Genomic DNA, 128,440 nt, shown 5'->3' on the forward strand with positions numbered 1-128,440 from the left:
ATCTGTAACGTTTACAGAGAATGGTGCAAAAAACAAAAATGTTGTGTGAACAGTAGTTCACAGTACAGTAGTGGCCTCACTGCTTTTAATGACAGGTCAGAGGAGAACATCCAGATTGGTACAAGTTGAACAGGAAGGCGACAGGAACTCACCAGAAGAACTGGGCATTTAAACATTGGTGAAGAGCATCTGAAACACAACACATTGAAGAGGATGAAGAGGAACCACTCCAGGTTCCATTCCTGAAGCTCAGAACAGATCTATCTATCTTATGGATGTTAGCTGTGGGTGGGGGGAGCCAGCAGTGGAAGCAAACTTGACCGCTGTTACAAGTGATGTTTGATAAGACAAAGTCCAGATACTGCTGCAGAATAGGTCCCCAAAAACAATGTCTAACCTGCACTTAACTTCTTGAAACTGAACTGGGATCAGGGGTGTATACATACCAGTTAAACCTGTGTGTGTGTTTGTGTGTGTGTCTGTGTGGGAGGCTCCAGCATGAGTGTGATTCTGGATGTATCTTACACTGTGAGCATCTGGATCTCTGCTGCAGTGGCCGTCACCTACACCCTGCTGGGAGGGCTGTACTCTGTGGCCTATACAGATGTCATACAGCTCGTTCTGATCTTCGTCAGTCTGGTGAGTCTCATCAGAGGAGCTGGAAATACGTATATTTGGGCCTATTTGGGCCTAACGGGACCTAAAGTTTCATTTAAATAAGGCTTTATAGAAGCAAATCACAGGTATATCACACATCCCCACACACTGGGAGAGCCTCTGTCATGACATGTGTCCATCTGCTCCTGGCTTGTTTTTACTGCAATTACCAACACCACACATTGAGCACTGGGGGGGTTTTCCGGGGTGACCAGTCACTGGCCGGTCGGTGTGGTGGTGTGGTGGGCCTGGAGGCTGAGGCAAAACGTTTTAATACTGTGGTTACATCGGAGGGCTAACATCAATTTTTTGATACCATCATAATTTCCAGCACAATAATGTAAGCCATTACTGTGTGGAATCATGTTTTGCAAGTCTCTGTTACACAGACTGCGCCTGGTGGCTTGGGATGTGCTGCGACCTGGCAGGGCTGCGGAGAGCTCTGCCAGGTGCCTTCCGGTGCCCCTGGGGAGACTGCTTGCCGTTTTGGGTGTGAGTTGGGGTGTGGGGGGCGGCTGTTGGCTTTTTGCTTCTGCGGCATGGCTTCTCTGCAGCGGGCGCCCCGGGTGCTGGGGGTGGCGGAGGGTTCTGTACACCTGCCGTGTAACTTTGAGGTGGCCCACGCTGGGTACAGGCTGCTACGTGCATGGGCACTTGGCACTCACACCGGGTGGGGCGTCTGGTCAGCTGTGGTGGGGCGGGCCTCCTCCTTGTGTGGGGTGTGGGTGGGCGTGGGGGTCCTGCCGGCTCGCCCGTGGGGCGTGCGGCTCGGGCGGGGTGTCGGTCTGTCGCTGTGGGGCCATGATCCGGACCCGCGATCCGTGCCTTGCACCCATGGCCCGGGTTCTGTGCCGGGGGGCTGCCTCTTGTGCCTGCACCCGGAGGTTGGTTGTACGTGTGCGGCCCTGGGGTGCGGGGTCTACTCGTGCTCCCTGGGACTGGGTCATGCTCGTCGGGGCTGGGTGTGGGGGTTGCTCCACGGCCATCTGTCTTCTCTGGGGGCCCGTGGGTCTTCTGTGGCCGCAGGGCAGGGTACGCCTGGGATTTCCTGCAGCCGAGGAGTGTCCACGGGGCTGTGGAGTTCCGGGGGGCTTCAGGGCCCCTTCCGCTGCTTGGAGGTGCCGCAACATAATACCGACCTTCTACACCAGTACCAATGGGGATAAGTCATGTACACTGACTGGTGGACATCTTAAACACACACACACACACACACACACACACACACACACACACACACACACACACACACACACACACTGCTTCAAGTGCACCCCAGCACCCTCCTGGTTTCATTCCTCTGCTTTCCTCCCTCATTTGCTGCCATAATTATGACAGGAAGAGGCCACGTGACTAGTTGTAGTTCCAGTTTTCCTGGACCTAATTCACTGTTTTTCAATACATGTTGTCATCCAGTGTTCATGTTTTTGTGTAAATGTTGTGTGTTTTTATGTTTATTAGTCTCACCGTGGTGATTCTCCCCCTCTTGGAGTAGTGATAAGTTGTTTATAAACCCAAACATAATATATAGTTCTCCAAAAAGGGGCATTGGTGGTGGCTCTCCAGAACCAAAAACTGTGCTCTTGTCATTCTACAGGTCGTCCACAGGACAGAGTTATTGCAGTAGTTCTTGATGATTTATGTTGAGAACGTGCACTCCACTTGCAGACTCACTCTGTCCTGAATGCAATGGCATACAAATACTCTGTGTTGTATGCCCAGCATGCTGACCGCACAGGTTTAAAAAAAAATAATAAAAAAAAAAATAGATACAACTCACAAACATATTAAAAACATACATAGCCGAAATATTAATGACTTGCTGTGCATTTGTGAAACTTGCCTATGATACGGCAGATCAGTTAAAGGTGTGATTTAACAGAGTTGTGGTGCACATCAAGAATAAGTTGCTGTTTATTTGTTTCAAAACTTTTTCTACTTTCATATATTCCTGCATCGCATTTTACAAAGCAAAACATAAAGTGGCCAAACTGGTGAGCAATTACATATCGCTGCCTTATTTACATAATTCACACTTGGGCTACCGTAAATATGCTAATCTAGAATGACAATTGTCTTTATGTTGCAATGAAAAATTTTATCTTTGTTCATTGTTGAATCTAAAACAAAAATGTGCATTTTGAAAGCAAAATATTGGTTGAATAATTTAAACCAATACATTAAAAATATACAGAATACCCAACGTTTGATCATCTTGTGAAATAAATTGTATCGTTGCATGGTGAGGTATTTGCATTTGAGTGACAAAAAAAAACAAAGTTCTGCAGGCGGACATTAAACAGAGATGCAAAGGCAGTGTTTCCATTTGTCAACAGCTTTTGGAGCAACACTATTCTAACCCACTCATATTTCCCAAACAATTTTCTTTACATCGAGGACAACTCAGGTGCTTCTAAAGTAGTTTACTTTTTTAGAACCATAAGCACCAACTTTCTCACACAAAGTGCAGCGTTTAGCTGAGAGCACAGCTTGCTCGCTGTTAGACCACATGGAGGAAACATTCTTCTGGTCTGTGAATATGCTTTCACCAGCAGTGCAATGGAACCCGCGCATCAGTTTCTGTGCATTTCTTGTCCGTGTATCAAGTACAGAGACACTCAGAATCTGCAAATGTAACGTTTCTATAGACATAGTAAGCTTTCACAGCTTTAGGGAAAGTGATTTATCCTTCGGATTATTCTAAAAGTTGTATTTCAGACACTTCTCTAAAGCAGTTATATATTGTTTGTCTCCATGCAGTGGTTGTGCGTTCCCTTTGTTGTCATGAACCCTGCTTCCTCTGACATCACCAATATGACGTTGTCCAACAGCTCCCACACCTCCTGGCTCAGTAGACTGGACACCAGCACCGCCTGGATGAAGATGGATACTTTCTTTGTAATGGTGAGAAGGAAAAAGCTTCTGTCAAGATATTTTAAGTTTATGAATTGAATTAATCTAAAGTTACAGTTAGAGCAGCCAGCTGGGAATTTATTGCTTGCTTTATATTGTTAGTTCTCATTTAGTTTATACTGCTGAAAGGACAATTTACACTTCCCTATGGCTCAATCCAGCATGTTGTATACAAATGTGTGTGTATAAAATTGTGCCACTGTGCACAGTACTTTTGTCCAATAGGTACACTGTTCACACCTGTTCAGCTCCTAACTCATCACAATGTCTCTATCGAACAGAATCTAAGTCACCATGTGCTTTAGGAGTCATTACATATGGTGTTCCTCCAGGCTCCATGTTAGGCCCACCACCATCTTCTCTTGAAATCCTCTATTTTGGCCATGTTGTTTATTCAATTTTTTTATTACTATGCTGATGAACCTGTATACTAGGATGTTTAATTACCAATGCCAATGTGTGCAGACGGTGTATAGTCTGCTGTTTTTTATTACTGGAATTCTGCTGCTATAATTTACTACTGATCTGTTTTGGTATCAGAGCATTTTTATGAGCTTGACTGGAAGTACTTGAGCACAGAATGGAATGTGATACCCAGTGAGTCTTTATATGTGGATCTCCAATATCGAGACAAAAAATATTGTGTCTCATCATATGTGCACTTTCATTACCTTGCTTCTGTCAGCAACGTGCAATGAGGTCTCAGTCTGGATAGGCAGTGGAAAAACAAAGATTTTGACGCACAGCAACTTAATGATTGTGGGAGTTGCTACCCACAGGTACGGGTTTAGGGGGGGACATGGAGTCTTTCTTGCAGGGTTGCAATGGTGAGTTTTTATTACAGATGGGAACAGAAGGGCTCGGTGGCCAAAAGAATGAATAATAAACAACAATAATAACAATAATAATCAGTCTGGGCGCAGGAGGAATGATGCTCCACGCTGTCTCCTGGTAGCTGATGAGCCTGTGTGTCGATCCCCTCTGCAAGACAAACAAACATTTAGAAAACTCCCTGCCCACGGACTGGACCAGTCAGCTCTGCCCGGGTGCCGATTAGGTTTATTCAAGGCAGTTGTGTGACCGAGGAAAGAAGCCCCGCTGTCGTCTGCAGCTGCGGCTTAACCATGCCCTTTGGTCCACCACAATGATGTATCGCATGAAGCCCAATGGAAATGATTGATAACTAGACTGCTATGCATCACAAGAGAAGAGAGAACAACACAGGCTAAAGGCTACCACATTATCCAATGTATGCCTGCAGCTATTTTTCATATTATAATTTATCTATTATTAATCTTTTATTTTATTTTTAACCTATGTAACATAACAATATTTTTTCTTGTGCATATTATCACATTTATATATCTTACAAATCAGTTTTATATCTCTGGCGAATTGTATATATTTTATATCATATTTCATTTCACTATTACTTTTTATTCTCCCTTTTTTCCCAGACTGAAAAGCTTTTCATTTTTTAATGCTTATAGGCTATACAGAAGTGCACCAAACATTGCCAGAAGAAATTTGTCCAATATGTAAATACACCCAGTGAAAATATATATACTCTTCAGTCATAATGTCCATTTTCACAAAAAAGCACCTTAGTCCCAAAGGTTATTTTTATTATTACCATGTTGGCACTCTGTCTATTTTTAAGACTTGGATTGAGTGGTGAAGAGTGAAAAACTTCTAAATATCTTCTTTTGAAGGCTATGGGAACCTTCTGCTGCCAATCTTTGCACCAAAGGACCTTGTCTGCCTCGTCCTCAAAAACAGCCCAGATCAACTGTTACGCTGCTGCAGTCAATGTAATAATATTTGCAATTCCACCAACTATATTTGGAGTCATGGCTGCATCTGCAGGTATCAACTTTTACACACCACAGAATGCTATAGAATTAGATGTAAATGCTTTGATGTTTTTTTATATTTTAATGTAAGCCATTTTAATATTTTAATAGTTTTTTTTGATTTAAGTTCTTAAAATGAGTTAGTGAAATGTTTTCTTATTTTGTCGCTTTTAACTTTTCCACACTGAAATGATCATTCATATAGAAAGTCCATTATGGAAACTGTGATGGAAACTAAGGATTTATCTAACACCCCCTTGACTCTTCTGCTTCCTTTCTAGTCCTTGAGAGATTCCCCATTAAACTCAGCTGACACTTCAACAATACTTTCACTCACATACTGATGGAAGTATTCAGACCTTTTACCGGATTAAAAGTACAAAGGCTCTGAAAGAAAATTACTCTCATAAAATGGGGATGGTTGATTTACGTGTTGCTCTTTGATTGCTCTGACTCACAACAGGTTTAGAGCCACCCTGATCCCAGGCCAAATTACTTAGTCCCAAGGGCAAACACTGCTCGGCTATTTGCCATCTTTATCCGTCTCAATACTTCTTCTATCTGTGCCTCAGATTGGAACCAGACCTCCTATGGTTCTCTATCTCCATTTGAAAGGGGACAGGCAGCTATGATTCTGCCCCTCACCCTGAACTACCTCACCCCCTCCTACATCTCCATCATCGGTATCGGAGCTGTGGCTGCCGCTGTGATGTCATCAGCTGACTCAATCTTACTGTCTGCAGCCTCCATCTTCACCTCAAACATCTACAAGAACATCCTGAGGAACCGGGTGAGGAAAAATGTAGTTGTTCTCCAAGACTATAACCTGCACTGAGAAATATTTTGAACCTTTTTCTTCAAATATGTCGTACATTTATTATTTTTCTCCTTTTTATTCTCTTACCCTATTTGTTAGGTGAGCTGCTATAACACTATGCTACTAACACTTCGCCAATCCATCTATCTATCTATCTATCTATCTATCTATCTATCTATCTATCTATCTATCTATCTATCTATCTATCTATCTATCTATCTATCTATCTATCTATCTATCTATCTAAAAACTGGATAAACAAGAAAATACATCCATACAAAAATATCAATCAATATCCAGAGTGTCACTGGATGCTCTTTTTGTCAAGTGAGCGTAAATTTACCTCAACAAGAAATCAGGAAGTGATGTGATAAATGCATCAGGAATTCAAGCTCTGTAAGAAAATGAAGGTGCAGAACCATTGGTGGCCACAATGTCCTGTCGGATCTGCTGTGTGGTAGTAACACCTGGTGCCACAGCATGGGGTCACCACGGCAGAGGATTAAGAGGAAGGGACAAGAAGACTATTACAAGAGTCTATTACTTCATCATGTCTTGGTTTTCCTCTCATTTCAGGCATCCCAGAGGGAGCTGCAGTGGGTGATCCGTGCTGTGGTGGTCGTGGTTGGTGTCGTTGGAACATCACTGACCACTTTCAAAAATAGCAGCTTGGAGTTCTGGCTAATTGGTGTAATTGTTGTATACGTCTTCTTGTTTCCTCAACTGGTTTGCGTTATTTTCTTTGACCAAACTAATGGATATGGGGCACTTATGGGATTTGTGGTGAGTTTGTTGTTGAAAGCCTTGTGTGGAGAACCGATGCTTGGAGTGCCGGCTACCATCCACCTCCCAGGAGACAGACTGGAGGATGGTGTTCACATCCAAAACTTTCCTGTAAATACTGTGTGTGTGCTGTCTTCCATAGCCTCCATCTTTCTTTTCTCCTTCCTGGCTGCACTGCTCTTCAGCAAGGGCCACGTACCTGAGAGATGGGACGTGTTCAGAGCCAAAGTCCAAGACCCGCCACCAGTAGAAGGTTGCGCTATGGAAGAAAATAGGAAATTGGATGAAAACGATCCCCAACAAGAGCCTTCAGAGCCAATGATGGACAGCCGCTGTTAATTGACAATTGACTTAATGTAATGTAAAGAGCCCTGAGGATGATGGACAGCCACTGTTGATATAGAAGGTTTCTGGATTCTCATTGCCGGAAGGGTCCTCTAGCCGTGTTACTTATTCAAGTAGCTATTTCTGTATATTTGGCGATTTTATCTGTTTTACTTTTTTGTTTACTCATCTGTAGACACGCATAAATAACAAACCACTAGTTCACGTAACTACACACCATCACTCCTACTTGTCAAGTCAATTCTTCAGCAGCCAAACTGTTAGTTAGGTAAGGATTTCCAGTACTCTTTCTTCCTCTGTACATTCCTGAAACTCACTGCCAACATCAAGTTCAGAAACATGAACGGATGAAGATATTATTTTTATGTAATGCCATTTTGTATTTTGATATTAAAAATGGGTTGCAGTCATCCTGGGTCTTCTTATGTTGTTTTTTTTGTTGGATTTCTTGTTGAACATCTCAGTAACTTGAGCGGAAACATGTTCAGCAAGAGAGACCTCAGTAGTAGTAGAACCTGTAACCTCAGCAGTGTTAACGTGTGCTGCCGTGTGGAATTCAGAAGGATTAACAGAGTCATGAGAAAGTAAGAGTAGAGCAACATAAAGGTGTGGTTGATCAGAAAGCTGACCTGTCATAGTGAAGATTCCCACCAGCTGGCTGATCCTACTGTTGCCCAGCAGGGTCATCTCCTTTTGGTCAGCCGATCTCTTCTTCTTCTCTTTTTTGGATTGGAAGGAAGGCCAGACGTCGGTTACCAGGACCAGCAGGTAGAAGAAGACCATCGCTATCGCTTTTGGGACGTTCAGAGCCATGATGGACCAGCTGATGGCTGACTGACTGACTGACTCCAGCGAAACTCACAGTGTCTGAAGCAAAAAGGGATAGAGACTAATGAGATGGAGGTGGAGAAGAGTAAAGGGGGATAGAGGGTAAGGGGTAGGAAAGAGAGTGAGGAAGTTTCCCTGTTTCGCACAGTGTTTCTAGTTTCGTTCAATAAGGAACCTGAGCGACACAGAAATCAACGACCACGATGCCCACTTGTGCTTATATTAAAAAAAAAGAGCCTGACAAAAAGGGCCCCATGGACATCCTGGGGCAAAGAGGCAGGTGCTCGGGCATCCTCCGTCACACCCTCTGCATGTGCCTGTGTAGCACTGAGCAACAGAAAAATGTAAACAGACTACAGTGCGCAGAAGTTCAGCAAACACATCTTTCTTATCTACAAAAGCTTTAAGTGCAGTTGTTTTTTCTTCTTTTAGAGAAAATATACCGATAACAGATTCAACAGACCGTTCCACATCAGCAAAGTTACTCAACAGCACTCCTCTGTATAGTCTTCGTATCAAACCCGCCACATATTAGTTAAACAGTTGTGATTGGCCCAACTTTCCAGGTTGGCTGGAAATCTGGTTGAACAGGAGGGGGCCAGACATATTCTGCAGAAAAAATGATACATGAGCCGCCAATTGGTCTGGTTCCCAGGCTATGGAGGTTCATTGCACAGAAAAAATGGCTGGAGAATCTGATAATTCCCAGTGATATAAATGTGTTCATTTAGATCATGTAGTGATAATAATGTAATGATGATAATATCTAATGTATGTGACCCACCACAGAAAAACCTGCTATCTCACACAATTTTAACATCCCCAGGAGCTGCCAAATAAGTTGAAAAAAGCTTACTAGTAAGAAAATTAGATCTTTCCAGATTCCTTTGTGTTTTTTTTATTTCTCAGTGTATTTTCAAACCGATGTTAAACCGCGGAGTTAAATATTACCATTAGATTACATAGGGAAACACAGTTCACTTACAGCGACGGTGAACATCGCTGAACAACGCCGATCGATGGTTTCCTTTAAAGCGACCGTCCAGGTGAAGATCAATTCCTCCATATTCCATGTAATGTGAAGTCACAATGGGAACACCGGGTGGGGCGTCTATTCGGCTGCGCTGGGGCGGGCCTCCCCCTTGCGCGGGCGTTGGTGTGCATGGGATTCCTGCCGGCTCGCCTGCGGGGCGGGGGGTCTGGTTGGGGCGTCGGTCTGTCGCCGTGGGGCCGGGATCCGGGCCTGCAGTCCTTGCCTGGTGCCCGTGGCCCAGGTTCTGTGCCTGCGGCTGCATCTTGTACCTGCACCTGGAGGTTGGTTGTATGTGTGTGCCCCTGGGGTGCGCAAGGCAGGGTGCTCGGGGCTTTCCTGCAACCTTTAAAGTATACTACTTTTACACACACACAGAGACATCATTGTGGAGGGGGCGTGTACCAACGTATACCAACGAAGAAGTCATGCTGACTTCACTTCCGTAAACAAGACGAGGATGCGGTTTTACTTGTCTGTGAAAACTTTCGTCTTCGTGTTAAGATAAGATAAGATAAGATAAGATAGGATAAACCTTTATTAGTCCCACAACCGGGAAATTTACATTGTTCCAGCAACAATAAGGGGACAGCAATAAATAGAGAGCCTATCAATGTACACACTATAAACAATATACGTTTACTGGATGTACTGTTGATTATACAGTCTGACAGCTGCAGGAAGGAAGGACATGCCTTAGCGCTCCTTCCCACACTTTGGGTGAAGCAGCCTATCGCTGAAGGAGCTCTCCAGTGCCATCAGAGTCTTATGCATGGGGTGAGATTCGTTCTCCATCATGGATGACAGCTTAGCCATCATCCTCCTTTCTCCCACCACCTGCACTGGGTCAAGGGGGCACCCCTGGACAGAGCTGGCCTTCTTGAGCAGTTTGTCAAGTCTCTTCCTGTCAGCTGTGGTGACGCTGTTCCCCAGCAGACCACTCCATAAAAAATGGGTGATGCCACCACGGTGTTAAAGAAGGTCATCCGGAGAGCCCCCCTGCACTCCAAAGTCTTCTACATTACAAGTCTTCTAAGATAGAGTCTGCTCTGACCCTTCTTATAATGTGCATGTATGTGATTAGTCCAGTCCAGTTTATTGTTCAGGTGAACACCCAGGTACTTGTAAGATCCCACTATGTCAATATCCATTCCCTGGATGTTCACTGGTGTCGGGGGGCATTGTCTGCACCTGCGGAAATCCACCACCAGCTCTTTGGTTTTCAGCGCGTTGATGTGGAGGTGGTTCCGCTGACGCCAGTCCACAAAGTCCATGGTGAGTTCTCTTTACTCTCTGTCGTCCTCATCTTTGATGAGGCCAACGATTGCAGAGTCGTCAGAGAACTTCTGCAGGTGACAGCTGGTTGAGTTGTACATGAAGTCTGCAGTGTAGAGGGTGAAGAGGAAAGGTGCCAAGACCGTTCCTTGAGGGGCCCCCGTGCTGCAGATGAATATGTCAGATTCGCAGTTTTGAGACCTCACGTACTATAGCCGGTCTGTGAGATAGTCCAGGATCCAGGAAGACAGGTGATGGTCCACTCCTGTGTGCGGCAGCTTGACCCTCAGGAGCACAGGCTGAATGGTGTTGAAAACACTTGAGAAATCAAAGAACATGATCCTCACAGTGCTCCCAGGCTTCTCCAGGTGAGAGAGAGCTCGATGTAGCAGGAAGATGAGGGCATCGTCCACCCCGATGCCAGGCTGGTAGGCAAACTGGAGTGGGTCCATTGATGATCTCACCAGGGGGCGGAGATGCACAAGGACCAGCCTCTCCAGGGTCTTTTTGCTGAGATCCTTGGGGTGCGGGATTTTCAGCACCGGTACCACGCAGGATGTCTTCCACAGCTGTGGCTGTGAACAGGCGCTTCACTATCCCACAGAGCTGGTCTGCACACGTCTTCAGGATCCTGGCACTGATGCCGTCTGGACCTGCAGCCTTTCTCTCCTTCATCTTCCTAAGCTCTTCCCTCACCTGGATGGTAGTGAAGGACAGATTGGAGCAGGGGGGCTGAGTGGAGGGTGTGAATGGGGGGGGTTGTCTCTGGTTGGAGAAGCAGTGGGGGGTGACTGTGAGCTGAGTATTGAAGGAAGGCGGGTGGGGCAGAACACCTGGGGTGCAGACGACGGAGATAGCAGCAGAGGTGAATAGGCTGGAGGAGGGGTAGGTGACTGATCAAATCTATTGAAAAACAAATTGAGATCATTCACCCACCTCTGATCCCCCACAGCCTGGGGGTCTGGTTCGTTGTGGCCGAGATGGTTTTGAGGCCCCTCCAGACTCCTCTGGTGTTCTTTTGCTGCAACTGGTCCTCCATCTTTCTTCTGTAATTGTCCTTTCCCTCTCTGATCTTCCTCCTCAGCTGTTTCTGTATCACCTTGAGTCCTTGTCTCCTGATTTAAAGGCCATTTTCTTTGCCTTCGTAATCCAGGGTTTGCTGTTGGGAAAACACCGTACAGTCCTGGTGGGTACAGTGTTTTCCACACAGAAGTTAATGTAATCCGTGATACAGCCAGTGAGAACGTCGATGTCCTCCCCATGAGGAGCACAGAGTTCTTCCCACTCTGTAGAGTCAAAGCAGTCCTGCAGAGCCTCTTCAGTCTCTTTAGACCACCTTTTCACTGTGCGGGTCACAGCTGGTTTCCTGAGCACGAGAGGTTTGTACTCAGTCAGGAGATGAACCAGGTTGTGATCTGATCTTCCCAGTGGGTTTTATTCCTCCTTGGTGTTGGCATATAACAAGTCCAGTGTTTTGTTGTCCCTGGTGTGGCATGTCACATACTGGGAGAAAGTGAGTGGAGGACGGAGAGGCATGGTTAAAATCCCCAGAGATGAGAAGGAGGGCATGTGGGTGCTGTGTCTGCAGCCTGCTCACAGCTGACTACAGGACATCAGCGGCTGCTTCGGCTTTAGCAGAGGGGGAGAGATACGCAGCGATCACAACGAAGTGCGAAAATTTTGTCGGGAGATAGTTCGGCCTCATGCTAACAGCTAACAGCTCGATGTCCTTACAATAATGTTCTTCCTTGATAGTGATGTGCCAGGGGTTACACCATCTATCATTCACAAACACAGCCAGCCCGCCTCCTTTCCTCTTACCGCTCTCCACTGTCCTGTCCTCCCACAGCAGATGAAATCCGTCCAGGAAAACAGCCGCATCCAGAGTTAGAATGGTTAGCCATGTCTCGGTAAACATCATGATGCTGCACTCACGATATTCCCTCTGGTGCCGGTCAGCGCCGTTAACTCGTCCATCTTGTTGTGTTGTTGTCAATTATGAGAAGCGGATGGCAGAAGATCTGAATCATATCATGGACCTTAATCTGACCAGTGCGATAGATCCAAGTCAGTGTACGCACTGCATAATGGACTTCATTTTTCACGATGACAGTCAGTTCTCCAACAGCGACGCAGAGAAGGACAGCATGTGAAACTGATACTGGCGTTATCTCGGACTTGGAGAGATTTTCAAACAAGGTATTTCAACCTGAGGCCCAAAACAGGCTCTCAGAGTGGAGCTGGGGTCGGGTGGGGTTAGCCCACATAATAACTCCAAGAAATTTGAAGATATTTGGCATACGCACATTTAAATATTAAATGACACACTAAGGATGATATACAGAGACTCACATTTGTGATAGAATCTACATTTTGTTGTGTTGTCCGGACTTTCAAACTCCTAGATTATTCCACTTTTATAAAACATGTATATTCTTAGTGTTAAATAAAAGCCATTTTGAAAACAAAAGATGTTGTGTGTCGATGATGCCGTTCAACATTCCCTGAAAACACAAGAGCAATGCAGAGATGGCCCCATTCAGCAGGGTGTCAAGTCCCCATTCAGCAGGGTGTCAAGTGGCCATGCAGCTGTGTTGGTTCTCCAACCATTTGCATTCTGGTAGTTGGTTGAATAAAGCCAAGTGTGGTTGAAAACATTAAAGGTGATTATTTCACAATCACAGTTTGCCACATCCTTGTCATTAACAAGTCATAGCTTTAAAAAAATTTGCTTGATTTGCTCACTGTCAAATGATGTGAAAACAAGTCAAAAGCCACCAAATGTAGCTAAAGTCTGCAGTGGGTGACATATATATATATATATATATATATATATATATATATATATATATATATACTGTATATACAGAAAATTATGCCCCCAGACCAAATTATACATGCCAGTGGGGGCATTGACAGTTATTTTAGCAATTTTGAAACTGTCAATTTTACTTGAAACTCTATCCCACATGAAATCAACCATGCGCAGCCTTGATATCCCCACCACATTTCTCAAAGAGGTGATTTAGCAGCTTACGGGGGGGAAAATTCCTTTGTGCATCCTTTAACACTGTAGATCACAGCATTTTAATTTACTGTCTTAACACATGGGTTGGCATCAAGGACACTGCACACGGCTGGTTTTATTCCTTCCTTTCAGAAAGAACCTTCACGGTCTCCATAGGTAGCAACTCATCCTCTACAGCTGACATTACCTGTGGTGTACCACAAGGTTCTATTTTAGGTCCAATTTTATTTTTCATCTATGTGCTGCCTCTTGGCCAAATTATCCAAAGACACAAAGTCTCTTTTCATTGCTCTCTCTCTCTTAAAGTCTGCACCTCTGTAACTTTCGGTTTCGATATTGTACAACTTTGTACGTTTTCACACATTGTGTGTGCCGACCTTCCAGTGGGTTTTTTTTTTTCGGGGGGGGGGGGTGTGTGTGTGCTATAATGTTAAGACAGAACCGCATCTCACTGGTCATACCTTGGTATCAGACCAGAGTGCACCATTGCTGTACCTGTTGTAATAGATCTACGTAAATACTATATGAACTTTACTGACTTTGTTTGGTCTTTCCTCAGTTGTACAGGCAGTAAATTACAGGCTGTCAACAGAGGTACTCCGGCTCAGACACACACACACACACGCACACACACTGTCACAAACATACCATTTGTGTTTTCTCTCTAAAAAAAAAGTGCCCAGGAGTGTCTGTTTACGACACACTAGTGCCCTCTTGTTGCACTTTTTCTGCAAGTGCAACTTCAACAAAACGCTCACCATCCTGCACAGTAGTTACAGTAATAGGTGCATTCCCTAAAAAGATTACAGTGCACTACGAAGTGCACTTCATAGGGTATCTTGCCATGTCGAGTGAGGTTCCAAACCTTAATGCCACTAACTGTATTATATATGTACAACAACTACCATTTCCTAAATCGCACTCATTAAGTTAAATCCGTTCACATTCATTCTGTTTTTACATTCGAATTACAGACAGTCTTCCATATTTTATTATATATGAACCATTTCTACCGAATTGATTCAAATTACCGTCCAACATTACAAAACATTTAAAAACAATAAAGTGTTCTTACCTTAGATATTAGATATCGATGAATCTATGACAAGCTATCTATAGCTTATTATAGATTAATTGTTTGTTTCACTCCCCATACAGTAGATAATATTCATATTTATACATATTATATTATAGCCTATATATCAGGTTACAGTCGTCAGCTCCGTTGTATTTACTAGTTGTTATGTCATACAATATACGTCACGCTTGGTATCTGTATTTCATGACAGCATAATGCATTCTGGATGACATCACACAGTGTTTGTTTTGAATGGGGCGGGGATGACGTCACAGGGTGTCCTGGAGAGGGTGGTGATGAAGTCGTGTCTGGATGGGGGCGAGGCAGGGTGCAGCAGACGTAGTGGCGCCGCACAGGGAACCTGTGGATGTTTTTTCTTTCTTCCAGCACCAGGTGGCAGCTGCCATGGGATCCCCTCAACTTGTCCACTGTCACTGGGAGCTCCACTTTGGGAGAGACCTGCTCTCTGCTCCTGTTTCAACTGGGTAAGTGGAAGTGGGTATTCACAACTTCAACTTCAGTAAAAGTACAAATACCCTGACACAAAAGTAAGAACTACAGACAGACAGACAAACAGATATATATATATATATATATATATATATATATATATATATATGTATATACTTTAGATAGATAGATGTGGATGCTTTGGTTTAAAAATATATATATATTTAACTGATTTAGAATTGTGTATATATATATATGTGTGTGTCTTTGTGTGTGTAGGTGTGTAAGTGTGTAGGTGTGTGTGTGTGTGTGTGTGTGTGTGTGTGTGTGTGTGTGTGTGCGTGTGTGTGTGTGTGTGTGTGTGTGTGTGTGTGTATGTGTGTTGGGCTGAACGCACCACCCTCTGCAGTGCCCGCATGTCCTGTGCTGTAGTTCCCAAACCAGGCAGTGGGTGCCTGTCAGGAATCTCTCCACTGCTCCAGAGTAGAAGGACCCAGCCTCTCGTAGCACTTCATGACCATTGAGGTAAGGGCCCCCTGATGGCAGTTATTCAGGCAGGCAGGAGAGGTGTTTTTCGGCACAAGGATGATGGTGGACTTCTTGAAGCAGGACGGGACCACCGCCTCAGCCAGGGAGGTGTTGAGTACCGGGGCTAGCTGGTTAGCACAGGTCGTTTCCTTCTCTTACCCAGATGCACCACAGTGCGCCACAGGAAATCATTCTTGCCTGTGGTCATCAATCTCTACAACGCCTCCCTCAGAGAGTCAGGCACCCCCTCTTTGTAATCTGACCTTAAAACACGGATATCCACTTCTGCACTTTCTTCTTCTTGCACATTTTTAACTGTACATTTTACCTTTACCATGTGTATATAGATACTGTATGTTTATATATTTATTTATATATAAATATGTTTCTTATTAATTATTATATGTTGTATGTTAATATGTTGTATGTAAATATGTTGTATATAGATCAGAGTTGTAATGAAAATATTTCCCCCTGGCATTATTAAAGTATTTCTGATTCTGATTCTGATTCTGTCTTCAGTACTCACACAAATATGCCATCTGGACCCGCAGCTTTCCTGGTGTTCACACGCATCAGGGCCCCCCTGACGTCATGCTCAAACACTGAGGTGCGCGTGGTCCGGCAACAGCGGGTTCAGCCATGTCTCTGTCACGCAGAGGACACAACAGTTTCTTGTATCCCGTTGGAATATAATCCTCGCTCGAAGGTCATCCATCTTGTTCTCCAGGGACTGGACATTGGCAAGGACGATGCATGCAGAGGTGGACAGTAAGGGTGCATCCTCATTCTGATCCGAATACGGCCTCGTTTACCGCAGTGCTTCCTCCATCGGCCCACCCATGGAACCGCGACTTTGTTGTTGTTGTTTTCCATGTTGAGAGTGTAGGCGGCGAGACCCTGAATTTGTGGCAAGCCGCCTTAAAGTTGTCTGAGTGGAGAACTCTGGACTGGCAGGCCAAAGGTATGAGGAGGCACTAGGAGTGTGGGGCCTTAGGGACTTGCAATACCAACTAAAAAGGTTTTAAGCCTAGTGCTTTAAAAAAAAAAAAAAAATGGGGGGCATATCACAGATGAACTGGGAAGCTGTTGCAACACGGGAGCATAAAAACTGAAGGCTGCTCTGCCAGCTTCAGTATTAACTCTTGGAATGTGTAAAAGGCCGGAGGATCTGAGAGACCTGACTGACTCAAAGCTGACCAGCATTTTGGAAATATTATTTGGTGCCAGGTCAGTGGGAGCTTTGTAAACCATAAATGTCAGTATTAGTGCATAAGTAGTAGTGTAATTTTTTGGGAACTGTCTTTTCAAGAATTTATTGGGAAATTGAAGGTTATCATAGGGTTAGGGAGGTCAATCTTTTACCGCTCTGTAAAAAGTACACTATCTAGGACAGTACAAGGAATGCTTGGATCATTTGCTCACTGTTCCATGATTGACAAACTCATATGCGTTCCTTGCTGATGTCCTGAAGTGTAAACTTGGTTAACATTTCTAATTACAGTAATATTTTGTCAGTTTTAATTGCTGGGGTCAATTTGATCCTAATATAAAAGACGTCTGTTTATTTTAACATAATATCTGGGTTAATTTTGAGAGCATACCATAAAAGTGTTAAGGGTCACTGTCTTGAAACTATGTGTTCTTCTGCTCCTGGATCTCAGTGCTGTCTTTGACACTGTTGACCATCAGATTTTATTAGGGAGATTACAAAAAATTATGAGAAAAAACTTCATTACAGAAACAGCTGAATAAATACACATAGATTGTGGAAATCTCCTGCATCCTCCTTTGGTTAATGGGGCGAACACACCACTGCCGTCCCTGCTTCTACCTCGGACCCACGGAGATGAGCCGGTACCGCCTTCCTCCTGGTGATAGGCGCAATTTATTTAAAGATTATTATTCATTCCAGTGATAAAACACGTTGCATTTCTTATTCCAGTGATAAAACATGTTGCATTTATTCATTACAGTGATAAAACATGTTGCATTTATTTATTCCAGGAATAAAACACGTTGCATTTATTTATTCCAGTGATAAAACATATTTCATTTATTTATTCCAGGAATAAAACATGTCGTATTCAGTTATTCCAGTAGCAAAACACGTTGCATTTATTTATTCCAGTGATAAAACATGTTGCATCTATTTATTCCAGTAATAAAACATGTATTTATTTATTCCAGCGATAAAACATGTCGTATTTATTTATTCCAGTGATAAAACGCGTTGTATTTATTTATTCCAACGATAAAACATGTTTTATTTATTTATTCCAGTGATAAAACATGTTGTATTTATTTATTCCAGTGATAAAACATGTTGCATTTATTTATTCCAGGAATAAAACATGTTGTATTCATTTATTCCAGTAGCAAAACACGTTGCATTTATTTATTCCAGTAATAAAACATGTTGCATCTATTTATTCCAGTAATAAAACATGTATTTATTTATCCCAGCGATAAAACATGTTGTATTTATTTATTCCAGTGATAAAACATGTTGTATTTATTTATTCCAGTGATAACACGTGTTGCATTTATTTATTCCAGTGATAAAACATGTTGCATTTATTTATTCCAGTGATAAAACATGTTGCATCTATTTATTCCAGTAATAAAACATGTATTTATTTATCCCAGCGATAAAACATGTTGCATTTATTTATTACAGTGATAAAACATGTTGCATTTATTTATTCCAGGAATAAAACACGTTGCATTTATTTATTCCAGTGATAAAACATATTTCATTTATTTATTCCAGGAATAAAACATGTCGTATTCATTAATTCCAGTAGCAAAACACGTTGCATTTATTTATTCCAGTGATAAAACATGTTGCATCTATTTATTCCAGTAATAAAACATGTATTTATTTATTCCAGCGATAAAACATGTCGTATTTATTTATTCCAGTGATAAAACGCGTTGTATTTATTTATTCCAACGATAAAACATGTTTTATTTATTTATTCCAGTGATAAAACATATTTCATTTATTTATTCCAGGAATAAAACATGTTGTATTTATTTCCTCCAGTGATAAAACATGTTGCATTTATTTCCTCCAGTGATAAAACATGTTGCATTTATTTCCTCCAGTGATAAAACATGTTGTATTTATTTCCTCCAGTGATAAAACATGTTGCATTTATTTCCTCCAGTGATAAAACATGTTGCATTTATTTCCTCCAGTGATAAAACATGTTGTATTTATTTCCTCCAGTGATAAAACATGTTGCATTTATTTCCTCCAGTGATAAAACATGTTGCATTTATTTCCTCCAGTAATCAAGCGCGTTGTATTTAAGCCAGAAGCTGATGTGTGACGTTTCAAGTCTTGAGAAGCTGCTTACGCGACGGAGTGAAAACGGACCCGGATGAAGTTGACGACCCGTCAAATGACGCGACGCATTCGTGAGGCTGACGGTGACGCTTCTGGTGTGGCCCAGAAATAAAGCAAGGCAAGGCAAGGTTTTTTTTTATAGCACATTTCAACAACAAGGCAATTCAAAGTACTTCTCTTAAAACATCAAATGCATGAAGACAACGTGCAAAGAAACACATTATTAAAAGACATAGAATGCATAAAGTTAAAAAAATAGAATGCATGAAGTTAAAAAAATAGAATGCATGAAGTTAAAAAAATAGAATGCATGAAGTTAAACAAATAGAATACATAGAATGCATGCAATGCAATGCAAGTTATAGTTCAGTGTAAGAAATGAATCAAAGAAACTAATCTTTTTTAATTAATTTTTGTTAACGAGTATTTTGCCTATTCCCAATATAGTGTTTTTACCTTGTCAAGACGATATCCTAGCCCCGGAGAACCGGTCTGGAGATCTTTCAGTTATCTGATATCGCTGTTGCAGATCAGCCAAGGCCGTCATGATACAATGTGCATGAAGCCACAAGTATTCACATTTCAGCAACAAGTCAATTCAAAGTGCTTTAAATTAAACATCAGAAGCCTCAAGACAAAGTGCAAAAGAAACAAATTGTAAAAGGAAAGACCACATTATAAAGTTAAGAAATAGAATGCATAGAATGCATAATATCAAGCCATAAAAGTGACAGTGCAGTGAAAAAACATAATACTTGGTTTGGTAAAAGGCAGCAGCAAACAGAAAAGTCTTCAGCCTTGATTTTAAAGAGGTGAGAGTTGCAGCAGACCTGCAGTTTCCTGGGACTTTGTTCACGATATGTGCTGCATAAAAACAAAACGCTGCTTCTCCATGTTTGTTTTTCTCTCTGGGAAACAACAAGTAGACCTGTCCCAGACGACCTGAGAGGTCTGCATGCTTCATAACGTCGCAGAAGTTCAGAAATGTATTTTGGCCCTAAACCATTTTTTTGCTTTATAAGCCAGCAGTAGTATTTTGAAATACATTATTTTTGACGTACAAGAAGTCAGTGTAAAGATCTGAGAACTGGAGTGATTTGATCCACTTTCTTGGTCTTAGTGAGGACTCGAGCAGCAGCTTTCTGAATCAAGTGCAGCTGTTTGATTGATCTTTTAGGGAGACCTGTAACGACACCATTACAGTAGTCTAGTCTCGGTTTGATATAGGCCTATATCGAGGTGTCTAGACTGTTCTTTTTTTCGAGCGGCTTGACGAAGACTGTTTTCAGGGCCTGTGGGAGGAAACCTGAGAGAAGAGACGTGTTGACAATTTGTAGAAGATTTGAGGCCATGCAATTTGATCGGATCAAAATGTGTCACGGTATTTGATTTGATTTTTAGTGGACACAGGGACAGCACATATCCTGTACCTGAAACGGCGGCGCTGACTGCATGTCTAACCTTAAAAATGTTCGGATCCTTGAAGGTAATTAAGTCCAGGGTGTGGCCCTTGCTGTGTGTTGCCTCCGTCACATGCTGAGTCAGTCCATAATTATCAAGAACACAAGACAGTTCTTTGGCCCCTCGTCATTGGGTTTTGTCAACATGGATGTTAAAATCAGCCACAATAACTAGACGGTCAAAGTCAATACAGATCATAGACAGCAGTTCAGCAAGGTCATCCAAAAAAGGTTGCACAGTATTTAGGTGAACTGTAAGTATTATGGAACATAGATCGAGAGGAGGAATTCACCTGAAAAGTCACATATTAAAGAGAAGAAAAATTTCCCTAAGATATATGCCTTCCTTTGAGGCAATAATTAAACAGAATGGCAACTCCACCTCCTTTCTTATGCACTTTTGCTTCACTCATAAAACTGCGGGTGGTAGGGGTCGACTCGACAAGAACAGCTGCACCATTATCTTGGTGTAACCAAGTTTCAGTTAAAAACATGAAATCAAGGCCGTGCTTGATAATTGAATCATTAATTTAAAATGATTTTCCTGCCAAAGACCGAACGTTTAATAAAGCTAGATCTAGTGTGTTAAAAGCAATATCTGCTCAATTTATTGGGACAGGCTGTGGCTGACGAGGAATGGATGCTGTTGTTGTTAAACTAGCTGAATGGGTTGGGTGCCCCCTGTTTCTTCGCAGATTCACCATTCTTTCTCTATTTCTTTTCAAGACAGGAATAGAGGAAGAGTCAAGAGTGTCATCAACCTTGCAGCCTGGACCCAACAGATATCAGTGAGAGCGTCCTGTATTTTGTACACAAATTAGGGGACGTGCTATGATTTTATTAGACAGGGGAGACAGAGGATTGATTCTGATGGCCTTGTGGGGCGGGGGGGGCATCATAACTGTGACAATGGTGACAATGGTGAAGGTGGACGCCGAGGGGGGTTAGAGGAAAGAAAGTAGGAGTAGGGCTGGGGAAGTGCTGGGGGGTTAGTTCGGTCCCAGCAGTGACCTGCTGTTTCAACTGGTCACTGGACCTGGTTGGGGTTTGGGGGGGTGAAGAAGGTGAATCATAGGTGAATAATAATATTATTATTATTATTATTATTATTACTATTAATAATAATATTATTATAATTGTGGTAAAACCCAGGACAATTTGGTAGTGAATGTTGAAAACCAGGACATTTGAGTGTTTTACACATACAGTATCTCGTATTACATTTCACTGCATATATGTATGAAAGTATGTATATGTATGTGACGAATAAACCTCTTGAATCTTGAATCTTGAATCTGCTGGGACTCGGGACACACCGCTCGAAACGGGACAGTCCAGTCCGTCCAGTCCAGACTTCCTGCACGGACATCGGCTGGAGGGAGGACTCACTGAACGAATCCACTGCAAGAACGAGTCATTTGTGAAAGTGAGAGTCACCGGAAAACGTCTGTCGGTGAAGGAATCAGTGAACCAATCGTTTAATTGAATGGAATCAGAACATTTGTGTTCCTCAAAGGAATATAAAAGGAATATATTCAGAACTCTTCACCAACATGCATATCAATGTGGGCAGTGGATTTGTTTTCATGTTCTGTCAGCTTATTGAAGTTTGGTAGCATTTTTGAAGTAGACAACCTCGGTATGATGTTGTTTTCTTCAGCCTGGACCTGTGCTTTGATAGGTTGATGTGTATGACTGAGCAGCTTTGTTTTAGAAAAAGGTGGATCCAAACCGGACCAACCGGGCCTCGCTCAAAGAGGCAGAAAACTCGGGCAGAGTGGAGGGTGGGGGGGTGTTGCGATCTCCGCTCTTCTGCGTGTGCCGTTCCCGTGTCTCCAAACAAAACAAATAAAATCAAAGTGCGTGTTTTATCTGACGTGTATTTGTTTTCCTTCTTTTCCTTATTGAACAAAACAAAAAAGTCTCACGTCTCCCTGTTGCTTTCCGTTGCTATGGGACTTAATTTGGTAAAAACTATTGATTTTGTGTGAATATTCTTTACTTGCAAATATTAAACCCTGCACTTTTGTAACGGAGAGACTTTCTCAGTCACTTCCTCAATCAACCGGCCCTTCTCTCCTCTCCTCTGCTCTGTGTGTCTCTGCTGATGGAGGCTCTGAGGGCCGTGCTAAGTTTCACAGAAAACCTGTCAAACTGGGAATACATACCTGATCCTATAAATTACCATAACATATAATTATCATATTTAAAGCTGTTCGTCTACACTGCAGCATGCCGATAAACCTACAGTCTAAACCTCAGATCCTCAAGGCCAACACATTTTAAAAAGGCATCTTAATCTGAGATCCACCTCCTTCTACAAATAATTAAAGGCGTCTGAGAAAGCTTCTGCATTTTCTTACCTCTTCAGTCAGACACAGTGACTTCAGCTGGTCCATCATGGCTCTGAACGTCCCAGGAGTGATAGCCATGGTCTTCTTCTACCTGCTGGTCCTGGGAACCGGCATCTGGGCTTCCTTCAAATCCAAAAAAGAGAAGAAGAAGAGATCGGCCGACCAAATGGAGATGACCCTGCTGGGCAACCGTAGCATCAACCAGCTGGTGGGAATCTTCACAATGACAGGTCAGTTTTCTGATCAACACGCCTTAATGTTGCTCTTTTCGTACCTACTCAAGGTTCTGTTCATCCTTCTGAATTCCCCATTTCCTAAATATAATATCTTCACCCATCCATGTTTTTAACCTGATGTTGGCAGTGAGTGTGAGTCATGTGCAGAAGAAGTAGTGGAAATCCTTACCGATGTAAGAGTTTGGCTGCTGAAGAATTGACTTGACGTAGAAGTAGTGATGGTGTGTAGCTTTGTGAAGAAGTGATGTATGGTCCAGTTCATCTGGATCCTTCTTTGGGTTTTGACTTAAGCTGTTCTTTATCTGCCATGTTCTGATAACGCTGGAAATTGGTTCATTCTGAAGTTGAGTTTTTTGTTTCCTTCTCCTTGTGGGTGGAAGTCAACTGTCTTGATTCTGATGTTCTCGGACACCTCTTTAGAGGAGCCATGGTTGTTAACTCCAGACAGAACAGCCACCCCAGTCCAATAGTTTAGAATAAATAAATTGTTCAACCCTGAAATTACAGTCACCTGACGCTGCAAGTTATACGTAAATCACCTAGGTCTGAGTGTTAGTTGTCATATTTTTTGAAAGGTAACAATGAACAATTCAGAAGGATTTCCAAACTTTTTCACAGGGAATTTTTATTACGTAGTAACTGTAAAAGAGTCCACTAGAGAGTGATCTTGCTTCACGTTCTGATAAAAAGTGTGATGTTTATCTGCGTACAGTTTAGAGGTCAGGTCAGCTTCACCTAGGCCTTCACACACTGCAGGCCTTAGTGCTCAATTCAGATTTATTGCTCAGATCCAAATGTTTTTGTTTGGCTGTTGACATTATTTTTTAAATGTGGCCAATATCAGATTCCGGTGTGAACGGGTCACGTCCTGAGCTGACCCTCACCTGCATGTGCAGAAGTATATTTTTTTGTTTTGTTCAATAAGGAAATTTAGAAAAATAAAACATTTGAAACAATGAAACTATAAATGATTTGAAGAGAATACATAATAAAACATACTCTTCCCACACAGTTCATTTAGTACTCAAATAAAATCTGGATATATTTCAATTTCTTTCTTGAGAAATTCTGGATCTCACTGAATCTTAATACAGGTACTCCTCACTTAACGACCGGGTTCCGTTCAGAGGACCAGGTCGTTAAACAAATTGGTCGATGAGCGAGGACCCGTGTTATTTCACGGGTCTTTGGGGCACGGGGCGTGGCCATTGCGAACCGTAGTGTAGTGAATACTGACAGACAGGGGGAACGAGACTGAGACTGAGAATGATGATGGGCGATGAGATGCTTGACGCTGAGACGCCGCTCACGCCAGGGTATTGTACGCAGTGCACAATACAGACTGGTTGGAGAGCTGGTCGTGAGTCCGAACCGTCATTAAACAGCCAGGTCGTTAAGTGAGGAGTACCTGTATCACAGAATAAAAATTATGACATCTGTGGTTTAATGCCAATATTAACTACTTTATCGCTTTTACCTGAAACTTTTACATGTTTTTTTCGATATCTTTTGAGTTTAATAGGACTTAAAGAACCGTTTTAGTCAACATTTGTACAAAGAATTATTCAAAGTTTCAAAAAGTTGCTTTTGGAAAACCACCGACTGCTGTGCATTCCGTAACCTATAGATGCTGGGACAGTAATCTAAATTATTATAATAATGTCAAAATATGATTTACAGATCACTGGAAAGTCTGGGCGTGGTACATGCATTTCATTTTTTAAATGTTATATTTTACCTGTTCTGTCAGTGTGCTAGGCATACAACAAAGAGTATTTGTATTTGGAGTTCTCAACCTGCAATGTAACCCTTTATTAATTGTAAAGAGTAGGATGGATGTAGGATGACAACAGCACAGTTTTTGATTATGGAGAACCACCACTAACACCCCTCTTTGGAGAACTATTCATCATGTTTGGGTCTACAAACATCTGATCACTACTCCAAGAGGGGGAGAATCACCACGGGTGAGACAAATAAACATAGAAACAAACAACATTTACACAAAAACATTGGATGACAACATGTATTGAAAAACAGTGAATTAGGTCCAGGAAAACTGGAACTACAACTGGTCACATGGCCACTTCCTGTCATAGTTATGGCAGCAAATGAGGGAGGAGGGTGCTGGGGTACACTCGAAGCAGGTGTAGTGGTTTGTGCGTGTGTGTGTGTGATTGGACCGCCTGTGTGTGTGTGTGTGTGTGTGTGTGTGTGTGTGTGTGTGTGTGTGTATGTGTGTGTGTGTGTGTGTGTGTGTGTGTGTGTGTGTGTAAGATGTACACCAGTGAGTGTACATGACTTATCCCCATTGGTACTGATGTAGATGGGCGGCATTATGTTGCGGCGCCTCCAAGCAGCCGAAAGGGGCCCCGAAGCCCCTCGAACTCTGCAGCCTTGTAGACATCCTACGTCTTCAGGAAAGCCCCGAGCACCCTGCCCTGCGGCCACAGAAGACCCTCGGGCCCCTAGAGAAGCCAGAGGGCCGTGGAGCAACCCCCACGCCCAACCCTGAGGAGCATTACCTAGTCTCAGGGAGCACGAGGAGACCCCGCACCCCAGGGCGAACACATACAGCCAACCCCCAGGTGCAGGCCTGGGGGTTATAAATGCATTTCAGTTGTACCTGCTCTCTGCGGACGATCATTCAGACGCGTAAACTTTCACGCTAACTGCGTGTGGACACTATTTGCAATGAGGCTCATTTTCATCGTAAGGGGCCAATTTTGCACCAAATCTATGAATTATACCTCATTTAAATACAATTCTCCAAGTCCAGATGCTGCTGCAGAATAGTTCCGAAAAAACAATGTCTTACCTACACTAACTAATTTCTTGAAACTAACTGGGATCATGTGTTTATACATAACAGTTAAACCATGTCCTGTGTCTACTTTGGCAATTCGACTCTCGCTTTTTCTATTATTACGTTTAGTGGCCACAAAAGCAGAGTAATTGCTTTGTGAATTCACCCCTCAGTGTCCAATGTTAGTCCTTGTGGCTTTAAGTTTAATTTAAGCGTGTTTGTGTATGTGTTATTTGACTGTGTTATTCTCATACTGTCATTCACCACACCATCAACTCCCCCATTTATATTGCCAAACTAATTTCATGGTAGTTTGTGAGTGTATTGACAAACATTATGTTCGCAATGACCTACATTGCAAGACCTCTGCTACAAAGGCTAAGAAGCGTCGTGGAGGGGGAGCAGGCACAGTGTTGGTTGTTGTTGTGCTGTTTCTATGGCCTGCTTCATCAGTTGCTATTCGTCACTCACTGTCCAATGTTGCTGCTTGTGTCTTTAAGTTTAATTTAAGCATGTGTGTTTGTATATGTTTTGTTTTCTGTCTTGTAGCTACGTGTGTCGGAGGGGGCTTCATTAATGGACTAGCAGAGGCAGCCTATACCCCCTCACTGGGACTGGCACAGGTCGCCGTCCTCTCGGCAGGAAGCGTTTCCTGTTTTATTATCTGTAAGTGTAAGGACTCAACACGATAACACACAATAACTCAAATTCCTTAAAATGTTGTAAAGAAAGTCATCTTTTGAAGAGTTACTGTGGTGTGGGGATGGTGTGGTTTAAGCAGCCACACCTGTCTTGGGTCGAGGTAATTTGGCCCAGGATCAGAGGTGGCTGCGCCTGTTGCTCGTCAGTGCATTCAACAAGCAACAGGTAAATCACCCATCCCCACACACTGGGAGAGCCTCTGTCATGACATGTGTGCATCGGCTCTCGACTTGTTAGACCATGCCACTCTCAACAATAAACTGGTGTGTTTTCAAAATGTCTGCTGGTGTCTGCTTTGCAAGACGAGTGATCTTTAATCACAAATATTCAATGTTCATGGAATGTCTCACAAACAAAATGTCTGTCTTTGTTTCACTGAGGTGGACTTTTCTTTGCCAAGCCAATGAGAGACCGAAGATATGTGACCATGTTGGACCCTTTCCAGATCAAATATGGAAAAGTAATTACAGGACTAATGGCAGTATTATCACTTGTAACTGACCTGGTGTGGATACCATGTACCCTTATTGGGTTAGGTAAGCACTAAAATTACCATTCAAGGTGTTTGTGACTTGGACGTTTGTCTGAAAAGTCAAACGTCTTTATGTCTGTCTCAATAAACTGCTCTGACCTTTCACCTCAACATGCTGTAACGTTTACAGAGAATGGTGCAAAAAACAAAAATGTTGTGTGAACAGTAGTTCACAGTACAGTAGTCGCAACACTGCTTTTAATGACAGGTCAGAGGAGAACATCCAGATTGGTACAAGTTGAACAGGAAGGCGACAGGATCTCACCAGAAGAACTAGGCATTTAAACATTGGTGAAGAGCATCTGAAACACAAAACATTGAGGAGGATGAAGAAGAACCACTCCAGGTTCCATTCCTGAAGCTCAGAACAGATCCATCTATGTTATGGATGTCAGCTGTGGGAAAGGGGAGCCAGCAGTGGAAGCAAACTTGACCAGTGATGTTTGATAAGACAAAGTCCAGATGCTGCTGCATGATAGTTCCCAAAAAACAATGTCTCACCTGCACTTACTAACTTCTTGAAAATAACTGGGATCATGTGTTTATACATAACAGTTAAACCATGTCCTCCGTGTGTGTATGTGTGTGTGTGTGTGTGTGTGTGTGTGTGTGTGTGTGTGTGTGTGTGTGTGTGTGTGTGTGTGTGTGTGTGTGTGTGTGTGTGTGTGTGTTTGTGTGTGGGGGTCAGGCTCCAGCATGAGTGTGATTCTGGATGTATCTTACACTGTGAGCATCTGGATCTCTGCTGCAGTGGCCGTCACCTACACCCTGCTGGGAGGGCTGTACTCTGTGGCCTACACAGATGTCATACAGCTCATTCTCATCTTCGTCAGTCTGGTGAGTCTCATCAGAGGAGCTGGAAATACGTACATTTGGGCAACCTAACAAGACCTAAAGTTTCATTTAAATAAGGCTTTATAGATACAAATCACAAACATATTAAAAACATATATAGCCTATATATCAGTGACTCCGCGTGCATTTGTGAAACTTGCCAGTGATGCAGCAGATCAGTCAAAGGTGTGATTAAACAGTGTTCTGGTGCACATCAAGAATAAGTTTCTGTGAAACTGAAAGTAGCCAAGCTGGTGAGCAATGACATATCACTGCCTTATTAACATAATTGGCACTTGGGCTATCGTAAAAATGCTAATCTAGAATGACATTTGTCTTCACGTTGCAACGAAAAATTATATCACAAGGAGCAAAATTGTTGAACTGAAAACAATAATTCTCATTTTGAAAGCAAAATATTGGTTGAACAGTTTACCCAAAGTTGGATCACCTTGTGAAAAAAATTGTGTTGTTGCATGGTGAGGTATTTGCGTTTGAGTGAAAAATAAAACAATGTTCTGCAGGCAGACATTAAACAGAGATGCAGTGTTTCCATTTGTCAACAGCTTTTGGAGTAACACTATTCTAACCCACTCAAATTTCCAAAACAATTTTCTTTACATCGAGGACAACTCAGGTGCTTCTAAAGTAGTTTACTTCTTTAGAAACATAGGCAACAACTTTCTCACCCATGGTGCAGCGTTTACCTGAGAGCACAGCTTGCTCGCTGTTAGACCACATGGAGGAAACATTCTTCTGGTCTGTGAATATGCTTTCACAGCTTTAGGGAAAGTGATTTATCCTTCAGATTATTAAAATTTAATTACAGACACTTCAGTTAAGCAGTTATATATTGTTTGTCTCCATGCAGTGGTTGTGCGTTCCCTTTGTTGTCATGAACCCTGCTTCCTCTGACATCACCAATATGACGTTGTCCAACACCTCCCACACCTCCTGGCTCAGTACACTGGACACCAGCACAGCCTTGATGAAGATGGATACTTTCTTAGCTATGGTGAGAAGGAAAAAGCTTCTGTCAAGATATTTTAAATGTGTGAATTGAATTAATCTAAAGTAACAGTGAGAGCAGCAGGTTGAAAATGTATTGTTTGCTTTATATTGTTAGTTAACATTTATTATTTTTCCTGCTGAAATGACAAATGCCAATATGTGCAGACGGTGTACAGTCTGCTGTTTTTTACGACTGGAATTCTGTTGCTGTAATTTACAACTGATCTGTTTTGGTATCAGAACATTTTTATGAGCTTGACTGGGAGTACTTGAGCACGGAATGGAATGTGATACCCAATGGTGGAGAGTGAAAAACTTCTATCTTCTTTTGAAGGCTCTGGGAACCTTCTGCTCCCAATCTTTGCACCAAAGGACCTTGTCTGCCTCGTCCTCAAAGACAGCCCAGATCAACTGTTACGCTGCTGCAGTCAATATAATAATATTTGCAATTCCACCAACTATATTTGGAGTCATGGCTGCATCTGCAGGTATCAACTTTTACACACTACAGAATGCTATAGAATTAGATATAGATGCTTTGAATGTTTTTTTTAACTATTTGTGTTACTATGTTAATTTTTAACTATTTACGTCTAAAATTGAGTTTGTGAAATGTTTACTTTTTTCGTTGATTTTTACATTTCCACACTGAAATGATCATTCGTATAGAAAGTTCCTTCTGGAATCTGTGATGGAAACTAAGGATTTATCAGACACCCCCTTGATTCTTCTTCTTCCTTTCTATTCCTTGAGAGATTCCCCAGTAAACTCAACTGACACATCAATAATACTTCCACTCACATAGTGGTGGAAGTATTCAGACCTTTTACCGGATTAAAAGTACAAAGACACTGAAACAAAATGACTCTTGTAAAATGGGAATGGTTGATTTACCTGTTGCTCGTTGATTGCTCTGACTGGGGGCGTACATCCACTCTGATCCCGGACCCAATTACTGAGACCCAAGAAAGGTGTGGCTGTTTAAACCACACCACAAGGGCAAACACTGCTGGGCTATTTGCCAAGAAAATATCTGTCTCAAGATTTCTTCTATTTGTACCTCAGATTGGAACCAGACCTCCTACGGTTCTCTGTCTCCTTTTGAAAGTGGACAGGCAGCTATGATCCTGCCCCTCACCCTGAACTACCTCACCCCCTCCTACATCGCCATCATCGGCATCGGAGCTGTGGCTGCCGCTGTGATGTCATCGGCTGACTCAATCTTACTGTCTGCAGCCTCCATCTTCACCTCAAACATCTACAAGAACATCCTGAGGAACCAGGTGAGGGAACATGTTGTTGTTATCCAAGACTATAACCTGCACTGAGAAATATTTTGAACCTTTTCTTTCTCTTATGTAGTACAATTATTTTTTTCTCCTTATATTCTACTACCCTTTTTGTTATGTGAGCTGCTATAACACTATGCTATTAACACTTCGCCCATCTATCTATCTATCTACCTATCTATCTATCCATCTATCTATCTATCTATCTATCTATCTATCTATCTATCTATCTATCTAAAAACCAACTGGAAAAACAAGAAAATATATCCATCCACAAGACGTGTCCAGAGTGTCACTGGAAGCTCTTTCTGTCCAGTGAAATTTAAATTTACTTCAACAAGAAATCAGGAAGTGATGTCATAAGTGCATCAGGAATTCAAGCTCTGTAAGAAAATGATGGTGCAGAACCATTGGTGGCCACAGTGGCTCTTCTGTCAAGTCATAGCTGAGGTTTTACAATGTCTTGCCGGATCTGCTGTGTGGTAGTAACACCTGGTGCCACAGCATGGGGTCACCACAGCAGAGGATTAAGAGGAAGGGACCAGAAGACTATTACAAGAGTCTATTACTTCATCATGTCTTGGTTTTTCCTCTCATTTCAGGCATCCCAGAGGGAGCTGCAGTGGGTGATCCGTGCTGGGGTGGTCGTGGTTGGTGTCGTTGGAACATCTCTGACCACTTTCCAAAATAGCATCTTGGAGTTCTGGCTCATTGGTGTAACTGTTTTATATGTCTTCATTTTTCCTCAACTGGTTTGCGTTATTTTCTTTGACCAATCCAATGGATATGGGGCTATTATGGGACTTGCGGTGAGTTTGTTGTTGAAAGCCTTGTGCGGAGAACCGATGCTAGGAGTGCCGGCTACCATCCACCTCCCAGGAGACAGACTGGAGGATGGTGTTCACATCCAAAACTTTCCAGTAAATACTGTGTGTGTGCTGTCTTCCATAGCCTCCATCTTTCTATTCTCCTTCCTGGCTGCACTGCTCTTCAGCAAAGGCCTCGTCCCTGAGAGATGGGACGTGTTCAAAGCCAAACTCCAAGACTCGCCTCCAGTAGCAGGTGGTGTTATGGGCGACAATGGGAAATTGGATGAAAAGGATCCACAACAAGAGGCTTTAGAGCCAATGATGGACTCCAATGAAGATGAAGATTCCTGAGGATGATGGACAGCCACTGTTGATATCGAAGGTTTCTGGATTCTCTTTGCCAGAAGGGTTTGGTTGTAAGAGGATTAAATATGCTCTCTAAACACTCCATCTCTCATCTAATCTCTAACTCTATGAGCCCTTATTATTTCAGCAACAATTTCTGTGTTTTTGGCGATTTTAATTATTTTACTTTTTTGTTTAATTGTCTGCAGACACGCACAAATAATAAATTAGAAATTCACATATCTACACACCATCACTACTTCTACTTGTCAAGTCAATTCTTCGACAGCCCAATCCCTACTTAATTAAGGATTTCCAATACTACTTCCTCTGCACATTACTCAAACTCACTCCCAACAAGTTCAAAAGCATGGACGGATGATGTATTTATGTCATGCCGTTTTATATTTTGATATTAAAAAAGGTTACATTCATCCTGGGTCTTCTCATATAGTGTCTTTTGTTGGATCTCTTGTTGAACATCTCATCTGTAACTGGAGGGGAAACATCTAACCTGTAACCTCAGCAGTGTTAACGTGTGCTGCCGTGTGGAATTCAGACGCGTGAACAGAAGCATGAGAAAGTATGAATAGAGAAACATAAAGGTGTGGTTGATCAGAAAGCTGACCTGTCATGGTGAAGATTACCACCAGCTGGCTGATCCTGCGGTTGCCCAGCAGGGTCATCTCCATTTGGTCGGCCAATCTCTTCTTCTCTTTTTCGGATTTGAAGACAGCCCAGACGCCGGTTCCCAGGACCAGCAGGTAGAAGACGACTATTGCTCTCACTCCTGGGACTTTCAGAGCCATGATGGACCAGCTGATGGCTGACTGTCCATCTGGATCCTTCTTTGGGTTTTGACTTAAGCTGTTCTTTATCTGCCGTGATCTGATAACGTGAGTTTTTTGTTTTCTTCTCCTTTTGGTTGGAAGTGAACTGTCTTGATTCTGATGTTCTCGGACACCTCTTTAGAGGAGCCATGGTTGTTAACTCCAGACAGAACAGCCACCACAGTCCCATAGTTTAGAATAAATAAATTGTTCAACCCTGGAATTACAGTCACCTGACGCTGCAACCTATAAGTAAATCACCTAGGTCTGAGTGTTAGTTGTCATATTTTTTGAAAGGTAACAATGAACAATTCAGAAGGATTTCCAAACTTTTTTACAGGGAATTTTTATTACGTAGTAACTGTAAAAAAAGTCCACTAGAGAGTGATCTTGCTTTACGTTCTGAAGAAAAGTGTGATGTTTATATTCATACAGTTTAGAGGTCAGGTCAGCTTCACTTAGGCCTTCACACACTGCAGGCCTTAGTGCTCAATTCAGATTTATTGCTCAGATCCAATGTTTTTGTTTGGCTGTTCACATTATTCTTTAAATGTGGCCAATATCAGATTACGGTGTGAACGTGTCACGTCCTGAACTGAGCCTCACCTGCATGTGCAGAAGTAGTTTTTTTTGTTTTGTTCAATAAGGAAGTTTAGAAAAATTAAACATTTGAAGAGAGTAAATCTATAATAAAAATTACTCTTCCCACACAGTTCATTTAGTACTTAAATAAAATATGGATATATTTAAATTTTTTTCTTCAGGAATTATAGATCTCACTGAATCTTAATACAGGTACCCTCCCTGTCCTTACCTGTCCCATTAGCCCAACTCCGTTCACCTGCGCACACAGCTGTTCCAGATCTGCAATCTAAGCACTATATATGCCTCTCTCACCAGTCACCCATTGCCAGATTGTCTTTGATGCTTGCACCAGACTCTCCAGCATTCCCCTAACTGACTCCCCGCTACCAACTCGCTCCCCCCCGGCCTGTCTTCCGTCCGCCCTACAAATAAAAGACATAACCAAATATCCCTGCCTGTCTTTGTGCTGCAATTGGGTCCTAACCACACCCGTTACAGCCAGGAAAACGCTATTGCGGCCGCAAGGCCAAAAAGGAAGCACCTTTTACTCTCGGCCACAAGGATATAAAAACTGTGACATTGTCAGAAATCCACATGTTGGTCCATGGTCCTTCAGCCTGGATCTGTGCTTTGACTTGTTGATTTGTATGACTGAGAAGGTTTGCCGCAGATGAAGGTGGATCCAAACTGACCAATCGGTCCTCTTTCAAAGAGAGGTAAAACTCAGGCAGAGTGGAAGACTAAATTTTGTTCTCTGAACGTAGTCACAGAAACGTAGATACTTTTTTATATTTGCAATTGTTTTTAAAACTGATTGAGATTTCATTTTCATATTTTCTTACATGAACTGAAATGAATGAAAAACAAACGTCTTCCACCTTGGATTGGAACAGTGCATTGTGTAACAGAGGGTGCGATCTCCACTCTGCTGCTGTGCCCATTCCTGTGTCTCCCAACAAATCAATTAAAAACAGTGCGTTTTTATTTGACATGAATTTTTTTTCCTTCATTTCCGAATTGAACGAAAAACAAAAATGTTCTGTGTGTCCCGTGCCCTGTCATTCACTTCTTCCGTTGCTTTGGGACTTAATTTGGTAAAAACTGGATTGATTTTGTATGAATACTCTTTACCTGTAAATAATAAACCCTGCATTTCTGTAAGAGAGAGACTTTCTCAATCTCTCTCTCAGTCGCTGCAGAGCCGTCAATACCGGCCTCTCCCTCCACAATGAACTCACAGAGCAGAGACTCTGAGTCTCTGCTCTGTGTCTCTCTGGTGATGGAGGCTCTGAGGACTGGATGAAACTGTTTCACAGGAAAGCTGTCAAACTGGAAAAACCTACCTTTATTGATCCTCGAAATTACCATCATATATAATTACCACCGTGACCCTCAAGGCTAACAAATTTTAAAAAGGCACCGCAAGCTTAGATCTACATCCTTTCTACAAAATAACTAAATGCGACTGAGAAAGCTTCTGCATTTTCTTACCTCTTCAGTCAGACACTGTGACTTCAGCTGGAGTCAGTCAGTCATCCATCAGCTGGTCCATCATGGCTCTTAATGTCCCAGGAGTGATAGCCATGGTCTTCTTCTACCTGCTGGTCCTGGGAACCGGCATCTGGGCTTCCTTCAAATCCAAAAAAGAGAAGAAGAAGAGATCGGCCGACCCAATGGAGATGACCCTGCTGGGCAACCGTAGGATCAGCCAGCTGGTGGGAATCTTCACCACGACAGGTCAGTTTTCTGATCAACACGCCTTAATGTTGATCTTTTCTTACTTCCTTGTGGTTCTGTTCATCCTTCTGAATTCCCCATTTCCGAAATATAATATCTTCATCCATCCGTGATTTTAATTTGAGCCACCACAGTCAGATCGTTTAGAATAAAACAATTGTTCAGCCTGGAATCACCTGAAGCTGCAATCTCATCCGTAAATCACCTCGGTCTGAGTGTTAGTTTTCATATTTTTTGAAAGGTAACAATGAACAATTCAGAAGGATTTCCAAACTTTTTCACAGGGAATTTTTATTACGTAGTAACTGTAAAAAAGTCCACTAGAGAGTGATCTTACTTCACGTTCTGAAGAAAAGTGTGATGTTTATCTGCATACAGTTTAGAGGTCAGGTCAGCTTCAGTAAGGCCTTCAGACACTGCAGGCCTGAGTGCTCAATTCAGATTTATTGCTCAGATCCAATGTTTTTGTTTGGCTGTTCACATTATTTTTTAAATGTGGCCGATATTAGATTCCGGTGTGAATGGGTCACGTCCTGAGCTGAGCCTCACCTGCCTGTGCAGAAGTAGGTTTTTTTGTTTTGTTCAATAAGGAAATTTAGAAAAATAAAATATTTGAAGAGAATGAGTAAATCTATAATAAGACTTACTCTTCCACACACAGTTAATTTAGTACTTAAATAAAATATGGATTTTTAAATTTTATTTCATCACAAATTCTAGATCTCACTGAATCTTAATACAGGTACTCCTTACTAAACGACCGGGTTCCGCCCGGAACGAGACTGAGACTGAGAATGGTGATGGGCGATGAGATGCCTGACGCTGAGACGCCGCTCACGCCAGGGTATTGTACGCATTGCACAATACAGACTGGTTGGAGAGCTGGTCCTGAGTCCGAACCGTCATTAAACTGGCAGGTCGTTAAGTGAGGAGTACCTGTATTACAAAATAAAAATTATGACATCTTTGGTTTAATGCCAATATTAACTACTTTATCGCTTTTACCTGTAACTTTTACATGTTTTTTTTCGACATTTTTTGAGTTTAATAGGAATTAAAGAACCGTTTTAATCAACATTTGTACAAAGAATTATTCAAAGTTTCAAAAAGTTGCTTTTGGAAAACCACAGACTGCTGTACATTCCGTAACCTATAGATGCTGTGACAGTAATAAAAATTATTATAATAATGTCAAAATATGATTTACAGATCACTGGAATGTCTGGGCATGGTACCTCTTATAAATGCATTTCATTTTTTTAATTTTATTTTTTACCTGTTCTGTCAGTGTGCTAGGCATACAACAAAGAGTATTTGTATTTGTATGCCATCGCATCTAGGACAGAGTTAGTCTGCAAGTGGAGTTCTCAACCTGCAATGTAACCCTTTATTAATTCTTAAATCATCAACATCTGCTGCAATAACTCTGTCCTGTGGACGACCTGTAGGATGACAAGAGCACAGTTTTGGTTATGGAGAGCCGCCACCAACCCCCCTCTTTGGAGAACTATTCATCATGTTTGGGTTTATAAACATCTGATCACAACTTCAAGAGGGGGAGAATCACCACGGGTGAAACAAATAAACATAGAAACAAACAACATTTACACAAAAACATGAACAATGGATGACATGTATTGAAAAACAGTGAATTAAGTCCAGGAAAACTGGAACTACAACTGGTCACGTGGCCACTTCCTGTCGTAGTTATGGCAGTAAATGAGGGAGGAAAGGAGAGGAATGCAACCAGGAGGGTGCTGGGGTGCACTCGAAGCGGGTGTGGTGGTGTGTGCGTGTGTTGTGTGATTGGACCGCCTGTATGTGTGTGTGTGTGTGTGTGTGTGTGTTTCCACCGGCGAGTGTACATGACTTATCCCCATTGGTACTGATGTAGACGGGCCGTATTTTGTTGTGGTGCCTCCAAGCAGCGGAAACGGCCCCGAAGCCTCCCGAACTCTGCAGCCTTGTAGACATCCTACGTCTTCAGGAAAGCCCTGAGCACCCTGCCCTGCGGCCACAGAAGACCCCCGGGCCCCTAGAGAAGCCAGAGGGCCGCGGGGTATATACAAAAACACGTGGTGCTTGTTTTTATATGTGTTATTTGACTGTGTTATTCTTATACTGTCATTCACCACACCATCAACTACCCCATTTATATTACCAAACTAATTTCATGGAAGTTTGTGAAACTATTGACATTCTGTTGGCAATGACTTACATTACAAGACCTCTGCTAAAAAAGCTAAGAAGCCTCGTGGAGGAGGAGCAGGCACAGTGTTGGTTGTTGTGATGTTTCAATGGCTTGCTTCATCAGTTGCTCACTCACTGTCCAAAGGTACTGCTTGTGGCTTTAAGTTTAATTTAAGCATGTGTGTTTGTATATGTTTTGTTTACTGTCTTATAGCTACGTGGATCGGAGGGGGCTTCATTAATGGACTAGCAGAGGCAGCCTACACACCCTCGCTGGGACTGGCACAGGTCGCCATCATCTCGGCAGGAAATGTTTCCTGCTATATTATCTGTAAGTGTAAGGACTGAACTCGATAACACAAATTTGTTAAAATGTTCTAAAGCAAGTCATCTTTTGAAGAGTTACTGTGGTGTGGGGATGGTGTGGTTCAACCAGCCACACCTGTCTTGGGTCTAGGTAATTGGGCCCAGGATCAGAGGTTGCTGTGCCTGTTGCTCGTCAGTGCATTCAACTTGTTAGACCTTGCCACTCTCAACAATAAACTGATGTTTTCAAAATATCTGCTGCTGTCTGCTTTGCAAGACGAGTGATCTATAATCACAAATATTCAATGTTAATGGCATTTCTCACAAACAAAATGTCTGTCTTTGTTTCATTGAGGTGGACTTTTCTTTGCCAAGCGAATGAGAGACCGAAGATATGTGACCATGTTGGACCCTTTCCAGATCAAATATGGAAAAGTAATTACAGGACTAATGGCAGTATTATCACTTGTAACTGACCTGGTGTGGATACCATGTACCCTTATTGGGTTAGGTAAGCACTAGAATTACCATTCAAGGTGTTTGTGACTTGAACGTTTGTCTGAAAGGTCAAATGTCTTTATGTCTGTCTCAATAAACTGCTCTGACCTTTCACCTCAATAATCTGTAACGTTTACAGAGAACGGTGCAAAAAACAAAAATGTTGTGCGAACAGTAGTTCACAGTACAGTAGTGGCAACACTGCTTTTAACGACAGGTCAGAGGAGAACATCCAGATTGGTACAAGTTGAACAGGAAGGCGACAGGATCTCACCAGAAGAACTGGGCATTTAAACATTGGTGAAGAGCATCTGAAACACAACACATTGAAGAGGATGAAGAAGAACCACTCCAGGTTCCATTCCTGAAGCTCAGAACAGATCTATCCATCTCATGGATGTCAGCTGTGGGAAGGGGGAGCCAGCAGAGGAAGCAAACTTGACCGCTGTTACAAGTGATGCTTGATAAGACAAAGTCCGTATACTGCTGCACAATAGTTCCCAAAAAACAATATCTTACCTGCACTTGCTAACTTCTTGAAATTAACTGGGATCATGTGTTTATACAAAACAGTTAAACCGTGTCGTGTGTGTGTGTGTCAGGCTCCAGCATGAGTGTGATTCTGGATGTACCCTACACTGTGAGCATCTGGATCTCTGCTGCAGTGGCCGTCACCTACACCCTGCTGGGAGGGCTGTACTCTGTGGCCTACACAGATGTCATACAGCTCATTCTCATCTTCGTCAGTCTGGTGAGTCTCATCAGAGGAGCTGGAAATACGTATACTTGTGCAACCTTACAAGACCTTAGTTTCATTTTAAATAAGGCTTTAAAGATACAAATCACAAACATTAAAAACATACATAGCCTATATATCAATGACTCCCCGTGCATTTGTGAAGCTTGCCAATGATTCAGCAGATCGGTCAAAAGTGTGATTTAACAGTGTTCTGGTGCACATCAAGAAAAACTGGCCAAGCTGGTGAGCAATGACATATCACTGCCTTGGCACTTGTCTATCTTAAAAATGCTAATCTAGAATGACATTTGTCTTCACGTTGCAACGAAACATTATATCACCAGGAGAAAAATTGTTGAACTGAAAACAATAATGGTCATTTTGAAAGCAAAATATTGGTTGAACAGTTTACCCAAAGTTGGATCACCTTGTGAAAAAAATTGTGTTGTTGCATGGTGAGGTATTTGCATTTGAGTGAAATAAAAACAATGATCTGCAGGCGGACATTAAACAGAGATGCAGTGTTTCCATTTGTCAACAGCTTTTGGAGTAACACTATTCTAACCCACTCATATTTCCAAAACAATTTTCTTTACATCGAGGACAACTCAGGTGCTTCTAAAGTAGTTCACTTCTTTAGAAACATAGGCAACAACTTTCTCACACAAAGTGCAGCGTTTACCTGAGAACACAGCTTGCTTGCTGTTAGACCACATGGAGGAAACATTATTCGGGTCTATGAATATGCTTTCCATTGCACTTGAAAAAGTGCAATGGAACCCCCGCATCAGTTTTTGTGTGCATTTCTTGTCAGTGTATCAAGTACAGAGACACTCAGAATCTGCAGATGTAATGTTTCTATAGACAAAGTAAGCTTTCACAGCCTTAGGGAAAGTGATTTATCCTTCAGATTATTAAAATTTAATTACAGACACTTCAGTTAAGCAGTTATATATTGTTTGTCTCCATGCAGTGGTTGTGCGTTCCCTTTGTTGTCATGAACCCTGCTTCCTCTGACATCACCAATATGACGTTGTCCAACACCTCCCACACCTCCTGGCTCGGTACACTGGACACCAGCACAGCCTGGATGAAGATGGATACTTTCTTAGCTATGGTGAGAAGGAAAAAGCTTCTGTCAAGATATTTTAAATATGTTAATTTAATTAATCTAAAGTTACAGTTAGAGCAGCAGGTTGAAAATGTATTGCTTGCTTTATATTGTAAGTTCATTTTTTTTTTTCCTGCTGATATGACAAATTACAATTCCTTTTGGCTCAATCCAGCACGTTGTATACAAATGTGTGTGTATAAAATTGTGCCAGTGTGCACAATACTTTTGTCCAATAAGGACACTGTTCACACCTGTTCAGCTCCTAACTCATCACAATGCCTCTATCGAACAGAATCTAAGTCACCATGTGCTTTAGGAGTCATTACATATGGTGTTCCTCCAGGCTCCATGTTAGGCCCACCACCATCTTCTCTTGAAATCCTCTATTTTGGCCATATTGTTTATTCAATTTTTTTATTACTATGCTGATGAACCTGTATACTAGGATGTTTAATTACCAATGCGAATGTGTGCAGACGGGGTACAGTCTCCTGCTTTTTACTACTGGAATTCTGTTGCTGTAATTTACAACTGATCTGTGTTGGTATCAGAACATTTTTATGAGCTTGACTGGAAGTACTTGAGCACGGAATGGAATGTGATACCCAATGTCTGTATATGTGGATCTCCAATATCAAGACAAAAAATATTGTGTCTGGTCATATGTGCACTTTCATTACCTCGCTTCTGTCAGCAACGTGCAATGAGGTCTCCGTCTGGATAGGCAGTGGAAAAGACTTTGAGGCACAGCAACTTAATGACTATGGGAGTCTCTACCCACAGGTACGGGTGGAGGGGGGAGATGGAGTCTTTCTTGCACTTGATTGCCGACATGGCGAGTTTTTATGACAGGCGGGAACAGAAGGGCTCGCTGGCCAAAAGGATAAATAATAAACAATTATAATTATAATCAGTCTGGGCGCAGGAGGAGTGATGCTCCAGGCTGTCTCCTGGTAGCTGATGAGCCTGTGTGCCGATCCCCTCTGCAAGACAAACAAACATTTAGAAAACTCTCTGCCCACGGACTGGACCAGTCAGCTCTGCCCGGGAGCCGATTAGGTTGATTCAAGGCAGCTGTGCGGCCGCGGAAAGAAGCCACGCTGTCGTCTGCAGCTGCGGCTTAACCATGCCCCTTGGTCCACCACAATGATGTATCGCATGAAGCCCAATGGAAATGATTGATAACTAGACTGCTATGCATCACAAGAGAAGAGAGAACAACACAGGCTAAAGGCTACCACATTATCCAATGTATGCCTGCAGCTATTTTTCATATTATAATTTATCTATTATTTATCTATTATTTTATTTTTAACCTATGTAACACAACAATATTTTTTCTTGTGCATATTATCACATTTCTATATCTTACAAATCAGTTGTATATCTTTGGCGAATTGTATATGTTTTATATCATATTTCATTCCATTATTACTTTTTATTCTCCCTTTTTTCCCAGACTGAAAAGCTTTTTATTTTTTAATGCTTATAGGCTATACAGAAGTGCACCAAACCTCGCCAGAAGAAATTTGTCCAATATGTAAATACACCTGGTGAAAATATATATACTCTCCAGTCATAATGTCCATTTACACAAAAAAGCACCTTAGTCCCAAATGTTATTTTTATTATTACCATGTTGGCACTCTGTGTATTTTTAAGACTTGGATTGAGTGGTGAAGAGTGAAAAACTTCTAAAGCTCTTTTGAAGGCTATGGGAACCTTCTGCTGCCAATCTTTGCACCAAAGGACCTTGTCTGCCTCGTCCTCAAAAACAGCCCAGATCAACTGTTACGCTGCTGCAGTCAATATAATAATATTTGCAATTCCACCAACTATATTTGGAGTCATGGCTGCATCTGCAGGTATCAACTTTTACACACCATAGAATGCTATAGAATTAGATGTAAATGCTTTGATGTTATTTTGTATTTTAATGTAAGCCATTTTAATATTTTTATAGGTTTTTTTGATTTAAGTTCTTAAAATGAGTTAGTGAAATGTTTTCTTATTTTGTCGCTTTTAACTTTTCCACACTGAAATGATCATTCATATAGAAAGTCCATTATGGAAACTGTGATGGAAACTAAGGATTTATCTAACACCCCCTTGACTCTTCTGCTTCCTTTCTAGTCCTTGAGAGATTCCCCATTAAACTCAGCTGACACTTCAACAATACTTTCACTCACATACTGATGGAAGTATTCAGACCTTTTACCGGATTAAAAGTACAAAGGCTCTGAAACAAAATTACTCTCATAAAATGGGGATGGTTGATTTACGTGTTGCTCGTTGATTGCTCTGACTCACAACAGGTTTACAGCCACCCTGATCCCAGGCCAAATTACTTAGTCCCAAGGGCAAACACTGTTTGACTATTTGCCATCTTTATCCGTCTCAAGACTTCTTCTATCTGTGCCTCAGATTGGAACCAGACCTCCTATGGTTCTCTATCTCCTTTTGAAAGTGGACAGGCAGCTATGATTCTGCCCCTCACCCTGAACTACCTCACCCCCTCCTACATCTCCATCATCGGTATCGGAGCTGTGGCTGCCGCTGTGATGTCATCAGCTGACTCAATCTTACTGTCTGCAGCCTCCATATTCACCTCAAACATCTACAAAAACATCCTGAGGAACCGGGTGAGGAAAAATGTAGTTGTTCTCCAAGACTATAACCTGCACTGAGAAATAGGGGGGTGGTAGCTCAGGAGGTAGAGCTGGTGGTCTAGTAATCTAAAGGTTGCTGGTTTGATCCCAGGCTCATGCTGTAGTGTCCTTGAGCAATACACTTAACCCCTAATTGCTCCTGATGGCTGCGTCCGTCGGTGTTTGAATAATTGTAAGTTGCTTTGGATAAAAGTGAAAAAAACTGCTTAATGTAAAAATATTTTGAACTTTTTTCTTCAAATATGTCGTACATTTATTATTTTTCTCCTTTTTATTCTATTATCCTATTTGTTTGGTGAGCTGCTATAACACTATGCTACTAACACTTCGCCAATCGATCTATCTATCTATCTATCTATCTAAAAAGTGGATAAACAAGAAATTCCATCCATACAAAAATATCAATCAATATCCAGAGTGTCACTGGAAGCTCTTTTTGTCAAGTAAGCGAAAATTTACCTCAACAAGAAATCAGGAAGTGATGTGATAAATGCATCAGGAATTCAAGCTCTGTAAGAAAATGAAGGTGCAGAACCATTGGTGGCCACAATGTCCTGTCGGATCTGCTGTGTGGTAGTAACACCTGGTGCCACAGCATGGGGTCACCACAGCAGAGGATTAAGAGGAAGGGACAAGAAGACTATTACAAGAGTCTATTACTTCATCATGTCTTGGTTTTCCTCTCATTTCAGGCATCCCAGAGGGAGCTGCAGTGGGTGATCCGTGCTGGGGTGGTCGTGGTTGGTGTCGTTGGTACATCACTGACCACTTTCAAGAATAGCATCTTGGAGTTCTGGCTCATTGGTGTAACTGTTTTATATGTCTTCTTGTTTCCTCAACTGGTTTGCGTTATTTTCTTTGACCAAACTAATGGATATGGGGCACTTATGGGATTTGTGGTGAGTTTGTTGTTGAAAGCCTTGTGCGGAGAACCGATGCTTGGAGTGCCGGCTACCATCCACCTCCCAGGAGACAGACTGGAGGATGGTGTTCACATCCAAAACTTTCCTGTAAATACTGTGTGTGTGCTGTCTTCCATAGCCTCCATCTTTCTATTCTCCTTCCTGGCTGCACTGCTCTTCAGCAAGGGCCACGTCCCTGAGAGATGGGACATGTTACATTTACATTTTAGTCATTTAGCAGACGCTTTTATCCAAAGCGACTTACAATTGTTCAAACACCGACGGACGCAGCCATCAGGAGCAATTAGGGGTTAAGTGTCTTGCTCAAGGACACTACAGCATGCTAGCAGGAGGAGCCTGGGATCGAACCAGCAACCTTTAGATCACTAGACCACCAGCTCTACCGCCTGACCTACCATCCCCAGAGTTCAGAGCCAAAGTCCAAGACCCGCCACCAGTAGAAGGTTGCGCTATGGAAGAAAATAGGAAATTGTATGAAAACGATCCCCAACATGAGCCTTCAGAGCCAATGATGGACAGCCGCTGTTAATAGACAATTGACTTAATGTAATGTTAAGAGCCCTGAGGATGATGGACAGCCACTGTTGATATAGAAGGTTTCTGGATTCTCATTGCCGGAAGGGTCCTCTAGCCGTGTTCCTTATTCAAGTAGCTATTTCTGTATATTTGGCGATTTTATCTGTTTTACTTTTTTGTTTACTCATCTGTAGACACGCATAAATAACAAACCACTACTTCCCGTAACTACACACCATCACTCCTACTTGTCAAGTCAATTCTTCAGCAGCCAAACTGTTAGTTAGGTAAGGATTTCCAGTACTATTTCTTCCTCTGTACATTCCTGAAACTCACTGCCAACATCAAGTTCAAAAACATGAACGGATGAAGATATTATTTTTATGCAATGCCATTTTGTATTTTGATATTAAAAATGGGTTGCATTCATCCTGGGTCTTCTTATGTTGTGTTTTTTGTTGGATTTCTTGTTGAACATCTCAGTAACTTGAGCGGAAACATGTTCAGCAAGAGAGACCTCAGTAGTAGTAGAACCTGTAACCTCAGCAGTGTTAACGTGTGCTGCCGTGTGGAATTCAGAAGGATTAACAGAGTCATGAGAAAGTAAGAGTAGAGCAACATAAAGGTGTGGTTGATCAGAAAGCTGACCTGTCATAGTGAAGATTCCCACCAGCTGGCTGATCCTACTGTTGCCCAGCAGGGTCATCTCCTTTTGGTCAGCCGATCTCTTCTTCTTCTCTTTTTTTGGATTGGAAGGAAGCCCAGACGCCGGTTACCAGGACCAGCAGGTAGAAGAAGACCATCGCTATCGCTTTTGGGATGTTCAGAGCCATGATGGACTAGCTGATGGATGACTGACTGACTGACTCCAGCGAAACTCACAGTGTCTCAAGCAAAAAGGGATAGAGACTCATGAGATGGAGGTGGAGAAGAGTAAAGGGGGATAGAGGGTAATGGGTAGGAAAGAGAGTGAGGAAGTTTCCCCGTTTCGCACCGTGTTTCTCGTTTCGTTCAATAAGGAAACTGAGCGGCCCAGAAATCAACTACCACGATGCCCACTTGTGCTTATATAAAAAAGAGCCTGACAAAAAGGGCCCCATGGACATCCTGGGGCAAAGAGGCAGGTGCTCGGGCATCCTCCGTCACACCCTCTGCATGTGCCTGTGTAGCACTGAGCAACAGAAAAATGTAAACAGACTACAGTGCGCAGAAGTTCAGCAAACACATCTTTCTTATCTACAAAAGCTGCAAAAGTGCAGTTGTTTTTTCTTCTTTTAGAGAAAATATACCGATAACAGATTCAACAGACCGTTCCACATCAGCAAAGTTACTCAACAGCACTCCTCTGTATAGTCCTCGTATCAAACCCGCCACATATTAGATAAACAGTTGTGATTGGCCCGACTTTCCAGGTCGGCTGGAAATCTGGTTGAACAGGAGGGGGCCAGACATATTCTGCAGAAAAAATGATACATGAGCCGCCAATTGGTCTGGTTCCCAGGCTATGGAGGTTCATTGCGCAGAAAAAATGGCTGGAGAATCTGATAATTCCCAGTGATATAAATGTGTTAATTTAGATCATGTAGTGATAATAATGTAATGATGATAATATCTAATGTATGTGACCCACCACAACAAAACCTGCTATCTCGCACAATTTTAACATCCCCAGGAGCTGCCAAATAAGTTGAAAAAAGCTTACTAGTAAGAAAATTAGATCTTTCCAGATTCCTTTGTGTTTTTATTATTTCTCAGTGTATTTTCAAACCGAGTTTGATTTATACATAGTATAAAAATGTTAAACCGCGGAGTTAAATATTACCATTAGATTACATAGGGAAACACAGTTCACTTACAGCGACGGTGAACATTGCTGAACAACGCCGATCGATGGTTTCCTTTAAAGCGACCATCCAGGTGAAGATCAATTCCTCCATATTCCATGTGATGTGAAGTCACAATGGGAACACCGGGTGGGGCGTCTATTCGGCTGCGCTGGGGCGGGCCTCCGCCTTGCGCGGGCGTTGGTGTGCATGGGATTCCTGCCGGCTCGCCTGCGGGGCGGGGGGTCTGGTTGGGGCGTCGGTCTGTCGCCGTGGGGCCGGGATCCGGGCCTGCAGTCCTTGCCTGGGGCCCGTGGCCCAGGTTCTGTGCCTGCGGCTGCATCTTGTACCTGCACCTGGAGGTTGGTTGTATGTGTGTGCCCCTGGGGTGCGCAGGGCAGGGTGCTCGGCGCTTTCCTGCAACCTTTAAAGTATACTTCTTTTACACACACACAGAGACATCATTGTGGAGGGGGCGTGTACCAACGTATACCAACGAAGAAGTCATGCTGACTTCACTTCCGTAAACAAGACGAGGATGCGGTTTTACTAGTCTGTGAAAACTTTCGTCTTCGTGTTAAGATAAGATAAGATAAGATAAGATAAGATAAGATAAGATAAACCTTTATTAGTCCCACAACCGGGAAATTTACATTGTTCCAGCAACAATAAGGGGACAGCAGAAAATAGAGAGCATATCAATGTACACACTATAAACAATATACGTCTACTGGATGTACTGTTGATTATACAGTCTGCCAGCTGCAGGAAGGAAGGACCTGCCTTAGCGCTCCTTCCCACACTTTGGGTGAAGCAGCCTATCGCTGAAGGAGCTCTCCAGTGCCATCAGAGTCTTATGCATGGGGTGGGATTCGTTCTCCATCATGGATGACAGCTTAGCCATCATCCCCCTTTCTCCCACCACCTGCACTGGGTCAAGGGGGCACCCCAGGACAGAGCTGGCCTTCTTGAGCAGTTTGTCAAGTCTCTTCCTGTCAGCTGTGGTGACGCTGTTCCCCAGCAGACCACTCCATAAAAAATGGCTGATGCCACCACGGTGTTAAAGAAGGTCATCAGGAGAGCCCCCCTGCAATCCAAAGTCTTCTACATTACAAGTCTTCTAAGATAGAGTCTGCTCTGACCCTTCTTATAATGTGCATGTATGTGATTAGTCCAGTCCAGTTTATTGTTCAGGTGAACACCCAGGTACTTGTAAGATCCCACTATGTCAATATCCATTCCCTGGATGTTCACTGGTGTCGGGGGGCATTGTCTGCACCTGCGGAAATCCACCACCAGCTCTTTGGTTTTCAGCGCGTTGATGTGGAGGTGGTTCCGCTGACGCCAGTCCACAAAGTCCATGGTGAGTTCTCTTTACTCTCTGTCGTCCTCATCTTTGATGAGGCCAACGATTGCAGAGTCGTCAGAGAACTTCTGCAGGTGACAGCTGGTTGAGTTGTACATGAAGTCTGCAGTGTAGAGGGTGAAGAGGAAAGGTGCCAAGACCGTTCCTCGAGGGGCCCCCGTGCTGCAGATGAATATGTCAGATTCGCAGTTTTGAGAACTCACGTACTATAGCCGGTCTGTGAGATAGTCCAGGATCCAGGAAGACAGGTGATGGTCCACTCCTGTGTGCGGCAGCTTGACCCTCAGGAGCACAGGCTGAATGGTGTTGAAAACACTTGAGAAATCAAAGAACATGATCCTCACAGTGCTCCCAGGCTTTTCCAGGTGAGAGAGAGCTCGATGTAGCAGGAAGATGAGGGCATCGTCCACCCCGATGCCAGGCTGGTAGGCAAACTGGAGTGGGTCCATTGATGATCTCACCAGGGGGCGGAGATGCACAAGGACCAGCCTCTCCAGGGTCTTTTTGCTGAGATCATTGGGGTGCGGGATTTTCAGCACCGGTACCACGCAGGATGTCTTCCACAGCTGTGGCTGTGAACAGGCGCTTCACTATCCCACAGAGCTGGTCTGCACACGTCTTCAGGATCCTGGCACTGATGCCGTCCGGACCTGCAGCCTTTCTCTCCTTCATCTTCCTAAGCTCTTCCCTCACCTGGATGGTAGTGAAGGACAGATTGGAGCAGGGGGGCTGAGTGGAGGGTGTGAATGGGGGGAGGTTGTCTCTGGTAGGAGAAGCAGTGGGGGGTGGCTGTGAGCTGAGTATTGAAGGAAGGCGGGTGGGGCAGAACACCTGAGGTGCAGACGACGGAGATAGCAGCAGAGGTGAATAGGCTGGAGGAGGGGTAGGTGACTGATCAAATCTATTGAAAAACAAATTGAGATCATTCACCCACCTCTGATCCCCCACAGCCTGGGGGTCTGGTTCGTTGTGGCCGAGATGGTTTTGAGGCCCCTCCAGACTCCTCTGGTGTTCTTTTGCTGCAACTGGTCCTCCATCTTTCTTCTGTAATTGTCCTTTCCCTCTCTGATCTTCCTCCTCAGCTGTTTCTGTATCACCTTCAGTCCTTGTCTCCTGATTTAAAGGCCATTTTCTTTGCCTTCGTAATCCAGGGTTTGCTGTTGGGAAAACACCGTACAGTCCTGGTGGGTACAGTGTTTTCCACACAGAAGTTAATGTAATCCGTGATACAGTGAGTCAGTGAGACCGTCGATGTCCTCCCCATGAGGAGCACAGAGTTCTTCCCACTCTGTAGAGTCAAAGCAGTGCTGCAGAGCCTCTTCAGTCTCTTTAGACCACCTTTTCACTGTGCGGGTCACAGCTGGTTTCCTGAGCACGAGAGGTTTGTACACAGTCAGGAGATGAACCAGGTTGTGATCTGATCTTCCCAGTGGGTTTTATTCCTCCTTGGTGTTGGCATATAACAAGTCCAGTGTTTTGTTGTCCCTGGTGTGGCATGTCACATACTGGGAGAAAGTGAGTGGAGGACGGAGAGGCATGGTTGAAATCCCCAGAGATGAGAAGGAGGGCATGTGGGTGCTGTGTCTGCAGCCTGCTCACAGCTGACTACAGGACATCAGCGGCTGCTTCGGCTTTAGCAGAGGGGGAGAGATACGCAGCGATCACAACGACGTGCGAAAATTTTGTCGGGAGATAGTTCGGCCTCATGCTAACAGCTAACAGCTCGATGTCCTTACAATAATGTTCTTCCTTGATAGTGATGTGCCAGGAGTTACACCATCTATCATTCACAAACACAGCCAGCCCGCCTCCTTTCCTCTTACCGCTCTCCACTGTCCTGTCCTCACACAGCAGATGAAATCCGTCCAGGAAAACAGCCGCATCCAGAGTTAGAATGGTTAGCCATGTCTCGGTAAACATCATGATGCTGCACTCACGATATTCCCTCTGGTGCCGGTCAGCGCCGTTAACTCGTCCATCTTGTTGTGTTGTTGTCAATTATGAGAAGCGGATGGCAGAAGATCTGAATCATATCATGGACCTTAATCTGACCAGTGCGATAGATCCAAGTCAGTGTACGCACTGCATAATGGACTTCATTTTTCACGATGACAGTCAGTTCTCCAACAGCGACGCAGAGAAGGACAGCATGTGAAACTGATACTGGCGTTATCTTGGACTTGGAGAGATTTTCAAACAAGGTATTTCAACCTGAGGCCCAAAACAGGCTCTCAGAGTGGAGCTGGGGTCGGGTGGGGTTAGCCCACATAATAACTCCAAGAAATTTGAAGATATTTGGCATACGCACATTTAAATATTAAATGACACACTAAGGATGATATACAGAGACTCACATTTGTGATAGAATCTACATTTTGTTGTGTTGTCCGGACTTTCAAACTCCTAGATTATTCCACTTTTATAAAACATGTATATTCTTACTGTTAAATAAAAGCCATTTTGAAAACAAAAGATGTTGTGTGTCGATGATGCCGTTCAACATTCCCTGAAAACACAAGAGCAATGCAGAGATGGCCCCATTCAGCAGGGTGTCAAGTCCCCATTCAGCATGGTGTCAAGTCCCCATTCAGCAGGGTGTCAAGTGGCCATGCAGCTGTGTTGGTTCTCCAACCATTTGCATTCTGGTAGTTGGTTGAATAAAGCCAAGTGTGGTTGAAAACTTTAAAGGTGATTATTTCACAATCACAGTTTGCCACATCCTTGTCATTAACAAGTCATAGCTTTAAATAAATTTGCTTGATTTGCTCACTGTCAAATGATGTGAAAACAAGTCAAAAGCCACCAAATGTAGCTAAAGTCTGCAGTGGGTGACATATATATATATATATATATATATATATATATATATATATATATATATATATATATATACTGTATATACAGAAAATTATGCCCCCTGACCAAATTATACATGCCAGTGGGGGCATTGACAGTTATTTTAGCAATTTTGAAACTGTCAATTTTACTTGAAACTCTATCCCACATGAAATCAACCATGCGCAGCCTTGATATCCCCACCACATTTCTCAAAGAGGTGATTTAGCAGCTTACAGGGGGGAAAATTCCTTTGTGCATCCTTTAACACTGTAGATCACAGCATTTTAATTTACTGTCTTAACACATGGGTTGGCATCAAGGACACTGCACACGGCTGGTTTTATTCCTTCCTTTCAGAAAGAACCTTCACGGTCTCCATAGGTAGCAACTCATCCTCTACAGCTGACATTACCTGTGGTGTACCACAAGGTTCTATTTTAGGTCCAATTTTATTTTTCATCTATGTGCTGCCTCTTGGCCAAATTATCCAAAGACACAAAGTCTCTTTTCATTGCTCTCTCTCTCTTAAAGTCTGCACCTCTGTAACTTTCGGTTTCGATATTGTACAACTTTGTACGTTTTCACACATTGTGTGTGCCGACCTTCCAGTGGGGTTTTTTTTAATCGGGGGGGGGGGGGGGGTGTGTGTGCTATAATGTTAAGACAGAACCGCATCTCACTGGTCATACCTTGGTATCAGACCAGAGTGCACCATTGCTGTACCTGTTGTAATAGATCTACGTAAATACTATATGAACTTTACTGACTTTGTTTGTTCTTTCCTCAGTTGTACAGGCAGTAAATTACAGGCTGTCAACAGAGGTACTCCGGCTCAGACACACACACACACACGCACACACACTGTCACAAACATACCATTTGTGTTTTCTCTCTAAAAAAAAAGTGCCCAGGAGTGTCTGTTTACGACACACTAGTGCCCTCTTGTTGCACTTTTTCTGCAAGTGCAACTTCAACAAAACGCTCACCATCCTGCACAGTGGTTACAGTAATAGGTGCATTCCCTAAAAAGATTACAGTGCACTACGAAGTGCACTTCATAGGGTATCTTGCCATGTCGAGTGAGGTTCCAAACCTTAATGCCACTAACTGTATTATATATGTACAACAACTACCATTTCCTAAATCGCACTCATTAAGTTAAATCCGTTCACATTCATTCTGTTTTTACATTCGAATTACAGACAGTCTTCCATATTTATTATATATGAACCATTTCTACCGAATTGATTCAAATTACCGTCCAACATTACAAAACATTTAAAGACAATAAAGTGTTCTTACCTTAGATATTAGATATCGATGAATCTATGACAAGCTATCTATAGCTTATTATAGATTAATTGTTTGTTTCACTCCCCATACAGTAGATAATATTCATATTTATACATATTATATTATAGCCTATATATCAGGTTACAGTCGTCAGCTCCGTTGTATTTACTAGTTGTTATGTCATACAATGTACGTCACGCTTGGTATCTGTATTTCATGACAGCATAATGCATTCTGGATGACATCACACAGTGTTTGTTTTGAATGGGGCGGGGATGACGTCACAGGGTGTCCTGGAGAGGGTGGTGATGAAGTCGTGTCTGGATGGGGGCGAGGCAGGGTGCAGCAGACGTAGTGGCGCCGCACAGGGAACCTGTGGATGTTTTTTCTTTCTTCCAGCACCAGGTGGCAGCTGCCATGGGATCCCCTCAACTTGTCCACTGTCACTGGGAGCTCCACTTTGGGAGAGACCTGCTCTCTGCTCCTGTTTCAACTGGGTAAGTGGAAGTGGGTATTCACAACTTCAACTTCAGTAAAAGTACAAATACCCTGACACAAAAGTAAGAACTACAGACAGACAGACAAACAGATATATATATATATATATATATATATATATATATATGTATATACTTTAGATAGATAGATGTGGATGCTTTGGTTTAAAAATATATATATATTTAACTGATTTAGAATTGTGTATATATATATATGTGTGTGTCTTTGTGTGTGTAGGTGTGTAAGTGTGTAGGTGTGTGTGTGTGTGTGTGTGTGTGTGTGTGTGTGTGTGTGTGTGTGTGTGTGTGTGTGTGTGTGTGCGTGTGTGTGTGTGTGTGTGTGTGTGTGTGTGTGTATGTGTGTTGGGCTGAACGCACCACCCTCTGCAGTGCCCGCATGTCCTGTGCTGTAGTTCCCAAACCAGGCAGTGGGTGCCTGTCAGGAATCTCTCCACTGCTCCAGAGTAGAAGGACCCAGCCTCTCGTAGCACTTCATGACCGTTGAGGTAAGGGCCCCCTGATGGCAGTTATTCAGGCAGGCAGGAGAGGTGTTTTTCGGCACAAGGATGATGGTGGACTTCTTGAAGCAGGACGGGACCACCGCCTCAGCCAGGGAGGTGTTGAGTACCGGGGCTAGCTGGTTAGCACAGGTCGTTTCCTTCTCTTACCCAGATGCACCACAGTGCGCCACAGGAAATCATTCTTGCCTGTGGTCATCAATCTCTACAACGCCTCCCTCAGAGAGTCAGGCACCCCCTCTTTGTAATCTGACCTTAAAACACGGATATCCACTTCTGCACTTTCTTCTTCTTGCACATTTTTAACTGTACATTTTACCTTTACCATGTGTATATAGATACTGTATGTTTATATATTTATTTATATATAAATATGTTTCTTATTAATTATTATATGTTGTATGTTAATATGTTGTATGTAAATATGTTGTATATAGATCAGAGTTGTAATGAAAATATTTCCCCCTGGCATTATTAAAGTATTTCTGATTCTGATTCTGATTCTGTCTTCAGTACTCACACAAATATGCCATCTGGACCCGCAGCTTTCCTGGTGTTCACACGCATCAGGGCCCCCCTGACGTCATGCTCAAACACTGAGGTGCGCGTGGTCCGGCAACAGCGGGTTCAGCCATGTCTCCGTCACGCAGAGGACACAACAGTTTCTTGTATCCCGTTGGAATATAATCCTCGCTCGAAGGTCATCCATCTTGTTCTCCAGGGACTGGACATTGGCAAGGACGATGCATGCAGAGGTGGACAGTAAGGGTGCATCCTCATTCTGATCCGAATACGGCCTCGTTTACCGCAGTGCTTCCTCCATCGGCCCACCCATGGAACCGCGACTTTGTTGTTGTTGTTTTCCATGTTGAGAGTGTAGGCGGCGAGACCCTGAATTTGTGGCAAGCCGCCTTAAAGTTGTCTGAGTGGAGAACTCTGGACTGGCAGGCCAAAGGTATGAGGAGGCACTAGGAGTGTGGGGCCTTAGGGACTTGCAATACCAACTAAAAAGGTTTTAAGCCTAGTGCTTTAAAAAAAAAAAAAAAATGGGGGGCATATCACAGATGAACTGGGAAGCTGTTGCAACACGGGAGCATAAAAACTGAAGGCTGCTCTGCCAGCTTCAGTATTAACTCTTGGAATGTGTAAAAGGCCGGAGGATCTGAGAGACCTGACTGACTCAAAGCTGACCAGCATTTTGGAAATATTATTTGGTGCCAGGTCAGTGGGAGCTTTGTAAACCATAAATGTCAGTATTAGTGCATAAGTAGTAGTGTAATTTTTTGGGAACTGTCTTTTCAAGAATTTATTGGGAAATTGAAGGTTATCATAGGGTTAGGGAGGTCAATCTTTTACCGCTCTGTAAAAAGTACACTATCTAGGACAGTACAAGGAATGCTTGGATCATTTGCTCACTGTTCCATGATTGACAAACTCATATGCGTTCCTTGCTGATGTCCTGAAGTGTAAACTTGGTTAACATTTCTAATTACAGTAATATTTTGTCAGTTTTAATTGCTGGGGTCAATTTGATCCTAATATAAAAGACGTCTGTTTATTTTAACATAATATCTGGGTTAATTTTGAGAGCATACCATAAAAGTGTTAAGGGTCACTGTCTTGAAACTATGTGTTCTTCTGCTCCTGGATCTCAGTGCCGTCTTTGACACTGTTGACCATCAGATTTTATTAGGGAGATTACAAAAAATTATGAGAAAAAACTTCATTACAGAAACAGCTGAATAAATACACATAGATTGTGGAAATCTCCTGCATCCTCCTTTGGTTAATGGGGCGAACACACCACTGCCGTCCCTGCTTCTACCTCGGACCCACGGAGATGAGCCGGTACCGCCTTCCTCCTGGTGATAGGCGCAATTTATTTAAAGATTATTATTCATTCCAGTGATAAAACACGTTGCATTTCTTATTCCAGTGATAAAACATGTTGCATTTATTTATTACAGTGATAAAACATGTTGCATTCATTTATTCCAGTAGCAAAACACGTTGCATTTATTTATTCCAGTGATAAAACATGTTGCATCTATTTATTCCAGTAATAAAACATGTATTTATTTATTCCAGCGATAAAACATGTCGTATTTATTTATTCCAGTGATAAAACGCGTTGTATTTATTTATTCCAACGATAAAACATGTTTTATTTATTTATTCCAGTGATAAAACATGTTGTATTTATTTATTCCAGTGATAAAACATGTTGCATTTATTTATTCCAGGAATAAAACATGTTGTATTCATTTATTCCAGTAGCAAAACACGTTGCATTTATTTATTCCAGTAATAAAACATGTTGCATCTATTTATTCCAGTAATAAAACATGTATTTATTTATCCCAGCGATAAAACATGTTGTATTTATTTATTCCAGTGATAAAACATGTTGTATTTATTTATTCCAGTGATAACACGTGTTGCATTTATTTATTCCAGTGATAAAACATGTTGCATTTATTTATTCCAGTGATAAAACATGTTGCATCTATTTATTCCAGTAATAAAACATGTATTTATTTATCCCAGCGATAAAACATGTTGTATTTATTTATTCCAGTGATAAAACATGTTGTATTTATTTATTCCAGTGATAAAACGTGTTGTATTTATTTATTCCAATGATAAAACATGTTTTATTTATTTATTCCAGTGATAAAACATATTTAATTTATTTATTCCAGGAATAAAACATGTTGTATTCATTTATTCCAGTAGCAAAACACGTTGCATTTATTTATTCCAGTGATAAAACATGTTGCATCTATTTATTCCAGGAATAAAACATGTTGTATTCATTTATTCCAGTAGCAAAACACGTTGCATTTATTTATTCCAGTGATAAAACATGTTGCATTTATTTATTCCAGGAATAAAACATGTTGTATTCATTTATTCCAGTAGCAAAACACGTTGCATTTATTTCCTCCAGTGATAAAACATGTTGCATTTATTTCCTCCAGTAATAAAGCGCGTTGTATTTAAGCCAGAAGCTGATGTGTGACGTTTCAAGTCTTGAGAAGCTGCTTACGCGACGGAGTGAAAACGGACCCGGATGAAGTTGACGACCCGTCAAATGACGCGACGCATTCGTGAGGCTGACGGTGACGCTTCTGGTGTGGCCCAGAAATAAAGCAAGGCAAGGCAAGGTTTTTTTTTATAGCACATTTCAACAACAAGGCAATTCAAAGTACTTCTCTTAAAACATCAAATGCATGAAGACAACGTGCAAAGAAACACATTATTAAAAGACATAGAATGCATAAAGTTAAAAAAATAGAATGCATGAAGTTAAAAAAATAGAATGCATGAAGTTAAAAAAATAGAATGCATGAAGTTAAAAAAATAGAATGCATGAAGTTAAACAAATAGAATGCATGAAGTTAAAAAAATAGAATGCATGAAGTTAAACAAATAGAATACATAGAATGCATGCAATGCAATGCAAGTTATAGTTCAGTGTAAGAAATGAATCAAAGAAACTAATCTTTTTTAATTAATTTTTGTTAACGAGTATTTTGCCTATTCCCAATATAGTGTTTTTACCTTGTCAAGACGATATCCTAGCCCCGGAGAACCGGTCTGGAGATCTTTCAGTTATCTGATATCGCTGTTGCAGATCAGCCAAGGCCGTCATGATACAATGTGCATGAAGCCACAAGTATTCACATTTCAGCAACAAGTCAATTCAAAGTGCTTTAAATTAAACATCAGAAGCCTCAAGACAAAGTGCAAAAGAAACAAATTGTAAAAGGAAAGACCACATTATAAAGTTAAGAAATAGAATGCATAGAATGCATAATATCAAGCCATAAAAGTGACAGTGCAGTGAAAAAACATAATACTTGGTTTGGTAAAAGGCAGCAGCAAACAGAAAAGTCTTCAGCCTTGATTTTAAAGAGGTGAGAGTTGCAGCAGACCTGCAGTTTCCTGGGACTTTGTTCACGATATGTGCTGCATAAAAACAAAACGCTGCTTCTCCATGTTTGTTTTTCTCTCTGGGAAACAACAAGTAGACCTGTCCCAGACGACCTGAGAGGTCTGCATGCTTCATAACGTCGCAGAAGTTCAGAAATGTATTTTGGCCCTAAACCATTTTTTTGCTTTATAAGCCAACAGTAGTATTTTGAAATACATTATTTTTGACGTACAAGAAGTCAGTGTAAAGATCTGAGAACTGGAGTGATTTGATCCACTTTCTTGGTCTTAGTGAGGACTCGAGCAGCAGCTTTCTGAATCAAGTGCAGCTGTTTGATTGATCTTTTAGGGAGACCTGTAACGACACCGTTACAGTAGTCTAGTCTCGGTTTGATATAGGCCTATATCGAGGTGTCTAGACTGTTCTTTTTTTCGAGCGGCTTGACGAAGACTGTTTTCAGGGCCTGTGGGAGGAAACCTGAGAGAAGAGACGTGTTGACAATTTGTAGAAGATTTGAGGCCATGCAATTTGATCGGATCAAAATGTGTCACGGTATTTGATTTGATTTTTAGTGGACACAGGGACAGCACATATCCTGTACCTGAAACGGCGGCGCTGACTGCATGTCTAACCTTAAAAATGTTCGGATCCTTGAAGATAATTAAGTCCAGGGTGTGGCCCTTGCTGTGTGTTGCCTCCGTCACATGCTGAGTCAGTCCATAATTATCAAGAACACAAGACAGTTCTTTGGCCCCTCGTCATTGGGTTTTGTCAACATGGATGTTAAAATCAGCCACAATAACTAGACGGTCAAAGTCAATACAGATCATAGACAGCAGTTCAGCAAGGTCATCCAAAAAAGGTTGCACAGTATTTAGGTGAACTGTAAGTATTATGGAACATAGATCGAGAGGAGGAATTCACCTGAAAAGTCACATATTAAAGAGAAGAAAAATTTCCCTAAGATATATGCCTTCCTTTGAGGCAATAATTAAACAGAATGGCAACTCCACCTCCTTTCTTATGCACTTTTGCTTCACTCATAAAACTGCGGGTGGTAGGGGTCGACTCGACAAGAACAGCTGCACCATTATCTTGGTGTAACCAAGTTTCAGTTAAAAACATGAAATCAGGGCCGTGCTTGATAATTGAATCATTAATTTAAAATGATTTTCCTGCCAAATACCGAACGTTTAATAAAGCTAGATCTAGTGTGTTAAAAGCAATATCTGCTCAATTTATTGGGACAGGCTGTGGCTGACGAGGAATGGATGCTGTTGTTGTTAAACTAGCTGAATGGGTTGGGTGCCCCCTGTTTCTTCGCAGATTCACCATTATTTCTCTATTTCTTTTCAAGACAGGAATAGAGGAAGAGTCATGAGTGTCATCAACCTTGCAGCCTGGACCCAACAGATATCAGTGAGAGCGTCCTGTATTTTGTACACAAATTAGTGGACGTGCTGTGATTTTATTAGACAGGGGAGACAGAGGATTGATTCTGATGGCCTTGTGGGGCGGGGGGGGGGCATCATAACTGTGACAATGGTGACAATGGTGAAGGTGGACGCCGAGGGGGGTTAGAGGAAAGAAAGTAGGAGTAGGGCTGGGGAAGTGCTGGGGGGTTAGTTCGGTCCCAGCAGTGACCTGCTGTTTCAACTGGTCACTGGACCTGGTTGGGGTTTGGGGGGGTGAAGAAGGTGAATCATAGGTGAATAATAATATTATTATTATTATTATTATTATTACTATTAATAATAATATTATTATAATTGTGGTAAAACCCAGGACAATTTGGTAGTGAATGTTGAAAACCAGGACATTTGAGTGTTTTACACATACAGTATCTCGTATTACATTTCACTGCATATATGTATGAAAGTATGTATATGTATGTGACGAATAAACCTCTTGAATCTTGAATCTTGAATCTGCTGGGACTCGGGACACACCGCTCGAAACGGGACAGTCCAGTCCGTCCAGTCCAGACTTCCTGCACGGACATCGGCTGGAGGGAGGACTCACTGAACGAATCCACTGCAAGAACGAGTCATTTGTGAAAGTGAGAGTCACCGGAAAACGTCTGTCGGTGAAGGAATCAGTGAACCAATCGTTTAATTGAACGGAATCAGAACATTTGTGTTCCTCAAAGGAATATAAAAGGAATATATTCAGAACTTTTCACCAACATGCATATCAATGTGGGCAGTGGATTTGTTTTCATGTTCTGTCAGCTTATTGAAGTTTGGTAGCATTTTTGAAGTAGACAACCTCGGTATGATGTTGTTTTCTTCAGCCTGGACCTGTGCTTTGATAGGTTGATGTGTATGACTGAGCAGCTTTGTTTTAGAAAAAGGTGGATCCAAACCGGACCAACCGGGCCTCGCTCAAAGAGGCAGAAAACTCGGGCAGAGTGGAGGGTGGGGGGGTGTTGCGATCTCCGCTCTTCTGCGTGTGCCGTTCCCGTGTCTCCAAACAAAACAAATAAAATCAAAGTGCGTGTTTTATCTGACGTGTATTTGTTTTCCTTCTTTTCCTTATTGAACAAAACAAAAAAGTCTCACGTCTCCCTGTTGCTTTCCGTTGCTATGGGACTTAATTTGGTAAAAACAATTGATTTTGTGTGAATATTCTTTACTTGTAAATATTAAACCCTGCACTTCTGTAACGGAGAGACTTTCTCAGTCACTTCCTCAATCAACCGGCCCTTCTCTCCTCTCCTCTGCTCTGTGTGTCTCTGCTGATGGAGGCTCTGAGGGCCGTGCTAAGTTTCACAGAAAACCTGTCAAACTGGGAATACATACCTGATCCTATAAATTACCATAACATATAATTATCATATTTAAAGCTGTTCGTCTACACTGCAGCATGCCGATAAACCTACAGTCTAAACCTCAGATCCTCAAGGCCAACACATTTTAAAAAGGCATCTTAATCTGAGATCCACCTCCTTCTACAAATAATTAAAGGCGTCTGAGAAAGCTTCTGCATTTTCTTACCTCTTCAGTCAGACACAGTGACTTCAGCTGGTCCATCATGGCTCTGAACGTCCCAGGAGTGATAGCCATGGTCTTCTTCTACCTGCTGGTCCTGGGAACCGGCGTCTGGGCTTCCTTCAAATCCAAAAAAGAGAAGAAGAAGAGATCGGCCGACCAAATGGAGATGACCCTGCTGGGCAACCGTAGCATCAACCAGCTGGTGGGAATCTTCACAATGACAGGTCAGTTTTCTGATCAATACGCCTTAATGTTGCTCTTTTCGTACCTACTCAAGGTTCTGTTCATCCTTCTGAATTCCCCATTTCCTAAATACAATATCTTCACCCATCCATGTTTTTAACCTGATGTTGGCAGTGAGTGTGAGTCATGTGCAGAAGAAGTAGTGGAAATCCTTACCTATGTAAGAGTTTGGCTGCTGAAGAATTGACTTGACGTAGAAGTAGTGATGGTGTGTAGCTTTGTGAAGAAGTGATGTATGGTCCAGTTCATCTGGATCCTTCTTTGGGTTTTGACTTAAGCTGTTCTTTATCTGCCATGTTCTGATAACGCTGGAAATTGATTCATTCTGAAGTTGAGTTTTTTGTTTCCTTCTCCTTGTGGGTGGAAGTCAACTGTCTTGATTCTGATGTTCTTGGACACCTCTTTAGAGGAGCCATGGTTGTTAACTCCAGACAGAACAGCCACCCCAGTCCAATAGTTTAGAATAAATAAATTGTTCAACCCTGAAATTACAGTCACCTGACGCTGCAAGCTATACGTAAATCACCTAGGTCTGAGTGTTAGTTGTCATATTTTTTGAAAGGTAACAATGAACAATTCAGAAGGATTTCCAAACTTTTTCACAGGGAATTTTTATTACGTAGTAACTGTAAAAGAGTCCACTAGAGAGTGATCTTGCTTCACGTTCTGATGAAAAGTGTGATGTTTATCTGCATACAGTTTAGAGGTCAGGTCAGCTTCACCTAGGCCTTCACACACTGCAGGCCTTAGTGCTCAATTCAGATTTATTGCTCAGATCCAATGTTTTTGTTTGGCTGTTGACATTATTTTTTAAATGTGGCCAATATCAGATTCCGGTGTGAACGGGTCACGTCCTGAGCTGAGCCTCACCTGCATGTGCAGAAGTATATTTTTTTGTTTTGTTCAATAAGGAAATTTAGAAAAATAAAACATTTGAAACAATGAAACTATAAATGATTTGAAGAGAATACATAATAAAACATACTCTTCCCACAAAGTTCATTTAGTACTCAAATAAAATCTGTATATATTTCAATTTCTTTCTTGAGAAATTCTGGATCTCACTGAATCTTAATACAGGTACTCCTCACTTAACGACCGGGTTCCGTTCAGAGGACCAGGTCGTTAAACAAATTGGTCGATAAGCGAGGACCCGTGTTATTTCACGGGTCTTTGGGGCACGGGCCGTGGCCATTGCGAACCGTAGTGTAGTGAATACTGACAGACAGGGGGAACGAGACTGAGACTGAGAATGGTGATGGGCGATGAGATGCTTGACGCTGAGACGCCGCTCACGCCAGGGTATTGTACGCAGTGCACAATACAGACTGGTTGGAAAGCTGGTCGTGAGTCCGAACCGTCATTAAACAGCCAGGTCGTTAAGTGAGGAGTACCTGTATCACAAAATAAAAATTATGACATCTGTGGTTTAATGCCAATATTAACTACTTTATCGCTTTTACCTGAAACTTTTACATGTTTTTTTCGATATCTTTTGAGTTTAATAGGACTTAAAGAACCGTTTTAGTCAACATTTGTACAAAGAATTATTCAAAGTTTCAAAAAGTTGCTTTTGGAAAACCACCGACTGCTGTGCATTCCGTAACCTATAGATGCTGGGACAGTAATCTAAATTATTATAATAATGTCAAAATATGATTTACAGATCACTGGAAAGTCTGGGCGTGGTACATGCATTTCATTTTTTAAATGTTATATTTTACCTGTTCTGTCAGTGTGCTAGGCATACAACAAAGAGTATTTGTATTTGGAGTTCTCAACCTGCAATGTAACCCTTTATTAATTGTAAAGAGTAGGATGGATGTAGGATGACAACAGCACAGTTTTTGATTATGGAGAACCACCACTAACACCCCTCTTTGGAGAACTATTCATCATGTTTGGGTCTACAAACATCTGATCACTACTCCAAGAGGGGGAGAATCACCACGGGTGAGACAAATAAACATAGAAACAAACAACATTTACACAAAAACATTGGATGACAACATGTATTGAAAAACAGTGAATTGAAAGGTCCAGGAAAACTGGAACTACAACTGGTCACATGGCCACTTCCTGTCATAGTTATGGCAGCAAATGAGGGAGGAGGGTGCTGGGGTACACTCGAAGCAGGTGTAGTGGTTTGTGCGTGTGTGTGTGTGATTGGACCGCCTGTGTGTGTGTGTATGTGTGTGTGTGTGTGTGTGTGTGTGTGTGTGTGTGTGTGTGTGTGTGTGTGTGTGTGTAAGATGTCCACCAGTGAGTGTACATGACTTATCCCCATTGGTACTGATGTAGATGGGCGGCATTATGTTGCAGCGCCTCCAAGCAGCCGAAAGGGGCCCCGAAGCCCCTCGAACTCTGCAGCCTTGTAGACATCCTACGTCTTCAGGAAAGCCCCGAGCACCCTGCCCTGCGGCCACAGAAGACCCTCGGGCCCCTAGAGAAGCCAGAGGGCCGTGGAGCAACCCCCACGCCCAACCCTGAGGAGCATTACCTAGTCTCAGGGAGCACGAGGAGACCCGGCACCCCAGGGCGAACACATACAGCCAACCCCCAGGTGCAGGCCTGGGGGTTATAAATGCATTTCAGTTGTACCTGCTCTCTGCGGACGATCATTCAGCGGTGCCTTTAGAAAATATATATTTTGGTTGTGCGATTACCACCAGCTGTCTACAGACGCGTAAACTTTCACGCTAACTGCGTGTGGACACTATTTGCAATGAGGCTCATTTTCATCGTAAGGGGCCAATTTTGCACCAAATCTATGAATTATACCTCATTTAAATACAATTCTCCAAGTCCAGATGCTGCTGCAGAATAGTTCCAAAAAAACAATGTCTTACCTACACTAACTAATTTCTTGAAACTAACTGGGATCATGTGTTTATACATAACAGTTAAACCATGTCCTGTGTCTACTTTGGCAATTAGACTCTCGCTTTTTCTATTATTACGTTTAGTGGCCACAAAAGCCGAGTAATTGCTTTGTGAATTCACCCCTCAGTGTCCAATGTTAGTCCTTGTGGCTTTAAGTTTAATTTAAGCGTGTTTGTGTATGTGTTATTTGACTGTGTTATTCTCATACTGTCATTCACCACACCATCAACTCCCCCATTTATATTGCCAAACTAATTTCATGGTAGTTTGTGAGTGTATTGACAAACATTATGTTCGCAATGACCTACATTGCAAGACCTCTGCTACAAAGGCTAAGAAGCGTCGTGGAGGGGGAGCAGGCACAGTGTTGGTTGTTGTTGTGCTGTTTCTATGGCCTGCTTCATCAGTTGCTATTCGTCACTCACTGTCCAATGTTGCTGCTTGTGTCTTTAAGTTTAATTTAAGCATGTGTGTTTGTATATGTTTTGTTTTCTGTCTTGTAGCTACGTGTGTCGGAGGGGGCTTCATTAATGGACTAGCAGAGGCAGCCTATACCCCCTCACTGGGACTGGCACAGGTCGCCGTCCTCTCGGCAGGAAGCGTTTCCTGTTTTATTATCTGTAAGTGTAAGGACTCAACACGATAACACACAATAACTCAAATTCCTTAAAATGTTGTAAAGAAAGTCATCTTTTGAAGAGTTACTGTGGTGTGGGGATGGTGTGGTTTAAGCAGCCACACCTGTCTTGGGTCGAGGTAATTTGGCCCAGGATCAAAGGTGGCTGCGCCTGTTGCTCGTCAGTGCATTCAACAAGCAACAGGTAAATCACCCATCCCCACACACTGGGAGAGCCTCTGTCATGACATGTGTCCATCGGCTCCCGACTTGTTAGACCCTGCCACTCTCAACAATAAACTGGTGTGTTTTAAAAATGTCTGCTGGTGTCTGCTTTGCAAGACGAGTGATCTTTAATCACAAATATTCAATGTTCATGGAATGTCTCACAAACAAAATGTCTGTCTTTGTTTCACTGAGGTGGACTTTTCTTTGCCAAGCCAATGAGAGACCGAAGATATGTGACCATGTTGGACCCTTTCCAGATCAAATATGGAAAAGTAATTACAGGACTAATGGCAGTATTATCACTTGTAACTGACCTGGTGTGGATACCATGTACCCTTATTGGGTTAGGTAAGCACTAAAATTACCATTCAAGGTGTTTGTGACTTGGACGTTTGTCTGAAAAGTCAAACGTCTTTATGTCTGTCTCAATAAACTGCTCTGACCTTTCACCTCAACATGCTGTAACGTTTACAGAGAATAGTGCAAAAAACAAAAATGTTGTGTGAACAGTAGTTCACAGTACAGTAGTGGCCACACTGCTTTTAATGACAGGTCAGAGGAGAACATCCAGATTGGTACAAGTTGAACAGGAAGGCGACAGGATCTCACCAGAAGAACTGGGCATTTAAACATTGGTGAAGAGCATCTGAAACACAAAACATTGAGGAGGATGAAGAAGAACCACTCCAGGTTCCATTCCTGAAGCTCAGAACAGATCCATCTATGTTATGGATGTCAGCTGTGGGAAAGGGGAGCCAGCAGTGGAAGCAAACTTGACCAGTGATGTTTGATAAGACAAAGTCCAGATGCTGCTGCATGATAGTTCCCAAAAAACAATGTCTCACCTGCACTTACTAACTTCTTGAAAATAACTGGGATCATGTGTTTATACATAACAGTTAAACCATGTCCTCCGTGTGTGTATGTGTGTGTGTGTGTGTGTGTGTGTGTGTGTGTGTGTGTGTGTGTGTGTGTGTGTGTGTGTGTGTGTGTGTGTGTGTGTGTTGTGTGTGGGGGTGTGTGTGTCAGGCTCCAGCATGAGTGTGATTCTGGATGTACCCTACACTGTGAGCATCTGGATCTCTGCTGCAGTGGCCGTCACCTACACCCTGCTGGGAGGGCTGTACTCTGTGGCCTACACAGATGTCATACAGCTCATTCTCATCTTCGTCAGTCTGGTGAGTCTCATCAGAGGAGCTGGAAATACGTACATTTGGGCAACCTAACAAGACCTAAAGTTTCATTTAAATAAGGCTTTATAGATACAAATCACAAACATATTAAAAACATATATAGCCTATATATCAGTGACTCCGCGTGCATTTGTGAAACTTGCCAGTGATGCAGCAGATCAGTCAAAGGTGTGATTTAACAGTGTTCTGGTGCACATCAAGAATAAGTTTCTGTGAAACTGAAAGTAGCCAAGCTGGTGAGCAATGACATATCACTGCCTTATTAACATAATTGGCACTTGGGCTATCGTAAAAATGCTAATCTAGAATGACATTTGTCTTCACGTTGCAACGAAAAATTATATCACAAGGAGCAAAATTGTTGAACTGAAAACAATAATTCTCATTTTGAAAGCAAAATATTGGTTGAACAGTTTACCCAAAGTTGGATCACCTTGTGAAAAAAATTGTGTTGTTGCATGGTGAGGTATTTGCGTTTGAGTGAAAAATAAAACAATGTTCTGCAGGCAGACATTAAACAGAGATGCAGTGTTTCCATTTGTCAACAGGTTTTGGAGTAACACTATTCTAACCCACTCATATTTCCAAAACAATTTTCTTTACATCGAGGACAACTCAGGTGCTTCTAAAGTAGTTCACTTCTTTAGAAACATAGGCAACAACTTTCTCACCCATGGTGCAGCGTTTACCTGAGAGCACAGCTTGCTCGCTGTTAGACCACATGGAGGAAACATTCTTCTGGTCTGTGAATATGCTTTCACAGCTTTAGGGAAAGTGATTTATCCTTCAGATTATTAAAATTTAATTACAGACACTTCAGTTAAGCAGTTATATATTGTTTGTCTCCATGCAGTGGTTGTGCGTTCCCTTTGTTGTCATGAACCCTGCTTCCTCTGACATCACCAATATGACGTTGTCCAACACCTCCCACACCTCCTGGCTCAGTACACTGGACACCAGCACAGCCTTGATGAAGATGGATACTTTCTTAGCTATGGTGAGAAGGCAAAAGCTTCTGTCAAGATATTTTAAATGTGTGAATTGAATTAATCTAAAGTAACAGTGAGAGCAGCAGGTTGAAAATGTATTGTTTGCTTTATATTGTTAGTTAACATTTATTATTTTTCCTGCTGAAATGACAAATGCCAATATGTGCAGACGGTGTACAGTCTGCTGTTTTTTACGACTGGAATTCTGTTGCTGTAATTTACAACTGATCTGTTTTGGTATCAGAACAATTTTATGAGCTTGACTGGGAGTACTTGAGCCCAGAATGGAAAGTGATACCCAATATCGCTATATGTGGATCTCCAATATCAAAACAAAAAATATTGTGTCCTTTTATATCTGCACTTTCATTACCCTGCTTCTGTCAGCAACGTGCTATGAGGTCTCCAGGAGTCTGGATAGGCAGTGGAAAAACAATGATTTTGAGGGGCAGCAACTTAATGACTGTGGGAGTCTCTACCCACAGGTACGGGTTTAGGGGGGGGGGGGGTGGAGCCTTTCTTGCACTTGTTTGCCGACATGGCGAGTTTTTATGATGGGAACAGAAGGGCTCGCTGGCCCTTTTTTTTTTAATGCTTATGGTCTGTACAGAAGTGCACCTCACCAGAAGAAATTTGTTGTAAATGTAAATACACCTGGTGAAAATATATGTACTCACTAATCATAATGTACATTTATACAAAAAAGCACGTCAGTCACAAATGTTATTCTTATTATCACCACGTCAGCACTACTCTATCTATTTGTAAGACATGGATTTTATAGTGGAGAGTGAAAAACTTCTATCTTCTTTTGAAGGCTCTGGGAACCTTCTGCTCCCAATCTTTGCACCAAAGGACCTTGTCTGCATCGTCCTCAAAGACAGCCCAGATCAACTGTTACGCTGCTGCAGTCAATATAATAATATTTGCAATTCCACCAACTATATTTGGAGTCATGGCTGCATCTGCAGGTATCAACTTTTACACACTACAGAATGCTATAGAATTAGATATAGATGCTTTGAATGTTTTTTTTAACTATTTGTGTTACTATGTTAATTTTTAACTATTTACGTCTAAAATTGAGTTTGTGAAATGTTTACTTTTTTCGTTGATTTTTACATTTCCACACTGAAATGATCATTCATATAGAAAGTTCCTTCTGGAATCTGTGATGGAAACTAAGGATTTATCAGACACCCCCTTGATTCTTCTTCTTCCTTTCTATTCCTTGAGAGATTCCCCAGTAAACTCAACTGACACATCAATAATACTTCCACTCACATAGTGGTGGAAGTATTCAGACCTTTTACCGGATTAAAAGTACAAAGACACTGAAACAAAATGACTCTTGTAAAATGGGGATGGTTGATTTACCTGTTGCTTGTTGATTGCTCTGACTGGGGGCGACCATCCACTCTGATCACGGGCCCAATTACAGAGACCCAAGAAAGGTGTGGCTGGTTAAACCACACCACAAGGGCAAACACTGCTGGGCTATTTGCCAAGAAAATATCTGTCTCAAGACTTCTTCTATCTGTGCCTCAGATTGGAACCAGACCTCCTACGGTTCTCTGTCTCCTTTTGAAAGTGGACAGGCAGCTATGATCCTGCCCCTCACCCTGAACTACCTCACCCCCTCCTACATCGCCATCATCGGCATCGGAGCTGTGGCTGCCGCTGTGATGTCATCGGCTGACTCAATCTTACTGTCTGCAGCCTCCATCTTCACCTCAAACATCTACAAGAACATCCTGAGGAACCAGGTGAGGGAACATGTTGTTGTTATCCAAGACTATAACCTGCACTGAGAAATATTTTGAACCTTTTCTTTCTCTTATGTAGTACAATTATTTTTTTCTCCTTATATTCTACTACCCTTTTTGTTATGTGAGCCGCTATAACACTATGCTATTAACACTTCGCCCATCTATCCATCTATCTATCTATCTATCTATCTATCTATCTATCTACCTATCTATCTATCTATCTATCTATCTATCTATCTATCTAAAAACCAACTGGAAAAACAAGAAAATATATCCATCCACAAGACGTGTCCAGAGTGTCACTGGAAGCTCTTTCTGTCCAGTGAAATTTAAATTTACTTCAACAAGAAATCAGGAAGTGATGTCATAAGTGCATCAGGAATTCAAGCTCTGTAAGAAAATGATGGTGCAGAACCATTGGTGGCCACAGTGGCTCTTCTGTCAAGTCATAGCTGAGGTTTTACAATGTCTTGCCGGATCTGCTGTGTGGTAGTAACACCTGGTGCCACAGCATGGGGTCACCACAGCAGAGGATTAAGAGGAAGGGACAAGAAGACTATTACAAGAGTCTATTACTTCATCATGTCTTGGTTTTTCCTCTCATTTCAGGCATCCCAGAGGGAGCTGCAGTGGGTGATCCGTGCTGGGGTGGTCGTGGTTGGTGTCGTTGGAACATCTCTGACCACTTTCCAAAATAGCATCTTGGAGTTCTGGCTCATTGGTGTAACTGTTTTATATGTCTTCATTTTTCCTCAACTGGTTTGCGTTATTTTCTTTGACCAATCCAATGGATATGGGGCTATTATGGGACTTGCGGTGAGTTTGTTGTTGAAAGCCTTGTGCGGAGAACCGATGCTAGGAGTGCCGGCTACCATCCACCTCCCAGGAGACAGACTGGAGGATGGTGTTCACATCCAAAACTTTCCTGTAAATACTGTGTGTGTGCTGTCTTCCATAGCCTCCATCTTTCTATTCTCCTTCCTGGCTGCACTGCTCTTCAGCAAAGGCCTCGTCCCTGAGAGATGGGACGTGTTCAAAGCCAAACTCCAAGACTCGCCTCCAGTAGCAGGTGGTGCTATGGGCGACAATGGGAAATTGGATGAAAAGGATCCACAACAAGAGGCTTTAGAGCCAATGATGGACTCCAATGAAGATGAAGATTCCTGAGGATGATGGACAGCCACTGTTGATATCGAAGGTTTCTGGATTCTCTTTGCCAGAAGGGTTTGCTTGTAAAAGGATTAAATATGCTCTCTAAACACTCCATCTCTCATCTAATCTCTAACTCTATGAGCCCTTATTATTTCAGCAACAATTTCTGTGTTTTTGGCGATTTTAATTATTTTACTTTTTTGTTTAATTGTCTGCAGACACGCACAAATAATAAATTAGAAATTCACATATCTACACACCATCACTACTTCTACTTGTCAAGTCAATTCTTCGACAGCCCAATCCCTACTTAATTAAGGATTTCCAATACTCTTTCTTCCTCTGCACATTACTCAAACTCACTCCCAACAACACGTTCAAAAGCATGGACGGATGATGTATTTATGTCATGCCGTTTTATATTTTGATATTAAAAAAGGTTACATTCATCTTGGGTCTTCTCATATAGTGTCTTTTGTTGGATCTCTTGTTGAACATCTCATCTGTAACTGGAGGGGAAACATGTTTAGCAAGAGGGATCTCAGTAGCAGTAGAACCTGTAACCTCAGCAGTGTTAACGTGTGCTGCCGTGTGGAATTCAGACGGGTGAACAGAACCATGAGAAAGTATGAATAGAGAAACATAAAGGTGTGGTTGATCAGAAAGCTGACCTGTCATGGTGAAGATTACCACCAGCTGGCTGATCCTGCGGTTGCCCAGCAGGGTCATCTCCATTTGGTCGGCCAATCTCTTCTTCTCTTTTTTGGATTTGAAGGAAGCCCAGACGCCGGTTCCCAGAACCAGCAGGTAGAACACGACCATTGCTATCACTCCTGGGACGTTCAGAGCCATGATGGACCAGCTGATGGCTGACAGTCCATCTGGATCCTTCTTTGGGTTTTGACTTAAGCTGTTCTTTATCTGCCATGTTCTGATAACGCTGGAAATTGGCTCATTCTGAAGTTGAGTTTTTTGTTTTCTTCTCCTTTTGGGTGGATGTGAACTGTCTCGATTCTGATGTTCTCGGACACCTCTTTAGAGGAGCCATGGTTGTTAACTCCAGACAGAACAGCCACCACAGTCCAATAGTTTAGAATAAATAAATTGTTCAACCCTGGAATTACAGTCACCTGACGCTGCAACCTATAAGTAAATCACCTAGGTCTGAGTGTTAGTTGTCATATTTTTTGAAATGTAACAATGAACAATTCAGAAGGATTTCCAAACTTTTTCACAGGGAATTTTTATTACGTAGTAACTGTAAAAGAGTCCACTAGAGGGTGATCTTGCTTTACGTTCTGATGAAAAGTGTGATGTTTATCTGCATACAGTTTAGAGGTCAGGTCAGCTTCACTTAGGCCTTCACACACTGCAGGCCTTAGTGCTCAATTCAGATTTATTGCTCAGATCCAATGTTTTTGTTTGGCTGTTCACATTATTCTTTAAATGTGGCCAATATCAGATTACGGTGTGAACGTGTCACGTCCTGAACTGAGCCTCACCTGCATGTGCAGAAGTAGTTTTTTTGTTTTGTTCAATAAGGAAATTTAGAAAAATAAAACATTTATAACAATGAAACTATAAAACATTTGAAGAGAGTAAATCTATAATAAAAATTACTCTTCCCACACAGTTCATTTAGTACTTAAATAAAATATGGATATATTTAAATTTTTTTCTTCAGGAATTATAGATCTCACTGAATCTTAATACAGGTACTCCTCACTTAACGGCCGAGTTCCGTTCCGAGGACCAGGTCGTTAAGCGAATTGGTCGATAAGCGAGGACCCGTGTTATTTCATGCCAGGGTATTGTACACAGTGCACAATACAGACTGGTCGGAGAGCTGGTCGTGAGTCCGAACCGTCATTAAACAGCCAGGTCGTTAAGTGGGGAGTACTTGTATTTCGATATAGAAATGACGACATCTGTGGTTTATTGCCAATTTTGACCATTACCTATCGCTATTACTTATAACTTTTACATGTTTTTTTGATATCTTATTTAATAGGAATTATAGAACCATTTTTGTCGACATTTGTAAAAATAATTATTCAAAGTTCCAACAAGTTGCTTTTGGAAAACCAGGGACTGCTGTGCATTCCGCTACCTATAGATGCCGTGACAGTAATAAAAATTATATTAATAATGTCAAAATATGATTTACAGAACACTGGAAAGTCTGGGCATGGTACCTCTTATAAATGCATTTCAGTTGGACCTGCTCTCTGCAGAAGATCGTGAAGCGCTGCCAGCTGCCAGCAGCCACCAGCTGTCTGCAGACGTGAATAATTTCACGCTAACTGCGTGTGGACACTATTTGCAACGAGGCTCATTTTCATAGAAAGGGGCCAATTTTCCACCAAATGTATGACTAATACATCATTTAAATATGTGCAAATAGTACCAGTGCACCAAGACGCTATTTGTGTTGCAGCACAGTTAGTGACGATTTCCCGTTTGCGTGTGCTTTGTCAATTAGACTCTGGCTTTTTCTATTATTTGCGCCGGTTTAGCTGCCGCAAAAGCCGCGCCATCGCATTGTGAATTCGCCCCACAGTGTCCAATGTTGCTGCTTGTGGCTTTCAATTTAATTTAAGCATGTGTGTTTGTATATGTTTTGTTTTCTGTCTTATAGCTTCATGTATCGGAGGGGGCTTCATTAATGGACTAGCAGAGGCAGCCTACACCCCCTCACTGGGACTGGCACAGGTTTCCGTCCTCTAGGCAGGAAGCGTTTCCTGTTTTATTATCTGTAAGTGTAAGGACTGAACTCGAGAACACACAATAACTCAAATTCTTTAAGTATTGTAAAGATCAAGTCAACTTATGAAGAGTTACTGTGGTGTAGGGATGGTGTGGTTTAAGCAGCCACCCCTGTCTTGGGTCTAAGTCAGGGGTCGGCAACCCGCGGCTCCAGAGCCGGATATGGCTCTTCTATCCCTCTTGCGTTGCTCCCTGTGGCTTCGAGAAAATAGATGTTGATTAAATAATGGCTATTTAATTTAAATACATTTTATTCTTTTCAGTTAATTTTTTCAATGTATTAGTTATGATTCTGGAGATTTAGGTGATCTTGTAACATTGGGATAAAACGTGTTTTCATATTTTGTCGATCATAATATGCATCGCACCTTGTATGCGTCACCTGTTGCCGACAGACTGGTGACTTTTTTTGAGCTCTCGAACCCCGGTAAGCTAACCATGGAAACATCCAAAAAAATAAAAGTTTGAGGAAAATAGAACGTTAAAGTTCGTTTCATGGAATGCGGAGCGGAATCGAGACATGGAATGCCATTCCCGACACCTATTTGAACATGAACAAGTACCAGTGACGTGCAGTGAGGGTTGGGGTTGGGGAGGCACTGACTCACAAGTCAGATTTACAAACATGCAGTAGGATCGTCATCCTCATCGTTACCACGAAAGGCCAGCTCCTGTTTAGCTGAAAAGCAGGTTGCATTTATGAGGTCTTTCAAAATCTCACGATTTTCCTTTACCTTGGCATTGTGGAGGCTGATATTAAGTCTTCGTTGTTCATTCAGAGCCAGATCAATGCGCGAAGTTCCAAAGGTTTTTAAAGAAATCTGATTTTGAATGTGAGCAGTTGATCGTTCATGTTTGTCAAGGCTTCTTGGCAAGTTTTTCAAGTCACAAAATCCCGTATGGGTCCACACAGTCTCACTCGTTGAGAATAAAAGGCAGGGAAAGCAGAAAAGACGTTTTTTTATAGCACAGCCACAAAGCCAGTCTTTACGTGTATACCAATCCGTTTGAAAAGAACGAGTAGTTTCCCGTCTATTCCCGACTCCCGTCGTTTGAAGCAAACCTCGTAGTTCTGGCGTCGGTCTCCCAGTATTTATGACTTCTTGCTTTGACTGAAAGTCCAGCTTTGAAAAATTTCTTAGTTTAGAAATCAAATCCTCCATTTTCAGGGCGAGAAATGACAGCTTGTCGCTAAGCTCTACAGCGTCGCACAGCACACTTCTTGTGTTTTCTTTTTGCACAAGGGTTCGAGTTGACCGTGACCTGGCTGGTGGCAGGCTATCAGGCTGCTCACTATCGCCGCCTTCCTTGAGGCAGAGGTACTGCCTGCCTCAAGGCAAGCATTTTCCCTGTGGATTTATGTCATATCAATAAGATGTTTAATATTACACACATACGTGAAATACATTACTGAACACCATGGAAAATAAGACGTATACTTTTATTACATAAAAGTGTCCTCAACCATCATATTGGAAACATACACAGAAATGGGAACATGCAGCGCCATTTGCACGGGCTCAATCCAGTTTGTGAGTGATTGCGCAATCTGGAGGGAGGCTCGGCTGTCCATGCCTCACCTCCCCTCTCCGAAGGAGACTCCGTTTATTTAAGCAGGAAATACAGAATTTTCTGCGATTTTTACTATAAAAATGGTCAAAATACATTAAGAACCACACCAAAATCATAGTCCAGAGGACAAATATTAATACTTGTGTTATTTTATTATTTCGTTTCTTTTTCCTCTCATGATGACAGGGGAGGCATAGCCTCACCTGCCTCCCCTGACTGCACGTCACTGACAAGTACGCATTTGGGGTCCTGTCCATCTTTGGATCAACATACTTGTGCGAGCAAGTGTTTTCCACCATGAGCTTCATAAAAAGCCAAAATCGGTCGCGACTCACTGATGACAGCTAACAGTCGTGTGAAGCTCAAACTTACTATCATGATCTCTGCCTTCTTCTACCTTCCTCTCCCTCTCCTTACCTGTCCCATTAGCCCAACTCCGTGCACCAGCTGTTCCAGATCTGCAATCTAAGCACTATATATGCCTCTCTCACCAGTCACCCATTGCCAGATTGTCGTCGATGCGTGCACCAGACTCTCCAGCATTCCCCTAACTGACTCCCCGCTACCAACTCGCTCCGACCACGTATCCTGCCCCCCCCCCCCCCCCCCCGCCTGTCTTCCGTCGGCCCTACAAATAAAAGACATAACCAAATATCCCTGCCTGTCTTTGTGCTGCAATTGGGTCCTAACCACACCCGTTACAGCCAGGAAAACGCTATTGCGGCCGCAAGGCCAAAAAGGAAGCACCTTTTACTCTCGGCCACAAGGATATAAAAACTGTGACATTGTCAGAAATCCACATGTTGGTCCATGGTCCTTCAGCCTGGATCTGTGCTTTGACTTGTTGATGTGTATGACTGAGAAGGTTTGCTGCAGATGAAGGTGGATCCAAACAGGACCAATCGGTCCTCTTTCAAAGAGAGGTAAAACTCAGGCAGAGTGGAAGACTAAATTTTTTTCTCTATACATAGTCACAGAAACGTAGATACTTTTTTATATTTGCTATTGTTTTTAAAACCGATTGAGATTTCATTTTCATATTTTCTTACATGAAATGAAATGAATGAAAAACAAACGTCTTCCACCTTGGATTGGAACAGTGCATTGTGTAACAGAGGGTGCGATCTCCACTCTGCTGCTCTGCCCATTCCTGTGTCTCCCAACAAATCAATTAAAAACAAAGTGCAGTTATTTGACATGAATTTTTTTTCCTTCATTTCCGAATTGAACGAAAAACAAAAATGTTCTGTGTGTCCCGTGCCCTGTCATTCACGTCTTCCGTTGCTATGGGACTTAATTTGGTAAAAACTGGATTGATTTTGTGTGAATACTCTTTACCTGTAAATAATAAACCCTGCATTTCTGTAAGAGAGAGACTTTCTCAATCACTCTCTCAGTCGCTGCAGAGCCGTCAATACCGGCCTCTCCCTCCACAATGAACTCACAGAGCAGAGACTCAGAGTCTCTGCTCTGTGTGTCTCTGGTGATGGAGGCTCTGAGGACTGGATGAAACTGTTTCACGGGAACGCTGTCAAACTGGAAAAACCTACCTTTATTGATACTCGAAATTACCATAATATATAATTACCACCGTGACCCTCAAGGCTAACAAATTTTAAAAAGGCACCGCAAGCTTAGATCTACATCCTTTCTACAAAATAACTAAATGCGACTGAGAAAGCTTCTGCATTTTCTTACCTCTTCAGTCAGACACTGTGACTTCAGCTGGAGTCAGTCAGTCATCCATCAGCTCGTCCATCATGGCTCTGAACGTCCCAGGAGTGATAGCCATGGTCTTCTTCTACCTGCTGGTCCTGGGAACCGGCATCTGGGCTTCCTTCAAATCCAAAAAAGAGAAGAAGAAGAGATCGGCCGACCAAATGGAGATGACCCTGCTGGGCAACCGTAGGATCAGCCAGCTGGTGGGAATCTTCACCACGACAGGTCAGTTTTCTGATCAACACGCCTTAATGTTGCTCTTTTCTTACTTCCTTGTGGTTCTGTTCATCCTTCTGAATTCCCCATTTCCGAAATATAATATCTTCATCCATCCATGCTTTTAATTTGAGCCACCACAGTCAGATCGTTTAGAATAAAAAAATTGTTCAGCCTGGAATCACCTGAAGCTGCAATCTCATCCGTAAATCACCTCGGTCTGAGTGTTAGTTTTCATATTTTTTGAAAGGTAACAATGAACAATTCAGAAGGATTTCCAAACTTTTTCACAGGGAATTTTTATTACGTAGTAACTGTAAAAAAGTCCACTAGAGAGTGATCTTACTTCACGTTCTGAAGAAAGGTGTGATGTTTATCTGCATACAGTTTAGAGGTCAGGTCAGCTTCACTTAGGCCTTCAGACACTGCAGGCCTTAGTGCTCAATTCAGATTTATTGCTCAGATCCAATGTTTTGTTTGGCTGTTCACATTATTTTTTAAATGTGGCCGATATTAGATTCCGGTGTGAATGGGTCACGTCCTGAGCTGAGCCTCACCTGCCTGTGCAGAAGTAGGTTTTTTTGTTTTGTTCAATAAGGAAATTTAGAAAAATAAAACATTTAAAACAATGAAACTATAAAACATTTGAAGAGAATGAGTAAATCTATAATAAAACGTACTCTTCCACACACAGTTCATTTAGTACTTAAATAAAATATGGATTTTTAATTTTTTTTCCGTCAGAAATTCTAGATCTCACCGTTTTGGTCAACATTTATACAAAGAATTATTCAAAGTTTCAAAAAGTTGCTTTTGGAAAACCACGGACTGCTGTGCATTCCGCAACCTATAGATGCTGTGACAGTAATAAAAATTATTATTATAATGTCAAAATATGATTTACAGATCACTGGAAATTCTGGTACCTCTTATAAATGCATTTCATTTTTTTAATTTAATTTTTTACCTGTTCTGTCAGTGTGCTAGGCATACAACAAAGAGTATTTGTATTTGTATGCCATCGCATCTAGGACAGAGTTAGTCTGCAAGTGGAGTTCTCAACCTGCAATGTAACCCTTTATTAATTCTTAAATCATCAAGAACTGCTGCAATAACTCTGTCCTGTGGATGACCTGTAGGATGACAAGAGCACAGTTTTTGGTTATGGAGAGCCGCCACCAACCCCCCTCTTTGGAGAACTATTTATCATGTTTGGGTTGCTGGTCAGACGATGATGTGTGCATGTTTTTGAGCGGGGTCCTTAATGACGTGAGGTGGAGGAAACCCCATGTGAGCACGGGGAGAACATGCAAACTCCACACAGAAAGGCTCCTATTTGGGAGATAACCCGCCGGAGCACGGTGCCAACAGCGCCCCGGGTGGGAATGGAACCCAGGACCTTCTTGCTGTGAGGCAGCAGTGCAATGCAATACGCCACCCCCAAGGGGAGGGTGCTGGGGTGCACTCGAAGCAGGTGTGGTGGTGTGTGCGTGTGATTGGACCGCCTGTATGTGTGTGTGTATGTGTGTGTGTGTGTGTGTGTGTGTGTGTGTGTGTGTGTGTTTCCACCGGTGAGTGTACATAACTTATCCCCATTGGTACTGATGTAGACGGGCCGTATTTTGTTGTGGCGCCTCCAAGCAGTGGAAAGGGCCCCGAGGCCCCCCGAACTCTGCAGCCTTGTAGACATCCTACATCTTCAGGAAAGCCCTTAGCACCCTGCCCTGCGGCCACAGAAGACCCCCGGGCCCCTAGAAAAGCCAGAGGGCCGTGGTGCATTTCACCGTTTGCGTGTGCTTTATCAACTAGACTCTCGCTTTTTCTTTTATTAGGTTAAGTGGCCACAAAAGCTGTGCAATTGCTTTGTGAATTCGCCCCTCAGTGTCCAATGTTAGTACTTGTGGCAAGTTTCATTTAAGCGTGTTTTTATATGTGTTATTTGACTGTGTTATTCTTATACTGTCATTCACCACACCATCAACTACCCCATTTATATTGCCAAACTAATTTCATGGTAGACATGGTGTGTGTTGGTATATGTTTTGTTTACTGTCTTATAGCTACATGGATCGGCGGGGGCTTCATTAATGGACTAGCAGAGGCAGCCTACACACCCTCACTGGGACTGACACAGGTCGCCATCCTCTCGGCAGGAAATGTTTCCTGCTTTATTATCTGTAAGTGTAAGGGCTGAACTTGATAACACACAATAACTAACATTTCTTAAAATGTTCTCAAGCAAGTCATCTTTTGAAGAGTTACTGTGGTGTGGGGATGGTGTGGTTTAAGCAGCCACACCTGTCTTGGGTCTAGGTAATTGGGCCAAGGATCGAAGGTGGCTGCGCCTGTTGCTCGTCAGTGCATTCAACATGTTAGACCTTGCCACTCTCAACAATAAACTGGTGTGTTTTCAAAATATCTGCTGGTGTCTGCTTTGCAAGACGAGTGATCTTTAATCACAAATATTCAATGTTCATGGAATGTCTCACAAACAAAATGTCTGTCTTTGTTTCATTGAGGTGGACTTTTCTTTGCCAAGCCAATGAGAGACCGAAGATATGTGACCATGTTGGACCCTTTCCAGATCAAATATGGAAAAGTATTTACAGGACTAATGGCAGTATTATCACTTGTAACTGACCTGGTGTGGATACCATCTACCCTTATTGGGTTAGGTAAGCACTAAAATTACCATTCAAGGTGTTTGTGACTTGGACGTTTGTCTGAAATGTCAACTGTCTTTATGTCTGTCTCAATAAACTGCTCTGACCTTTCACCTCAACATGCTGTAACGTTTACAGAGAATGGTGCAAAAAACAAAAATGTTGTGTGAACAGTAGTTCACAGTAAAGTAGTGGCCACACTGCTTTTAATGACAGGTCAGAGGAGAACATCCAGATTGGTACAAGTTGAACAGGAAGGCGACAGGATCTCACCAGAAGAACTGGGCATTTAAACATTGGGTGAGAGCATCTGAAACACAACACATTGAAGAGGATGAAGAAGAACCACTCCAGGTTCCATTCCTGAAGCTCAGAACAGATCTATCTATCTTATGGATGACAGCTGTGGGAAGGGGGAGCCAGCAGTGGAAGCAAACTTGACCAGTGATGTTTGATAAGACAAAGTCCAGATACTGCTGCACAATAGTTCCCAAAAAAACCAATGTCTTACCTGCACTTACTAACTTCTTGAAATTAACTGGGATCATGTGTTTATACATAACAGTTAAACCGTGTCCTGTGTGTGTGATTGTGTTTCAGGCTCCAACATGAGTGTGATTCTGGATTTATCCTACACTGTGAGCATCTGGATCTCTGCTGCCGTGGCCGTCACCTACACCCTGCTGGGAGGGCTGTACTCTGTGGCCTACACAGATGTCATACAGCTCATTCTTATCTTCGTCAGTCTGGTAAGTCTCATCAGAGGAGCTGGAAATACCTATATTTGTGCAACCTAACAAGACCTAAAGTTTCATTTAAATAAGGCTTTAAAGATACAAATCACAAACATTAAAAACATACATAGCCTATATATCAATGACTCCCCATGCATTCGTGAAACTTACCAATGATTCAGCAGATCGGTCAAAAGTGTGATTTAACAGTGTTCTGGTGCACATCAAGAAAAACTGGCCAAGCTGGTGAGCAATGACATATCACTGCCTTATTAACATAATTGGCACTTGGGCTATCGTAAAAATGCTAATCTAGAATGACATTTGTCTTCACGTTGCAACGAAACATTATATCACCAGGAGCAAAATTGTTGAACTGAAAACAATAATTCTCATTTTGAAAGCAAAATATTGGTTGAACAATTTATCCAAAGTTGGATCACCTTGTGAAAAAAATTGTTGTTGCATGGTGAGGTATTTGCATTTGAGTGACAAATAAAAACAATGTTCTGCAGGCGGACATTAAACAAAGAGTAACAATATTCTAACCCACTCATATTTCCCAAACAATTTACTTAACATCGAGGACAACTCAGGTGCTTCTAAAGTAGTTCACTTCTTTAGAAACATAGGCAACAACTTTCTCACACAAAGTGCAGCGTTTACCTGAGACCACAGCTTGCTTGCTGTGAGACCACTTGGAGGATACATTCTTCTGGTCTGTGAATATGCTTTCACCAGAAGTGCAATGGAACCCCCGCATCAGTTTCTGTGCATTTCTTGTCAGTGTATCAAGTACAGAGACACTCAGAATCTGCAAATGTAATGTTTCTATAGACAAAGTTTCTATAGACAAAGTTTCCCTAAAGCTTTCACAGCTTTAGGGAAAGTGATTTATCCTTCAGATTATTCTAAAAATTTCATTACAGACACTTCAGTTAAGCAGTTATATATTGTTTGTCTCCATGCAGTGGTTGTGCGTTCCCTTTGTTGTCATGAACCCTGCTTCCTCTGACATCACCAATATGACGTTGTCCAACACCTCCCACACCTCCTGGCTCGGTACACTGGACACCAGCACAGCCTGGATGAAGATGGATACTTTCTTAGCTATGGTGAGAAGGAAAAAGCTTCTGTCAAGATATTTTAAATATGTGAATTTAATTCATCTTAAATTACAGTTAGAGCAGCAGGTTGAAAATGTATTGCTTGCTTTATATTGTTAGCTCACATTTATTTTTTTTCCTGCTGAAATGACAAATTACAATTCCTTATGGCTCAATCCAGCATGTTGTATACAAATGTGTGTATAAAATTGTGCCAGTGTGCACAATACTTTTGTCCAATAAGGACACTGTTCACACCTGTTCAGCTCCTAACTCATCACAATGTCTCTATCTAACAATCTATGTCCCCACGGCTTTAGGAGTCATTACATATGGTGTTCCTCCAGGCTCCATGTTAGGCCCACCACCATCTCCTCTTGAAATCCTATATTTTGGCCATATTGTTTATTCAATTTTTTTATTATTATGCTGATGAACCTGTATACTAGGATGTTTAATTACCAATGCCAATGTGTGCAAACAGTGTACAGTCTGCTGTTTTTTACTACTGGAATTCTGTTGCTGTAATTTACAACTGATCTGTTTCGGTATCAGAACATTTTTATGAGCTTGACTGGGAGTACTTGAGCACAGAATGGAAAGTGATACCCAATGTCTGTATATGTGGAACTCTGATATCAAGACAAAAAATATTGTGTCTGGTCATATGTGCACTTTCATGAACTCGCTTCTGTCAGAAACGTGCAATGAGGTCTCAGTCTGGATAGGCAGTGAAAAACCAAGAGTTTTACGCACAGCAACTTAATGACTGTGGGATTCTCTACCCACAGGTACGCCTTTAGGGGGGGGGGGACATGGAGTCTATTTTGCACTTGATTGCCAACATGGCAAGTTTTTATGACAGGCGGGAACAGAAGGGCTCGCTGGCCAAAAGGATAAATAATAAACAATTATAATTATAATCAGTCTGGGCGCAGGAGGAGTGATGCTCCACGCTGTCTCCTGGTAGCTGATGAGCCTGTGTGCCGATCCCCTCTGCAAGACAAACAAACATTTAGAAAACTCTCTGCCCACGGACTGGACCAGTCAGCTCTGCCCTGGAGCCGATTAGGTTTATTCAAGGCAGCTGTGCGGCCGCGGCAAGAAGCCACGCTGTCGTCTGCAGCTGCGGCTTAACCATGCCCCTTGGTCCACCACAATGATGTATCGCATGAAGCCCAATGGAAATGATTGATAACTAGACTGCTATGCATTACAAGAGAAGAGAGAACAACACAGGCTAAAGGCTACCACATTATCCAATGTATGCCTGCAGCTATGTTTCAAATTAATTAATTGATCATTTCTAACCAAGATTCCATAACAATATCTGATCCTGTGCATAGTATCACATTTCTATATCTTACATATGTGTTTTATATTTTGGGATCATTTTATATATTTTATATTTTAAATCATATATCATTTCATTATTACTTTTTATTCTCCCTTTTTTTCTCAGACTGATAAGCTTTTTTTTTTTAATGCTTATGGTCTGTACAGAGTGCACCGAACCTCACCAGAAGAATTGTGTTGCATATGTAAAAACACCGGGTGAAAATATGCGTACTCACCAATCATAATGTACATTTATACAAAAAGGCACTTCAGTCACCAATGTTATTCTTATTATCACCGGGTCAGCACTACTCTGTCTATTTGTAAGACATGGATTTCATGGTGAAGAGTAAAAAAATTCTAACCATCTTCTTTTGAAGGCTCTGGGAAGCTTCTGCTGCCAAACGTTGCACCAAAGAACCTTGTCTGCCTCGTCCTCAAAAACAGCCCAGATCAACTGTTACGCTGCTGCAGTCAATGTAATAATATTTGCAATTCCACCAACTATATTTGGAGTCATGGCTGCATCTGCAGGTATCAACTTTTACACACCACAGAATGCTATAGAATTAGATATAGATGCTTTGAATGTTTTTTTGTATTTTAATGTAAGTCATTTTAATATTTCTATAGTTTTTTATTATTTAAGTTCTTAAATGTTTGAAATGTTTACTTATTTTGTTGCTTTTTACATTTCCACACTGAAATGATCATTCATATAGAAAGTTCTTTCTGGAATCTATGATGGAAACTAAGGATTTATCAGACACCCCCTTGACTCTTCTACTTCCTTTCTATTCCTTGAGAGACTCCCCAGTAAACTCAACTGACACTTCCACAATACTTCCACTCACATAGTGCAGCAAATATTCAGACCTTTTACCAGATTAAAAGTACAAAGGCACTGAAACAAAATGACTCTCGTAAAATGGGGATGGTTGATTTACCTGTTGCTCGTTGATTGCTCTGACTGGGGGCCTACATCCACTCTGATCCCGGGCCCAATTACAGAGACCCAAGACAGGTGTGGCTGTTTAAACCACACCACAAGGGCAAACACTGCTGGGCTATTTGCCAAGAAAATATCCCGTCTCATTATTTATTCTCTCTGTACCTCAGATTGGAACCAGACCTCCTACGGTTCTCTGTCTCCTTTTGAAAGGGGACAGGCAGCTATGATCCTGCCCCTCACCCTGAACTACCTCACACCCTCCTACATCGCCATCATCGGCATCGGAGCTGTGGCTGCCGCTGTGATGTCATCAGCTGACTCAACCTTACTGTCTGCAGCCTCCATCTTCACCTCAAACATCTACAAGAACATCCTGAGGAACCAGGTGAGGGAACATGTTGTTGGTATCCCAGACTATAACCTGCACTGAGAAATATTTTGAACCTTTTCTTTCTCTTATGTAGTACAATTATTTTTTTCTCCTTTTTATTCTACTACCCTTTTTGTTATGTGAGTTGCTATAACGCTATGCTACTAACACATCTATCTATCTTTCTATCTATCTATTTAAAATCCAACTGGAAAATCAAGAAAATCTATCAATCCACAAATCAGTGTCCAGAGTTTCACTGGAAGCTCTTTCTGTCAAGTGATCGGAAATTTACTTTAACAAGAATCAGGAAGTGGTGTTATAAGTGCATCAGGAATTCAAGCTCTGTAAGAAAATGATGGTGCAGAACCATTGGTGGCCACAGTGGCTCTTCTGTCAAGTCATGGCTGAGGTTTTACAATGTCTTGCTGGATCTGCTGTGTGGTAGTAACACCTGATGCCACAGCATGGGGTCACCACAGCAGAGGATTAAGAGGAAGGGACAGGAAGACTATTACAAGAGTCTATTACTTCATCATGTCTTGGTTTTTCCTCTCATTTCAGGCATCCCAGAGGGAGCTGCAGTGGGTGATCCGTGCTGGGGTGGTCGTGGTTGGTGTCGTTGGAACATCTCTGACCACTTTCCAAAATAGCATCTTGGAGTTCTGGCTCATTGGTGTAACTGTTTTATATGTCTTCATTTTTCCTCAACTGGTTTGCGTTATTTTCTTTGACCAATCCAATGGATATGGGGCTATTATGGGACTTGTGGTGAGTTTGTTGTTGAAAGCCTTGTGCGGAGAACCGATGCTAGGAGTGCCGGCTACCATCCACCTCCCAGGAGACAGACTGGAGGATGGTGTTCACATCCAAAACTTTCCAGTAAATACTGTGGCTGTGCTGTCTTCCATAGCCTCCATCGTTCTATTCTCCTTCATGGCTGCACTGCTCTTCAGCAAGGGCCTCGTCCCTGAGAGATGGGACGTGTTCAAAGCCAAACTCCAAGACTCGCCTCCAGTAGCAGGTGGTGCTATGGGTGACAATGGGAAATTGGATGAAAAGGATCCACAACAAGAGGCTTTAGAGCCAATGATGGACTCCAATGAAGATGAAGATTCCTGAGGATGATGGACAGCCACTGTTGATATCGAAGGTTTCTGGATTCTCTTTGCCAGAAGGGTTTGGTTGTGACGGGATTAAATATGCTCTGTAAACTCTCCATCTCTCATCTAATCTCTAACTCTATGAGCGCTTCTCATTTCAGCAGCTAATTCTGTGTATTTGGCGATTTTATTTGCTTTACCTTTTTGTTTAATCGTCTGCAGACACGCACAAATAATAATATAATAAACATAATAATTAGTACTTCACATAAGTACACACCATCACTACTTGTCAGGTCAATTCTTCAACAGCCAATCACCTACTTAGTTAAGGATTTCCAATACTCTTTCTTCCTCTGCACATTACTCAAACTCACTACCAACAACAAGTTCAAAAGCATGGACGCATGATGTATTTATGTCATGCCGTTTTATATTTTGATATTAAAAAAGGTTACATTCATCCTGGGTCTTCTCATATAGTGTCTTTTGCAGTTGCCCAGCAGGGTCATCTCCATTTGGTCGGCCGATCTCTTCTTCTGTTTTCGGATCTGAAGGAAGCCCAGATGCCGGTTCCCAGGACCAGCTGGTAGAAGAAGACCATTTCTATTACTCCTGGGACATTCAGAGCCATGATGGACCAGCTGATGGCTGACTGACTGACTCCAGCTGAAGTCACAGTATCTGAAGTAAAAAGGGATAAGAGATCCTCATGAGATGGAGGTAGAGAATGGTAAAGGGGGATAGAGATCACCAGGAGATAGAGTTGAAGAAGAATAAAGGGGGATAGAGTTTAAGAGGGAAGACAGTGAGGAATTGTCCACATTACGCACAGTGTTTTTCGTTTCGCTCAAGAAGGAAACTGACGGGGAGGCACAGCGGAGCACAGATCATGGGCGTCCCTAGGATGTGTTCATCATAAATATGCATATCTTGCCCAGAAAATCAGTTACCTCAATGCCCATTTGCACTTAAAACAAATGGGCCTGATAATGAGAGGCAGGTGCTTGGGCACCCTCGCCACACCCTCTGCATGTGCCTTTGTAGCACTGAGTGACAGCAAAATGTAAAACGACTACAGTGTGCAGAAGTTCAGCAAACTCATCTTTCTGATCAACAAACACTTTCAGTGCAGTTCTTTGCTCTTCTTTTTGATAAAATATAACATCCAGTTTGTTTAATACTGTCACGATAACAGATTTACCAGACCGTGATTGGCCCAACCCTGGCCAGATCGGCTGGAAATCTGGTGGAACAGGAGGGGGGTCGGACGTATTCTGCAGAGCAAATGAAACATGAGTTGCGAATTGGTCTGGTTCACAGACTATGGAAGTAAATTGTGCAGATAAAATGGCCGGAGAATCTAATAATCCCAAGTGATATAAATGTGATCGTTTTGATCATGTTATGATAATAATAATAATAATGTAATGATGATAATATCTAATGTATTGTGATTATAAAATTGTAATATATAATATGATCCTATTATCAGTTGAAGCCCTGAACGGCACGTTGACACTTAGAGAAAGATTTTATTTAGTTTCCTTACTTTTCTACTGGTAAGGAAAATGAAAAACACAAACATAGTGTAACTAAGAGTTGGAGCGGAGTTGTGTTTTCTCCAGATTGTGTTGTGTGTTCTGCGCCGCACCAGGTTTCCTCTGCTTTATTTTTCATTTTTCATTTTATTTACTTTTGTAAGTGTCGTTCTTGTAAGTTTCGTTCTCCACCAGGCAGTACAGGACCAGAGCTAAGAGAATTATCACAAGAGGATCCTTTCCATACCAACCATGGCCTGTTCCAACCGCTGAAGTCAGGTAAATGCTTCTGCGGCCACAAGGCCAAAAAGGAAAAGCCTTTTCTCGAGGCCACAAGGATTATCAAAACTGTGACATTGCCAGGAATCCACATGTTGGTCTATGGTCCTTCAGCCTGGATCTGTGCTTTGACTTGTTGATGTGCATGACTGAGATGGTTTGCTGCAGATGAAGGTGGATCCAAACAGGACCAATCGGTCCTCTCTCAAAGAAACGTAAAACTCAGAGTGTACGACTACATTTTTTCTCTGAATGTAGTCACAGAAACGTAGGTACTTTATTATATTTGCTATTGTTTTTAACAGGGATTGAGATTTCATTTTCATATTTTCTTACATGAATGAAAATGAAAAACGTAAATGTCTTCCACCTTGGATCAGGACAGTGCATTGCGTAACAGAGAGGGTGCGATCTCCGCTCTGCTGCTGTGTCAGTTCCTGTGTCTCCCAACAACTCAAATAAAAACAAAGTGCGTTTTTATTTGACACAAATTAGTTTTCCTTCATTTCCGAATTAAACGAAAAACAAAAATATTCTGTGTGTCCCGTGCCGTGTGGCGCACGTCTTCCATTTGCTTTCCGTTGCTATGGGACTTAATTTGGTAAAAACTGGATTGATTTTGTGTGAATACTCTTTACCTGTAAATAATAAACCCTGCACTTCTGTAACAGAGAGACTTTCTCAGTCACTCTCTCAGTCTCTGCAGAGCCGTCAATACCGGCCCCTCCCTCCTCTCCTCTGCTCTGTGTGTCTCTGGTGATGGAGACACTGCGTGCTGGGTTAAACTGTTTTACAGGAAACCTGTCAAACTAGAAATATCTACCTTTATTGATACTCTAAATTTCCATAACATATAATTACCACCAGGACCCTCAAGGCTAACACATTTTATAGTATATAATAGAACAAGAAGAATAGAACAATTTAAAGAACAATAGTTCAACCCTGGAATTACAGTCACCTGAAGCTGCAACCTATAAGTTATAGGGAAGGATTTCCAAACTTTTGCACAGGGCCTTTTTATTACGTACCACCTGAAAAAAATAGAGGGTGGTCTTGCATTACATTCTGAAGAAAAGTGTGATGTTTATCTGCATACAGTTTTGAGGTCAGGTCAGCTTTACTTAGGCCTTCAGACACTGCAGGCCTTAGTGCTCAATTCAGATTTATTGTTCAGATCCAATTTTTTGTTTGGTTGTTTACATTATTTTTTAAATGTGGCCAATATCATATCCCAGTGTGAACGGGTCACGTCCTGAACTGACCCGCACACGCAAGTATGTTTTTTTGTTTTGTTCAATCAGGAAATGTAGTAAAATAAAACTTTTAAAACAATAAAACAATGTTACATTTCAAGAGAATGAGTAAATCCATAATAAAACATACTTTTCTACACAGTTTATTTATTACATGAATAAAATATGGACATATTCAAATTTTGACTTAAGAAATTATAGATCTCACTAAATCATAATACTACAATAAAGAAATTAGGAAATCTGTGTTTCAATGCCAATTTTGACTACATCATTGCTTTTACAGTTCCCATAACTTTTAGTTGTTTATTTGATATATTTTGAATTGAATAGTTATTCTCGAACCTTTTTAGTCAACGTTTGTACAAAAAATAATTCAAAGTTACAACAACATGCTTTTGGAAAACCATGGACTGCTCTGCGTTCCTCTACCTATAAATGCTGTGACAGCAATAACAATTATAATTAAAATAATGTCAAAATATGATTTACAGATCACTGGAAAGTCTGGGCGTGATACCCCATGCATTTGAGTTGCACCAGCTCTATGCAGACACTAATAATTTCACGCTAACTGCGTGTGTACACTATTTGCAACGAGGCCTTTTTTCATAGGAGGTGACCAATGTCACGCCCACAGCCTCCTAGCCCCACTCGGGGCCACTTGTTTCTTTTATCATGGACAGGTCGCCTGGTGCTAACCCCTTCCTGGTCTCCTCTGTCACTCCTTCCTCCTGCACCGTCCCACACACCTGGTGTCCATCACTCATCAAAGCCTACAGTATTTATTCCCTGGCCTTCCATCCACTCATTGGCAGATCGTCAGCTAATCTAACTAAGGGAGTACCTGTTGTGGCGCCGGCTGAAGTTCTGAGAATTTGTGTATTTAGTCACCATGCTAACCTGCCGTTTTCCCCCTTCCCCATCCAAGCGATTCTCGTCTCGTTGAGCCTGGCTTCCGGTCCACCCGTCTGGATCCTTCCTTCCTCATCGAGGCCGTCTCTGCCCTCGTCCCATCCAGCGGCCCTGCCTTCCAGGATAAAACTCCATTGTTTAACCCCATCTGCAAGCTGTCTCTGTGTCGTGCATTTGAGTCCCCCATTGCCCTTGTTGTCATAGCCAATATCGCACCATGTAATTATACCAAATTTAAATATGTGCAAATAGCACCAGTGAACCAAGCCGCTATTTGTGTTGCACCGCAGTTAGTGGTGACAAAGCGCACACAGTGGTTTCACCACTGTGTGCGCTTTGTCAACTAGACACTCACTTTTTCTGTTATTTGCACCAGCTAGTGTTCACAAATGCCGTGCCATTGCTTTGTGAATACGCCCCTCACTGTCTAATGTTACTGCTTGTGGCTCTACGTTTAAGCGTGTTTGTGTGTTATTTTACTGTTATTCTTATACCACCATGCACCGCACCATCAACTACCCCACTTATGTTGTCAAACTAGTTTCATATTATTTTGTGCAAGAACTTACAAAAATTCTGTTCACAATGACTTACAATGCAAGACCTCTGCTCCAAAGGCAAATAAGCCTTAAAGAGGAGGAGCAGTCACGGTTGTTGGTTGCTGTCGTGCTGTTTCCATGGTTTCCTTCATCAGTCGCTATTTGTCACTCACTGTCCAATGTTACTGCTTGTAGCTTTAAGTTTAATATGAACATGTGTGTTTGTGTTATTGAACTGTCTTCTAGTTACATGGGTCGCAGGAAATGGAGGGAAACATTTCCTGTTATGGTTAAGAACTTAACTTGATAACACACACAATAACTCAAATTCCTTATTATATAAACCTGAAGTCAACTTTTGAAGAGTTACTGTGGTGTGGGGATGGTGTGGTTTAAGCAGCAACACCTATCTTGGGTCTAGGAAATTGGGCCCGCGATCAGAGGTAGCTTTACGCCTGTTTGTCAGAGCAATCACCAATCAACAGGCAAATCACCCATCCCTTCACACACATGGAGATGCATGACATCTGCTCCTGGATTTTTAGACCTTGCCTCTGAGGTGTCTGGAAGGTTTGAGGTGAATAGGTCACTGAGCTCCCAGGGCTGAAATATAGTGCAGGAATAATAGTAACGTATGTTAATGTAAGATTTACTGCCTTGTTGTCATAGGAAGAGCGAAGACAACAATGGGTCTAATCAGAGGTCCTATGGGAGAGAAATGTCGTTTCCTCCAGCTTGACCAGAAAAGCGAGTGCAGAGCGTCACTTGGCAGAGATTCCATCCGGCTCGGGTTTCTCCCAGGACATCCATGGCAAGTCTGGTTTGATGCTGATTTGTGTAATAAAACTATTATTTTATTCAAGTCAGCGTCAGCGGTCACTCCTTCCTTCTTCAACACATCACACCCATCAAGAAACTAAACTACACCTCTCTCTACAATAAAGAGATTCAAGATTCAAGAGGTTTCTAATATAGATAAGTTAGGGACATTCGGCTTTCGGGTGAAATTTCAGGATGAACCTAAAATGCACTATAACCTTTACAGGTGAACTTAATTTGACCTTCTCTAAATTTTTGAATGCACATGTCCAACTGTTCAATGTTTTAGTACTTATTGCACAACTTGCTGTTCTCTAACAAGGAGCTGAACGGCAAAATTCACAACAGGTGTTTGATCCATGAATTGACCAATACATTTCCTGGTTCAATTAGAAATGGTATTTAAACAGTCCTCTTCATCATGCTGTGCACATTTTGACATCATGAGACCAAGACGACACCTAACAATTAATCAACAATACCTTGCCATTGCGATTCAAACAGGATGTTCTCAGAGGGAACTGGCCACTGAGCTTACAGAGTCACAGAGTGTTATCAGCAGGTTGCAACAGAGATACAGAGAGACTGGAAGAGTCACAGAAAGGCATAGAAGTGGACGTCCTTTGGCCACATCCCACACTGATGACCGTTTCATTGTGAACAGTGCCCTGCGGAACTGGATGATGAATGCCACTCAACTCAGGCACATTTAAGGTGAGAGGCACCCAAGTGTCACGTCAGACCATTCAAAGCCGTTGACATCAGCGTGGTCTGCATGCTAGACGACCTGCAAGGGTACCTAACCACACCACCAGGCACAGGCATCATCGTTTTGCATGGGCCAGGGAGCATTTATGCTGGACGAGGGACCAGTGGCCTCAGTGCTGTTCTCTGAAGAAAGTCGATTCACGTTGAGCAGAAATGATGGCTGCCAACGATGTTGGAGACGTCAAGGAGCGCGCTACGCATCAGCCACTGTTGTCACCAGACGAGCCTATGGTGGTGGTGTTTTAGGGTGGGCAGGTGTGTCTAGTCAATACAGAACTGCCCTACACTTTGTGAATGGTACAGTGACAAGCCCATACTACCTGAATAACATCATTAATCCAGTCATTGTGCCCCTGCATGAATAACACAGGCCTAATATCATCTTCATGGACGACAATGCTCCAGCTCATGGAGGTCGCATCATTAGGGAACGGCTGCTGGAGACTGGGGTACCTCAAATGGAGTGGCCTGCACTTTCTCCAGACCTGAATCCCATAGAAAACCTATGGGGTCAGCTGAGTGGCCGTGTAGAGGATCGTAACTCTGTACCCCAGAACCTCAATGACCTGAGGACCACCCTTCAAGAAGAGTGGGGGGCCATGCCTCAGCAGACAATAAGTCGACTTGTGAATAGCATGAGACGTCGTTCTCAAGCTGTAATTGATGCTCAAGGGCACATGACAAGTTATTGAGACATTGACATTTTTTGTTGTGGTAAACCCACCACTGTTGTTGGCTTTTGTGTCAATAAATTGTTTAAGATGAGGAAATCACCATTGCATGCTACTACTTAAATGCCCTACTTTCATGATATAATATCACTGTAGCGTGAACTTTTTACATTTTTCATAAATTTCACCTGAAAGACAAATGTCCCTAACTTTTTGTGCGTAGTGTACATACATATACATACATACGTTCATACATATATGCAGTGAAATGTCTTTGCAACACACCTGGAGATAATGCACAATAGTTACCAAACCAAACATAATAGCTAATCTAACAAGGGGCGCCTGTGCAGGCAGCCACAACAGGCGGCACCATGTCGCAAACACACACGTCATAAACTGGTGTTTTAACATATCAGCTTGTGTCACTGTGTAGGGGAGTCCTGAAAACACCACACAGGTGGTATTTGGCAGGTGGAACTGCCACAGTTACATTTGTGTCACTCCAACATTTGCAAGACTAGCAATCTTCACTTACAAATATTCAATGTTAATTCAATGTCTCACAAACAAAATGTCTGTCTTTGTATCATTGAGGTGGACTTTTCTTTGCCAAGCCAATGAGAGACCGAAGATATGTGACCATGTTGAACCGTTTCTAGATCAAATATGGAAAAATAATAACAGGACTAATGGCAGTATTATCACTTGTAGCTGACATGATGTGGCTGCCATCAACACTTATTGGGTTAGATAAGCACTAAAATTACCATTCAAGGTGCAGTCTGTAACATTTGCGAACAAACTTGGCAGACATTGAATATAATATTCATAAGTATGTTTTAATATTTTGTATAATGATCAAAATAAGAATCATGATTTAGTTGCCTTAGAAGGAGTTGTTCATATTTACATAGGGAGTGGTTCCCCTTCCACGGAGGCCGACATTTCACTGCCATGTTTCTACAGTGGTCCTGACCGACAAAACCGAACACTGGCTCTCGAGAGGGCTTTTCACGTTTTCACGGCACCTGAAGGCCACCATCACTTCTCCTATGTCATTAGAAAGGGTGGGGGGGGGGGGGGTTGTTTCAATCTGCAACCTCATCGCCAGATGAGACACACTGCACTTTTAAAGGATATCTTTGCAGATTATGAACCTTTTGAAAAGACAAAATGTAACACTTGCGTGAAGGGGTTGAATTAAGTTATTTGTTATACGTTCAGTTGCCACTTTTTTTAGATATAACTGTGCACCTGCTTGTTAAGGAAAATGTATAACTATTAAATCTTGTGGCAGCAACTCTGCAGCATAAAAGTAGCAACATGTGTGTGATGTTCGGTTCCTGGTCAGATAAAACGGAATGAGGTAGAAATGTGGTCTAAGTGACTTGGAACAAACGTCTGTAAGTAGGGAGTGGTTTTTGTTGTCATCTGAAGGTGGAGAGAGCAAGCAATGGCAACCGGCAGTGGACGCAGCTTCAAAAGATTGAGGTAATTCACAGAGTATTGCTGCTGTGGTTTCACACATCTGTCTCTCCTGACAGAGATGTGGGAGGGATGCAAGGGATCCTGGTCCATAGCAGAGCGTTTGTGACTCGGACGTTCGTCTGTAAAGTCGCAGTTCTGTCTGTCTTAATAATCTGCTTATCTAAATTTTCACCTCAACACTCTCTAGCGTTTACAAAGAATGGTGCCAAAATAAAAAATGTTTTGTGAACAGTAGTTCACAGAAGTAGCAACCCTGCTTTTGATGAGAGGTCAGAGGAGAACATCCAGACCGCTACAGGTTGAACAGGAATACTACAGGAACTCAAAGAACCAGGTATTCAAACATTGGAGAAAAGCATCTGAACAACAACACGTGGATCCTTTAAGTGGATGAAGAAGAACCACTCCTAAAGGTCAGAACAGGTCTATCTATCTATCTTATGGCTCTGAATGGATGTCAGCTGTGGGTAGGGGGGGCAGCAGTGGACACAAACTTGATGTTTGATAAGACAAAGTCCAGATGCTACTGCAGAAAAGGTCCAAAAAAGCAATGTCTTATCTGCCCTTACTAAGTTCTTGAAAATAATTGGGATCATGGGTGTATACATAACAGATAAACCGTGTGTGTGTGTGTGTGTGTGTGTGTGTGTGTGTGTGTGTGTGTGTGTGTGTGTGTGTGTGTGTGTGTGTGTGTGTGTGTGTGTGTGTGTGTGTGTGTGTGTGTGTGTGTGTGTGTGTGTGTGTGTGTGTGTGTGTGTGTGTGTCAGGCTCCAACATGAGTGTGATTCTGGATGTACCCTACACTGTGAGCATCTGGATCTCTGCTGCAGTGGCCGTCACCTACACCCTGCTGGGAGGGCTGTACTCTGTGGCCTACACAGATGTCATACAGCTCATTCTCATCTTCGTCAGTCTGGTGAGTCTCATCAGAGGAGCTGGAATTATGTATATTTGGGCAACCTAACCAGACCTAAAGTTTCATTTAAATGAGGCTTTATAGATACAAATCACAAACATATATATAAAAAATACATTGCCTATACTGTATATCAATGACTCACCGTGCATTTGTGAAATTTGCCAATGATACATCAGATAAAAGAATGATTTAACAGTGTTCTGGTGTGCTTCAAGACTTATTTTCTGTTTATTTATGTCAAAACTTTTTCTACTTTCATATAGTCCTGCATCACTTTTTACAAAGCAAAACTGAAAGTGGCCAAGCTGCTAAGCACTGAGATATCGCTGCCTTATTTGTGTAATTTATACTTGAGCTAACATAATAACGCTAATACAACGCTACAATGATATTTGTCTTTACGCCGCAACCATATATCATTTGGAGCAAAATTGTTGAATTGCAAACAATAATGCTCATTTTAAAAGCAAAATATTGGTTGAATAGTTTAAGACAATACATTCAAAATATAATCTAACAAATATTAGATTTTCTGATTAAATATCTTTCCTTTTGTTTGCAGTTTACCTAACGTTTGATCACCTTCTGAAAAAAAAAACGTGTTGTGGCATGGTGAGGTATTTGCATTTGCCAAAAAAAAAAAAAAAGTTATATAAAACACTTTCTCCACCCATTCATATTTCCCAAACAATTTTCTTTACAACAAGGACAAGACAGGTGCTTCTAAAATAGTTTCATTCATTAGAAACATTAGACAACTAATTTCTCGCCCAAAGTGCAGCATTTACCCAGAGTGCACAGCTTGCTCGCTGTTATACTACCTCATGTAGGTAAGATTCTTCTGGTCTTTGAATACTCTTTCACCAGCAGTGCAATGAAACCTCTGCATTAGCTTCAGTGCATCGATTGTCAGTGTATCCAGTATAGAGACACTCTGAATAATCTGCAAATGCAACATTTCAATAGACATTTAGTAAGCTTTCACAGCTTTAGAGAAGATCATTTATCCTCATAGAATTAGAAAAAAGTTTCATTCCAGACACTTCAGTTAAGCAGTAACATATTGTTTGTCACCAGGCAGTGGCTGTGTTTTCCCTTTGTTATCATGAACCCCGCTACCTCTGACATTACCAATATGACACTAGACAGGACACCAGCACAGCCTGGATGAAGATTTCTTTCTTAGCAATGGTGAGAAGGAAAAAGCTTCATTCAAATTTTATTTTCAATGTATGCATTGAATTAATGTAAAGTTAGAGTTAAACAATCAGGTTGAGAATTTGTTACTTGCTTTTTATTGTTAGTTCTCAAAGTGTGTTCCCATTTAGTTTTTACTGCTGGAATGACAATTTACACTCTCTTATGGCTCAATCCAGCACATTGTATGCAAATGTTGCACCGATGAAAAGCTATTTACTACACAATCTTAAGGGATGGGTCTCACTATGACAAACTTAAGTTAATAATTACAATCAGAACAATTGTGTGTGCCAGTGTGCACATTACTTTTGTACGATATGGACACTGTTCACATCTGTTTAACTTATAACTAATCACAATATCTCTGTCTAACAGAATCTAAGTCACCATGTGCCTTAGCCGTCATTACCGTACATATGGTGTTCCTCTAGGCCAGGGATGGGCAAATAATTTTTACAAGGGGCCACATGAGAAACCTGAGCTGTGTTGGAGTGCCGACCCAACAATAACTTAAACTTAATTCTGCTCAATATTAATTTTCTCTCATCAAAAAAGCAGTAAATTATATATGTTGATTAGCTGCTACTGGTTATCAGAGGAATAAGGATATTCTGTAAATATTTATATTAACATATGAAATTTTGGTGTAGGTCAAATAGGAAAATACTCCTGTGGAAGTAATAAACATTAAAAACAAAAACAATCATTACATCTGTGTTTCATTTTATTTTTAACATGTAAATCTTCACAAATACTGAAAAAGTGTTTTGCAGTATGTTAAAGATGAGCAATTGGTCAACTTAACACAAAAAGCAATAAGTGCTTTTTATGTTTTTCTGTTCATTTTACTTGAGCATGCCTCCTCATGTGTGGAAAGTTCTCCCCTTTGAGGAAAGAGTAAAAATCAAGCAGTGAGACTGATCTAAAGTGCTCTGCCAGAAATGTGTCACATTGCAGGTCAATGAGTTCCATCTGAACATCACTGGGTGTATTATCCACACTGCAGGTGAAGGGAGAAGAAACCATGTGCATTTCAATCTCAGCCGTTTTTTAAGTCTTGAAATCACCTTGAAAACTCACCATGCAGTGCTTCTAACATGGATGAGCACCTGTGGAGGTAATCAGCTGATGGTGTGGCTTGCTTCAGTGTTGGCAAGTGGGTGAGAATGTTGTCCTCCATTTGGCTTGAGAGAAGCTGCAACTTTTTTATGAAAGTCTTCATTGCGCTATACATTTCATGCACAAAAAGGCCCTTGCATTGCAGTTTGACATTTAGTTCATTCATTAGTGCAGTCACATCTACAGCAAAACCAAGGTCTGCCATCCAGTCTGCTTTTCAGCACTTTGCCCATGCTGAGCCACCTGATAGCTGTGTGGTACCTTATGTCACGATGTTCAGTCTCATTTTCCTCTAAAAGTGCAACAAACTGTCTATGATTCAATGCTCTTGCCTTGATGAAGTTAACTATTTTAGTTACAACATCAACAACATGGTTCATTTTTAACACTGACTTACACAACCCTTCCTGATTTATAATACAATGCAAAAATGTCAATATCTGCTCAGGGTTCCTTTCTGTCACTTTATCCTGCATTCTCTTCAAAAGTCAAACATTTTTCCCCGTCAGATTTAAACAACTATCTGTTGTCACACCTGCCAGCTTGTCCCATTTCAGTCCGAACTTGTCCAAACATGCATTTACCTCCGTGAACAAATCCCTCCCAGTTATTTTCTCTTCATTGACTGCATGGCGGCCAGCTCCTCCATGATTTTACAGTCTGTAGTTACCCCATGTAGGAAGATGAGTAGCTGGGCAGTGTCACGTACATCGCAGCTCTCATCCAAAGCCAAGGAAACATAGTCAAAGTTGACCGCTCTGTTCTTCAGCTGAAGCTTAAGATTTCACGCCCTCCTCGTTACAGTGCGTCGGGAGAGGGCCACATTCTCAAATGCTCCCTATTTCTCCGGGCATATTAGTGCTGCAGAGTCCAACAAACACTCCTTAATATACCCTCGATTTTGCAGGATATGACTTGCCTTCACAGCTGCATCTCTGGATGTGCAAAGTTTAGTAAAAAGTCCTTGTTGGTTTTGCAGCTTTGCAAGCAAAGCTTCCGACTACCTTGTGCACTCTTGATCAGACAAGTTCTTGTATTTCTCCTTGTGTTTGGTCACGTAGTGGCGATTCAAATTGTAATCGTTGAACACAGCGACCTGTGTACCACAAACTAAGCACACAGCTTTACCTCTGACTTCTGTAAATAAATATTTAGCAGTCCATGTCTTGATGAAAATGCGGCATTCGGTATCAACTTTTCTTTTTTTGGCGTGAGCTGACATTTTGAGGCCTAGCTTCTTGCCAGACTCAAACCACGCAAAAGATGTAGTTTAGTTTCTTGGCTAGGGAGGCGTCCACACTTGTGGCTGGGGATGAGCTGCTGTTGAAGTTAATAAGAGTCCCCAGCCCCTGCCACAAGCGTCTGGTTGCTCCATTTGTCGCTACACTCTGTACCTGTACATCCGTTTAGCATCTTTCACCACCCTCCGCATATTATACGACTGCAGAGGGTGTAATTGTCAATTTACCAGATACAAGACGGCCCTTGTAAGCACCCATGCGAGCATTTAGAGCACTGCGAATGGATTTATCGTCCCACGGTTTCAGTTTTTTTAACTTTTTTAATTTTTTTAAATTTATTCACTTTACTACCCTATTTGTTATGTGAGCTGCTATAATACTGAGCTACTAACACTATGCCGGTATGTTTCGGTTTTCACAAAGAAGGCAGGAGTGGAGTGATGAGTATAGATCCTGTAGAAAGTTATCAGACTCAAAGTAGGATCTGCTATGTGGCAGTAACACCTGATGACACAGCATGGGGGCGCCACAGCAGAGCATTAGGAGGAAGAAACAAGGAGACTTTAACAGAATTTAAAAAAGAGTCCATTATGTCTTCATCATGTCTTGGTTTTCCACTCATTTCAGGCATCCCAGAGGGAGCTGCAGTGGGTGATCTATGCTGTGGTGGTCTTGTTTGGGGTCGTTGGTAAATCACTGACCATGTTCCAAAATAGCATCTTGGAGTTTTGGTTCTGTAGTGTCATCGTGGCATACATCTTCATTTTTCCTCAACTGGTTTGCGTTCTTTTCCTTGGCCGATCAAATGAAATGGTGTTAAATTTTAGTACACAATACACCTTATGTAAGCAGTTATCAGGGGTTCAAGCCTATAAGCCTACTATTCTCTTGTTTTCGTGCTGTTTTCCTAATGTTTTCCCTGTGAAATATTAGTGTGAATCCCTTCATGTTCCCTAGATGGTAAATAATGGAGAAAAACAATTTTGCAAATGCATAGATAGTTAATTGGAAATGCTTCTCAATTCCAAAATGTAAATTTCCACCACAGTATTTGTGGACAAAGCCATACAGATACTATAAATGCCAGGTACCATCAAATTTTTCTCAACACCAAATCAGCCAGAATGAATTGTCCCATTGTCAAACAATTTGGTGCAGATGTTAACTCGACTTATAGGAATGTGAGCAAACTATGGAAGAATTTAACCTTAGGGGGTGCCACAAGTCCCTAAAATGTGTCTTTTTCAATATCTTATTTTGCGCATTTTCACAAGCAATAGGACAGATCAACAGAAACAGTCAGGCAGGAAAAGAAAATTCTAAATTAAAATAAAAACTTATTAGTGTGTGTACAGAGGTCTCTGGTCTGTACTCAGAACACCTCAAACCTGATTTTGAATCCTGACAGAGTTTCTCAAAAGAAAACTCAGGCTTCTTTAGCTTAGAAAAAGCAGAGTTGGCCAACATACACAGCCACAAAGAGGCCTCAGAGGCCCCTGTTGCCAGAACCTTAGAGGCCCGGAAGTAGAATCTCAATACTTCTAAACCCAGCACTCCTTCAGACTTTGCAGGTGGAAAATCGAAATCCTGTGTATCATATAGTTCCAGATGTAAGACCAAATTATGGAGTTCAATATGAAGAAGGCGAGTGTAAGACAAATTGGGAGATTTTAACCAAGATAAAGTAACCTGGTCAGGGAAACCATTTTAATTGAATTAATAGGACTAATCATGGCTAGAGGTAGGATTTTCCAACTTTCAATTCTCTGTTTGAGTTTTGAGGAAAAACTCCACAAAACTTTGTTTAAATATTAGTTGAGGATCTTTGCATGCTGTCAAGCCAAGATAGGTAAGGTGATCTTTATCTATTTTGAACGGGATACTTTCGACCACCCTTTGTCTTTACCTTTTTTGGAGGGGGTCTTAAATGGTGTAGTTTTACAGTGATCTCCACACTTCTAAATGTGGCGCCACCCACCCTGACGTGAACTAATTCTTTGACTCCCTTGAACCCTAATAACCCCTGTAATTCTAACCATGCCTTGAGACGTCTGTATATGTAAGAGGGATAACACTTTAAGCACTGTAAAGTGACTGACAGCATTATAAAAGCACACTACAGAAAAACTAACAAAACAAACATGTTCGAGGCAAAGTAAGAACAACACACATAGTGTGTTTGTACTCCCCTGTGCGTGTGTTGTTCCTTTCCAGGATCGGTGCTGCCTACTTTGGGTCAATAGAGACTGCCGGCGCTCCTCTCTCTCAGGGATGGATATGGAGCCTGGTAATGCAGGGTGTGTTTGATTCCTCCATTGGGTAGAATCTGCATTATGTAACGAAAGGAGCAGTATTGAATCTTCACCCCATTGGTGTATTCCTGGCAGATCAACCTCCAGTCGACCTGGCCTCCCTTATACTCCTGGGTCATAGTCTGCCTCAGTGCAAGATCAGCTCTTTCACCTGGAAGTGGTGGATGCATGCCAGGATGGGACATGGCTTGGTACTGCTAGCTTGGCTTCAGTTGAGGAGAGTGCATGTGGTCAACTTTCACTGGGTGCATGAAATGCTCTTCCCCGACAGCTTGGGAATTGTTCTGGAGACAAATTGAGTGTAATTACCTTCCTCTTCTCCCTCTTGTATTTCCACTATCATAATATTGTGACTCGGGAGCGGGCCTTTAGGTTGGGAGCTGGCTGTTGTGCTTAGTTAATCCTTTTTTTAGGAAGAACTCCTCAACAATTTAACTTGACACATCATCCTAAAGGCCTAACTGAACATTCCATTCCAAACCAATAACTGAACATTAGAAAGCCCTTTGAACATTCTAAAGCCATAATATTCAGCTAACTACCCCACACTACCTTTCATTACGGCCAAGCAATCACACCAAAGTGTATTGATAAGCTTTACATTCTAGTTTTTAGATAATCGTAGCTGACAAAGGGGGTCAAGACCCCGGCTGCAGACGACAGCATGGCTCCCTTTCCCACGGTTGCCATGCTGCCTCGAATCGGCTGAATCAGCACAGAATCAGGGGATTGGCGCACAGGCTTGCCGGCTGACCAGGAGCCAGAGCGGAACACCATTCCTCCTGCGGCCGAAATGATCAGAATCATCATTATTATTATTTATACTTGCTGCCAGCATACCTTTTTGTTCAATGTATCATAAACTCTCTCTCTCTCTCTCTCTCTCTCATTTAAAACAAGTTGAGTGAAAGTTAACAGTGCGGCTTGTCGATTGCATTTTCAGTTTGGAATTGGTTTGAATTCTGATCACTATTTAGTCGCAGTTTTTGAAAATGTCATTTTTACAAGACATATCAATTTTTTATGTCATAGAATGTGCATACTTGGGTATAAAAATGCTAATTGGATGATTGATTTAAGTTGTATTTGTCAAATAATGTATTCATATTCTTAAAAATAAAACATTTTTGTTATTGCATTTTCATTATCGGATTAGCTTTTTAATTTCAATTATGATCACTTTTTGCTTCCATACCTGAGCACCCATTTCTAAATTCAAAGGAATGCAAGTGCAAGATGCTGTAAGGAATCTGAATAGAGAGAGTCGTGTTGTTAGTCATTTCCTTTTTTTTTATATGTAAGTGTAACATGATAATTACTCATGTTGTAAGCGAATTCTGAAAATACAACAACTTATAATTAATCAACATCAACCAAAACAAGAATAGCAAGTCATAGCTAGGATAGGATAGGATCAGGTATTCAGGTGTTTCTTGAAGGTTCTGAGTGTGTCTCCGGGGCGTACTGAGCTGGGGAACTACTTCCACCATTGGGGTACCACGCATGAGAACCTCCACCATCCTGGACTGGTCTCTAAGCACCATGGACTGGTCTCTTACCACCCTTGACTAATGTTTTACCACCCTGGATTAGTGTCTAATCACCATGGACTGGTCCCGTTGCCGACCCACATCTCTACCCACATCTGCGGCGGAAGTTAAAGATATCATATTATCTAATATATTACCTAAGACTTGCTAGCCTTCAGACTAGGAGATGCCGTTGACTGCCGTTGAGATCCCACTTCTGACACAAAGCTTGTGGCACGGTGGCGCAGTGCATTGCACTGCTGCCTCACAGCAAGAAGGTCCTGGGTTTGATTCCCGCCTGGGGCGCTGTTGGCACCGTGCTCCGGCGGGTTATCCCCCAAATAGGAGCCTTTCTGTGTGGAGTTTGCATGTTCTCCCCGTGCTCACATGGGGTTTCCTCCACCTCACGTCAGTAAGGACCCCCACCAAAAACATGCACACATCATCGTCTGACCAGCGATGGACACTTATCACCTGGCCACATATGCTGTGGCCACGGTGGGTCAAAAGCAGAGGATCCATTTCACCGGCCACCATCAAAGCGTGTGCATGTGTGTGCAACCATGTGTTGTGTGACAAATAAAGACTGCTTCTTCTTGACTACTAAGAGCCTTTTGAAACAGTACTGTGACTAAGGACTATATAAATAACATGGATGAGAGCCGATAAGATATCATTTTATTGAGAAAATTCATACATTGTCGACAGAACCATGCAAGTATGTCACGTAAGTATGTACTGGTATCTACACATATGTATGTACTGTGTTTACAGAATGTTACAGAAGTTAACAGGGAGGAGAGCTTCTATCTTGTCAGCCCAATATTGGCAGATACGATTACATTAAAGGAAAGTAGAAATTGTATATAGCAACAGTGTTTACCAATGATTTGCAATGACATTACTAAGGGGCATCATTTCCATTGAGGACGGGGTGACCACAAAAATCACATGTGTGCCCCCCCCACTTTTTAAACCGCAAAACTTGTGCTTAATGAAGAATGAAATATTCAGAGAAAAAACAACTTAGAAATTTGTTTTTCAAGCAAACAGAAACACATGCCTTGTTATTATGCAGCATGAAGTAATTGATGTGTCATTCAAATGTCTTAGAAAGTCTTCAATTTTGACAGGGCATACAGTATTCTACCTATAAAGGGAAGTCTGTCTGCCTGTCTGTAGGTCCATAGATTATCTCTACAACCGTTCATCCAATCTACTTCACACTTGGCGCTTTTATTGTTGGGGACGCAGGGATGTGCAATGTTGAATTAGGCGCAATTTGGACATGCGACACCTGTTATATCAATAACGTTTCAATAAACAGTGAACAGCGAACCAGCGGAGTATAGGGCTTCAGATCTGAGTCACAAAGATTGTCTTTCCCTCGTGAAGGACTTCAATAGGCAGTTTCATTTTTAATTGTGGAACACAAGACTGAATCACTGACATTTTGTCAAACTGTGCCATTAAAATGTCTTAGAAATTCTTACATTTTGAACAGGCCTGTACGAGTACTCCAAAAGATTGACGGACAAGTAGCGGACACGGACACCCTACCTACTGTACGTGGTAAAATACTACATTTGGGCGTCTGTGGATGCAGACACGTTCCACACAGATGCAGTTGAATAATTGCTCACTGAATGAGAAAGCGGCAGTTCATAAACATGAAACACCCACAGCAGTTCTATTTAATGTATTTTTTTGGAGAAGGGAAGAAAAGAAAGAGAGGAAATGTGAATTGATTTATTACTGGTTGTTAAAAAAGCTAGATTTTTTCTTTAACCTCTGTAACTTGAAAACGAGTAGACCTTAAACCACAGCTTGAATCCATCAACAGTGAATGCAAAGCAGAGTAACACTCTTAATGTTACAGAGGTTGGAGAGAGAGGAAGAGGAAGAGCCATATTTGGTTTGTCCATTCTTTGCTCCTGTGGAAACATGGCGTGCAACATGGCGGCCTCCGTGAAGCATACCCACTCCCTGTGTAGATATACATGGCTCATTCTAAGGTAACGAAAATACAATTCCCATTTTCATGGGATTGCACACTAGTTAAAAAACATTTAGAAATATTAAATTCCATTTCTGCCAAGTCCGCTCTGTAAATTCTACACATTGCACCGTTAGACTCTCACGTCATGGGTTCAATAGGATAACTCGACTCTGCTTTCAAATCAGAGATCAGATGAGGTGGAGGTGCATTTGGAAGACAGGAAGGGCCAGGCAAGGACAAAGAGTAGTGAGTTGCATGTAGGTTATATTTGATTTTGGATTCGTTTAGAAAGAAAGAAGAAACAGTCTTTATTCATCACACAACACACCACACAATAACACATGCTTGCACACACACACACATGCACATGCTTTGATGGTGGCCGGTGAAATGGATTCTCTGCTTTTGACCCATCCTGGGTCCTTCCTCCAGGGGCACAGCCAGGAGCAGTGGGCAGCATATGTGGACGCGCCCGGGGACCAGGTGATAAGTGTTCATTGCTGGTCAGACAATGATGGGTGCATGTTTTTGGTGGGGGTCCTTACTGACGTGAGGTGGAGGAAACCCCATGTGAGCACGGGGAGAACATGCAAACTCCACACAGAAAGGCTCCTGTTTGGGAGATAACCCGCCGGAGCACGGTGCCAACAACGCCCCAGGCGGGAATCGAACCCAGGACCTTCTTGCTGTGAGGCAGCAGTGCAATGCACTACGCCACCGCAGTGCATTAATTTGAGAAAAGCTGCTGCAACATACAGCATAGATTGCACAAAACCTGTGAAACTTGCACTGCATGTCTTCTCATCATCATAAAATGATTTCCCTCGAGGGATGAATGCATCCCATAAAAATGATGTATATTGATTTTCCATAGTTGACGAGCTACACTCAAAAGGTGCAGTGTGCTGATAAACGTTCAGTAACTTCCTAAATTAATGCATCAGCCAATCAAGACCAAAACATTTAAAATGGTATCCACATCTTAGATCTACATTTGTCCAACAAAATAGCCTAAGATGGGAAAATGAGTAATTTTAAGTTGAAAACAGTTACTTTCCTTCACATTCCATTCCCTCCTCATTCTTTGTGGCTTCAGGACAATGAAAGGCTGTGACTGAACTGCATGTACTTAGCCTGTAGACATCATATCTCATACTTGTGCAAGTTTACTTACATAGCTGATGAGCACCAGCTCTACAGCATTCTGTTAAACTTCCAGTCCAAACCTCAAGACCCTCAAGACCAACACATTTAAAAAAGACACCTTAATCTTAGATCTCCCTCCTTTCTACAAAATAACTAAAGGTGAGAAAGTGAGAAAGCATCTGCATTTTCTTACCTCTTCAGTCAGACACTGTGACTTCAGCTGGAGTCAGTCAGTCATCCATCTGCTGGTCCATCATGGCTCTGAACGTCCCAGGAGTGATAGCCATGGTCTTCTTCTACCTGCTGGTCCTGGGAACGGGTATCTGGGGTTCCTTCAAATCCAAAAAAGAGAAGAAGCGGAGGTCGACTGACCAAATGGAGATGACCCTGCTGGGCAACCGTAGGATCAGCCAGCTGGTGGGGATCTTTACAATGACAGGTCAGCTTTATGATTATCCACACTTCTATGTTGCTCTATTCTTACTTTCTGTTCATCCTTCTTAATGCCACACAGCAGAACACATTAACGCTGCTGAGGCTACAGGCTCTACTCTCACTGAGGTATCTCTTGCTCAACATCTTTCTCCTGAAGTTATTGAGATGTTCAATAAGAGATCCAACAAAAGACACAATATGAGAAGACCCAGGATAAATGAAACCTTTTTGAATTTCAAATTGCAATGGCATTTTGCAGGGAGCCACGACTTAGCCAGCGCACATCAGAATGGTAAAGTAGGTCTTTGTATTCATCATCGACAGGAAAGCTTGAAATGCTCTGAGCCCTCGCGCTCAAATTATTCTGACAGTTTTCACAACAGTGTTCATCACATCACCAAGCTGGACTGTCTTGGCACAGAGGGTATCTCCATGGATGATACAGTGCATTTTAATAGCCTCATCTCCACTCTCTTGCACCTGGGCGCACACCATAGAGGCCATTCCTTTTGCGCTCGCCTGTGATTGCTGGAGCCCCTTCCTTTGTTACTCCACACAGCTTGTCCAAGTGTCTAAGTTGTTTAGTAAATTTTTCTTTGACTGCTGTTTTGTGGAGAAGCTGCCTTGTTTAAGATAGTTGCTCCCCCTAGTGTTAAAACTAATAAGAACAATACAGTGAAGTGCAAGTTTAAAGTGTGGGCCATAGTCCATTATATAGTTTAGAATTTGCTGCGGGCCAATTAAAAATGGGCCACGGGCCACAGTTGGCCCACGGGCTGTAGTGCAGACACCCCTGGTTTAGAGGTTTAGATATTCATTTTGACATGCAATTTGAGCTTGGGTGCACAGACATTTCCACTTAAGTGCTATTATATTCAGTCCTTGAGTAAATTGACCCACAACAGTGGGTCAAGACCCAGGTGGACCAGTGGTGGTGGTTTGTAAATGTTTTTGACCAATTCTCAGTCCACTATTACCTCAATGACAGCAGTCTTGTCATTCACCGCACCATCAAGTACCCCACTTCTATCGTCAAATTGTTTCACTGTTTCATTTTAGTTGTACAAGCATTGACAAACATTCCGTTCCTAATAACCTATATTGCAAGAACTCTGCAAAAACGGCTAAACAGCCTCGAGGAGGAGGAGCAGTCACGGTTGTTTGTTGTTGTTGTGCGGTTTCTATGGCTACCTTCAGTCGCTATTTGTCGCTCACTGTCCAATGTTACTGCTTGTATCTTTAAGTCTAATTTAAGCATGTGTGTTTGTGTATGTGTTATTTTACTGTCTTACAGCTACGTTGATTGGAGGGGGCTTCATTAATGGCCTAGCAGAAGCAGCCTACACCCCCTCACTGGGATTGGTACAGGTCGTCGTCCTCTTGGCAGGAAACGTTGCCTTTTACATTATCTGTAAGTGTAAGGACTGAATTGGATAACACACACAAACTCAATTTCCTAGAAATTATGTAAACATGAAGTCAACCTTTGAAGAGTTGCTTTGTGTCACTCCAACTATTGCAACAATAACGATCTTGTGAACTCTCGAGTGAAGACTAGCGACCTTGTCTCACAAACAAAATGTCTGTCTTTGTTTCATTGAGGTGGACTTTTCCTTGCCAAGCCGATGAGAGACCGAAGATATGTGACCATGTTGGACCCTTTCCAGATCAAATATGGAAAAGTATTAACAGGATTAATGGCAGTTTTATCACTTTTAGCTGACATTATATGGATACCGACAACACTTATTGGTTTAGGTAAGCACTAAAATAACCATTAAAGGATATTTTTGCAAATTTTGTACAATTAAATAAATACTACCACTATCCTACAGGGGTTCAATTTAGTTATTTGTTATATACTCAGTGGCCACTTTATCAGGTACAACTTTACACCTTCTCTACTCTGCAGCATCAAAGTAGCAACAGGGTCCAGATGTTCACTTTCTGTTCATACCAAACATCAGAATGAGGAAGAAATGTTGTCGAAGTGACTTGGAATTAGCATGTGGTCATGGGGAGTTGTTTTGGCGCCAACTGCAGGTGGAGAGAGCCAGCACTGGCAAGCACCAGGGATTGAAGCTGGAGAAGATAAGGTAATTAGCAGAGTATTTCAAAGCTGCTGTGGTTTCATGTCTGTCTCTCCTGACAGCGAGGCTGGGCTCCCACTCCATAGCAGACCTGGTTGTTTGTCTGAAATGTTTAAGTCTTCATATTTGTCAGATTAAACACCCAGCCAGGTCTAGTTTTGTTCTACCTTCCTCCTGGTCCATCTCTTAACCCGCAACAGACAAGAGAGTTGTAACATCGGGCTCCACTGTGACAACGCTCTTGTCGGTTGAAACTATAGCAGCTTTTCAATCCCCTGCTAATTACTTACATCTCCTGTAGCTGCGTTTCCTGCTGGTTGCCAGTGCTGGCTCTCCACACTTGCAAATAGCACAAAAACCACTCCACACGTCCACTGCTCACCAGAAAAGAAGAAAGAAACAGTCTTTGTCACACAACAACACATGCTTTGATGGTGGCCGGTGAAATGGTTCCTCTGCATTTGACCCATCCTGGCTTGTCCTTCCTCTGGGGGCACAGCCAGGAGCAGTGGGCAGCATACGTGTATGTGCCCGGGGACCAGGTGATAAGTGTCCATCGCTGGTCAGACGATGTTGTGTGCATGTTTTTGGTGGGGGTCCTTACTGACGTGAGGTGGAGGAAACCCCATGTGAGCACGGGGACAACATGCAAACTCCACACAGAAAGGCTCCTATTTGGGAGATACCCCGCACGGTGCTAACAGCACCCCAGGTGGGAATCAAACCCAGGACCTTCTTGCTGTGAGGCAGCAGTGCAATGCACTGCACCACCATGCCAGTGGGATGATTGTTAGTGTTAGACTTTTTCCAATATCTCTTAAATTGCTGATCTGGATTTTCACCTCAACAGGCTCTAGCGTTGACAAAGAATAATGCAAAAAAAATGTGTTTGTGTGAACAGTAATTCATAGTAGTAGGAACCCTGCTTTTGATGAGAGGTGGGAGGAGAAGGTTCAGACAGCTAAAAGTTGAACAGGAAGGCGACAGGAACTCAAAGAACAAGGCATTCAAACATTGGTGTAGAACATCTGAGCCACAACACGAGGAACCTTGAAGTGGATGACCAACCACTCCTGGTCTCCTCGTGCTCCCTGGGACTGGGTTATGCTCCTCGGGGCCAGGTATGGTGTTGCTCCGCGGTCTTCCCTCTTCTCTGGGGGCCGGGGTGTCTTCTGTGGCTGGAGGGCAGGGTGCCGATGCTTTCCTGCGGCCGTGGGGTGTCTGTATGCCTGCGGGACTCAGGTGTGGCTTTGGGGCCTTTTCCGCTGCTTGGAGGCGCCACAACATACAGTAATTCCGAACTTATACACCCGATCCAACTGGGATATGTCTGTACACATACTGGTGGGTACTACACACACACACACACACACACACACACACAGACACAGACACAGACACACACACACACACACACACACACACACACACACACACACACACACACACACACACACACACACACACACACACACACACACCACCGGCACCTGCTTTGAACGTGTAGTTTCTTGATGAATTTGATGTGTTGATGAAGAAGGAGAGACCGCTGATGCTGACTTGAGTAACATAATAGATTTATTACAAAAGAACAGCATCAGACCAGACTTGCCTAGGACGTCCAGGAGTGAACCGAGGATGGATTCTCTGACGAATCAAACTCGGGCAGGTGCTTATATGCTTAACCAGAGACAACGCTGACCATCTGATTCCCCTACATGGGTCACCGTTCACATTTTCACCTCCCTTATCACTGGGACCCCTGACAATGGGCTCTGTATTTCTCTCTTGAGATCCCTGGTACCGTCTGTTAATAATTATTTTATACAATGGGTACTGTCTTGGGACGCAACTCATTCCAAGACACCTCAAACGCACCCCAGCACCCTCCTGGTTGCATCACTCTCCTTTTCCTCCTTATTTACTACCATATCTAGGACAGGCAGAGGCCACATGCACAATTGCTGTTCCAGTTTTCCTGGATGTGAATTTACTCTGTTTTTTGTTAATTTGTCTCACCCGTGGTGATTCTCCCCATCTTGGAGTAGTGATTAGTTTTTTATGGACCCAAACATGGTAAAATAGTTCACCAAAGAGGAGGATTGGTGGTGGTTCTGTACAACAAAAAACTGCTCTCGTTATCCAACACGTCATTCACAGAACGGAGTTATTGCAGCAGTTCTTGATTTAAGAATTAATGAAGAGTTGCCATGCAGGTTGAGAACTTGAACTCTACTTGGAGACTAACTGTCCTCAATGCAATAGCATACAATGTCTTGTATGTCCAGCATGTTGACAGAACTGCTTTAAACAAAAAAATAAAATAAAAAAATAAGAAGAACAACCACTCCTGATTCCACTTCTGAAGCTCAGAACAGGTCTATCTATCTAGCCCATGGCCCTGAATGGATGTCAGCTTTGGGTGGGGGGAGCCGCCAGTGTACGCAAACTTCACCGCTGATACAAGTGATGTTTGATAAGACAAAGTCCAGATGCTGCTGCAGAATAGGTCCCAAACAATGTCTTACCTGCGCTGAATAACTTCTTGAAAATAATCACTATTGTGGGTCATACGTGTATACATAACAGCTAAGGTGTGTGTGTGTGTGTGTGTGTGTGTGTGTGTGTGTGTGTGTGTGTGTGTGTGTCAGGCTCCAGCATGAGTGTGATTCTGGATGTATCTTACACTCTGAGCATCTGGATCTCTGCTGCAGTGGCCGTCACCTACACCCTGCTGGGAGGGCTGTACTCTGTGGCCTACACAGATGTCATACAGCTCATTCTCATCTTCGTCAGTCTGGTGAGTCTCATCAGTGGAGTTGGAAATACGTATATTTGGGTAATCTAACCAAACCTAAAAAAGTTTAATTTAAATAAGGTTTTATAGATACAAGAATCTTAAAAACATACATAGCCTATGTCACTAACTCGCCGTGCATTTGTGAAACATGCCAATGATGCAGAAGATCAGTTAAAAGATGCAGAAGATCAGTTAAAAGTGAATAAAACAAAAATATTCGTTGAATAATTCATGACAATACATTGAAAATATAATATAACAAATATTTAATTTTCTGATGACATATCTTCCATTTTGTTTGCAGTTTCCCCAACCTTTGATCACATTGTGAAAAAAAATTGTGTTGGTGCATGGTGAGGTATTTGCATTTGTGTGCCAAATAAAAAAAGCCCTCTTGGCAGGCCTTAATCTCGAGGTCCAAAATCATTCGTCAACAGCTTTTGGAGTAACACTATCCCCGCCCACTCATATTTCCCAAACAATCTTCTTTACATCAAGGACAACTGAGGTGCTTCTAAAATAGTTTCATTCATTCGAAACATTAAACAACTTTCTCACCCAAAGTGCAGCATTTACCATAGAGCACAGCTTGCTCGCTGTTATACTACCTCATGTAGGAAAGATTCTCTTGGTCTGTGAATACGCTTTCCCGAGCACTGCAATCCCCCCGGATCAGTTTCTGTGCGTTTCTTGTCAGTGTATCCGTACAGAGATTCTCCGAATCTGCAAAAGTAACGTTTCTTTAGACATATAGTAAACTTTCACAGCTTTATGGAAAATCATTTATCCTTCAGATTATTAAAAAAAATTCATTAAAGACACTTCAGTGAAGCAGTTACATATTGTTTGTCTCCATGCAGTGGCTGTGCGTTCCCTTTGTTTTCATGAACCCTGCTTCCTCTGACATCACCAATATGACGCTCTTCAACACCTCCCACATCTCCTGGCTCGGTACACTGGACACCAGCACAGCCTGGAAGAAGATGGATACTTTCCTAGCAATTGTGAGAAGGCAAAAGCTTATGCCAAGATGTATTTTAAATGTATACATTGAATTCATCTAAAGTTACAGTTAGAGCAGCTGATTGAGAATGTATTGCTTAGTGTAAATTGTTAGTTTTTCAAGTGTGTTCCCATTTAGTTGTTTACTGCTGGAATGACAATTTACAATTCCTTATGGATCAATCCAGCTTATTGTAGGCAAATGTTGCACAGATAAAAACCGATTTACAATATGATCTTAAGGGATGGGTCTCACTATGACAAAATAAAGTTGATAACCTCAACCAGAATAATTCTGTGCCAGTGTGCACATTACTTTTGTCCAATAGGGACACTGTTCAGCTCATAACTGATCACAATGTCTATCAAACAGGATCTAAGTCACCCTGGTTTGTAGAACACCACATGGTTTTCCACAAATCTCCACGTTAATGTCACCACCATCTTCTCTTCAAATCCTGTATGTCCAGAAGGAATAAGGTCTGCTGTATTTTACAACTGGAATTCCTGTGCTGTAATATACAACTGATCTGTTTTAGAGTCAGGGCATTTTTATGAGCTTGATTGCAAGTACTTGAGCACAGAATGGAAACTGATACCCAATATCGGGGTGGTGTGGGGATGGGGTGGTTTTAACAGCCAAACCAGACCTGTGTCTAGGTCAGGGGTGAGCAAACTTTTTGGCTCAGGGGCCACATTGACTTTTAAAATTTGACAGACGGGCCGGGTCAGCACAAGATGCATACATATCAAACATACACAGAAAAAAAGCATTACAGTGTTAATACACTTACCTTTTAGTGGGAACAGTGTTGTTGATCACCCATTTTTGCCAGTGCATCGGAGTCTGGTGTTAGTTTTGTTTTTGCAATTCTCAGAACAGATCTGAGGTGTTCATCACTCAACTGCGATCTGTGGGGTGCTTTGGTGTTCATCAAACTAAAAGTCTGTTCACACACATACGTAGAGCCAAAAACACCAGCATCCTCTTTGCCATCTTCTGGATGTTTGGAAATTTGGCTGCAACTTAATGAAGCATAAAACTCATCCAGTTTAGGAGAGTTGAACTTCTCCTTTAAGACGGTGTCACAGTTCCAGTTTCAGGGTTTGTGAGAAGGGACATGACACCAGCTGAAGTGACTTGTCAATTTTTCCAAAATCAGAGAACCGATGGCAGAATTCTTCGTGCAGGTCATCCTGTGATTTCCTGTATTTTTTCCACATGTTGCGGGGCCTCTTTCAACATAGCCAGTGTGGGAAAATGAGCGGATGACTTGTTTGACATTTGCTTTGAGAATAAAGCCAGCTTGGCTTTGAAGGCTCTGACGTTTGTATGCATTTCATGCACAAACTGGTCTTTCCCTTGTAGCTTCACGTTCAGCTCATTTATTTGTGTCACTATGTCCACAGCAAAAGCTAAATCACAAATCCAATCTGTGTCACTCAGCTCAGGAAACTTGTCAGCGTTCTCAAGTAGCTCCAAAAATGAGATCATCTCCTGTTTGAGCTCCCACACTCGTTGACATACTTTCCCCAAACTGAACCAGCGGACATTTGAATGGTAAAGCAAGTCCCTGTGATCAGCGTCAATTTCTTCAAGAAACTTAATAAACTGACGATGGGGAAGTCCCCTCGCTCGAATAAAGTTAACACGTTTTACAAGCTGCAATACGGATTTACACAGTGCTTCCTGGTGAATTATGCAGTGTAGGAAAATTACCTCCTGCTCAGGGTTGTCCTCTTTCACCCTCCTCTGGATTCTTTTGAGCAGTCCGATGTTTTTTCCTGTCAGATTTGGCGATCCATTTGTGGTAACGATTCCACAGCAAAAAACTCCTCCGTTATCTCAAAATTGTCTTTAATCCCTCTGATTAAAAATGAAAAGCTGAGCAGTGTCCTTTATGTCATTACTTTCATCCAGTGCCAAAGAATATAATGTAAATGACTTTGCTTTTTTGTTTAGACATTTATATTTAGTAATTTAGCAGACGCTTTTATCCAAAGCGACTTACAAGGGAGAATAACGTTCAAGCTACATTGCGACAGAGACATTAGTGTAACAATTAATACTGCTAGGTAGTGCTAAGTAATTGTAAGTAAGGAGAGGAGGTACTCTCTGAAGAGCTGGGTCTTCAAGTGCTTCTTAAAGACAGAGGGGGAGGTCCCTGCTCTGCTCATTTTTGGCAGCTCGTTCCACCAACGTGGAACTACAAATGAGAATAACCTGGATTGCCGTGGTTGTACAGCCGGCAGAGCCAGGCGACACTCATTTGATGAGCGCAGTATCCGGGGGGTAACGTGCTTTTACAAGAGCATTTAAGTAAGTGGGAGCATTCCCAACAATCACTCTGTAGGCAAGCATAAGAGACTTGAACTTGATGCGAGCGGCTACAGGTAACCAGTGGAGCTCGATGAGCAGCAGAGTGACATGTGCCCTCTTTGGCTGGTTGAACACCAGTCGCGCCGTCGCATTCTGTATCATCTGTAGTGGGTTCACCGCACAGGCCGGCAAGCCTGTTAAGAGAGCGTTGCAGTAGTCGAGACGGGACATCACCAAGGTTTGTACCAGCAGTTGAGTGGCATATTGGGTCAGGTACGGCCTGACTTTTCGGATGTTGAATAGTGCGAAGCGGCAGGACCGGGAGACGGCCGCAACATGGTCCGAGAATGTCAATTGGTCATCAATAATGACACCAAGATTCCTTGCAGCCTTGATAGGAACAAGAGATAGAGAGTCGATTTTAATATCAATGTTGTGATAAATACCTTGTTTGGCCAGGAAGACCAGCAGTTCCGCTTTCGCCAGATTTAGTTGAAGATGATAATCCTTCATCCATGTGGATATGTCAGCGAGACAATCCGAGATCCGCGTCGAGACGGTGGGGTCGTCGGGCAGGAAGGACAGATAGAGTTGAGTATCATCCGCATCGCAGTGATATGAAAAGCCATGCGAGCGGATGATCGGGCCCAGTGAGGTGGTGTATATGGCAAAGAGGATGGGTCCTAGCACCGAGCCTTGGGGCACCCCTGTGGTGAGGTTGTGAGGCACAGACAGCTGGCCTTGCCATGTCACACTGAACGAGCGCCCAGTAAGGTAAGATTCGAACCAGGAAAGTGCACTGCCCGTTATGCCCATATTTGAGAGTATGGACAGGAGTATGCTGTGGTTGACAGTGTCAAAAGCAGCTGATAAGTCTAGCAGAATGGGAACCGAGGATTTGGCAGCAGCTCTAGCAGTTTTTAAGTCCTCTGTCACAGACAACAGGGCTGTTTCGGTGGAGTGACCACTTTTGAAGCCAGATTGAAGTGTATCGAGAAGGTTGTTTCTTGGCAGGTATTCTGTTACCTGTCTAGAGACCGCCCTCTCTATGGTTTTGGAAAGGAATGGGAGGAGAGAGACCGACCGATAGTTTTCTACTTGATTGGGATCGAGTGAGGGTTTTTTGAGCAGTGGTGTGACCCTAGCCACTTTGAAAGCGGAGGGGAAAGTGCCGGAAGTTAGGGAAGAATTAATCAAATGTGTGATTGCCGGGGTGATAGTCAGTGGCTTGAAGGAGGTTAGATGGGATCGGATCTAGCGGACAGGTAGTAGGACGGCTACATGTTATTAGTTTAGATACCTCACTTTCAGCAAGGGGGGTGAAACCAGGGAACGATGAGCCTAGGGCTGGAGAAGACAGGTTGTGAGTAAGTTGTTTAGTGAATTGGCTGCTGATGGCTGCCACTTTGTTAGTAAAAAAGGAGGCAAGGAGTCAGCAGTGAGGTTAGTAGCTGTGGGAGGTGGTGGAGGGTAAAGCAGAGACTCGAAGGTGGCAAAAAACGTACGTATGTCTGTGGCACCGTTGAGCCTATCGTTGAAGAAGGCCTTCTTTGCAGTAGTGATGCTGGAAGAGAAGGACAGCAGTGTCTGGTAGCTTGCAAGATCTTCAATTGTTTTGGATTTGTGCCATTTCCTCTCGGCTGCTCTGAGGTCAGTGCGCGTTTTCTGGAGGGTGTCAGTCAGCCAAGGGTGCGACTGGGTTGATCGAGCAGGTCTGGTGGATAGTGGACACAGGCTATCCAGACATGAGCTCAAGGTGGAGCAAAGAGAGTCAGTGGCATCATTAACCTGCAGAGAGGAGAAAGTGCCGTGGGGCGGAAGAGAGGAGGAGAGCACAGAGGAGAAGTGGGTGGGAGACAGGTTGCGGAGATTGCGGCAGATGGTAACCATGGGTGGGGAGGTGGGGGGTTGTTTTGGTAGCTGGACATTGACGAGGATGAAGAAGTGGTCTGAGAGATGAAGAGGAGTGACCCTTAGGTTGTCCGTGGTGCAGCTCCGAGCAAGAATGAGATCAAGCTCTTTGCCAGCCTTTTGAGTCGGTGGAGTCGGGACCTGTCTTAGGTCGAATGAGTGAACCATAGACAGGAAATCAGCCGAGTTCGCACTGTCCAAGTGGATGTTCATGTCTCAGAGGACGAGCATGGTACACTCATGCTCAGGAATTGATGACAGCAGGGTGTCAAGCTCGTGTAGGAAGTCACCTAGTTGTCCTGGTGGACGGTAGATGACGACCACATAGGCTTTGACCGGAGCAGTCACCAAGACGGCGTGATATTCAAAGGGAAGAGACAAAGTTGTTTAAAGGCAGCAGTGGATTAAATTTCCATGTGTTGGAAATTAGCAGGCCAGTCCCACCACCATGGCCAGATGGTCTAGATGTGTGGGAAAATGTGAAGTTTGTGGAGAGTGTAGCCGGGGTTGCGCTCTCTCCGGTTTAAACTACCTCTCAGTGGGAGCAAGGAGCTCCAAGGAGAGGTGGTTGGCATGACCAGAGATGAAGTCTGCCTTGTTAACTGCAGATTGACAATCCTACAAGCCAACAGAGAAGGTCTTTGCAGTAGATGTTTGCTGCAGAGACCTGAGGTTACCCAGATTGCATCGGCGTATGGTATAACAAGGCTTTCTGGGTGACCTTGAAGTTGTAGAGATGTGGTAGTAGCACATTTTGTATGGAGTAAGAAAAAGAAGGCAGGTTTGCCTTGTTCGGTGGACGTGTGTCTTTACACAGAGCGACTACAAATGGGCCAACGCTTGAAGCTAACGCTTCAAGGGCAGGACTATAAATAGGTGATAGAATACAGCTGCTCATGTGATTATTACTTGCACCTGGCTAAGAGCACGCCCACATAAAAGAGGGCTTGCCTGAATAGGGGGTGTGTCTGGAAACACAACCTTGTTGACAGATCAGCAAATAGCAGTGAAACGTGCAGAGTCAAACCAGTAGTCCTAAGTTGCAATACTACAATACTAGATAACATAAACACGGCACAGCAACCTCAGCACTAGAGCTTGTCTCGACTTAGCTTGGTAGCTAAGTCTTCGTCAATTAGTTCAACACGGCGAGTCACTGTCCTGCGTGATAAGCAAATTTTTTCAAATTTGTTCTTGCTCCCAGAACAAGATACCTGCTTTCCCTACCATCCACTCTTTGAGAATCTCCCCTTCGGAGAAAGGCTTGCTGGCTTTTGCTTATTTGAATTCCAGCAAATAACTTGCCTTCGTGCTTGATTCTTGGATGGTTTTCAGCCTGCAAGCCAGCTGCCAACCTCTGAGCGGTAGCCATCCGTTATGCGTTGATTGGTTGTAAGTGTAATTAGCACGCTTGGTGGAAAACTGACGGCTGATATTGTATTCCTTTAAAACCGCAATAGTTTCTTGGCAAATAAGACATGCAGCTTTTGACCGGACTTCAGTAAAAAAGTATTTAGTTGTCCATTCCTTATTAAACACTCGGCACTCACTGTCGACTTTTCTTTTCTTTGGCCTACTCATTGTTGCAGATGGGTTCAGAGTAGTAGCAGAGTAATAACAAAGAGTAGCTCGGGCGCCGCAAAATCAAGTCACTGCGCCTAATTGCCACCTGTGGAAAAGCCAGGCATTACAGGTCAAGGTGAAATGAATGCAGTCATAATTATGAATTCTGTACCAATCTTCGGCGGGCCGGATTAAAAAGACCAATGGGCCGGATGTGGCCCGCGGGCCATAGTTTGCCCACCGCTGGTCTCGGTAATGGGGGGCCCAGGATCAGATGGGCATGTGTCATGACAAGGGCTCTTCTCCTGAGTATGTGTGGATGGGGGTTTTACCTGTTGCTCGTTAGACCAACCAACACAACAGGTATGCGGCTGCTCTGATCCAAGGCTCGCAATTACCTAGACACAGATATGGTGGGCTGCACAAACAACACCATCCCCACATCACAATCGGTATATGTGGATCTCTAATATCAAGACAGAAAATGTAGTGTCTTGTCATATCTGTACATTCATTACTTTGCCTCGATGTCAGTAACGTACCGTGAAGTCTCATTGTGGGAAGGCAGTGGCAAAACAAAGGTTTTGACACGCAGCAACTTAATGACTCTGGAATCCTCTACCCACAGGTAAGAGGGAGGGAGGGTTCGCTGGCCAAAGGGATGAAAAATGAACATCAGTAATAATCAGTCCGGGCGCAGGAGGGATGATGCTCCAAAGTGTCTCCTGGTCGGTTGACGAGCCTGTGTGCAAGACAGACAAACATTAAGAAAATTCCCTGCCCTGGATTGGCCCGATCAGCGCCGCGTGGGTGCTGATTCAGCCGATTCGAGGCAGCTGTGCAGCCGCAGGAAGGAGGCCATGCTGCTGTCTGCAGCCACGGCTTCACCATGTCCCTTGGTCCAATCATTTCAATTTGGCATAAAGCCAAATTTAAATGATTGATAACTTAACTGCTATGCATTTTAAGAGGATACAGAACAACATAGGCTTTAGGCAATCACATTATCCTATGTATTATTGCTAGTAGTTATGCAGTATCATTGCCCAACCACTTGAAATCCTTGTTCATACAGCTCTAGACCCTGTTTACACCTGGCATTAAAATGCATCTTGGGTAATCTGATCACAAGTGGAAAGCTGAAATTAAAGGTGTTAACACACACAAGGCGCATTGAGATCAGATTGTTCAGACCACATCATCAGCCCAGCCCACAAGGTGGGGACATTCTTTAAGCAGTGTGTACGCGAATGTGTACTGGGCCACATTGAAGTACCATTTTTATCAACTGAGGTCCTCTGCGTAAGCGGAACTATGTACTCATTCGTTTTTTATTTTGTTCAATAAGTAAACCATGGAAAACAAATACATCCAAAATAAAAACACACTTTGTTTTGAAATGTTTTGTTTGGAGACGGGGGCAACAGGGAAGTGCAGTGGACCAGAAAAACACTCCCTCGCCACTGTTCCAATCCAAGGCAGAAGGGGACAGTCCCTTAACTCAGTTGTGTTTGAAAAAATTGTTTCATACAAGAAGGAAACAAACTAAGTACATCAAAAATAAAAACACAGGAAAACCGGCACCAGTGTACAGGGCACAGCTGTCTACATGAGACACAATCCACTCCGTTTTTTAATTCTCCAAACAAGTAAGAAAAACAGGAAATAAAATAAATGTGTTCAGCCTGGACGGTCCGCAGCATACAGTACACTCAGCACCAACATTTCAGTCTGTATTGTTTTGATTTTGCCTGCACACCAAGGTTTTCGCATTTGCTCTTTGAAAACGGAAATTATGTAGGTATTTATTTTCATATAGAGCGGGGAAGGGATATCCGATCACAAGTTTTTACTGGAGACACATTCTAGTGCCGGATGTGAACAGACGGATAGATCCGTCCACTTATGATCAGATCACCCAAGACACATGTTAATGCCAGGTGTTAACAGGGCCGTACATACAGCCGGCAAACAATCTGACCACACATCAGTGCTCCCTGTTTATTTTTAAGAATTGAGTTAAGTGGTGAAAAGTGAATAACTTCTAACTTCTTTTGAAGGCTCTAGGAGCCTTGTGCTACCAAGCTACGCACCAAAGGACCTTGTCTGCCTCGTCCTCAAAAACAGCCCAGATCAACTGTTTCGCTTCTGCAGTCAGTGTAATAATATTTGCAATTCCACCAACTATAATCGGAGTTGTAGCTGCATCTACAGGTATCAACTTTTTTTTTATCATAAGTTATTATATAATAATTAAGTATTGTATAATATAAGATATTAAATAAGTTATTTTAATCTATTCATTCTTTTTAATGATTTAAGTTCCTAAACTGAGTTAGTGAAATGTTTTCATGTTTCGTTGATTTTTAGATTTGCAATTATCATTTAAATAGAAAATTGTTTATCAAATCTGCGATGGAAAGGATTTACCTGACACCCCCTTGACTCTTCTGCTTCCTTTCTATTCCTTGAGAGATTCACCAGTAAACTCAACCGACACTTCCACAATACTTACAGTCACATAGCTATGGAAGTATTCAGACTTTTACTTAACTAAAAGTACAAAAGCACTAAAACAAAATAACTCTCGTAAAAGTTCCAAATTTACATTTCTATGAGTAAATGTACTTGTGATATCCAGTGCCCTGCTATATGCTTTAAAGCGTCATGGAGTAAAAGTCAAAAGTCTCCAAAACTGAATATACTTATGCAACTGAGTACAGAAATCAAGTACTTGTATGTTGTTAATTACCACCATTGTATAATGTTATGTGACGGTGGAATCTCTATAGGGCAGACACTGCTATTTGCCAACTTTATCCGTCTCAAAACTTCTTCTATCTGTGCCTCAGACTGGAACCAGACCTCCTACGGTTCTCTGTCTCCTTTTGAAAGTGGACAGGCAGCTATGATCCTGCCCCTCACCCTAAACTACCTCACCCCCTCCTACATCTCCATCATCGGCATCGGAGCTGTGGCTGCTGCTGTGATGTCATCAGCTGACTCAATCTTACTGTCTGCAGCCTCCATCTTCACCTCAAGCATCTACAAGAACATCCTGAGGAACCAGGTGACTTTAACCTGCACTATGAAATATTTGGAATAGGTTTTTGTTTCTAATATAAAGAACATGTAAGTGGATATACAAGAAAATCCATCCAAGCACATTGCAATTCCAGAGTTTCTCTGGAAGCTCTTTCGATCAATTAATCCCAGTGGTGGAAAATTTAATTCAACAGGAATTCAAGAAATGATGTCATAAGTGCAGCTCTGTAAAATGTGTAGCGAATGAATGATGGTACAATCGACTGTACCTGCTAACAAGCAACATGTACATTCACCAGACAGACACACTTCTGCTCGGTTTCACTTTTACTTTGCCTCAGTTTGACGCTCACCATTTCAGAATGATGCAAGAGATATTAAGGTGCAGAACCATTGGTGGCCACAAGGGCACTTTGGAACTCATAGCCAATTTTTAGTTTAGAATAGTTAAAGTATTTGAACTCTAAACTAGATTTCCATGTTTCGGTTTTCACAAAGAAGACAGGAATGGAGTGATGAGTATAGATCCTGTAGAAAGATATCAGATGCAGGCTCTGCTTTGTGGTAGTAACAACCGATGCATGGCATGGTGGCACCACAGCAGAGGATTAGGAGCAAGAAACAAGGAAACTTTAACAGAATGAAGTCTATTACTTCATCATGTCTTGGTTTTCCTCTCATTTCAGGCATCCCAGAGGGAGCTGCAGTGGGTGATCCGTGCTGTGGTGGTCGTGGTTGGCATCGTTGGAACATCACTGACCACGTTCCAAAATAGCATCTTTGCTTTATTGCTCTTTGGTGTAGCTGTGGCATACGTCTTCATTTTTCCTCAACTGATTTGTGTTCTTTTCTTTGACCAATCCAGTGGATACGGAGCTATTATGGGATTTGTGGTGAGTTTGTTGTTGAAAGCCTTGTGCGGAGAACCGATGCTTGGAGTGCCAGCTACCATCCACCTCCCAGGAGACAGACTGGAGGATGGTGTTCACATCCAAAACTTTCCAGTAAATACTATGTGCATGCTGTCTTCCATAGCCTCCATCTTTCTGTTCTCCTTCCTGGCTGCACTGCTCTTCAACAAGGGCCTCATTCCTGAGAGATGGGACGTGTTCAAAGCCAAAGTCCAAGACTCGCCACCAGTAGCAGGTGGCGCTATCGAAGACAATTGGAAATTGGATGAAAAGTATCCCCAACAAGAGGCTTCAGAGCCAATGATGGACAGCCAGTGTTAATATACATGGTTTCTGGATTCTCGTTGCCAAAAGGGATTGGTTGTAACAGAATTAAATATGCTCTCTAAACTCTCCATCCGTCATCTATTCTCTATCTCTACCTGAGGTTTATTTGTCACATACATATACATACATAAACCGCGTTCCAAATTATTATGAAAATTTCATTTAAGTGTCATAAACATTACATATTTTTGTTTTTCAATTAAACTCATGGATGGTATTGTGTCTCAGGGCTCTTTGGATCACTGAAATCAATCTCAGACACCTGTGATAATTAGTTGCCAGATGAGCCCAATTAAAGGAAAACTACTTAAGAAGGACGTTCCACATTATTAAGCAGGCCACAGGTTTCAAGCAATATGGGAAAGAAAAAGGATCTCCCTGCTGCCGAAAAGCATCAAATAGTGCAATGCCTTGCACAAGTTATGAAAACATTACATATTTCACGAAAATTAAGCGTGATCATCGTACTGTGAAGAGATTTGTGGCTGATTCAGAGCACAAACGGTTTGTGCAATTAAAGGCATAATGAGGAAGGTTTCTGCCAGACAAATTCATCGGATTAAGAGGGCAGCTTCTAAAATGCCATTACAAAGCAGCAAACAGGTATTTGATGGTGCTGGTGCCTCTGGAGTCCCGCAAACCTCAAGGTGTAGGATCCTCCAGAGGCTTGCAGTTATGCATAAACCTACTATTCGGCCAACCCTAACTAATGCTCACAAGCCGAAACGGTTGCAGTGGGCCCAGAAATACATGAAGACTCATTTTAAAACAGTCTTGTTTACTGATGAATGCCGTGCAATCCTTGATGGTCCAGATGGATGGAGTAGTGGGTGGTTGGTGGATGGCCAACATGTCCCAACAAGGCTGCGACATCAGCAAGGAGGTGGCGGAGTCATGTTTTGGGCCGGAATCATGGGGGGAGAGCTGGTAGGCCGCTTTAGGTTCCCTAAAGGTGTGAAAATGACCTCGGCAAAGTATATATAGTTTCTGACTGACCACTTTCTTCCATGGTTCAAAAAGAAGAACCGTGCCTTCCGTAGCAAAATCATCTTCATGCATGACAATGCACCATCTCATGCTGTGAAGAATACCTCTGTATCATTGGCTGCTATGGGCATGAAAGGAGAGAAACTCATGGTGTGGCCCCCATCCTCTCCTGACCCTGACCCTGACCCTATTACTGAGAACCTTTGGAGCATCCTCAAGCAAAGGATCTATGAGGCAGTTTGCAAAACAGCAGCTCTGGGAGGCTATTCTGACATCCTGCAAAGAAATTCAAGCAGAAACTCTCCAAAAACTCACAAGTTCAATGGATGCAAGAATTGTGAAGGTCATATCAAAGAAGGGGTCCTATGTTAACATGTAACTTGGCCTGTTAAGATTTGGTGATTGAAATAACTTTTGATTTCAGTAAATATGACCTCCTAATGCTGAAAATTCAACAAATTACCATTTTCAGTTCTTTACAACCTATAAAATGTTTTGAAATTTTGTTTTGCATAATAATTTGAAACAGTGCATTTTGAGCTTTTTTTGTTTTTGAAAAAAATACTGTTATCATTAGGAGGTTTGTTCAATAACATTAAAATTATAACCTAATGGTTGATGACTTGAAAACCGTACCGACTGCCATTTGCATTGACTACTAAGGAAATCAGAGAAAAATATCATTTTCATAATAATTTGGAACAAGGTGTAGGTTCATACATATACGCAATGAAATGTCTTTGCAACGCACCATGACATTATGCATAATAGTTGCTAAACTGAACATAATAGCTAATTCATAACCCAATTCATACCTAGCTAACTAATTGAAACCGATTCCTAAAATGTAATGCAGTTTGTGAATTGAATAATATAAATATAAAATACTCAAAAAGATCATGCAAAGTGGAGGTACAAAATAGAAGGGAATAGAGTTATGCAGTATATGGGATAGGCTATTTGTATATACAGATATGTGCATGTGAATAAAGTGAGTATAGATATACATTACGACACAGCAATACAGTAACACAGACCAGAACAGAAATACAGCACATTACAGTAACCCAGAACCGTGATACAGTATTGTTAAAGCTAAACAGCTATAAACTTTGATCGTGGATGGACTAAATCGTTACAGAGGAAATCAGAAACTATACTTTGGGTTAACAAAGTATTTTATCTGGTACCAGAGGAGCATTAACAAAGCAACACCACAAAACGATGTCACCAAGAAAATGGTTAACTCTCTCCGGAGAGCTGAGACTTTTATAGGATGGAGACTCTTGTTGCATCATCGGCTTGCTGGAGCTCCTCCAGTTAGAAACAGTTCTTTGTGAGCCATATGTGCTTTTGTGACCAGTTGTGCACATACTGTTCCTGCACGTAGCCACTTGGGTATATGTTCATGTTGTTCTGCACATACATGTTAGGACATAATGTCACAATACCTCATAAGTTCAATTGAGAATAACAGAAATACAAAATTCTTATAACAAGTATGCAGTATGCTACATACAATAAAGTAAGGCATTGGGGCCTGTGTAAGTGTCTCAGTGCTTTTTGTTAGGACTCCTGATGAGTTCAGCATTGACAGTCCCTATGGCTTGCGGGAAGAAACTGTCTCATTCTCTCTGTCCTTGCTATGTGACTGCAGAGACGCTTGCCCGACCGCAGCAGCTGGAATACTCCGTTGTTGGGGTGATGAGGATCCTTCATGATCCTGCGGGCTCTGCTATTACACCTCCCGATGTATAAGTCCTGCAGGGAGGGGAGGGTAGTTTGAGTGGTACGTTGGGCTGAATGCACCACCCTATGCAGGGCCTGCCTGTCCTGAGCAGTACAGTTCCCAAACCAGTAAGTGATGTTGCCTGTCAGGATGCTCTCCACTGCTCCAGAGTAAAAGGACTTGAGGATCCTCACGAGACACTGAAATTGTCTAACTGCCTGAAGTGGTAAAGACACTGCCTCGCCTTTCTCACCAGAGAGTCTGTACGTAAAGTCCATGTTAAATCCTCTGTGAAGTGAACTCCCAGGTACTTGAAGTTACTCACACTGTCGACAGAAGTTCCATTAATCACCAACGGCGTGTGCGTCCTCTGTTGTAATCCCCTCCAAAAATCCACAATCAGCTCCTTAGTTTTGCTGTTGTTCAGGAGTAGGCTGTGGTCCTGGCACCAGAGTGATAGGTCAGCCATCTCCTCACAGTAGGCCTTCTCAGCGTCGTTGTAAATCAGGCCCACCACGACAGTGTCGTCAGCAAACTTGATGCTGCTGGAGCTGGACCTGGCCACACAGTCATGTGTGTACAAGGAGTACAGTAGGTGGCTGAGGACGCAGCCCTATGGGGATCCTGTGTTCAGGGTGAGGGAGCTGGACATGGGCCTCCCCACCCTAACCACCTGGGGCCAGGCTGAGAGGAAGTCCAGTATCCAGGCACACAGCGGAGTGCTCAGTCCTAGCTCCCGCAACTTGACAGCCAGTCTGGTGGGGACTATGGTATTGAAAGCTGAACTATAGGCAATGAACAGCAATCTCACATAGGCCTCCTTCTGGCCATCCAGGTGCGTAAGCATGGTGCGCAGTACCTGGGAGACCACATCGTCCGTGGATCTGTTCGGCCAGAATGTGAACTGCAGATTGTCCGAGGTGCGGGGGAGGGAGGCGCAGATGTAATCCTTAATCAGCCTCTCGAAGAACTTCATGACCACTGAGGGGTTGGCCACTGGATGGTAGTCAGTCAGGCAGGCTGGAGAGGCGAACTTTGGGACAGGAATGCGGTGGACCTCTTGAAGCAGGATGGGAACTCCGACTCAGCTAGGGAGGCATTGAATAACCTAGTGAACACCGGGGCTTGCCGGTAAGCAGATACTTTTGCTACTTGTTCAAATTTGTTTATATTTGGCTTATTGTTTTTATTTTAATTTTTGGTTTACTCGTCTGTAGACACGCAAAAATAATAATTCACTACTTCACATAACTACAAAGCATCACTACTTTTACTTGTTAAGTCAATTCTTCAACAGCCAAACTCTTACTTAGGTAGGATTTACAGTACTCTTTCTTCCTCTGCACATTACTGAAACTCACTCCAACATCAAGTTCAAAAACATGGATGGATGAATATATTATAGTCATCAAATGCCATCTTGTTATTTAACATTAAAAAGGTTTCACTCATCCTGTGTCTTCTCATATTGTCTTAATTTGTTCGGCTGTTCTCTTAATTTCTTCTTTTGATTTGAAGGAACCCCAGATGCAGTTTCCCAGGCCCAGCAGGTAGAAGAAGACCATTGCTATCACCCCTGGTATGTCAGAGCCATGATGGACCAGCTGAAGGCTAACTGACTGACTCCAGCCAAAGTCACAGTGTCTGTAGAAAAAATGGAAAGAGATCTCCATGAGATATAGATAGATAAGAGTAAAGGGGGATTGAGATCCTCATGAGATAGAGGTAGAGAAGAGTAAAGGGGGATAGATATAGGGTAAGAGGTAGGTAAGCGAGAGTGAGGAAGTGTCAGCATTACGCAGAGTGGTTCTCGTTTAGTTCAAAAAGGAAACTGAGCGGTCCAGGGACGCACAGCAGAGATTAGATCATGGGCGCCCCAAGGACGAGTTTCTCATGAAGATGCATCTTGTCTAGAATATTAGTTACCTCAATGCCCATTTGCACTAAAAAAATAAATAAAATGGGCCTGATAAATAGGGCCCCATGGACATCATGGGTGTTGGAGAGGCAGGTGCTCAGGCATCGTCCGCCATGCCCTCTTCATGTGCCTGCAAAGCGCTGAGCAACAGCAAAATGTAAACAGACTACATTAAAGATTCTTCTTCTTCTTAATTGTGCAGAAATTCAGCAAACATATCTTTCTTATCAACAAAAGTTTGAAGTGGAATAGTTTGATCTTCTTTAAGAAAAATGTACCATCCAGTTTGTTTAATACCGTTGCCATAACAGATTAAATAGACCATTCCACATCAGCGGAGCTCCTCAACGTCGCTCCTCTATAGTCTTCTTATCAAACCCGCCTATATTAGATAAACAGTTGGGAATGGCCCGACCCAAGCCAGGTTGGCTGAAAATCTGGTCAAACATGAGAAGGCGCCAGTATTCTGCAGAGCAAATGAAACATGAGCTGTGATTGGTCTTGTTCCCAGGCTATGGAATTCCATTGCGCAGATAAAATGGCTGGAGAAACTGATAATCCCAAGTGATATAAATGTGATCCTTTAGATCATATAATAATAATAATAATACAGTGGTACCTCGACTTATGACTAATTCTTTCTATAAGCAGTCGGTCTCAAGTCGATACAAATTTTCACGACTATCGCTACTCGTATCTTGGATTAGTCGTAAGAAAACGCATTCATAAGTCGAGGTACCACTGTAATGATAATATTGTAGCCTGTTGGGGAATAGAGGGGGACGGCGATTTCCCGGCATGCTTCGTTTGTGTGTTTTGGGGTTGTTTGAGAAGGGGATTGTTTTATGTAATGTTAATTGTTAAGTTATGTTAATTGTTATGCTGTTGTTAGTGTTAGTTAGCCATGTTACATGTGTTACGATAGATTATTACTTTTATTTGTTAAAATTGTTGCACCAGGGATGAGAGTCTTCTGCCCTCACCACGTGACAAAATGTATGCCAAACCCCAGAAGTGCCATCCTCTAACAATTGTGGAAACATAGTGTGGTAGTTTCGCCTACCACACACCACCCAAGAGGGGTTTTCAGGGACCTCCGGCACAGAGAGACAGGCGCCGGTGTTGTAGACACACCAGTTTACTGGAGAGAGTGGGCTAGTTGGAATAAGCCCAGGAGCAGATGGACATGTGTCATGACAACGGTTCCTCTATGCAGTGTGTGAGGATGGGGATTTTACCTGTTGCTCATTAGACCAACTAACGAGCAACAGGTATACAGCTGCTCCTGGGCCCCACTTACCTAGACCAAGGTCAGGTGTGGCTGCTCAAACCACACCATCCCCAAACATGGTATTTTTATAAATTGGACCAGATATGGAAAGGTGAACTAATTTCAGATCTTGAGGGACTGTTCTATTTACTGAGAGACAATGGGAGGGAGCAACATAGTAACATGTAATAACATAGGAAGGAGGACAAAGTGTTTTTGGCATGTTTGCATGATTCAGATTCTATCTGAACCCAGAAAGAAATTCTATGGCCTGGATCTGGTGGCATCCAGTAAAGGGCTCTGATATTCACTGGGCAGTAATGTGATGGAGTGGAATGTGAAGTCCAATAAACATATCACGTTCATTTCCATGGGTGATTTACAGAAAGTCAGAGAAACAGAAAAAAAAGTAAGATTTTGCTTTAAAATAATGAAATGCTGTATTTGTGTTAGAATTGTTTGAAACATAACATGAAATGTAATTCAGTAAACATCACGCAGATACACACTTTATTGTCTAAAGAGAGAAATTGCACGCATAATGATAACCCATTAGTTTTCCTTAACAAGTACAAAATCCCAGTCTCTTTAACTTGGGTCCCAAATTAGTCAGCGGTCAAAACCTGGAAGTTTTATTTTTACTTTTGAGTAGTTGGCCGCGCTTGGTCAGACACCCTGCTTACTAAACTTCGTGCCAATTGAACATTATGATTACTAATTGCACAAAGGATATAATAGGGAAATTATAAAAAGTTATTTTTCTTAACAGAATAACCTTCTGATAGTCTCATATTATAATATTAAATTGATAGTCTACTACTGGGGTGACATTTTCAGGTTGTCAGACAGCATCAACAAAACTAGGCAAAACAATTAAAGAGGCAGAGAAGCTTTATACCAGGAGTGAACTATGTTGTGAACTCTGATATCAATATTGACATGAGGAAAAAAAAGAATTTTTTTTTGGTAATGAAGCCAAATAAATGTTGACTGCCTTTTCACTGAAATCACAAGGGAAGGAAATATTGGATTAAATTATCCCAAGGCAGGGTATGACTGTTAATATTTGTGTTCACTGAAAACCACCCAAGCAAAGACAGCACACCAGTTATTACTGACACGTAATAATTTGACTGACTAGGAATAGGTTTACCACAAGGCCATCCTAAAGTAATCACTCAGCACAGCTGAATGCAGGCTTCAAAATAAGGCCAGTGAGCTAGGCAACTTCACACAGAACTGCAAAAACCAACATATGTGTTGGAATTGTTTGAGACATAACATGAAATGTAATTCAGTAAACATCATAGATTTTTTTTATCCAAAGAAAAAGAAGAAAAGTACAATACCTGATGTGCAATGTGTCAAGATATGTGCAATACACTTAGTACACTGGTTCCAATTTATGGTGTTTTTTTTCCATATATTTTATATTGTTTATCATGCTTACCTTGATATTCTCTCTTTTCTGCTGTCCCCCTTTTAGCTGCTGAAACAATGTAAATTTCCCTGGTGTGGGACTAATAAAGGTTTATCTTATATAACTGACAAATCGACTCCAACACATAGCAGCATCACGCCACAGTGATGCAATACACGTTATGCAAACAGCATATCAAATAAACCCCTCCACGAAATACACTAACACGCAACCAAAACAGATAATACTGCTTATTCGACAGACAGCATAACCAAATGGTTCTTACCTTTTGTATATATTTTTTCTTGACTTTTTTTTTTTCCAAATTTCCAATCCCCCTCTTTGGAGAACTATTTACCATGTTCGCGTCTAAAAACAACTGATCACTACTCCAAGAGGGGGAGATTCACAATGGGTAAAACAATTGAACATGGTACCAAACAACCTTTACTCTAAAACATATACATCGGACAACAACATGTATTCAAAAAACACATGGTCGGGGCGAGGCAGAGTCGGTAGTGGATCTGGAGAATGCTGGAGAGTCTGGTGCACGCATCGAAGACAATCTGGCAATGGGTGACTGGTGAGAGAGGCATATATAGTGGTTAGATTGCAGATCGGGAACAGCTGTGTGCGCAGGTGAATGGAGTTGGGCTAATGGGACAGGTAAGGAGAGGGAGGGGAAGGTAGAAGAAGGCGGAGATCATGACAGACAGTGCAACGGAGAGGGTGTAACATCTGCTCTGCCTGTGTGTGCCTGTTCCTGTGTCTCCGAACAAAACAAGTCAATAAAAAGTGTGTTTTTATTTGAGATGTTTTTGTTTTCCTTCATTTCATAATTGGGCAAAAAAAAAAGCCCTGTGTGTCCAGTGTTGTGTCACGCGCATCTCCTTGTTGCTTTCTGTTGCTATGGGACTTCGTTTGCTAAAAAATGTATTGATTTTGTGTGAATACTCTTTATGTGTAAATAATGAACCCTTCACTTCTGTCACATAGAGATTTTTTCAGTCACTCTCTCAGGCTCTGCAAAGCGATCTATACCGGCCCCTCCCTCGTCTCCTCTGCTCTGTGTGTCTCTGGTGATGGAGACTCTGAGGGCCGGATTAAACTGTTTTACAAGAAACCTGTCAAACTGGGAATACCTACCTTTATTTATCCTCTAAAAACACCATTAAATATATTACCATCAATACTCTCTACACTGTGATCTACACCACAGCGTGCTGATAAACCTTAACTGGCGTCAGTCAGTCATCCATCTGCTGGTCCATCATGGCTCTGAACGTCCCAGGAGTGATAGCCATTGTCTTCTTCTACCTGCTGGTCCTGGGAACCGGCATCTGGGCTTCCTTCAAATCCAAAAAAGCAAAAAAAGATAGATCGGCCGACCAAATGGAGATGACCCTGCTGGGCAACCGTAGGATCAGCCAGCTGGTGGGAATCTTTACCATGACAGGTCAGTTTTCTTATCAAACCTTTCTGATTAACCCCAACACCTTTATGTTTCTCTATTCTTACTTTCTCATGGTTCTGTTCACGCTTCTGAATTCCACACGGCAGCACACGTTCACACTGCTGAGGTTACAGGTTCTACTACTACTGAGGTACCTCTTGTTGAACATGTTTCACCTCAAGTTACTGAGATGTTCAACAAGAGATCCATCAAAAGAGACAATATGAGAAGACCCAGGATAAATGAAACATTAAAAAAAAAAATTGTCAAAATACAAAATGGCATTAAATGAATATATTGTCGTTCTCCATCCATGTTTTTAACTTGATGTTGTCAGTGAGTTTCAGTTATGTGCATGAGAAAGCGTACTGGAAATCCTAAGCTACGTCGCAGTTTGACTGCTAAAGAATGGAAGTAGTAGTGATAGTGAAAAGTAGTGATAATGTGTAGTTGTGTGAAGTACTAATGTACGCGCCAAGACATGGAGTGACCTCAGAATAAAAAGTTCAACCCAGTCTGACATTAGTAATCATCTCTTAATTTCAAGTGATGATGAATAAAACAGAAGTGTTTCAAACTTTGTAGAGACTGAAAAAACATCAAACAAAAAGTAATTGCTTTAATTTATGAAGATAGGTGTCATGTTACATGTATGTGCAACAGGTCCAGTTCTGGGTATTATAGTAACCCTAAAACGTGGTTGACAAAGAAGACACGTGGATACAGCATGTTACTTTGTTTCTCTCAGCAGGATAATGCTTTAATCTTTCAAGCGCAACGTTTGTCTTTTTTTTTTTATTGTACAGCATTGCTGGACATATCCAGTTTGTTTCTTTCATTACAGAAAATAAACATGACTAAATATATGTAGCATGAACATACTTTATCCTGTACCTGTCTAATATACTTATCCAAGGTGAATATTTAGCTACTCCACTGACATCTCCTTTATCACAATCAGAATATAGACGACTTAACAGGCTTTTCCCCAATTGGCTACGTGGCGAAGAAGTTATTAAAGTCATTATTTGTTCATATACCTTTATATATAGACTACTGTATAAAGAACAAAGACAAAGTTTAGAAAATTTAATTAAACAGCACAATAGTAAATTAAACCAACGGGTCAAATACACGTAACTAAGTAGTCCTGCTCAAACAGGACTATAATCTGTATAACTTCTGTGTGTTTTTGAGTTGTTTGGTTTAG

At 42.2% G+C, this 128,440-nt stretch overlaps 6 protein-coding genes across 6 annotated transcripts in view; all 6 read left to right on the forward strand.

Moving 5' to 3' along the window:
• The window catches only part of LOC307242070 (high affinity choline transporter 1-like), a gene marked incomplete at both ends in the record, with an annotated part of 11,148 nt that extends 3,786 nt beyond the window's left edge, over positions 1-7,362 (forward strand). Inside the window, 5 exons of the mRNA XM_080016406.1 lie at positions 554-639; positions 3,418-3,561; positions 5,283-5,436; positions 5,996-6,213; positions 6,817-7,362. Of these exons, the coding sequence (XP_079872532.1) occupies positions 554-639; positions 3,418-3,561; positions 5,283-5,436; positions 5,996-6,213; positions 6,817-7,362 (1,148 nt within the window). The remainder of the gene's footprint in view (positions 1-553; positions 640-3,417; positions 3,562-5,282; positions 5,437-5,995; positions 6,214-6,816) is intronic.
• A 15,438-nt stretch (positions 7,363-22,800) lies between these two features.
• On the forward strand, positions 22,801-31,324 carry LOC307242072 (high affinity choline transporter 1-like; the record flags this gene model as incomplete). The annotated part of the gene is made up of 8 exons (XM_080016407.1): positions 22,801-22,984; positions 26,346-26,462; positions 26,879-27,029; positions 27,762-27,867; positions 28,736-28,879; positions 29,210-29,363; positions 29,941-30,158; positions 30,767-31,324. 8 exons carry the CDS (start codon positions 22,801-22,803, stop codon positions 31,322-31,324), a joined length of 1,632 nt encoding a protein of 543 aa, XP_079872533.1.
• Positions 31,325-34,286: 2,962 nt separating this feature from the next.
• LOC307242073 (high affinity choline transporter 1-like) lies at positions 34,287-44,032 on the forward strand (the record flags this gene model as incomplete). The annotated part of the gene is made up of 7 exons (XM_080016408.1): positions 34,287-34,470; positions 36,875-36,991; positions 38,067-38,215; positions 39,177-39,320; positions 41,720-41,959; positions 42,679-43,100; positions 43,909-44,032. 7 exons carry the CDS (start codon positions 34,287-34,289, stop codon positions 44,030-44,032), a joined length of 1,380 nt encoding a protein of 459 aa, XP_079872534.1.
• A 14,698-nt stretch (positions 44,033-58,730) lies between these two features.
• LOC307242074 (high-affinity choline transporter 1-like) lies at positions 58,731-67,778 on the forward strand (the record flags this gene model as incomplete). The annotated part of the gene is made up of 8 exons (XM_080016409.1): positions 58,731-58,914; positions 62,320-62,436; positions 62,853-63,008; positions 63,690-63,838; positions 64,707-64,850; positions 65,660-65,813; positions 66,391-66,608; positions 67,221-67,778. The coding sequence occupies 8 exons, from the start codon at positions 58,731-58,733 to the stop codon at positions 67,776-67,778; spliced, it is 1,680 nt and encodes a 559-aa protein (XP_079872535.1).
• Positions 67,779-73,861: 6,083 nt separating this feature from the next.
• LOC307242075 (high-affinity choline transporter 1-like) lies at positions 73,862-82,321 on the forward strand (the record flags this gene model as incomplete). Its single annotated transcript, XM_080016410.1, has 8 exons — positions 73,862-74,045; positions 76,097-76,213; positions 76,556-76,711; positions 77,300-77,448; positions 78,405-78,548; positions 80,258-80,411; positions 80,997-81,214; positions 81,764-82,321. The coding sequence occupies 8 exons, from the start codon at positions 73,862-73,864 to the stop codon at positions 82,319-82,321; spliced, it is 1,680 nt and encodes a 559-aa protein (XP_079872536.1).
• Positions 82,322-102,301: 19,980 nt separating this feature from the next.
• On the forward strand, positions 102,302-118,444 carry LOC307242076 (high affinity choline transporter 1-like; the record flags this gene model as incomplete). Its single annotated transcript, XM_080016411.1, has 8 exons — positions 102,302-102,485; positions 103,776-103,892; positions 104,201-104,239; positions 107,223-107,371; positions 108,232-108,375; positions 116,228-116,381; positions 117,020-117,237; positions 117,899-118,444. 8 exons carry the CDS (start codon positions 102,302-102,304, stop codon positions 118,442-118,444), a joined length of 1,551 nt encoding a protein of 516 aa, XP_079872537.1.
• Between the last annotated feature and the right edge of the window lie 9,996 nt (positions 118,445-128,440).

Source organism: Zeus faber (genome assembly GCF_960531495.2).
Source record: "Zeus faber genome assembly, chromosome: 16".
Taxonomy (NCBI): Eukaryota; Metazoa; Chordata; class Actinopteri; order Zeiformes; family Zeidae; genus Zeus; species Zeus faber.